General features: G+C 38.7%; 1 protein-coding gene and 1 pseudogene across 6 annotated transcripts; both read right to left on the bottom strand.

The window, feature by feature from the left end:
* Positions 1–89,472: 89,472 nt before the first annotated feature.
* On the bottom strand, positions 89,473–91,555 carry LOC307188869 (serine/arginine-rich splicing factor 3-like; annotated as a pseudogene). The gene has a single exon. The product of its transcript is annotated as a serine/arginine-rich splicing factor 3-like (transcript).
* Positions 91,556–94,082: 2,527 nt separating this feature from the next.
* On the bottom strand, positions 94,083–143,974 carry LOC307188486 (uncharacterized protein). Of its 5 annotated transcripts, XM_079925639.1 has the most exons (13): positions 143,600–143,974; positions 128,833–128,960; positions 119,667–119,773; positions 118,566–118,641; positions 117,463–117,590; positions 114,345–114,468; positions 101,898–101,988; positions 98,461–98,523; positions 97,845–98,044; positions 97,241–97,373; positions 96,260–96,812; positions 96,082–96,165; positions 94,083–95,657 (listed from the first exon to the last, which is right to left on the bottom strand). In XM_079925639.1, the coding sequence occupies exons 11-13, from the start codon at positions 96,622–96,624 to the stop codon at positions 95,402–95,404; spliced, it is 705 nt and encodes a 234-aa protein (XP_079781765.1). In that variant the 5' UTR covers positions 96,625–96,812; positions 97,241–97,373; positions 97,845–98,044; positions 98,461–98,523; positions 101,898–101,988; positions 114,345–114,468; positions 117,463–117,590; positions 118,566–118,641; positions 119,667–119,773; positions 128,833–128,960; positions 143,600–143,974; the 3' UTR covers positions 94,083–95,401. The 5 variants fall into 5 exon arrangements, 4 of the variants coding, with proteins under 4 accessions (XP_079781765.1, XP_079781768.1, XP_079781766.1 ...); XM_079925642.1 differs by lacking the exons at positions 114,345–114,468; positions 117,463–117,590; positions 118,566–118,641; ... (1 more) ...; positions 128,833–128,960; positions 143,600–143,974 and adding exons at positions 100,662–100,919; positions 104,687–104,755 and having other exon boundaries at positions 98,461–99,186; XM_079925640.1 differs by lacking the exons at positions 114,345–114,468; positions 117,463–117,590; positions 118,566–118,641; ... (1 more) ...; positions 128,833–128,960; positions 143,600–143,974 and adding an exon at positions 104,687–104,752.
* Between the last annotated feature and the right edge of the window lie 205 nt (positions 143,975–144,179).

Raw genomic sequence — 144,179 nt, 5'->3', positions numbered from 1 at the left:
CCAGTCTCACAGTTATCCAAAAATAAGCCCCCAAACCCTTAAAGTATAACACCAGTGACCTTAATTCTTGCATTCAGACTGAAGTATACAAAAGTCTGAAAAACGAGACCCATATTAGAGAGACACATCACACCATTTTAATTTTTTCCAAATAAAAATCTAAAACTTTTTCAAATACACACACATATACAGATGGGGGTGGGGATAAGGTGGTACCAGAGAACCTCTTTAAAGGGATAGATCATGAGATTGAAATCATTTCATTGAAATTTTTCTATAAATAAAGAAGACTCACATTGAACTCGCTGCTGCTTTTACATTTTTACTATATATAATTTGCCAACTTTTTCCATAAAATGAGGCATATGATTATATGTATGTTGAAAATGGTATAAGTAAATATATAAGATTTTTTGATAGTTGCTGATTTTAAGAATTTCTTTTTCTCTTTCATTTCATGTATACCTATTTCTTACATCTTATAGTTGCAGTTATTTTGACTTTCTCTTGAGATTAACTTAGAAATAAATAACTATATTTCAAATTTTAAAAAATCCTATAAGATTTTTTAAGATAAAATCATTAAAAAACATTTGTCTATGAGAATCTCCTCCACTGAATATCAGAATGTATGAAAAACCCACTCTGGTACAATTATTTGGAAAAACAGAAAGTAACTTCTTAAAAGTAAAATAAAGAAAAAAGACATAAAAGGCAAAATTTTTCAGCCCCAAAGTAACATATTTGTTAACAAAATTATTGCACAAAACAAAAAAGTATAAGGAGAAATAATCACATGTAATAGCACTAGAAATAGTCAGTGTTAAGCTTTTGTTTGCCGTCAAATAGATGCATTAGTAAAGTTCTTAAATTGTGTGATAAATAGTAGGAACTATAGGAATGTTTGTCTTTGCTATTGTTTTTGTTATTATGTATTTTATCTAAATTATAAGGTTTTTTAGATTTATCTTGTGTTTAAGGCCCAAAGATTTAGAATATATCATATAGTTATATAATTAGAGAGGTCTTACTAATTTGTATGACATTTTTATTATTCACTATTATCCATTTTCAGAAGGTTTGTAAATTATTCAAATAGAAAACTAATTGGACAGTATACTTCTTGAAATATATTCTTGTTAACAAACTAAGTTACAGCAACTTAGTCGCATTAATGCAATACCCAATGTTTGTAATATTATGGATGAGCACTATGTAAGAAAAATACATTTTAAAATATTATAAAACCATTAGTAAATACAGAGGAAAAGTACTACCTTTTCTTAAAGTTAAAATTAGAAAACAGAGCAAAGGCAAATGTTTATATAGATACCCACAAATAAAAATATTTGGAAAATAATTGAATCTTAATTCTAACTATACATTACATAAGGTATTACATATACATATAAAGTATTAAGTTACATTGAATATTCTAAAGTCATTAGTTTTATAACTTAAAAATTACCTATGAAATAACAAAGGAAAAGCTCAAGTTATACATGTGATGGAGAATGATTCAATTCAAAGCTCATAGATAAGTTATTTAAGATCTGGATGAGGATGAAAAAAAGTCAAAGCAGAATGCAATCTTTGCTACAACCGAGGTGATAATTATTATGGGACTTAAGATGGAGAGATGATCATTTATATCAGGGGATTTAGTTGGGCTTTAAGATGAAGGAGGGAATGTCTGAAATGAAATTTGAGAGGACAATATCATCAGGGAGAAATTTCAGTAAAGTAGGTTAAACAACTATAGAATGTAGATCAATCAAGGGGGAAACACATACATACGGAAAGCATGTTGCAGAAGTGAAAATAATTGTGTTGAGAACTTTTTTGTTTTTATTGTGATTTCTAGTTGTTATAAAATGCCCCTAGGAAATTAAATGTGAAATGAAAATTTTTATCACTGGATAGGAAAATAGACTAAATATAATCACTAACACACAGTACTTTAATGTAGATAAGGCTGCATTCAAAGTGTTTCTCGTGTATTTATTTATTCTTGACAACAGATATGAATATATTATCTCCATTTTACAGATGAGGAACAAAGACCCAGAGACATTAAATAGCTTGCTCAAGTAAACACAGCCAATAAAAGGCAGATGTATTTATTTTACCCAAATAGTCTGACCTCAAATCTGTGCTCTTAACAATTACACTAAATACTGTTTCTCAAATTTTTAAGAGCAATGTCCTTGAACAAATATAACAACACTTCAAATTCTCATTGTTCTTCCACTTATGAATTCAAGCTATGCCATTTGGTATAAAAATTTATTTTTCCAAGAGTATCATACTTACTAGAAATCTTATAAATATTCTTAAATATTTATTCTCAGTACCCTCTCTGTTGTGTTCTTAAACCTGAATATGTAACATGAGTGGAAAAATGACAAACTCCTTTCTTTGAAGAGTAGGGAACATGCCGATAAATAAGATTATATTTAGAAATTCATCATTCTTTCTCCTATTAAATGGAAAATAATTATTGATAAAGAGCAGAGTGGTTGTTGCAAGAATTCAGTGAAATAAAATAAAACAAAATATATGAATAAGAATAAACAATCTGAACTATATATACTATACATGCCAGGGACTAAAGAATATATGGATTTGATTCAAATCATGCTTTATTCTTTCTATTTTTATCTTGGACTATTTTTGTTCATTTACATTGAAAATAAATAATTTTCCAATTATTTATTGAAAAAGTACATGAGTGTACTTGGCAGACAAATTCAGAAAACTTGACAAAATCTGTAAACATTGATTTAAATAAAAATATCACCCAAGAGTTCTTTGAAGAGAGTCACAACAAATGTTTGGGTTCTGAGTCAGCCTTTGGTATTTGTTTTCTTTGATCACCCGGAGATCACTGATTTTAACTATCTTCTGAGGTCTGGAGAGTGAATATTTCTCAGCTGCCCAATTTGTTCTGAAAATGTTAGCTCTCAGGAGAAAGCTTCATCTTTCAGATCTCTTTTTCACATTACCCTCTAGCTGCCAATGCCACGGTATATATACTCCTAAGAGATAACCCAAAGTTTCTAAGATGTCTTCTAAGTAGCTAGAAGGGAATATCAGAGATAGCCTCTCTCTCTCAATCACACACACACGCACACACACACACACACACACACACACACACGCTTCCACAAACACAGAGCTTGTAGTCAGTAAATTGTAGATTGGTGTGGTATTTGCAACGCTGCTTATCTGATTTCTTCCTAAAGATTTTAACCTTTACACAGTATCAATCTTACGCAAAGTTGTGAAATAATCAAACCATGCCTTTAGTGCCTTTGGTCTGACACAGAGTATTGTTCCTTTTTGAAAGGCAGCTTATTCTAACTCTTCTGTTACTCCATGTCCTTCATGTGCTTCTCCTCCTAGGAATCCCTCCAACCTGCCGCATTGACACCTACATAAAGATCTGGAAAGCTCACTCCCGAAAATGTATGTTAATATCTTACCAGCTTCAAAGTAGTTCCTATTTTATGTGTGTTTTGCATTTTCCTATCTTCCATCATCACATGTGCTAGAGCATCATCTTTTGCTCCCTGAACAATCTCAGCATTTTTGACCATATATGTATGAGTTTATATCTAGACTCCCTATTCTGTTTGTTTATCCTTATGCTAATACTACACTATTTTAATTATAGTAGCTTTATAATAAATCTTGAAATTATGTAGGATATGTTCTCTTCCAAAATGGTTTTAGCTAACTTAGATCTTTTGTATTTATATATACATTTTAGAATCAGTTTGATTATTTCTTTGTAAAAAGACTACATTAAGTCTATAGAGCAACTTGGAGATAACTTCATAATATTGTTTCTCCATTTATTTTAGTTTTCTCTAGTTTATCTCAGCAATGTTTTATAATTTCTAGTCCTCAGCACTTACATATATTTTATCAAATGTATCACAAAGTATTCATGTTTGCTGATGCTACTCTAAATGGTATTTTTAAAATGTTCAATTTCCCATTTTTCCTTGCTAGTGTATAGAAAAACAATTGACTTTTGTATATTAATATTGTACTCTGTTTCCTTGCTAAACAAATTTGCAAGCTCTAGTAGCTTTTTAAATAGATTCCTTAAGATAGTCAATGTACACAAACAGGTCAGCTGTGAATGAAGAGAGTTGTATTTCTTTCTATCCAATCTACACAGTCTTTATTTCTTTCTCTTGCCTAATTCCACCAACTAGTATTTCTAGTTTATTTTTGAATAGAATTAGTGAGAGTGGAAAAACCTTCTTGTGCCCAAACATAAGAGTAAATTTTATAATTTCACCATTACATAAAATATTAGCAGTAGCTTGTCCAGTTTAGAAAGTTACTTGTTATTCCTAGTGTTTACTGTTTAGGTCTATGATCCATTCTGAACTAATTTTCTGTTTGATTAAGGTAAAAGTTGAGGTTATTTACCTATTGTTTCATATGGATATCTACTTGTTTCAAAAGGATTTGTTCTAAAAGCATCCCTTTCTCCACTGGCATTTTTGTTGAAAATTAATTAACCGTGTATGAGTGTATCTATTTCTTGATATTCTGTTACATTAATCTATATTTCTATACTTACACCAATACCATACCAATGTGATAAAGTATGTTTAGAGTAAATCTCGGAATCAGGTAGTACATGTGTTCCAACTTTTTTTTCTCTTTGAAAGTCATTTGGGCTTTTCCGTGTCCTCTGCATTTTCATAAAATATTTAAAATCACTTGTCAATTGCTACAAAAATAATAAATATTTTTCTGCAGTATTAATTTAGATTGTGTTAAATCTATAGATTGATTTATTAATGATGACATTTGGAAAAGTCCATTTAATAAAAAAATTATCATGCCTTCTTATAATCATTATCATACTTCACATGATGTATATAACAAATAAAACATATACAACAAAACAACCTATAGTCATTGGTATAAAATATTAGGATCCATCAAATGACAATGAGGTGTTTCTAGAATTTGGGTCAGATGATGACTCAAGGGTTTGTTTGCTGGCCTTAGAAATTATGTGGATAATTGAGGACACACACACACACACACACACACACACACACACACACACACAATTTGGAAATGTAACATAAAATATCGTCTTTTAGAGCAATCTAATAAGGAAAGATACATTCATATCAAATTAAACAAACTAAAAGTTTAGGCCAGCAGAAGAAGTCATCACTTTCGTAGGGAAAAAATAAGCATGTATAGATGAAAAGGGATAAGTAAGAGGAATATTGCAATTGTAGTTCTCATTATAATGTGGGAGCTATAGGCAAGAAATATTTCATAGAAACAATGAGCTTCCTGGATTACATACTATGAGTTAACTTTGTCATAGCACAATAGTTTAAAAATCCTAATTCAAACTCATAGTCTTTTGATAGTGTTGAAAATTCATTTGGTGGGAGTATGGATAAATTGACTTTCAATTAATGAAATTACTATAACAATTCCTTTATAAATACTTAAGAGATTTAAGTGTATCCTAGCATTTTGCTTATTTGGTACTGCTTATAATTTTGCATTTATCCATTATTAATACATGGAACGCATGAGTTAGAAAACACCCATACTCATTAAAGGTAGAGGTAACGTACATAGGCAGGGTTCCAAATTTTATTCTACTGGTAAGTTTGAAACTTTGCTTTTGCCATTTTTCTTTTCTTTTGTAATTGTAATTGGACTTACCTCAGTAGGAAAATGTTTTAAACTTGACTGCAGTTTCCATATTCTCTTAATTTTTCTTTGCATTTTATTTGATACATTTTTCTCAAAAAACATAGTAATGGTTTAAATGTAAATAATTAAATATACCATTCATTCTTGTTAAACATGTTTGGGAATTAAAAATGACTGTGCCCATTGGCTCCTCTTTTCTGTTAGTGGCTGGTGTAGGAATCAGGCTCTGCATGACTATGCAGATTGAGACTGGGAAATGTGAAAGGCCAACAGAAGAAATAGGAGTTAGCAAAGAACATTATTGTCTTTAATGACGTGCTCTGTTTAGGTTAGAGTGGGCCTAAGTTACAGTTTGTCATTTTTATAAGAGTAAAGCAGTTCACTGATACCACATTTGATTATTTATTTATATTACAGGGCTCCTTACTAGTTGGTAACCCCTGAATGTTGTCTGGCTCATCTATTTCCGTATCACACTCTAACATGGCCAAGACTTCAAACTGAGTCGCCCCTACCTACCGTTCCAACCAGAAAAGACTTAACACCACATATCTCATTGATTCCAGGTCTTTTACCCCAAAGTCTATAAGGCTATTTCTTAAAAAGTCCCTGACTCACTGGTTAAAATATCTATGAATTGAGTCAACTATGCTAGAGACAGGACTGTGGGTTGGAACAAGGCTTTAATTCTGAAATTGGGGACTTCCCTGGTTGTCTAGTGGTTGAGACGCGACACTTCTACTACAGGGGGCACGAGTTTGATTCCTGGTTGGGGAAGATTCCATATGCTACGCGGTGTGGCAAAAAAAAAAAAAAAAATTCTGACGTTGAAGAGGCTGGGAGCAGAAAGGTATAAGCACCCTTTACATCGTTGCACAATTCCTTTACCTTCCAGAAGTAACTGGCTACTTGATCAAGAGCCTTGAAGCTGGTGCGACATAAAGGAGGTTTAGTAGCTCAAACAGGTGGCTTTGGAGCCTCTATCCTTGTCAGAGAACTTGAGGGAAACATGTCTGGAGTTTTAGCATAGATATACATGTATCCAGTTGCTGACTATGTGTAATGCAGGTATTCTCTTGAAAGAGAGATCATTTTGGTGATCCTCTGCTAAAGCATTAACAAGAAAGAGTCTCTGATATACATCTATTCTTTAACTTAGCATAAAAGAACCTCTTTTATTGCCCCTTTTCATTAGTACTGGTACATGAACTTCAATGTAATATAAGGTTGCCTTTAAGTAGGCATGAACTTTTCACTGTTTCATATATTTTTCATTATAACCCTGTCTTCTTCACATTCATTCTAACAGTAATACAGGCCTCTTGAACTTAGGTCTGCATGTTGCCGAACATTGTGTAAAAACCTAGTTTATATACAGACGAGAGCAGCAAGATTCTCACACACATGTTTCTTTTCTGGATGTGAAAAATAATTAATTATCCATTAAACACTCTCAGTGTCCATTACTCCTGGTATGTGATTGTACTGAACAACTCTGTATTCTTCTGCTTATTGTTTTATCAATTCTCACGGGTGGGTAGGGTTGAAATACCATTTATGTGCAGCTATACTTTATCACTTTTTCACCATTATGAGATTAAAAGGTCAATATCATTCTAAAGGTCATAATTGACAGGTTATTTGCAATATTTTTATAGATTTACAAGAAGAAAAATTAATTTGTTGCATCTGTTCACACTAGAAAAACTGTTTTTGGAAAACATAATTGTAAAAGTCTTTCCTGTAGTAAAGACTCATAGTTCTGCTGTTTTAGGTATGGCCTATAGTCTCAATACTATTGTGGGGCTTGGAATGCAAGTGTAACTAAAGGCACAAATTCTGTGCCTCAGATAATCATAGGATTATAAAATGCTTAAATAGTTTCTACTTTGCCCTCAATTTTATCTTACCTACCTGTCTGATAAGCATCATGTCTTAGCCTTGGTTTCCTAGAAATCAGAACATGAGGAAAATCTTACATATTCAATTATTGTTGGCGGAGTGGTAATCAACTGAAAGCAAAAGTGTAGAAAAAGAGGGATAGGAAATAAAATGTCATGTTTTATCAAACTGAACATAGTTTCAAAAAAACAAGTACGATTGCTCAGTTATGGAACATCTCCATGAGATTACACAGCACCACATAGAGCAGTTCCTTGAAGGAAGAAAGGAAAGACATTTCTGTTAGTTGCCTTCCACCTCCTGTCTCTTGTAATCAAAATCTTTGTGAGGCATTAATTCATCTAAACTGGGCCACTAGGAAGGCAGGAATTTTCAGTTGGACATGAGTCCAGCTCAGGTGGACTGGATGCTGGAGCTGCTGTAGCTCATGCCTTGGAGGGCACACAGGTGGTCATGTCTAATATCCATCCCTGGTCCTTTGGCACCGTGGGACAACTTACGGTGTTCAGAGATGAGAGGCAGTCACTGGAGCCAGGATTTTAAAATCATTGCCTTCACTCTGGAAGTGAGGGAAATGAATGAGACCCAAGTAACTATGAGTGGTGTATTGACTCGGTCTGTAACAGTTTACCCTCCATGCCAATTAAATAGCATACACTCTTATGATATACAAATCTGTTATTAGTAAAAGAAGCCCTGAATTCTATCTCAAGAAAGAAGGAGCAACTACAATCCCTCAGAGTAGAGGTCAATGTCAATATCCTTCAATATATTCCTTGATGTTACAGGTGATCCTAGAATCAAAGTTGATATTTATCTTATACTTCCTTTACCATTCAATCTAGATTTCAGTCACCTTTGGACAACATTTTTATTCTCACTCATTTGTCTGACGGAGTGATGAGAATTTCATCTCTTGAGGCATAAGACTGTTGATAAGAATTTTCCTACTTCTTCCACTCAGTTTTCAAACCTTTAACTTTCACCAGACCCTGTTAAGTCTCTTGCTCTGTAGTTCACTAGGACCTAGACCATTTTGATGTTCCAGAAAACAACATGCTGATTCACTATATTAGTGATATACTCATTAGACCAGGGAAGCAGTAAGTAGTATGTAGTCTTATCTACTAAGACACAGGCAAACCAGAGGGTGAGAGATAAAATTTCAAAGATTCATCCATCTGCAGTTATTTGTGACGTTTTTGTGAGTCTAGTGCTCTGTGACATTAGAGGAAATTCTCCTAATTTATAATACTTGTTATACTTTGAACTTCCAGCCTATAAAAAATGAGGTGTGGTTTTTAGTGGACCACTTGAATTTTAGAGGGCTTGTGGTTACTGTTCTGGTGTTTTTATGTGGTATTTTAGAAGATAACTTGATTTGAGTGAAGCATAGAGAGGGTGCTACATGATATTGCAGCCTACCACTTAGGTATATAATCCAGCAGATCTGATGGTAATAAATATACCTGAGGTAGGTAAGGATGCTAGGCAGAGTTTTAAGGGATTCTCTACAACCAGAAGTTGTATAGATAGAGGTGGAAAAGACAAAGGCCTGGTTGAAAGTTTGGCATGGTCTAGCGCCACTATGGAAAATTAACTACTATCTCATTGCAGTGCCCCCTCTCTCCCTGGGATGACCAGGGTTTTGGTGATGGGAAATACTCCTAATAGGCAAAGATACAAGCAATACACTTAGTTATCCAATATGTATGTCTGATGTGTGGAAATACTCTAAATTCTGTGCTGTGGTAGAGAACTCTGCCATGAGGCCAATGGCCTGAAAAGAATAATGCAGGAAGCTTAGGGCTAAGGACTTCTAGGGAAAATACATATGGATTATTTAGAACACTTTAGTAAGGGCTGGGTTGGAGACTACAGAAAGAGTAAATCATGATTATTCTCCCTACCATGGGAAAGAGGAAGCCATGGAGATGGATGGCTATTCTTACTGATTCAAGCAGCCAGCATTATAGTAGAGAAAGATAGAATCTTCCATTCTAAGCAATTCTGAATATTAAATTTGCTCTGGATATAGATTTGGGCTCTCCTGTTCTCAATTCACGCTTTTTTCCAAGAACTAAGTAAACTATACCACCTATACACTGAAGACCCCCAAATTCAGTATTTGGGATCATTGGAAAGGTGGCCGTATTTTCATAGAAGATAGTGATGGAGCAGACAAGGATGTAGGAGGACTGTGAAAAAAATGTACAAACTTGGAGGCCAGTCAAGAAATGTGAGTATTTTAAAAAGGAAAAAGAGTTCAACTGTATTGAATGTTGTTGCTAGATCAAATAAAATTAGATATCAGATCTTAGCAAAGCGAAGTCATTTGAGTGTTAGGTGCAAAGCACACAGAGAGGTTGGTTAAAAAGTGAGTAGGTATGGAGGTGAAGGCATCCTGAATCCACTAAGAATCTTTACAAACAATTTTCCATTTTCTAGCAATTTTTTTTTACATTGCCATCAAGCATAATTTTGCCATATCTTAAATGATGACTGCTAATCTACTTCTTTTTTGTTTTACTAAAACCATTTACCCTTTTATCTCCTTCACTCCTTACTTCACTGACTTTTGATCTAAAAAAATAAAAGTGAATATATCATGAGGCTTGACCCATTGCCATTTTCTTACTCTATTAATCTCTCTACTTTCTTATCCTGTCACTATAGATCCACTGACTAACCAAAAAAAAAAAAAAAATGCAAGTAACTAATTAAGATAGTGTGTCTATCATTTTACCTCTTATTATTTCTTTGTATCTTCATAGTAATCCTATAGGAATATCATTTTTTTTACTCTCATTTTACAGATGAATAAGCTGACACTCAAAGTCACAAAATACGGAAGTGGTAGAAGTGGGTTTCAAACCCATTCATTCTGATTTGATACTTGTTTTTTGATCACAGCTCTCTATTAAACCCTCACCAATCATTTGAACTACCCTTCTGTTCAAATTGCTCATACCTTAAAGCTTCCCATGAATTAGCTATTGAAAGATGTCATTAATATAGAGTAACCTCTATGTCACTTCTATCCTCTTTCTCAGCTCTTGACCTTGCCTTCACTAGAATTATTAGGGTCAGAAAACATAAGATAGGTATTTTCTTTGTCAACCACATAGTATTTTTTTTTTAATAAATTTATTTATTTTATTTATTTATTTTTGGCTGTGTTGGCTCTTCGTTGTGGTGAGTGGGCTTCTCATGTGGTGGCATCTCTTGTTGCAGAGCACGGGCTCTAGGCATGTGGGCTTCAGTAGTTGTGTCATGCAGGCTCAGTAGTTGTGGCTCGCAGGCTTAGTAGTTGTGGCTCACTGGCTCTAGAGCACAGGCTCAGTAATTGTGGTGCATGGGCTTAATTGCTCTGTGGCATGTGGGATCTTCCCGGACCAGGGATCGAACCCATGTCCCCTGCATTGGTAGGCAGACTCTCAACCACTGTGCCACCAGGGAAGCCCCACATAGTATTTTTTATTCAGAAACTCAACTACATGCTTCCTTTTCCTCAGTTCCAAAGGCTGGGTGCTCATTTCTTTTGCAAGGTTATATCAACTGTCTCTGCATTGGATTCTATCTTCTTCCATCTGTTTCAGTACTGAAATATTGCCCTATATTTAGGACTTTCTCTCTTCTACATTTTTAGTTCTCTTATCAGTTGCTCTTTTCTCTGTAGGTATAAAAATACTTAAGTATTTCCCATAGTGGTTAAAAAATAAATCAACAACAACAACAAAAATATTCTCAAACCTGTGTACTCCTGTAACTATTTATTGAAATAAAGAAATATCTAAAGCTGCCTAGTAAATGTAGTCATAATCAATGCCAAGATATATCCAAAGTGAAATTATTAGACCTTTTGAATAAAGAAAGAGTCTTAGCATACTCAAGACAAAATAATAATAATTTATTGAACTACTATGTGTGTGTACCCAGGTTATTCCTTATCATTCCATTGTGTGACTGTAGCAAAATCTGTGTATTCATTCTATTACTGATGGACATTAGGGTTGTTTCCATTTTTTGGCTACATTATATGTAGTGTTGATACCAATAGTTTTGTTCAAAGTTTTAGGTAAATATGTATAGCAATTTCTATAAATAGGTTACTTATCTAACAGTGGAATTGTTGGGTAATATGGAATACTATTGTTCAGTTTTAGTACAATACTGACAGTTTTCCAAAATAGTTGGGTCAATGAACACTAGATGTTCAGTTGTTCCATAAAATTGCCAACACTTGATACTGTTTTTCTTTTCATTTTACCTATTCTGTTGAGTGTGAAAGATTTCTTAAATTCAGAAACCACTAAGCATAGAGGAAAAAAAAATACAAGTTTACCTACATAAAATAAAGATGTTCTACTTATCAAGAGACACCTTTAAGAGTCTAAAAAGGCAAGCTTCAGCATGGGAAACTATATTTGCAATTCATATATTTGTAAGATACACATAAATATTTACTAAGAAATTGAATAAATTTGAATTTATTCAAATAATTTTCTATGAATAAATCATAGAAAAAATGAACAAAACACTTGAACAGGGCTTTTACAAACAAAGATATCCAAATAACCAATACATATATGAAAAGGTGCTTAACTTCCCTAGATGTTGGGGAAAAGGCAAAATAACACTTTATACCAGTCAGAATGGCTAATCTGGAAAATATTTTCTTTTGTTTCTATTAAGTTTCTGGAGTGATACCAATTAGTCATATCTTTAACTTTTTGAGTTTGTATTTCCTTGACTCTATGAGTAACGTAAATTTAAAACCCAAATCCTACAAAAGAGCAGAATTACCATATATGATTTTTCACGAGAGCTTGCCTTGCATTCTCCGTCTAGCATTCAGGCCATTTGCGAAGATTTCTGTCATGTAAACACGTGTACTTTTTATTTCCTGCTGATTTTTCCATAAAGGTATAACACTTTCAAAGTCCCAGTTTCATCCAAAATATCGATTCCAGCTGACCATCTTGTGTCAGTACAAAATACTGTCTCCTATTCCCTCTAAGGCTATTCAACCTTGGGATCTGGGATAAATATACCATCATAGGCCTTCAGGGAAGCCTTGGTTTCAGGGGCAGTTTACTTGTCTGACTTTCCACTTATTTTCACTGTCAGCCTCCTACCTCCTGGTTTGGAAGTAAAAATGTTAGCAGTTGGATTTGAGTCTGAGCTGAACGTGTCTGCATATCATCCAGACTGAAAACATGTCTGAAGATCAAATTGCTGCATGAGAATATGTAGAATGAGGAGAGACTATAAGCTAGAAAAAAAAAATCTACTGGAATGTTCACATTTAAGAGGCAAATGGAGAAAAATTAACAAAGGTGAAAAGGAAAGAGTAGAAGAAATTTAAAATAGGAAGTTTTCTCAAGATATTTGTTAATGAAGAAAAGGAGAGAAATAGTATGATAATTCATGTGAGGTTTGCTAATAAGCAGGATTTTGGTTAATTTGATGAGACAAACATGAACAACTGCTGATGAGGACGATTCTTTTTGAAGGAGAAATATGGAGGAATTTCTGAAATATGGAGGAATAAATATTCCAAGATTGAGTCATTGTAAAATGTCTCTCTTTAAGGAATGATGTTGGATCTATATGATTGATATCTGACTGATATTTTACAACATTTCCATGTATGGAACAGTATGGATCATTGACCAAATAAGTTGTTCCAACTTTAAACAGAAATTTTTCTTAGTCCTACCAGTTCATAGAGATCATATTACTCATCTCTACTCCACTGAAGAAAGCCATTGCCAATATTTGCATATCTAAAGGATTATGTGACCATATGCCTCTCTTATAACCCTAAGCTTGCTCTCTTCCAAAAAACGGCAAGATTATTTCTCCAATTAACTAATTGATAAATTTGTCAGCTTCTCTCTTTTTCTTCTCCTTTTGTTCTCTTCAATTCCCAAAACTGTGCCATCTGCTATGCACAAAAAATTTTGCTCATATTAGCTATCTACTACTGGTGGCTACTTATGCATAGCTACTCTCCAAAAATTTCATGCCTAAGCCATGCCAATGATACATTTATATATTTTTTTAATTTGCTTTGCAAGTGTATTCAATATGTCCTTATTGTTAAATAAAGTGGACATTTTTCAACCCTCATTTTCTTTGGACTCTGAAAATATTTCATATCTATTCCATAACATTTTCATAGTTATACATGTACTTCCAATGCTGCCCATATTACTCAGTTTTGTGTTCTGGATTCTCCTCCCCTAACTGTATTCCAATGCTGAGGTTGCTCATTTAATCTCGAGACATCTCTTCTTCTTAAGAAAGTCATACATTCCCAGATGTTTAAATGGTGATGATAGTGACGGCAATAATAGCTAACATTCGTGAATATGTATAAAACTCTAGACGTATGACAAGTGTCTTGCATATAATATCTCATTGAATTTCCACAATAATCCTCTAAAATCAAGAGGTGCCACTGCAATCCCACTTTTGCAGGTGAAGAAACTGAGGTATAATCCTTTGATTAGGAAAATTGTTTGTAAATGGTCAAGCTTTTAAACCCAATTTATCCAGTACCTCTGCTTGTCTATAAGCCCATTGTACTCACATACTTTCTTTATAGCCCAGAAATCTTATTTTTTCTACTTGGTAATATCTTGCAGACAATTGGACAGCTCCACTCAAATTTTACTTGTCCCAAACTTAACTTGTGATATTATTCCATCAAAATCTCTCCTATTCCTGAATCTCTTTCTTAGTAAATGGATTGACATTCCATTAATACAGTTATCACGCAAGACACCTTTGCCCACCTGTCACAAAGCACCAAAAATTCTTTATTCTCCCTCCTACATTATTTATTTTCTCCATTTCTACTGTCACCTCTTTCCAGCTGCCACTATCTTTCTGTTAACTGCTGAAATGACCCTTGACTTGTTGATCTGAATTCCTTTTTTTTTTTCTTGCTTTCCAATCCAGTATTCAGACTGCAAAGGAAACAGTTTACAGAAACACGAATTCATCCTACTGTTATCACATGTAAGGTATTTCCACAGTTTCTCTTTCTACTTAATAAAACTGCAAACTAAGAATAATTTCAGGTTTTTTTTTTTTTCTTGACATGATCCCTTCCTACTCTTTTAAGCTCATTCCATAGCAGCCTCTTCCTCTCTTTATATTCATGTTGAACTTTCTTTTTCAGGAGGCCTGGGCTCTAGAAAGTTTTTCATCTGTTAGGAAAGTCTTTGCTTGCTTCCAAATGCACCTTACCCTGTGTTCTGTTATACCTCCATGTGGTATATTTTCTTGGCATGTTTTGACTTTGCTTAGAAGAGAGTAGGGAATTTGCCACATGTTCAAGACACAACTTGTTTCAGCCCAGTCCTAGAAAATGTGCAATTTCCATGCGTATGTAAAGTAGGGAGGAAATACATGGCTAGCCTAAGGTAAATTGGACAAAACAATTACAAAGTAAACTGGCAGAAAGAGGGCCGAACACTGATCTCCCCAGTTCTTTGTAGGGGGAGTGTATTTTTCTCTTGACCATATGTTTTCATAGATGTTAATGATGTGCTTTCCCTTGTTCTTCTTCTCTTCATCCTTCACCTCCTCTGTCTTCTCTTTCTTCTCCATTTCTTCTTATTTTCCATTTGAACTAATTTCTTTAAAAAATTCATGACATTTCTCTTCAATATATGTAGAGGAAATCTGAAATTCATTGAGAAAGAATTTAGGGACATTGAAATAGCCCCCACCACGCACATTGGAGGTCTAAATACAAAGAACTTATCTGATATCAATGGATTTTTAATGTTTTGTATGAAAATTAAAAACTTGATTCTCTCCATGCCCTTTTCCCTTTATCTGTCTTCAATTTCTACAGAAGAGTGAATCTATGAAGAGTTCTCTTTAGTCTCTGATATTAGTTTCATTTCACTCACGTTTATGTTTGGCTATGCTCATCACTTTACAAATTATTGTTATTAATTAAATTTTATTTCATGTAAAATAATATACAATGATATTTTTATTTCTTTTACTTTAACTTTCCCACCTCCTCTTGCCGTACACTGTAAGATACTCTCTCATTCTACCCATTATGCCAACAATATATTCTTCCAAAGTCTTAATGGAAAAATGTATCATAAAACACTTTATTACCATTATGCAAAAAACATTGTAGGACCTTAAGCAACAAGCCACTATACGTAGTCTTCATACTGAATTAAGCTGCATTTTGACAGGAAAAAATAAAAGAAAAAGAATTTCCTTAAGGTAGTGAGAGATGTCATTCCCTTCAGACCTGCTCTACAGTTTTCAGTGGGGAAGGATTTTATTCTCCAGCATGGACTTTGACATTCTTTCTACACCAGCTTTTCAGTACTAGATAGTACTAGATGTTTGGGGAAGTAAGTTTACTGATGGGAAATACATTTATATGCAAACCTATGCCTCCCCCCAGCCCCGCCTCATTACATTAAAGAAAATCTCACTAAAAGGGGCTTTTTGGCAAAGAGTAAGGAAAATTCTGGTTTTTGATCATCAAACTTGATATATTGATCAATATTTGAAAAGACAGCTTAAATGATTCAAAATTTGCATATGTTTATACAGGATAGGTACCTCACCTCTGGCACTCAAAGTGACAGTTAAGGAGATTAGCAAAGAATAAGTGCTTGGAATGCAGTTAAATGCAGCATAAATGGATCCTTTTCTATAACACTTTTAATGGTTACTTAACCTACATATGACTCCATTTCTCCTACAGAAAAATAGGGATAATATTTATCATTCATAAAACTTTTAAATATGTTACCCCATTAATCTCCTATTGTTTTGTATAACCCTGAGAGAGAAAAGCTCTAGACAAAATACAGAGGCTGTGATGCTGGCACTCAATTTTAGAGACAGAAACTGATATACCCAAAGGCTTGAGCTATTGCAATTTAAAGCTATTACAGGAGTTGCAATCTCTCACAACAAGCTGAAACTAAATAACCTGGACTTTTGCCTCACTAAGTTACTTAAAAATATAATACATTAGTATATAAGGACACACCAAAGCAATCAATATTTTATGAAATTGCTGGACTGTAATATGGATTTTGAACAGTATTAGTGTTAAATGCATTAACTTCAATGAGGAACTTAGAAATGGTCTCTTAATAACCTTATTGGGATATGACTACTTTTAAATGGCTTTTACTTTGTCCTTGGAATTCATATGATGCATGTGACAGTGGCTTGTTTAGTGTTAACAGAGGATTAGATGAAGGAAATTAATTAAAGCTTCCTAGCAACGTTTTCCCCTTGAGCTATTCAGTATGCTAAAGTGGTGTGACAGGGTACCATCCTTTCTCTAAATCTACTCATTAAATAACTCAATTGGGTTTAAACACACATCCTTTTTTAAAAAAATTAGACCATAATTTTTCTCCTCGTCTTTCTAACCTGACCCCTTCGAGCCGCTGCCACCTCTGTGATTTGTAATTACCTTTTAGCTTCTAATAATAGGACGGTCACAAAGTGTGTCCATGTGTTTCAGAGTCCACCAATTCACTTCTTGAGACCTGTCTTCAATTGAGATGACAAATTTAAATAGGTTAGGGACATTTGTTTAACTAATCCCCTGGACCAATAAGTATCGAGAATGATTTCCTATATTAGATGAAATACAAGTCTATAAATCTTTTTAAACACTGCTCATGCCGCACTTGAATACTTGTAATAATAATCATTTTTCAATTTTATGTTTTAGAAATAAATAGATCTATTTTGGCTTTAAATTCTCACAAATTGTGATTTTCTCTGTTTTTAAGACATTGTTATAAATGTATTAATTCTTAGCTATTAAAAACAATTACTTATAATATAAACTAAAAATAATATTTACCAGTATTTATTGTTTGTGGATTTTTTGATGATAGCTATTTTGACTGGTGTGAGGTAATATCTCATTGTATCGATAGTTTTGATCTGCATTTCTCTAATAATTAGCAATGTTGAATATCTTTTCATGTGCCTCTTGGCCATCTGTATATCTTCTTTGGAGAAATATCTATTTAGGTCTTCTGCTCATTTTTTGTTTGGGTTGTTTGTTTTGATGATATTAAACCACATGAGCTGTTTGTAAATTTTGCAGACTAATCCCTTGTTGGTCACATCATTTGCAAATATTTTCTCCCATTCTGTGGGCTGTCTTTTCATTTTGTTTATGGTTTCCTTTGCTGTGCAAAAACTTTTGAATTTAATTAGGTCCCATTTCTTTATTTTTGTTTTTATTTCCATTACTCTGGGAGACGGATCAAAAAAGATATTGTTGCAATTTATGTCAGAGAGTGTTCTGCCTATGTTTTCCTTTAAGAGTTTTATAGTTTATGGTCTCACATTTAGGTCTTTAATCTATTTTGACCTTATTTTTGTGCATGGCATTAAAGAATGTTCTAATTTCATTTTTTTACATGTAGCTGTCCAGTTTTCCTAGCACCATTTATTGAAGACACTGTCTTTCCCCCATTGTATAGTCTTGCCTCCTTTGTCGTAGATTAATTGACCATAGGTGTGTGGGTTTATTTCTGGGCTTTCTATCCTATTCCATTGTCCTATATTTCTATTTTTGTGCCAGTACCATACTGTTTTGATGACTATAGATTTGTAGTATAATCTGAAGTCAGGGAGCCTGATTCCTCCAACACCGTTTTTCTTTCTCTAGATTGCTTTGGCTATTCAGGGTCTTTGTGTCTCCATACAAATTTTAAAATCCACAAACAATAAATGCTGGAGAGGGTGTGGAGAGAAGGGAACCCTCCTACACTTTTGGTGGGAATGTGAATTGGTACAGCCACTATGGAAAACAGTATGAAGTTTCCTTAAAAAACTAAAAATAGAGCTACCATATGATCCTGCAATCTCACTCCTGGGCATATATGCAGAGAAGAACATGGTCTGAAAAGATATATGCACCCTAATGTTCATTGCAGCACTGTTTGCAATAGCCAAGACATGGAAACAACCTAAATGTCCATCGACAGAGGAATGGATAAAGAAGATGTTGTACGTATATACAATGGAACATTACTCAGCCATTAAAAAGAATGAAATCATGCCATTTGCAACAACATGGATGGACCTAGAGATTGTCATACTGAGTGAAGTAAGTCAGACAGAGAAAGAGAAATATTGTATTATATACCTTATATGCGAAATCTAAAAACAAATGAGACAAATGAACTTATTTACAAAATAGAAACAGACTCACAGACTTAGAGAGCAAACTTATGCTTACCAGGGGGGAAGGGTGGGGGGAAGGAATGGTTAGGGAGTGTGGGATTGACATGTACACACTGCTGTATTTAAAATGGATAACCAACAAGGACCTACTGTATAGCACAGGAAAATCTGCTCAATATTATGTAACAACCTGAAAGGGAAAAGAATTTGAAAAAGAATAGATACATGTATATGTATGACTGAACCACTTTGCTGTACACCTGCAACTAACACAACATTGTTAATCAACTATACTCCAGGGAATTCCCTCATGGTCCAGTGGTTAGGGCTCTGCACTTTCACTGACTAGGGCCTGGGTTCGATCCCTTGTCAGGGAACTAAAATCCCACAAGCCGCATGGTGTGGCAACAAAACAAAACAAAACAAAACAACTATACTCCAATATAAAATGAAAAGTTAAAAAAAATATATTCACAAAGGAAAACTTTATCTTCTTGGAAAAAAGAGAACATTTGACTATAACAATGACATACGAAAAGTAAACTAGAATATAATATATCTTTTGAGTTGTATTAAATTTGATGTTTTCAGGTAAACAAGTACAAAATCCAGAGTTCCTTATTTTCTAATCTCGGTCAAATAAAATGCTCAAGCTTTAAAATGTTATGATGTCAGGGATGAAGATAAAAAGCTATCCCTCTAAAATTAGGGTTAGACTGTGCAGTCTTTCTTCTTTTTCTCATCAAGATATTATTCTTCTACACACAATTTCGATGAGGAAAACCAACCTGGATAAAGGAACATGACTTCTGTTTAAAATAATTATTTAGGAAATCAGAAATAGATGGTCAATAGCATGGTTGAATTAATAACACTCTGTTCAAAATAGAAATAAAATGTGTTCACACAGATAAATATAACTGTATTTTAAAATATCAATATTATAATTAAACATGTACTCTGTGTGCACACAGGCATATGTGCACTTTCATACACACACACACACACACACACACACACACACACACACACACACAAGGACTGTTTATCCAAATTGTTAACATACTTTGCTGATTGCATTGTGGTAATAACTCTGTGAGAAAGCCAGTGTTATTATTCCTCATTAAATTGGACTATATCATCTGAAAGTAAAAAAGACAAAGCTGATCACATTGACAAATTTTACCTAATTTAAAACACTGATACACCAATATAAAAAGCCACTGTTTATATGGTTAGCACATTTGTTAATCCATTATTTTAATCATTATAGGATTGACAGTTTCATTCTTCTGCAAGCCAGACACATTCGATTTTTGAATCAACCCTTCTAATAACTCAGATGTCTAAGATTAAAGATTTAAAATAAGTTACAATGCAAATTTGACCAAGTGAAATGCATTTGGTGTGTTTCAGGATCATAACAATTAAGAGATGATAGCTATTGTTCTAAAATAAAATTCTATGAATGTAATATTTAATGAGATTCAGAAATATTATAACACATTCACGTAAAATTTTACTCCATCATTAGTGAGAAGCATAGTAATTCAACTGTCTTAAAGCATGTACATAACATTTTATTGCAGAAAGGATCAGAAACATTTAAATTCTCACTGTGCATAGTAATGAAAGTTGTATTTTACCTACCTAAAAATGTGAACTGCAAAATTGCAAGATTTCTGTAGGAAAATATAATACCAGTTTCTCTGTGGAGTTTTTGATACATTGGTAAAGAGTATAATTGCAAACAATTATTTTGCTTGGACATTAAAAATAAAATAGTTTACCTAAATAGCAAGTAATAGGAGTTTTGTCTTAATTAAATCACCTAGAAGTTCTGTCCTTGTAGTGTCTTTTTTGTGTGTGTGTGTGTGGTACGCAGGCCTCTCACTGTTGTGGCCTCTCCCGTTGCGGGTCACAGGCTCCGGACGCGCAGGCTCAGCGGCCATGGCTCACGGGCCTAGCCGCCCCGCGGCATGTGGGATCTTCCCGGACCGGGGCACGAGCTCGTGTCGCCTGCATTGGCAAGCGGACTCTCAACCACTGCGCCACCAGGGAAGCCCTCCTTGTAGTGTCCTTTAAATAGAATGAATCTCAAAATAATTCCAATGAATAAAGATAATGTCTTATGACATTCAAGTGCACCATTTATAGTAAAATTCACGTAATACGTTGGCAGCTGGTAGGAAGCTCCAAACACAGAAATATTTCCACAGGGTTTGTTTAGATTTAGGTGGATTTCCAACCGTTACTGTGATTTTAATTCATCAGTCCTCTACAGTGGGATTTCTGAATATATAATCTGTACAGCACTTTCATCAGAATCAGCAGGAGTGCTTTTTTCAAATGTGAATTCCTAGGTCCCATCAGAGGCCAAATGAACCAAAATCTAGGTGGCAGAGCATGCATTTGCATTTTAATGATTTGTCCAAGTGATCCTCATGCACATTAAGTTTGAGAACGCATGTGCATCCTTAAATCCAAGTAAAGAATATATGAAATATATATCAAGTAGTTCACAGAGTTGTTAGTCACAAATAAGACCAGGTGAGCAAATGCTGTAAAATAAAACAAATAGTTTATATAATCTGACAATTATAACCTATTTCACAAACTTTAAGTACAAATGAGGAAGATTAAAAGGCTCAGAGTGTGCCAAGGTCACAGACCTCTTAGCCTTGGTGATTTTCAAGCTTGCCTGAAGAGTCCCCAGGAGGACTACAGGTACACTATAGATAACAATGTCACAATACAATCTACTGAATGAGAATCTCTTGGGGCAGAGGTCTGATAATCATTACGTTTAGCTATCTCGTCTGGTGACATTTATCATTAAGGAAGTTTGGAATATACTTCCTTGAGCATTCCCAGGCTGACACTACAAAACACTCATAATAATCTGAATTGCTAGTGTGGCATTGTAGCCTTAGTTAGCCCAATCACTTTAATTTATGTCTCTAATATCTATTAACGCCCTATATGCCATTACTTTTTACTTCAAAGGATTGGCTTAATACCGACATCTTATTACTGTTTTTACCTAGGATTGTTTTTAATGAATAATCGTTAATGTACTCAATATTTGTACAATCTAATCTGTGAGCTGTCTGATATAATTTTCCTACATGAATTTTCAAAAGTTTCATTGCATATACAAATGCATTAATAGCATTTGTATTGACAATAGGGGAAATTGTCATATCTTATAATTTGACGAGGTGTGATCAGTAGTGATTTTTTCTCTAAATATTCACTTCCATATATTTTTCTATATATTTTCTATAAATTCAATATCTTGAAATATGTGTATATATTATGGCATGAGACAAACAAGCTTAGAAATGATTACTCTTATCAACACTCACATAAGTATATTGATTCAAGGCTTATAATTTTAAAAACGTCATAATGAATACAAGTGAAAACAGAAAAAGTAAAATCAGTCATCTCTCAGTTAAGAAAACATTTATACAACTGTTTAAAAATAACTGTAAAATTCAGTTGTATATATTCATTACTATACATGTAAAACCAAAAACTCAGTTCCTTAAAAGATTCTCCTTCAAGAATAATCTGTAGTTTAGAGTGGCTTAAATGTCCAGCTTCCTTGCCTGTTCTTTGTCAGTGTTTTCTGTGCTGGGAAGCAGAGAATGCAAAGGGCAGCACCGTATTCTGGTCCTGCAAGAGAAACAGAATGGTAAGATTTGGGAGATACAAGCTGCATTAATTATGTCACAGAGACTAGAACAGCAGTGATTTTCCCCCCATTATTATTATTTTATATCAGTAGAATCTATTTAATATATGCAATAATTCTATTATTTCTAAGACCTTCCACAAAAGGGCATTACAATCCTTTTAGTTTATTGCAAACATATATATTTTTTTAAGTGGATTCACTTTATTTATTTTTTGGCTGCGCTGCAGGATTTGTCAGAAGACAAACAGTAAGTTGTGAGTTCCATTTTGCCCAACTACTTTTTTCTTCACACCCTGGAGGATCTGGTGTCTGGAACTGTAGAGACATCATCATGTTACCACCCCTTCTCCTCTCAGGTTGAATCCACTGTGACAGAACACTCATGTCCTTAAGAGGCAAGGCCTAGCAAATAGCCTCTCACAAATCCACTGAACATCACAATGTCCTGTTTGATAAATTCTGTTGCTGCTTCAATTATATTGCTGATTTCAGGTGCTGCTTTATTTGCTCATTTCTGAATCAGGTCTTCCTGCTTTCTTTATATCTTTTTTCAACTCTGTCCCAGTTGATTTGCACATAGTTACTTTGACTGGTAAATCTGAAGAAGATGGCCAGCAGCCTACTGTTGCTGTAAGTTTTCCAACTTTCTGGAACAAAAATCCTGCACAATGGCCAGTGCAGTCTGGATGGCTACTGAGTATTGTTCTACCGGAAGTGCCAAACTATGGCCAAACATAGATTCTACCAGCGGTGTCTTCATGTATACTGAGTTAGGTCCAGTAGGAATCATCATCACTTTCATATTCAGGTGAGAGAGATCCCATCTAGACTGGCCTGGCCTTGGAATCCAGAACCAAGTGAAGAGGACTCAGCTGTCAAAGGGGGGCAAAGAGGGCCTGGGGTTGGAAGAAAGGGTCATAGACGCAGAAGTAAGCACTTCATGAAAACCAAGCAAATGGTATTTCTAGGTAAATCAGTCTTTCTGTGCTGGACTAATTAAAAGAACTTCACAGCTCTCTATCCCCAAGCTTTCTCACCCTCTGGAATTGAGGGCTTTTACTGCTTCCCCCATTATTTTTTTAATTAAGTAATGAATAGTATTTTATTATTATTCTTATTTTTGGCTGCATGGCATGGCATACATGATCTTTTCTCCCTGACCAAGGATTGAACCTGTGCTCCCTGAAGTAGAAGCATGGAGTCTTCACCACTGGACCCCCAAGTAAGTCCCTGAAGAGTATTTTATAGATAAGAAAACTTTAGCCTCAGCAGGATAAATTTGAGGACAGTTCCAATAGCTAGTTTCCCAGAGATGCACTTGAAGTGGTCCTTACAGTTTTTGCAAACTAGAATACCTGATAGTGTTTATCAGTGCGACACGTCAGGTGCAGTGTAAAGGTACGGGTACTGAAAAAGTAATATTGACCCTAACTATGCATTCACGCACAGGCATTTACAGATTTTTACCCAGTCTTTGAATTAAAAGATAGATTCTCTGAGTCTGATCAATGTCAGCCTCTTGAGATGCACTAAAATGAAATTCAGAAAAAGTTGAATAACTTAAACTACTCTGGAGTTACAGACAACTGACGTAGAAAGCCTCTTAAGCAATGTGAGAGAAGAAAAAAGGGGCAAAAATCTACCTACTAGCTTGGGTTGTAGAACTCATGTTTTTAGGAGTTGGGAGAAAAGAAACTTTGGAGCAGGTGTTTCATGTGACAGATCATTAGATCTGTTATCTAGGTCTGTATTAGATCTGTAGAGTATCTATTGAGATACTACAGATGAGGAAAGATGTTAAGTGTATTTGCTTTGTATCATCAATGGAGATTTTTTGCTGCCTCTGAAAGCTTGCTGTCAAGATTTAATTTAATATTTAATTAATTTCCTCTCTGCCGATCTGTGATTTCCCTTAATGCCATTTCCTTAATGCCATTTCCTTAATGCCATTTCCTTTTCTAGAGAGATCACAGATTACTGTAAATTATTTGTGTTCAGTGAGGATGGGCATAACGGTAGCAATAATGAGAACAAGAATAGTGACTGGCCATTTATACATAAAATGAATTCTGTTAGAAACACCTATAAATATTGTACCAGCGTTATTAATTGGCTTAATAAGATCAATTGGCATAATAAGATCTAAGTTGTTTATTATAAATAAAATGAATAAAAATTCACTAGTCAGCAATAGATATTAGTATTTTTCTTTTTTAAAAATCTCTTCTTTGCTAGCCCTAAGTGCTTTATTTCTTAGGGGTCTAATATTGACTTCACTAGTCTTAGTGGAGTTACCAGCTTGTGGCTGAATCACGCTCACTCTAGTATTCAGACATGGTTTGACACATCTAAATTAGGGTGAGGAAGATTATTCCAGAATATCGAGGCTCTCTTTTGTCAGGAATGGGGGATGGGGACTTATTCTGAATAAAGAGGAAGTGAAGACTGGAAAGGTTACTTGGTCAACAGAGAGAAAAGATTAGCCTGAAAATAGAAACTGTCATTCCCAACATTCTCAAGCTCAGACTGCATGAACATATGAATACTTGGCACTAAGTAAATGGTTATAAAAAAACACATCTAATTCCTAGTCTGTAATCTACCAGTGACATTAAAAAATAAGATACCACCACTGGTGATGGTGTAAGTGTTGTTTTCGAGAAGGGTTGCTAGTACAGCTTATGATAGCATCTTAATAAACAAAATATTAGTTTTGAGTTGTAATGAGGATTAAAACTTGGATTGAGAATCAAGCTTCTCTGCATATATGTATGTATAAGGAAAATCTATTTTTCCTTAAAACACCTGCATTGTATCACTTTAGAGGTAAAGGATGGTTTTCTCCCTTCTTAAATCTCCTCTTGATAAATATATTTTCATTGGAAGATGTTTACACGCACATACACACCTTGGCAAAACAGAAAACATTATAACCAAACTGTGTAAAATAATATCATTCTTATATTCCTATACATCTTTCCCATTTTATATGAATTATCACTCCCTAACTTTCCAAGTTCATTACTATCCTTCTTTGTCCATTTCTTTATAATGTATTGTTATGATCTGAATTATGTCCCCCCCCTCCCAAATTCATATGTTGAAACCCTAATCCCTAGTACCTTAGAATGTGAGACTATTTGGAATAGTGTCTTTAAAGAGGTAATTAAGGTTAAAAGAGATCATAAGGGTGGGGCCCTAATCTAATAAGACTATGTCCTTATTAGAAGAGGAAGAGACTCCAGGGGTACAGGCACACAAAGAAAAGGCTATGTGAGGACACAGCAAGGAGGTGGCTGTCTTCACGCCAAGGAGAGACATCAATGCTGCCAGCACCTTGACTGTGGTTTTTCAGCTTTCTGAACTCTGAGAAAATAAATTCCTGTTGTTTAAGCCACCATTCTGTGGTATTTTGTTATGGCAGCCCTAGCTGATGTAGGGGAGGAAAGACTTTCTTTCTACCCTCCTAGGTTCAACAGCTGTCTCTATGAAATAAACTGATAAGAGGCAGACTAACAGGGGAAAAGATACATAAGTTTATTAATTTTTAATATCACATGCACGAGAGCATTACAGAAGAAAAGTGAATACCCCAAAAAAGCAGAAACATGGGAGAGCTTACGTTCAAGAAGAAAACAAATATGTGGTATGTCGGTGGAATTATCTAAAGCTGACTCTGTCTTTGAATAAAAGCAAGACTAGACTAGGAACAGTCTAAAATAGACATTGTGAAAAAAACAGGGAAAAGAATTATTTATTTTACATTCCTTTATTCTAATATTTTAATCTATACTATACTATACTAAATTTTATAAGGTGTGAAAATAAATAAAAGACAACTTCATTTAAAACATTATCAGGAAGTTTAGAAGGGAGAGCTCTCATGCACATACCAGCCTGAATAATCAGAAGGAAGAGAAGCGATTTTTAAAGGGTCTTTTTGTATAGAATTCTTTGTGTAACATTCTCTGGGTTTCAACTTTTTATCCATGATGTCAAGAATGTTGTTTTTCTTCTGGTATGAGGGAGGACATTTTTTACATGGGAATTTCATCTCCTGCTTTTAAGAAAAGGAAGGAATGTCTAGTTAGGTCTTCTGGCCATTTTTTAACTGGATTGATTGTTTTTATGGTATTGAGCTCCATGAGCTCTTTGTAGATATTGGAGATTAATCCTTTGTCCATTGTTTCATTTGCAAATATTTTCTCCCATCCTGAAGGTTGTCTTTTCATCTTGTTTATGGTTTCCTTTGCTGTGCAAAAGCTTTTAAGTTTCAATAGGTCCCATTTGTTTATTTTTGTTTTTATTTTCATTACTCTAGGAGGTGGGTCAAAAAAGATCTTGCTGTAGTTTATGTCAAAGAGTGTTTTTCCTGTGTTTTCCTCTAAGAGTTTTATAGTGTCTGGTCTTCCATTTAGGTCTTTAATCCATTTGGAGTGTATTTTTGTGTATGATGTTAGGGAGTGTTCTCATTTCATTCTTTTATATGTAGCTGTCCAGTTTCCCCAGCACCACTTATTGAAGAGGGTGTCTTGTCTCCACTGTATGTTCTTGCCTCCTTTGTCATAAATTATGTGACCATATGTGCATGGGTTTATCTCTGGGCTTTCTATCCTGTACTATTGATCTATATTTCTGTTTTTGTGCCAGTACCATACTGTCTTGATTACTGTAGCTTTGTAGTATAGTTTGAAGTTGGGAAGCCTTATTCCTCTGGCCGCTTTTCTTTCTCAAGATTACTTTGACTATTCAGTGTCTTTTGTGTTTCCATACGAATTGTAAAATTTTTTGTTCTAATTCTGTGAAGAATGCCAGTGGTAGTTTGATAGGGATTGCATTGAATCTGTAGCTTGCTTTGGGTAATATAGTCATTTTCACAATATTGATTCTTCCAATCCAAGAACATGGTATAGTTCTCCATCTGTTTATGTCATCTTTGATTTCTTTCATCAATGTTTTATAGTTTGAGTACAAGTCTTTTGCCTCCTTAGGTAGGTTTATTCCTAGGTATTTTATTCTTTTTGTTGCGATGGTAAATGGGATTGTTTCCTTAATTTCTCTTTCTGATTTTTTGTTGTTAGTGTATAGGAATGCCAGAGATTTCTGTGCATTAATTTTGTATCCTGCAAGCGGAAGACTTAAATAGATATTTCACAAAAGAAGACATACAAATGGCCAAGAGACACATGGAAAGATGCTAAAAATCACTAATTATTACAGAAATGCAAGACAAAACTACAATGAGGTATTACCTCACACCAGTCAGAATGGCTATTATCAAAAACTCTAGAAACAATAAATGCTGGAAAGGGTGTGGTGAAAAGGGTACACTCCTGCATTGGTGGTGGGAATGGAAATTGATACAGCCACTATGGAGAACAGTATGGAGGTTCCTTAAAAAACTAAAACTAGAACTACCATATGACCAGAAATCCCACTACTGGGCATATACCCTGAGAAAACCATAATTCAAAAAGAGACATGTAAAAAAAAAAAAAAAAAAGAGACATGTACCACAATGTTCATTGCAGCTCTATTTACAATAGCCAGGACATGGAAGCAACCTAAATGTCCACCAACAGATGAATGGATAAAGAAGATGTGGCACATATATACGAGGAATATTACTCAGCCATAAAAAGAAATGAAATTCAGTTATTTATAGTGAGGTGGCTGGACCTAGAGTCTGTCATACAGAGTGAAGTAAGTCAGAAAGAGAAAAACAAACACCGTATGCTAACGCATATACATGAAATCTAAAAAAAAATGGTACTGATGAATCTAGTGGCAGGGCAGGAATAAAGATGTAGACATAAAGAATGGACTTGAGGACACAGGGTGAGTGGGGAAGCTGGGGCAAAGTGAGAGTAGCATTGATATATATATACACTACCAAATGTAAAATAGCTAGTGGGAAGCAGCTGCATAGCACAGGGAGATCAGCTCGGAAGCAGCTGCATAGCACAGGGAGATTGTGCTTTGTGACCTAGAGGGGTGGGATAGGGAGGGTGGGAGGGAGGCTCAAGAGGGAGGGGCTATGGGGATATATGTATGCATATGGCTGATTCACTTTGTTGTCCAACAGAAGCTAACACACTATTGTGAATCAATTATATTCTAATAAAGATCTATTAAAAAAAGAAGCAGAAAAGGAAGATCCCTCCCTGCCCTAGCAACAATGCGCTAACCACCAGTAAGAAACTGCCACAACCTCGAACTCCTGTTCTTCTCCAGTGAAATTTTATTCAAAACAACCTTCCCCAATTTCCTCCTAAAACCTAGTAGAAATTGACCTTTCTTTGGTCTCTTCACACTTGCCAATGATTCACTATAGCTTGCCTGCCCCAGAACTGCAATTCCCTGCTTTCCAGATTACACCCATTTTGCTGGTAAAGTAACTGGCTATGTTACTTTTTGAGGTTGACATTAGTCACTTTCAAAGCCCTGCTACTTTCTGTGAGAAATAAAAACATTTCATTTTACTGGGAAGTTATCTTATAGTATGAGATTGCGAATGATGATAAAGAGTAAATAGATCCAATATTCTCTCAGATATATGTGAAATAAGCAAGAAATAAAACAGAAAGGTAGATATGTATATTCCTTGATAGTTTATATCTTAAAAATCCATTACCATAAGGTAGATGGCCATAGAATCTACGATGATTAAAAACATATATGAATACATTGCTTATCACAGCATTCTGATTTCAGATAAATAGAAATCAGGTGATAATTTCATATCAATCATTCTATTGTCTTTGATATTTTTAAAAAGAACAAATTGTTTGCCTTAATTTCACAGCATTTATGTTACCTATCATTTTAATTGGTTAGGTACTAGGTGATTTTTAAAGTTGTATATATGTGATATATAGCACTAAAAATAAGTTTACTGTCCATCAGTAAGGGAATGCACTATTACATTTGATGCAGTCATACACTAGAAACAATGAGAGTTACTTAAATGAAAATGAACAAAAGTAAAAATGAATGTTGACTTAACAAAGAAAAGATAAATATCAAAATTAGAACAATAGTTTTTCACTGGTTATATAAAGAAAGGAAGGGCTTGTCGTATGAGCCTGTTACACCTTCCACATTTATTTCTAAACAAAAACAACACTTGCAGCAACTATTGTGAAGTATTTATACCTGATAAATCTAGATAAATGGTGCTCTATATTTTATGTACTTTTATGCATGTTTGAAATATTATATGATTAAATTCTTTTTAAAATGACAATTTTGTATTTCAAAGTTTTCTTTGAAAATTTCCTGCTCAAATTGAATTTTAAAGAATCTAGTAATGATTTTTCAGTGTGAAAATGATTTTATACCAACTCCATTAGATAAACAATAGATATTCCTAGATCCATCTGCACCAAGCCTTTCCTTTTATGTGTGCAGAGATTCTTGGCTAGCTTTATCTTTGTCTCTGGGGGATGTATAATATCATTCTAAATTAGAAAAAAATGTACCCATGTACAATGTATACGTCTTCCATATAGCACTATCTTAAAATGTGTTAATCGAAATATAATGTATATACAAAAATGCACAAATTATAAGTATATAGTTCAATTAATTTGCACACAGTGAGAACACTTAAGTAACACCTACACAGGTCATAGAACAGTACTACAAAAATGTTCTCCCGCCTCTCCTTCCAAATAACCATTACCTTTATTTCTAATAGCTTAGATAGTTTTGTCTGGTTGTGTGTGTGTGTATGCATTGTGCATGGTGGGGGTTGCTGTGTATGTATGTGTGTGCGTGCAAGTATGTGAGGGTCTCCTTTAGCCCACTTATGGGTTGATGAGATTCATCAGGGATGTTGCTTATAGCAATAATTCATTAATTTACTTTGATTTATAATTTCATGTTACAGGAATATATTACAATTGATTTATTCATTACATTGTTGATAGATATTTGATTTGCTTCCAGTTTAGAACAAGTACAGATAAAGCTCCCATGTGTATTTTTGTTTTGTCTCTTGATGAACATATTGATATTCTGCATTTCTATTTGGTACATATAATTGGATAAAATTGTTGGTGCATGGGTGTCAACAATAGATAGTGCCAGTTTTCCATTTTTACCTGCCACATTGTAGCTCCGTCAGTGATATATTTTATTGTCAATCCTGTTAATTGTAGCGACCTGGTGGGTGTGTAGTGTTATCTTGTTTATTTATTTTTCCTCATGGTAACTATGTCTTGTATTGCCCTTGTGATTAATGGGAACATTTTCATACAGTAATTGGCCATTCGGATGTCCTTTTTATTTAAGTGCCTCATCAACCATCCTGTCGATTGCTTATGAGATTCTCTGTATTTTCTTATTGATTTGTGGGACTTTATATATTTTTCTAGAAATGAGTTTTTGTCAGTTATATGTTTTGCAAATATTGTTTCTCAGCTTGTGACTTGAATATTTACTCTAATATATATAGTATTATATTAACTAGTACATTATTATATATGTGTGTGTGTGTATGTTTAACAAATTGACAAAACACTATTTATTGAACAGACCATCCTTTCCCTATTGTCATATATCAAGTGTCCATATATGTGTGAGTGTGTTTCTGGACTCCCAAATCTGTACCATTGATTTTTTTGCTTATCCTTAATCCAAAACATAGCTTCCTAATTTATTTTCCAATAAATGTGATCGTCATTAGAATAATCACCAACTCTTTAATTCTTTTTAATTAAATTGCTTTTGCATTACTTATACTTCATATTTTAATATGTATTTTACAATATCCACAAAAAAACCCGATTGTAATTTTGTTTGTGATTGTGTTGCATGTTTAGAATGATCTGAGCAGATTAACATTTAACAATACTGAATCATTGATTGCAGGAATAGGATATCATCCTGCATTTATTTAGTTCTTTTCAAATGTACATAAATAAGTTTTAAAGTCTTTAATGCAAAGGACTTGTACATTTAATATGGATATATTTCATGCTTTTTGATTTCGCTGTCGATGCTACCATTTTCTTTCCATATGGCTTATATCTGGTATATAGATATTCAATCAATTGTTGCACATTTGTCTTATATTCAGAAAACTTGATAAGTTTATTTTATAAATATAATGGTATATCAGCAACTTACTGAATTATTCATCAATATTATATTTCTCAATAATAATAGCTTTATGCTTTCTTCTAATGTTTGCCTTATTCCAAGAGTTCTAAAAAATAAGTCTACTAGAGATAACAACAGGCTTCCTTGCCTTCTTCCTTTGTTCAGAGAGAAAACTTTAAAAACTTGTTTTCAATTTTATTGTAATTTTTTTGCTGGAGTTTGTAAATATACTTTATCAGGTTATGGAAATTCTTTTCTATTACTAGTTTATTAAGATTGGTAACTAATTTTACCTGATGCTTTCATTGGTATTTAATGTTACAATCACGTATGTTTTCTCCTGATTCAGTCATAATGGAATTATACTGACAGAGTTTTGAATTGCAAAGGACTCCTCATTCTTGGACAAAGCTCAATGTGTCCATGATGAATTGTTGTTCATATATATTGTTCAAAATATTTTATTTAGGATTTAGGCGTACTCATTTAAGTGAGAGATTGACCTGACTTTAGCAAGTATTTCTTCTTTTTCTGATCTTGGCAGAGTTTGTGTAGGATTTATGTTCTGTTTTTCACTGTAAGTTTCAAAGAATTCATCAGAGAAATTCATTGGTCTTCCTGTGGAAATTTAATCAGATATTCAATTTATTCATTGGTTATAGGACTATATAAAACCTCTGTTCTTTTTTTTAATCACTTTTAATGAGTTGTATGTTGCTTTTTTTAAGGCTTTTCAATTTACTGAGATACGCTACTCAAAAGCTGCTTATCTTCTTTAGATATGAATGTGACAAAATTGAAAGAGCAATAAAGTAGAGCTATATCCAGCGTTAATCCTAAGAAATCCTTTTTTATCCAATTCCTTTAAAATTCTCCACAATTAGTTTTTTCTGTGTTGTTGTATTTATGCCTCATCATTTAAGTATGATTTAATGTGTGTAAAAATGCCTGTATAAATGATGATCATTATTTCTAGGTTATCAAGGCAAATTGCTAGTAATTTACAGGTGTTGGACCTATGGTTTTGACTCCTGCTTTTACCTAAACTGATTAACACTTTGACAGAAAAAAATTAAAATAATGATATATTTATTGCAAAAATAAGAAATAATATTTAAAATTAATTTTTCAATTAGTTGAAGTGATAATGCAGCTGTTTGCTTGCATATCACAGAAAACATGAGATGAAGGATGTCACCTGTACATTTTAGGTTAACATCAAAGAGGAATCCTATGAAATATTAACAGGAACAGAATTAAAGTATGTATAGGTAATTTTTAAAGATTCTAATGTTCCCTGTAAAACTAATAATTGGATAGACATCAGCATTATTACTTCCCCAACATTAAAATTTTTTAAATGATTCAAAATTTAAATACAGTAACTTATGAAGTAACCAGGTCCCATTATGACTGACCACTGAAGGGTAGATTGCATGAAGCACAATTACATGAGCCCAAGTGCCAGCTTATTCCCACTACTTCCCTCAAAGCAATTTTTACAGGGAATACTAGTTACACGTATAAGCTATTGATACATATTTTTCTTTTGACCGATCATTTAATTGTAGAGAAGGACACCATTAATCCTCATTTATAATATAAAATAAAAGCAGAGTGAAAATCTAATATCTTTATTCAGAATATGGAAACAGCAATATTCCTTGAAATATTAAGGAAAATATAAAGTACACCTAGGTTTCACCACAATTACAAGTTGCATCAGTAAATGTAATTGCTCTGTATTACAGCAATTACTTTAAACTGTTTAGCCTTCTGTCCATAGGAGGGGTTTGTTTTTCTAATAGTATCAGGCCATTAAATGTGCTGAGCAGTGTTATCATTGAATTTTCCTTTCCTCCTAAATCTCATGACAATGAAAGCATTTCTGCAGAGTCTATACAAAGTCACTAGGCTGGAGCTTGTCACCCAGTAATAGACTCTGTCATTTATGAGTTCCCACTTTATGTCACTCCTGAATGCTTTCACCTGAACCATTACTGAGCAACCTGAAATGTGGGGATAAATCTGCCACTGTGTTCTGCATACAATGACAGATCATCCGAGGGTGAAAGAGTCTCAGTGAGAAGAGAGCCATTTCTATCACACCTCCCCTGTGCCTATGTATATGCATGCCTGAGCAGGACAAAACTCTGCTTTTTTTACAGTGTTATTTATTGGAAGTTGTTACTCCGTTGCATTTTTCACTCACAATTTGACACTTCCTCCTACAATGTAGTTGCTGCAGCGAACACATCTTTTCTGTTGTAACTGCTGTCAGTAAAGGAGAGTTAATTTCCTTCTTGCTGATTCTCAATTTGAGCATCTATGTGCCAGGCATTCTGCCTGCAGTTTGCATTCATTATTTCATTTAGTTCTCATGGCAGCCCTATGGAATGGATATTATTGCCTCCCTTTTAAAAAATGTCCAGGTCACAAACATAGTAAGTGGTGCAATAACTATTCAACCTTGATTTCCTCTGATTCCAAACTCTCTGCCCTTTGAATGGGCTGCATCTCTAGTGTTTGTGCACATAATGTATTATTAGCATTGCATTTAAAAAATGTTTTTAAGTCATTAAATATACATACAACTGCTGCATATAACTTAGATGTACAATTAAATCATCATGATAAACCAAACAATATATTCAGAAGTCAGGGTAATACCTTAAAAGCCCCTGTTTGTTCCCTGTCAACTTCATTCCCTCGGGAGTAATAACCACTTATTCCAAGATATGTGTTATTAAATCTCTCTTTTTCTTTAGAATTTTACTATCCATGTAAGATATATAATACATATGTATGTATATTTAGTTAGTTCGTTCATTCATTTCTAGTGCATTTGTCAATTTATATAAATGAAATTAGTATATATTCTTTTGCAGCTTGCTATTCTCAGTTAATGTTATGCTTTTGAGATTCACCCAATCTGATTCATGCAGCTGCAGTCTATTCCATGGTTGATGGACATCTGGGTAGTTTTCGGTGTTTTACTCTTATGAACAGGGCTGCAAGGAAAATTCTGGTTTCATGTCTGCAGAAGCATATGTGTAGGATTGTCTCTAGGATGTATACCGAGTAGTGAGATTGCTGGGTCATAAAACATGCACTTGTCAACTGTATTAAATAACGCCAAATTATTTTCCAAAGTGGCTGCAGCAATTTGCTGTAAGACGAGCAGTTGCTAGGTAGTTAATAAATGTGTCCCTTGCTCATATCTTTGGCAATAATTGGTTTTGTCCAACTTTGGAATGTTTTCCAAATTGGTCACTGTGGTTTTGATTCACATTTCTCTGCTCTCTAATGTCCCTTTATTATTCATGTTTTATCTGTGAAATCTTTGTTCATATATTTTTACCATTTTAAAATTTTGTTAGTGGTCTTTCTCTTACACACACACACACACACAATTTACTCACTCACTTATGTATCATAAATATTCTCTTAGAACACTAATTCTTTGTGAGTTATATTTGTGGAAAGTATTTTCCACTTTGGCTTATCATTTCTTTTTTCTAGACCAACAGAAGTTCTTAAATTTATAATGTTCTTCTTTTTTATAACTTGTGAATATTAAGAAATTATTCCCTACCCAAAGCCATAAACTTAGTCTCTTATATCATCTTCAAAAACTATATATAAATTTCACTTATGCATTTAAGCCAATGACATATCTGGAATCAGCTGTTGTTTGTGTTGTAAGATAAGCATTCATCTCCTTTTTACATAATGATAATTATTTTTGTATACCCATTTATTTATTAGTCCACCTTATCCCCCAAGAATGTATAAGCTCTGTGATAAATTTGATTACCACATATAAATGACTATATTTCTATTTGGGTTGAGATTTCAATTATATAAATACACAGATCAGTTTGGAAAGTATAATTGAAGAAACACACAAAAAATGTTAAGCTCCTAAAAATGAAAAGTAGTAAAGCAAAAATACAAAGACAGGGCTTCCCGGTGGCGCAGTGGTTGGGTGTCCGCCTGTCGATGTGGGGGACGCGGGTTCGTGTCCCGGTCCGGGAGGATCCCGCGTGCCGCAGAGCGGCTGGGCCCATGGGCCATAGCCGCTGGGCCTGCGCATCCAGAGCCTGTGCTCCACAACGGGAGAGGCCGCGGCAGCGAGAGGCCCGCTTACCGCAAAAAAAAAATATATATATATATACAAAGACAATGCAAGAATATATATTAAAAGATAATATATAATGAACCATTTGTTTTTTCCCCAGAAATTTGCAACCTTTAGCCAGTCTATAAAAATAATATTTCTATCAATTTTATAGGTCTTCTCTAAGGTTTTAAGGTTTTATTTTTCCAGTAAAGACCATTTTGTTATATTTGATAAAATGTACTTTTTATATTACTTCTGGTATATGTCATTAAATTTTTTTGCACAGTCTCAATATTAAGCTAAAAGTTTACTTTCCTAATTTACTAAGACTTTCTAATCATAAGATGGTATATAATTGTATTGCCCCTTTTTCTGCAGGTATTGTCACAGCCATATAGCTTCCTTTCTTTAATTTGTTAATGTTTAAAAACATATTGATCAGTTTTCTGTTGTTAACTTAATCTAGGGGCTACCCTGGTGGCTCAGAGGTTGAGAACCCACCTGCCAATGCAGGGGATACCGGTTCGGGCCCTGCTCAGGGAAGATCCCACATGCCACAGAGCAGCTAAGCCCGTGCACCACAACTGCTGAGTCTGTGCTCTGGAGCCCGGGAGCCACAACTACTGAAGCCCACCAGCCACAACTACTGAAGCCTATGTGCCTAGAGCCCGTGCTCTGAAAACAGAGGCCACCCAGTTAGAAGCCCGGGCACCGCAACGGAGAGTAGCCCCTGCTCACTGTAACTAGAGAACGCCCGTGCGCAGCAACGAAGACTCAACACAGGCAAAAATAAATAAATAAATAAATAAATAAACAAAAATAAATTAAAAAAAAATTAATCTAGAATTTCTGGGAAACAAACAAATGGTTCATTATGTATTATCTTTTAACATATATTATTTTATTGTCTTTATATTTTTGCTTTTACTACTTTTCATTTTTAGGAGCTTAACATTTTTTTTGTTTCTTCAACTCTCTGCAAGTATATGTGTGAGACACGACTTATCTCTAGATGAATGTTTAGGGAAAAAAATCTATTCTAGGGGCTTCCCTGGTGGCGCAGTGGTTGAGAGCCCACCTGCCGATGCAGGGGACGCGGGTTCGTGTCCTGGTCCGGGAAGATCCCACATGCGGCGGAGCGGCTGGGCCGTGGGCCACGGCCGCTGAACCTGCGCGTCCCAAGCCTGTGCTCTGCAACGGGAGAGGCCACAGCAGTGAGACGCCAGCGTACTGCAAAAAAAACCCCCAAAACATCTGACCATTAACTTCTGGAAAATGGTTCTTGCCCTTGGGGTGGGTGCGTGTGTGTTGTGTACCACGGTAGCTTTCATCTTTAATAGTGAATAGGTGCATAAACTTTGATTGTATATCCCATAATAGCATAACTACAAATTTACTAAGAATGTTTAAGAGTTAATGTTTTACCTGAGAATGGAAATTAAAGTTTATGTAAATCCCTCTATTAGAGTGTGGCTAAGAATAAGCTCTCAAAAAATGGTGATTTTTATTTCATACAATGGTTAGGTTTTTTAAAAATAAGAATATTTTGAAATACCTCTAAACTGATGTTTTTCTCTGGGAATATTTTGTTTTTATTTCTCTGAGAGCTTTGCCCTCATTTAGAACTTTTATCTTAGTGTTCCAGGGAAAATTATGCCAGTTGCACCTCAAATAAAAGGAAGAAAATTAACCTTTTTTTTTTAAAGTAGGGAATGAAATTGAGAACTGAGGAGAAGGTAAATCTATTTCCCTTGAGGAAACTAATGCCCACCTACTAAGGATAAGTCCCAGGGAGAAGGAAGTGGTCAAATACAGATACAGTCAACCCTTCATATCTGTGGGCTCTGCATCCATGAATTCAAGCAACCACTGATTGAAAATATTTTTTAAAATTCTAGAAAGTTCCAAAAAGCAAAATTTGAATTTGCTGCACACTGGACCATTTACCTAGCATTTACATTGTATTAGGTATTATAAATAACCTAGAGAAACCATTTTATACAAGGGACTAGAGCATCTGTGGATTTTGATATCTGGTGGGGGGGGGGTCCTAGAACAAATCCCTCCTGGATATCGAGGGATCATAGTACATGATGTAGACCAAGGTAAAATTTCAAAAGAGTGAATGCTTCCCCTACTAGACCTTTAAAACTCTTCAGGGAAATGATGAGCCAATATATGTATGTTATGTTGATAATAAAAACTAAAAATGATGGCAAAGCATGTGTAGAAGTAAATCACTTGAACTGGCTGTATGTCATGTTTAGAAAGTGACCTAGTATGTTTAGGAAGATAAGCAATCAGAAATAAGAACCTTCTACCCTCCCCAAACTCACCCTATTTTTTTTATATTTTAATTTTTTAAATTTCAAATTGAGTTATAAATGACATAACATTACATTTTATGTGTACAACATAATGATTCAATATTTGTATATACTTTGATATGATCACTAAGTCCAGTTAACATCACCTTACATAGTTACACTTTTTTTCTTGTGATGAGAAATTTAAGATCAACTTTCTTAGCAACTTTCAAATATGCACTATGGTATTATTAACTGTAGTCACCATATTGTACATTATATTCCCATGACATTTTATGACTGGAAGTTTGTACCTTTTGACCCCCTTCACCCATTTCTTCTACCCCCATCCCTTTCCAATCACCAAGCTGTTCTCAGTATCTATGAGCTTGGTTGTTTTGTTTTTGTTTTATATTCTACATATAACTGAGATCATTTGGTATTTGTCTTTCTGACTTCTTTTACATAGCATAATACCTTTGCGGTCCATCCATGTTGTCACAAATGGCAAGATTTCATTCTTTTTTTATGACTGAATGTATTCCATTGCGTATATATATCCATGCATCTGTAGATGAACACAGGTTGCTTCCATAACTTGGCTATTGTAAATAAAGCCACAATAAACATTTGCATGTGCATATCTTTTTGAATTAATGTTTTTGTTTTCTTGGGGTAAATACCCATAAGTGAAATTGCTAGATTATATGTTAGGTCTATTTTTAGTTTTTTTGAGGAAACACCTTACTGTTTTTTATAGTGGCTGCACCAATTTACAATACCACAAACAGTATGTGATGGTTCCTTTTTCTATACCTCCTTGCCAACACTTGTTGGATGTGCAGGCTCAGCGGCCATTGCTCACGGGCCCAGCTGCTCTGCGGCATGTGGGATCTTCCTGGACCGGGGCACGAACCCGTGTCCCCTGCATCGGCAGGCAGACTCTCAACCACTGTGCCACCAGGGAAGCCCTCTCATTGTGGTTTTGATTTACATTTCCTTGATGATTAGTGACGTTGAGCATGTTTTTCATGTTGCTGTTGGACATCTGTATGTCATCTTTAGAAAACTGTCTATTCAGGTCTCCTGCCGTTTTTTTTAATCCTTTTATTTGTATAAGTTCTTTGTATATTTCAGGTATTAACCCCTTATAGAATATATTGTTCACAAATATCTTCTCCTATTCAGTAGGGGGGCTTTTAATTTTGTTCAGTTTCCTTTACTGTACAAAAGCTTCCTAGTTTGACATGGCCCATGTCTTTATTTTTGCTTTTGTCCCTTGGCAGAGGAGACAAATCCAAAAAAAATTATTGCTAAGATCAGTGTCAAAGAGCATACTGCCTAGGTTTTCTACAGGAGTTTTATGGTTTCAGGTCTTATGTTATCTTTTTAGTCTATTTTGAGTTTATTTTTGTAAACGCTGTGAGAAACTAGTCTAGCTTGATTATTTTGCATGTAGCTGTTCATTTTCCCAGCACCATTCATTGAAATGTCCATCTTTTCCCCATTGTATAATCTTGCCTCCTTTGTTGTAAATTAATTGACCATAAAAGTATGGGCTTATTTCTAAACCCTCTATTCTGTTCCTTTTTTGTCACTACCCTACTGTTTTGATTACTGGAGATTTTTAATATAGTTTGAAATTGGGGAGCAGATTTGTTCTTAAGATTGCTTTGGCTTTTTGGGGTCTCCTGTGTTTGTATATAAATCTTAGAATTCTAGTTCTGTGAGAAATGCCTTTGGTATTTTGATAGGGATTGCACTGAATTTGTAGATTGCCTTGAGGAGTATGGTCATCTTACCCGTATTCTTTTAATCCATGAGTACAGTATATCTTTACATTTGTTTGTGTCATCTCTAATTTCTTTCACCAGTATCAGTTTTCCAAGTACAAGTATTTTACCTCTTTGGTTAGATTTATTCCTAGGTATTTTATTCTTCTTGATGCAATTGTAAATGGGATTGTTTTCTCAATTTCTCTGATAGTTTGTTGTTAGTATATAAAATGCAACAGATTTTTGCATTATTAACTTTGTACTCTGCAACTTTACTGAATTTGAGTTCTAGCAGTTTTGGGATGGAGACTTTAGGGTTTTCTATATATATAAAATCATGTTGTTCACAGATTACAGTTTTACTTCCCTTTTCCAATTTTTATTTCTTTTTCCTAGGATGCATTTTATGTCTTTTCCTTGCCGAGTTGCTCTGGCTAAGACTTCCAATACTATGTTGAATAAAAGTGGCAAGAACGGCCGTCCTTGTCTTGTTCCTGACCTTAGAGAAAATGCTTTCAGGTTTTCCCTGTCGAATGTGATGTGAGCTGTGAGAATGACATATGTGGCTTTTGTTATGCTGAGGTGTGTTTCCTCTACACCCACCTTGTTGAGAGTTCTTACCATAAATGAAGTATTTTTTCAAACTTTTTCTGCATCTATTGAGATGATCATATAAATTTTATTCAGTTTGTGAATGTGGTATATCAGGTTGATTTGCACATATTGAACCTTCCTTGTCTCTCTGGGATAAATTCTACTTGAACACGGTGTGGATGATCCTTTTAATGTGTTGTTGAATTCAGTTTACTAATATTTTGTTGAAGATTTTTGCATCTCTGTTCATCAGGGATATTGGCGTGTAATTTGTGTGGGTGGGTGGTGTCTGGTTTTGGGATGAGCATTATGCTGTCCTAGTAGAATGAGTTTGGAAGAATTCCTTCTTAGATTATTTTGGAATAGTTTGAGAGAGACAGGTATTAACTTTTCTTTAAATGTTTTGTAGAATTCACCTGTGAAGTCATCTGGTCCTGGACTTTGGTTTGGGAGTTTTTTTGTTTGTTTGTTTTAACTGGTTCAATTTCATTACTGGTAAATTTGTTTATATTTACTATTTCTTCCTGATTCACTTTTGGGAGATTTTATGTTTCTAGGAATGTATCTATTTCTTCTAGGTTGTTCATTTAATTAGCATATAATTGTTCTTAGTAATCTCTTATCATTTGTTTTTCTGTAGTGTTGTAACTTATTTCTGATTTTAGTTAAACCTCTTTTTTTCTTAATGGGTTTTGATAAAGCTTTATTAATTTTTCCAAAGTAACAGTTCTTAGTTTTTTGTTTTGTTTTGTTTTTTTCTGCGGTACGCGGGCCTCTCACTGTTGTGGCCTCTCCCATTGCGGAGCACAGGTTCCGGACGCGCAGGCTCAGCGGCCATGGCTCACGAGCCCAGCCGCTCCACGGCATGTGGGATCTTCCTGACCGGGGCACGAACCCGTGTCCCCTGCATCGGCAGGCGGACTCTCAACCACTGCGCCACCAGGGAAGCCCAACAGTTCTTAGTTTTAATTTTTTCTCTATCAGATCTCTATCTGATCTTTATTTCTTTCCTTCTTCTAACATTGGGTTTTATTTGTCCTTTTTCTAGTTTCTTTAGAGGTAAAATAGTTTCAGATTTTTGTTTCCTGAGGTATGCTTGTATCACTATAAACTTCCCTCTTAGAACTGCTTTTGCTGTGTCCCATAGGTTTTGGATTGTTGTGGTTTTTTCTTCATTTGTCTCCAGGTATTTATTAACTTTTGTTTCTTCAGTGACCCATTGGTTCTTTAGTAGCATGTTGTTTAGATACCATATGTTTGTGTTTTTTGTAGTTTTTATCCATGTAGTTAATATGTAGTCTAATATTGTTGTAGTTAGAAGATATGCTTGACATTTCAATCTTCTTAAATTTATTGAGACATATCTTGTAGCCTAACATATGATCTATCCTGAATAATGTTCCATGTGCACTTGAACATAATGTGTATTCTCCTGTCTTTGGTGAAATATACGTATTAATTTTACCTATTAATTGTATATTTATATCTGACCTACTACCTCATTTAAGGCCAATGTTTCCTCACTGATTTCTTTTTTGTCTGCATGATCTGTCCATTGATGTAAGTAAGATGTTAAAGCCCCTTACTATCACTGTATTGTCAATTTCTCCCTTCATGTTCGATTCTAAATGCCAGAAGTGAAGAATGCACTGAGCACTAGACAGAGGTAAATAAGATGATACAGCAACAGTTCTGTGAAATTATTGAAATAGTGATGGTTTGAGTAGTGTGCTTTCAGGCCTACAAAATTCCTATAGAGTAGATTCTGTCAAAGGCCTTTAGTATTAGTGGTAAGGGAACTAACTAAATCTGCCACCAGAGAAAATTAAGCTTGCCTTTGTCATAACTCTGTGTGGGGCAACAATTCTCGCAAGAAATCAAAAGAGTAGCCCTGCAACTTTGATGTGTTTGAACATGAATTTACACTATGCTCATAATATGGGGATATTCTAAGCTGAGAAAGTAGCAATTAAAAAATGATCCTGGTGTCATGAAAATCCTAGGGAGTCTAGAAATCAAATGCAAAATTTCTCTGGAGGGACACATTGGTCCATGTAGGATTTATAAAGGGGAAAATCAAAAGAGACCAGATTAAGATGAGCTCACAAGCTCAAAATCAGAAATTACAAAGTTCATAGTAAGTGAAAGTCATCAGTCACAAGCACCAGGAGAACTCAAGCTATTGGATTTAAAACCTCAAGTAAAACCCAAGAGCATGAGATCATGGGATGACAGAAAAACTGCACACACATGTATACATACGTATAGCCTAAATGTCTAAAAGGATTAAAGAGATAGCAGTGCCTTCTGCTTACATGCAGTAAGCTTGGGAAGACAGAACCTTAATTTAGCAGTGGGGAAATTTAAGAATGAAGTAAACCTATCCCCATAGAGCTTCCAGAAGCCATACTAATTGGTGGCAGTAAACTCTGAAAGGTAAAGGAAGGTGATCTTTACAGCAGGTGGACTGGTTGAAAGTCTAATTGAGAAGAAATTATACCCAAGTATCCTCCCCCCATTCCAAGCAGGCAGGAGATTGTAACTTCCCTACTTAAGAGAAGACTCAGAATTATACTCTAGAGTGTAAAATATAAATTATCTTTCTTGGAGGAAAAGTTGAAGCTTGGGGGACGATCACATGAGGATTAGGGAACACCCAAGGGCTTTTTCTGCTATTTGGTATTCTAACTGGGACAAAGGTGTTCACATTTAAGGCAGGAGATGGACATTATCTTCTCTACAATATATGGGAAGTCCAAGCAAATGAAAAAATAAATAAATAAAAAGTATTATCACCAGCGATTTCTACAATAAGTGCCAGCAAGATCAACCTACAGTAAGGATAGAGAGGCCAAGTATTCCCACACACCTGTTAGTTGACCTTGCTTTTTAGTATCCCTATCTTATACATAAGATGATTGATCAAGATCACCAGGAAACAAAATAATATGAAAACAAACCAAAGCAACTTGAGAGAATCAATTTATTTATGGGGAAGAAATACTACTATTATCCTTAAAGATATGAGAGAATACTGCATCCTTCTAAAGTCAGATGTAATATACCTTTATATTAATATATAATACATATATATGGAATAAATATATATATATGTGTGTGTGTGTGTGTGTGTATATATATATATATATATATATATATACACTTCTGATACAATGCTGAATAGAAAGGAGACAGTCTTGTTCCTGAGCTCAAGGGGAAAGTATTCGATCTTCCATCGTAAGGAAGATATTTGTTGTAGCCTTATCAAATATGCTCTATATCAGGACAAGGATGTCTCTGTGGCAGCCAGGGGAGTGCTCCACTCAGAACTCTCTTCAAGAGAGAATCTGTGTTGGAAAGAGTAAAGTTACTTGAGAGCCTCCAATTGCCATAACTTAAGGATCTTCCAGAACATTTTATCAAACCACACTCTTCCCAGACTACTCCCAGCCAATGACTGAACATGGTTCAGGTACTTGAGCTATGATACATATTCCTGCCTAATATGTGATTCCTTAAATGGGATATCTTTGTCCTGAGGCTCTGATCATCCTGGCCAATACTTTGTCAGAGCTGCATTACAGGCTGAAGCTCTTTCTATCCCTCCTTTTCTTCTCTCCCTGCGTTTAGGTTTGAGGGTCCATTTTTCTCTATGCTCCATTTTTCCACTACTGCTCCATTTTTCTCTATGCTCCTCAGTGTAGAATTCTATACCTAGTTAAATACCATTTAAAATGGAAAGAAAATAAATATTTTATAACATGAAATATGAGATAATTATCTCCAGGAGATCCATACTAAAAAATGTTAAATGTTGTTCTTCAGACAAAAAGAAAGTAACAACCAAATGGAAATAGGGATCTACACAAAAGAATAAAGAATACTTGGAATAAACATGGGTCAGAAAATAGACTCTGCTTAAATTATCCTAATTTAGAGTTGTTTTTATGGTCCATCTTATTAATTACCTTAGTTAATTACTGTGTACACTTGAGAGGAATATTTAAGCTTCAGTGGTAAGTTGTATTTGTCCTTTAGATGTCAGTTAGGTCAATTAGATCCACAGAACTTAAGTTGGTTGATAGTACTGATCAAATATCTGTATCTTTACTCATTTTTTTACACTTTCTCTATCAATTACTAAGAGAGTATTATTGAAATATTTAACATTTATTATGGATTTGTCTACTATTTTTAGCTTTGTCAATTTTTCTTCAAGTATCTTATAGCTCTGTTAGTGGGTAAACACTTAGGATTGTTAGATCTTCCTGAATAATTGATCCTCCTTTAATTATAAAATACCCTTTTTAACTCTGGTAATACATTTGACTTGAAATCTACCTTGTCAGGTATTATTATAGCCACTACAGCCTACTTTAGCTTAGTGTTTTCATAGTATGTAATTTTCAACATTTTAGTTTCAGTCACTATGTCTTTTTTTTTTAATGTGTTTCTTATAAGCAACATATAATGTGGTCTTACTTCATCACCTGGTCTGACAATCTTTGCCTTTTCATGAAGAATCTTAATTCAAACATATAAAATTAATAATGGATTTGTCTGGGTTAAGACTCCTGTCTTGGTATTTGGTTTTAATTTATCCCATTTGTTTTTGTTTTTGATTTTTTTTTTGTTCATCCTCTTGAACAATTTTATACAGGTTTCCTGGTTAAATATTTTATTCTTCTTCATTAACAATCTTGTCTCTTATTTTCCTGGCAATACCTTTTTTAAAAAAAAAAATTTAATTTTTTATACAATTTTTAAAAGTTACTTTCCATTTACAGTTATTACAAAATATTGGTTATATTCCCCATGTTGTACAATACCTCTTTGATCCTATCTTACACCCAATAGTTTGTACCTCCCACTCCCCTATCCCTACATTACCCTTCACCTCTCCCACTGGTAACCACTAGTTTATTCTCTTTATCTGTGAGTCTGCTTATTTTTTTAATATTCACCAGTTTGTTGTATCTTTTAGATTCCACATATAAGTCATCTCATACCATATTTGTCTCTCTGTCTCACTTGTTTTACTTAGCATAATGCTCTCCAAGTCCATCCATGTTGCTGCAAATGACAAAATTCTGATCATTTTTATGGCTCAGTAGTATTCCATTGTGTGTATATATATACCATATCTTCTTTATCCATTCATCTGTTGATGGACACTTAGGCTGCTACCATATCTTGGCAATTGTAAATAATGCTGCTATGAACATTGGGGTACATGTATCTCTTCAAATTAGTGTTTTTGTTTTTATTTCTTTGGTTTTTGTCCTCTGCCTATTTGTGGTGAGTGTACCCTTTATTGACTTATTATCTATATATTTTTGAGTTTGCTATGCTAGAGATATTAATATATAATAATATGATATTTCATAATCATATTACAAAACATCAAATCATATCACAGTAAAATATATTTACTTCCCTTCAAATATTTGTGGACATCTTATATTTTACTTCCTTCTGTATTATAAACCCTCTAACATATTTTACTCTAAAGAGTCACTAGGTTTTTAACAATTTAAAAAATCTAAATATAAAAATACAAATACTAAAACAATGATGTTCTGTTATTTCCCTAGAGATATTCTTTTTCTGGGTCTTCATCACATATATAAATCTGGCTTTTTATCTGTTAGTTTTCCATTCCACTTGAAGAATTTAGTTTAACCATTTATTATAGTGCATTGACTAGATGCAAATACTTTCAGGCTTTTTCTGGAAATGTCCTTTAAAATCCATTAAAATTTAAGCAATATTTTTACTGAATATAAAAGTGTAGCTAAAAATTAGTATTTATTTTCTATTTATTTATGTTTTATTTTTTATTTATTTATGTTTTCCCTGATGGGATGTTGACATCATTAGTCACTCGTTTTGTTGTTCTACTATATGTAATGAGTATTTTTAGCCTTGTCCCTTAAGATTTATCCTTTTTTGGTTTTAAATAATTAATTTATAACATGCTGGGTGTGGTTTTATTTGTATATTATTTGCTTGGAGTTTTGCTGAATTTCTTGCACATATACAATAATATCTGTCATCAATCTGGAAATCCCCAACTCTTTATTTCTTCAAAAAGTTCTTCTGATATATCCTATCTTTCCTCTCCTTCTTGGATACTAGTTAGATACTAGATACAAGTTTTTCATTTGCTAATGTAACACATATCAGCCATGCTCTATTCTTCTTTGTTTCTCACTCTTTTTTCTCTTTCTGTTCCACTTTGACTAGTTATTTTCAACCTGTCTTCAAGTTTTCTGGCCTTCCTATTTCAAATCCAGTCTGAAGTTAAGGCTATCTAGTGGAAAATATTCAAAATGAAACACAGAGAGGAAAGAATAAGGCAGCACAGAAAGGAGCATTATAGACAAGTGCAAAGTGGTGAAAAAGTTTAGCCTGCATACAATTTGATTTATAGGGGAAAAGGAGAGAAGAAAATGGAGTAGAAGTAATATCTGAAGATATATTCACCATGAATTTTCTAAAACTGAAGAAAGATACCAAAACACAGATTCATAAAGCATTGTGAACACCAAGTAGTATAAATGAAAATAAAATGACATCTATAAACATCATAGTAAAATATTTGGGAAAAACAGGGAAAATATTCAAGAAAACAATTTTTTAAAGACAGTATTTTAAATTAAGAACCAGTAAAACTGACATCTGACTTCTCAGCAAAATCAGTGGAATCCAGAAGACAGTGGAATTATATCATTAAAGCAGTGCAATAAATATAAAATTCTACAAGTAGTAATCTTCAAAAATTAAGATATTTTATAATACTTTAAAACAAACAAAAATAAAAGTAATGTTTCATCAGCATTCCTATACTACAACACAATTCTGTAGAGTGAAGGAAAAATGATCCCAGTCAGATATGGGGATTAAGGGGAAAAAAGTGTACTTGACAAGGAATTGAATGTCAGGGTAGACAAGTTTGAAATTTTTAAATTAATGTGCCAAGTAGATGAATGGGTTGATAAAATGAATTTAAAGCAGACAAAGATAAATTAACAGAGAACTAATATACAAAGAAGATAGCTGTATAAAGGGAATAGAAACAATTATTCTACCACTTTATATTTTTAACTATCCCAACTTTAAAAAGTGATGAGATTATGTGAATTGAAAGGGACCATTCGTTTTCAGGGAAGTGAAATGTTGAGGAGCAATGTCCAGGCTGCCAGTATTTTGTTCCAGGGAAAGTTAATGAAAAGTGAAGCGGGTTGAAACCAATCTTATTTTTTTGGTTTTTTGTTTAATTAAAGTGCATTTTAAATAGTTGATAATAAACAAGGGGAAGGGAAGCACAATAGCAAAATAAAAGCAAAACTCTCATAGCTTTCTGAAAATTTTCTTCAAAATATGTCTGGTTTAGTACCTTCTGATTTACTCATATCCAAGATGAGAGATGGGTCTCAAAATTTCAAGTTTGTTTTCTTAAGTCCATTAGTGTCCATTTATTGGATTCTGTTGAAATGTGACACTAGTATTGCCCACCCTTACTTAATTGCACTCTCCATAACTACCAGCTGATCTACTTGACAATCTAAAATCGTCATCATTCTTACGATACTAAAGTTTTGACTGCATTTATCTCTACATTCAGTATTTCTCAGGTGGATCAACCTCCCAGAATGCAATGTTACATTATTGGCCCCTCTCACTCACATCCTGTCTTGTTTCTTAAAGTGTCACCACACAGGGACATAAAATAAAAGATCTACTAATAAAGGATAGGTACAAAATCCATTTTTGAAGAAAAGTGTGGCTGCCATACAGCAGCAATTGCAAGAGAGGTGTGGCTATTTGGGTTTGTAACCAGCTTGAAGGCAGTAGAAAACCTTTTTTTTTCCAAGCAGCAAAATTTCTGTATAGATTAATTAGTCAATTGTATCCTTTATTTATTGCCTATAAAATGTATTTATCTATGAAATCTTGAAAAAATGTTTAACACTTTTCATTATATCTGTGCCTTTGTGTGCCTTAATTTATCATTTTTCAAGTGTATTTAAAATATGTCTTTTATCTCATTTGATTCTTACTCAATGCTCTGAGATAAACTAAGTGTTACTAGCCACATTTTAAACATAAAGAAACTAGAGACTAGTGAGATTTTAATAGCTTGCCCTGGTGAAAGAAAGAAAACGGGATTGCAGTGGTTGTTGTCATTTCTATTGGGTTGGCCAAAACGTTCATTTGGGCTTTTCTGAAACATCTACTCCTGCCTCTCTGTCTTAAGAATAAAATGAGACCAACTGCTTTTTTTGAAACATATTTGGATAAAATATAGATCCAGTTTTTAAAGTCTATACTTCTAATTGCATCTATTGATATTGTCATTTAATTTGCTTTTAGTAGGCTACAGTTTGAATATATGGGAGACTTTTGGTGTATTCTTATGTTTCGATTATTTCCCCCAGGATTCCTTCCTTCCAGAGTATGATCTTATTTAATCAAAGAGAAATAGTCCATCATCTCAGTACTTAACCCTAATATAATGTGCATCATCAGCAAACAATATATAAAACATGATGCCAATATAATATATTACTGGTTTCTATCATGAGAATAATGTTATGGAAAAGTAGCAACGGCAATGTTTTACTGAGTGCTTACTATGTGTCAGAATATTTTTATGTCTTTTACATACATTAGATCATTTAATTCTAAAAAAAAAGAGCAAAATAAATTAGAAAGGTATTATTGATTGATATCCATCCTCTAGAGATGAGGAGTCATTGGGAGGAAAGCAAATAATTTGCCCAAGGTCATCCAGCTAGTAAGGACAAGGTTAGGATCAAAACCTAGGCAGTCTGACCCCTGCTCGTCTACCTTCACACTCATCCACATTTCCATGTCCAGCTCCCAAATCTGCTTCTCCCCAACTTGTCTTATAAGCAGATTGAAAAGGAATTCCTTGATACTCCTATAAACCTCAGCAGTTTCCTCTAGGTTGCAACAAGATGTGTTGTATTTCCTGTTTTTTGGCTTCATCACACTAAGCTCCTTGACCTTATTTATACTTTGCAACCCAAGCACATCCTTAGGTAAGAATTCTTACTCAATAAACTATGGTTGAATAATAAATGATAGGATGAACACATTATCAAATTTTATTGAACATCTGCTATGTACTGGGCATGATCTAGATACAGTGAAAGCAGTATTAAACAAAAAACTAGCAAAATATTTTGTTGCCATGGAGATTATAATTGTTCCAAAGGTCTTAAACAGCTTCATATGATCCTGAAAGACTAAATCCTATTTCAAATTAGTTGAGTTTCCTGGCATCTGAGGCTGAAATAGACAATATTTACTAGTTTCAAAATGATACAAATGTCAGTTCATTTAATTCTTTTAAAAGTCTAAACCTGAGAACCAAGCTTGTCAAGATGGTGCAACATAAGTCTTTCTCCATACAGTTTAATTAGACTTTGTTAAGTAGAGTCATCTGTGCTTTTACTTACCACTTTTTTTATCCCACATTAAATAGGGTTACTCTGCTGTCCTTATCTACTTTTTCTTTCTGTATTTTGTTTCCACTCTGTATAAACACCTAGTCTTTGACTATTTCAAGTCAATCATAAATTTAGTTTAAAAAAATCTTCTTCTGCATGATCAAACCTATTTGAAGTGCAGGAATCAGAAATCATCCTGGTCGATCTTATAGTTTTTGTCAGAACTGAATTTACCTCTGAGAAGGGAGCTAAGTGATTCATTGAAATATTATAGAGTTGTCTCCTAAAAACCTCAGTATACTTGTGTGATTCAACTCATCACAAAAATCATCTATTATTTTAAAAATATATGTACTTACCAAAAGAAATAATTTATTATATCATCTCTGAATAGATAAGTTCAGTTTTTACTACCTTTAATATCACTTATATATATATATGAACATTTGCTAATTTATTTATAAAAATACATTTTAAAAAATGCTTTAATTTTTCTATGCTTTGTCATTTTACGTTCTATAGCAATAGGGTGCTACAAACTACGAGCCAAATTATGTGTCTGAATTTACTTAGAGTTTGTGTACTTTCTGTGATATCTTGTGTTTTCTTTCTTTTAAAAGTTATCTAGTTGATTTCCGTTGGTGTGTTGAAAGACTTGCCATTTCTCAACCATATAATTTTAGGCCTTTTACTTAATATTGTAATGGCTTATTCCCTACTACCACCACTAATGTAGAGATAATAATACTTGCCTCAAAAGGTTATGGAAAATGAGTCATAATATTAAACAACTAAATGTGTGAAGTATTACCTAACATGTAGTTAAGTATTTATTAAATCTAGTTTTATTTTCATATCCTGATTTCATTCATTCATTCATGAAATCTTTTTGGATAACTTTTCATGCCAAGAACTGCATAATGGTTGGAAATTTAAAAAAATATATATATATATAATAAAACATTCTCTACTTCATGGTGCTCCCTGGGTATCATAGGCGTTTAAGATGATGACACAATACAATATGTTGAATGTCAGAAGTGGAATTATCTGCAGTCCCAAAGTATGCCATTCCATGTGTATGGGCACACAAAGAAGGGGCATTGATCCCAGTTAGAGAACTAGAGGGAAAGGAAGGAGAAGAATTGGGATTGGTAGGAAAGAACAAGAAAAGCAGGTACGTAGGATGAAAATGTGGTGACCACTAAAATCGCTGATGTAAATAGAGAAATCTAGAAAGCGGTTGAGATACATGTCAGAATCTAGAGAATTATTCTAAGCATGAAGTATACTTGGAGATGTAATCAACATCTAGAGTGAATAATAGCATCAGGGGAGGAGGGCAAGTAGAGTGAAACAGCCAGTTAGTGGCTAGAGAAGGGAATGCTGGGGAACCCTAGCCTTTAAGGAGCATGGAGAGGAACTCTTGAAGAGTGAGAGGAGGCAGCCAGAGCTGTCTCAAAACTACATGATGGGGCTTCCCTGGTGGCACAGTGGTTGAGAGTCTGCCTACCGATGCTGGGGACACGGGTTTGTGCCCTGATCCTGGAAGATCCCACATGCTGCGGAGCGGCTGCGCCCGTGAGCCATGGCCGCTGAGCCTGCGTGTCCGGAGCCTGTGCTCCGCAATGGGAGAGGCCACAACAGTGAGAGGCCTGCGTACTGCAAAACAAAAAACAAACAAACAAAAAAACTACATGATAGGTATAAAGTTTCCAAATGCATAAGAACTGAGGAGCAAAAAATTTTGCAAAAAGGTCAGTCGATTTATATAAGGATTGAAAACCTTTTCAGATTTAGAATTAGAAGTTCCCCAGAGACTTCATTTTTTTTAGTAGTAATTTTTAAAAATTTTATTGGAGTATAGTTAATTTACAGTGTTGTGGTGGTTTCAGGTATACAGCAGAGTGATTCAGTTATACGTATGTTCATTCTTTTTCAAATTCTTTTCTCATATAGGTTATCACAAAATATTGAGTAGAGCTCCTTGTGCTATACAGGAGGTCCTTGTTAGTTATCTATTTTTTATTTAGTAGTGTGTGTATGATAATCCCAAGCTCCTGATTTATCCCCCCCATTTTTCCCCTTTGGTAAACATAAGTCTGTTTTCAATATCTGTAAGTCTGTTTCTGCTTTGTAAATAAGTTATTTTGTGTCATTTTTTAAAAATTAGATTCCTTATATAAGTGATATCACATGATATTTGTCTTTGTCTGACATACTTCACTTAGTATGATAATCTCTAGGTCCATCCATGTTGCTGCAAATGGCATTATTTTGTTCCTTTTTATAGCTGAGCAATATTCCATTGCATACATGTACCACATCTTCTTTATCCATTCCTCTGTCAATGGACATTTAAGTTGCTTCCCTGTCTTGACTAGTGTAAATAGTGCTGCAACGAACACTGAGGTGCATGTATCTTTTCGAGTTATGGTTTTCTCCAGATATATGCCCAAGAGTGGGATTGCTGGCTCACACATTAGTTCTATTTTTAGTTTTTTAAGGAACTTCCATACTGTTCTCCATAGTAGTTGTACCAACTTACGTTCCCACCAACAATGTAGGAGGATTCCCTTTTCTCCACACCTTCTCCAGCATTTATTGTTTGTAGACTTTTTGGTGATGGCTGTTGATTTTACGTTTCTCTGATAATTAGTGATGTTGATCATCTTTTCATGTACTTTTTGGCCATCTATATGTCTTCTTTGTAGAAATTCTATAATGATGAATATAAAAGCATCAAATCTCTTTGGACAAAAAACTGTAGAGACTGTGAACGGCCTGTGTAGTGGAAAATACAAAACAGTGGAGGAATGTGTAAGATATGGCATTCACAAAAACTGATCTAATTATATGCATAGAAGGATGGTTTATTATTGCCAAGTAAAGGACCTGACAATTATCATCCTGTTTTTCTTTCTTTTTATCCTCTCTCCAGAGACTTTAAAATTAGAAAATTTCAGTAGATTATTTCAGTAAGATTATTTTATAGATTATTTCAGTAGAGTAAATGTAAACTACTCTCTCAAAACACAAGATAAAAAGAGAACATATAGGTAAATTTTTCCATTTGGATTATCAGTCAATATTATCACTAAATATTGACCACATGCAATTTAAAAGTCTGTTTCTATATTTTTTCTATTTAATGTTTCTAAATATGAAAATGTATATGTAAATATAAATTTTTAAAAATTGTTATTAAATCTAAATATTTTCTGAAAAATGAAGATATTCCTTTTAAGTTCTTTGCTCAAACTCTCCTATTTGATAAATTCTCTAGTTGGATTTTAATGGAATTTTTCTTCCAAATTGTGCATTTTTTCTATATAAAATTCAGGTCATTATCATTCATTTCTGCATTAAATTTCTTAATCTTTGAAAAATTTTTCATTTAAAAATTAATAACCTATATTCTGTATAAAATTCATATTCAATTTTTCAGAATAAAGAAAAAATTGAGTATTAGGACTTCACATTGTAAAAATTTACATATACATTTTAAAATGTTTATCTTTGCTATGATTTTTTCATAATCTATTGTTTTTTTCTTTACATGTACCCACTTACTTCCTGACCTAGTAAGGCAGCTATTTCTATTTCATATACAAATGAAGAGAGGAAGGATGAGCAAATCTGAAATTTTAATTGTATGTGCTTTAAAAAGTCAAACAAAAATCCTTAAATGATCTTGGTGCTTAGACTATAAATTCAGTGACCCTATTTTGGTCTTTTTGGTGGTTAGTTTCTTAAAGTCTGAATATCATGTATGCTGAGTTGATAGTTATGGATTTTTTAAAAATCATAAACCACTCAGGTGATTGTGGGCTTCTATACTTTTTCTGCACCTATTATTCCTATATTCTACCCTGTCTTAAATTTTTTTTAAGTTATAAAAGGAATTCTTTGTATCATCTTTTTGTATCCTCTCTCCCACGTCTGCCTCTAACTGTAACCCGTTCTCGCTCTATTATCACTCAATTTTAGCCTCTAATTATGTCCCTGCTGTCTTTTTATTTCTCCCTCTTTGTCCATATTAGCCCTTTGAACCATAACTTTCTGAGAAAATGGAAATGCCCTCCATCTGCACTGTTCAATATGGTAATGAGTAGCCATGTGTAAATACTGAGCACTTGAAATGAGGCTAGCAAGTCTGAGGAAGTGAATTTTTAATTTTATTTAATTTTAATTAATTGAAATTTGAATAACTTCACATGGCTAATGGTTACCATATAGGACAATGCAGCTTTATACCCCTTATTCATTCTCATTTTCTCATTCTTTCTCCTCTGCCTTGGTATATATTTCTTCTTTGTCTCTGTCTCTAATTCTAACTGTAGTTATTTTTTTTTCAGAACTTAGGGTCACTTGCTTAACCCAAATGAAAGGCAGAAACTATACTTCAAGTGCAACCACAAGGCAATGATCCTGTTCATAACATTAACTCCTCTTCCAGCACCTCCAGGGGCTGCTGACTGGAGCTGTTTGAATCTTTTGCTGGTTCAGTTGTGATAAACTCTGAGGGGGTTTATCATACACTACTTTTTTTTTGGTTATTGTTCTTGAACTCCACAAAAATCGGAAGCCATTAGGACACTTTCAAGTTTATGATTCTTGAAGTGAGTTGAAGGCAAGGAAATGTTGCAAACGACTTTAAGCTTGAACAATGTAGGCCTTTACTCTCATGATCTTTTACTCTTTCCAACATTGTTCCTCACATTATTTGCCCTAACTCACTTATCGATCTTATACATTTTGCATCTTCTTTCAGATACTACTCTATTAAAATACATCTTCAGTCTATTCTTTCAATACTTAAGGCATGTCCAAAATTTGATATATCCCATATTTTAGAGATCAGGTGAAGCCTCAACTGAAGCAAAGACCATTCAATTTTAACTTTTACAGCATTATTTCTAAAACCACTGTATTATAAAGCTGTTTACTTTTCAAATTCTTAGATCCATGGGAAATTTTATTTTTGCTTATATACATTGTAGGATTTACTGCTTCGTTTAAGAAAAGTTAACTTACTAATCAGGAAAATGAATCAAAAGCCTTTAAGTATTTTGTATAACACTAGTAAGAACAGGCTAAGGATTTTTAAAAAGGGCTAGCTAAGCTTGGTCCCAGAAAACTTGTGAGCACATTACAATTGCATGTTAAATTGTAATCTCTCAGTAAACTGATTATGTCATTTTAAATTGTGTGAATCTGTGCCTTCCTAATGATTTTATTTTTCTTTGTGATAGAATGCCTCCTTTTCCCTTTCTGTCACATATACATGTGCAGACACACACACAAAGGTTTTCAAATTCTTGTGCTGGATTTGAAAAGCTCTGAAAGCCAACCAAACTAGTTTCACTCCCTTTGAAATAAAATAAGCAACCTGTCATCTACTGAGTTTAAAGCACTATTCCAAAAATATGTTCAATAAAATTTATATGTTTTAAAGTTTAACTTTGGAGTTTTTTTCTTTTTGTTTTGTTGCTTTTTAAAAATGGAGACATTCATATTTCATGGCTATTTTTTTGGAAGAATTTTCAGAAACATTTTAAAGAAGAAACTTTAAATTTAATTCAAAATTAATTTATTTATACATTCACACTTATAGACAAGTTTTAAGATTCCTGAGAAGCCCCAGTTTCCCAAACAATACTAACGCATTTATTTTCACCACAAAATGAAATCGATCCAAAAACATGACTTTTATGATTCTATAAAACCAATGCTTATCATCTTATCAACAATGACCAAAACTATATTTGCCTCTGAGGGGTGGGATAGGGAGGGTGGGAGGGAGGTGCAAGAGGGAGAAGATATAGGGATATATGTATATGTATAGCTGATTCACTTTGTTATACAGCAGAAACTAACACACCATTGTGAAGCAATCATACTCCAATAAAGGTGTTAAAAATAATAAAAGCTAAAGTGATATACACAGTGTTTCACTGCTCCAACTTCAGGTAGTGGGTAAATAAGAATGACAATAAAATACAGTGTGTGACAGGATGAAGTCAGGTAACAGGAATCCAGTAGATCTTACTGAAGTCACCATTCATCCTGCTTATACAGGTAACAAAGCTTGGCTGACATGCAGGTGATAGATGGCTGGCTCTATCCACTCACTGAGTGGAACATGTAGATGAATAATCATGATTCAGATTTGTACCTTAGTTATTCAACAAGTTACTCTGTATAGTGAATTTGGGGGGTATCTTGTGGGTATCACAAGAATAAACACAAAAGTAAAATCTGCCAATATTAAATATGTAAATTCTAATTTTTTCTTATCTGGACTATTGTCTCCTGTAAATAAGAAAATTTAAAAACTATCAGTGTTGGCTAAGAGAGTTTCATATATACTGTATCCATACTTTTTGTGCTCTTACTATTGTTTTAAGATTTTATGATTTTTCTTGTTTCTGTTAACTCAGGCCAATTAAAGCAATTCCTTTTGTGGGCATTTGGGTCATTGTTTTCAAGTTTATTGATTCAACTGCATTCTATAAATATTTGTGAAAAATCACTTCTTGTCATACTCCATGCCAGATGCTGGCAAAATAAAGATAAATGAGGCACAATTACTATGGTGAAGGAAGTAACTAGATACCATAGTAGATGATGGAGTTCTACAACTTGAGTACGGAAGAGGGCTGCAGTCTGTAGTACCTCATTACCCACAGAATTATGAAGACAGAACACATCAGGGTGGAGATTTTGGTGTGTATATTAGATGTCACCTCCAGAAAGAATTGCAGTCTTTTTTTCCAGTTTGCCTGGTGCTATTAAGAAAGTACGAATCCACTGAATTCTGAATACTAGTCTTGTGACAAGTACTTTCAAATGTATGACAACTATAGGTTTCATGTTGTGGACAGCTTGGCTACAAAACACTAAATAAATGGAGAGCCTAGGTATAGTGGCACTAGGTGGGAACACTTAGGCTTTCCTGAGAGTAGAGTGATGAGTATCCACACAGATCTGCATTGGTATCAAGGAGCAAGGCTAACTGTTTGATTGATGTCACTCCCCACTCCTTGATTGCAAGTCTGTTAAATAAAACAATGTAGGCTGTCTTGGACACATCATGTGCTATGGAAGATATTAAGTTTCAATTCCTTTTCCCATAAAGTCGACAAGTTCTTATATCATACCATAAAAAAATCCTCTGTCTCTAGAAGAAACCAATCAACATATAGGAAAGAGAAGATACTTAATATTATAAAAAGAATGTAAAGTTAAAGGCAATGTAGTAAAGAATTATTGGCAAACAGTTGCTATTTGTGTTGATCTTTCCTTTCTTTCCAAGTTTTGATTTTAGATTTTAAGGATTTTTAGGTTAGCAACATCATATCTAGGTTTTCTCATATTTTTGTATATCAGCAAGATTTCACACTTCTTGATATGTTATGATTTTAGACGTTTGTGCTTTAAGAGTCCCCCCAAAATGTATCTTGGGTATTGAAATTCTAGACTTCAAATTCACAGAACAGGAACCATGTCTTATTTCTTTTTGTATCCCTCACAGATTGCTTTGTAAATAACTATTTATTTACTAAGATATAGGGTTTACTAAATAATATCTGAATGGCAAGTCAAAAATCAGTAGTTTTTTTTCTAATTTGTCCAGGCACTTAGGAAAAATTCTCGCTAACAATTTATAGCATAACACCAAATGTAACACGTAGGGAACATAATGCATATAAAAGGCGTGGAACATATTTAAATGCTATGTAAGCAGGATTAGACATGAATTATCTGTGGAAAGATCATGTTTTCCTTAATTTACAATCTCTAGGTACATATTATTTATTATATATGAAACATAGTGTTCTAACACACTGTTTTTCCAAATAGTCTGAGACTTGGTAGGTGAATTAAATTTCACTGGTGCTACTTTCACTGGCCTAAGTCATTCCTAGTGATGGCTCACACTCTTGTTTCTTGAATTCAATGCTGCCCACAACCTGGGGTTATGCTTTTGTTATTTGATAAAGCAATGACCATGTTATTGAGGAATAAACATCTAAGTCCCTAAAATACGCACATATTTTTCTCCACTTACCCCAAACATAACTACCGTGTAATATAATAGATGCTGAAGAACTGAACATTTCCCACTGACCCTTGCTAAACACTAGCCCCAACTATTCCTCACTACCCCTCTTTTTTAAAATTAATTTTTTATACTGGAGTATAGTTGATTTACAATGTTGCATTAGTCTCAGGTGTATACCTATTCAGTTATACAAATACATATATCCATTCTTTTTCAGATTCTTTTCCCATATAGGTTATTACAGAATATTGAGTAGAGTTCCCTGTGCTATACAGGAGGTCCTTGTTGGTTATCTATTTTATATATAGTAGTGTGTATATGTTAATCCCAAACTCCTAATTTATCCCTACCCCACCATGTTTCTCCTTTGGTAACCATAAGTTTTCCAAGCCTGTGAGTCTGTTTCTGTTTTGTAAATAAGTTAATTTGTATCATTTTTTTAAGATTCCACATATAAGTGATATCATATGATATTTGTCTTTATCTGACTGACTTCACTTAATATGATAATCTCTAGGTCCATCCATGTTGCTGCAAATGGCATAATTTTGTTCTATTCTATGGCTAATATTCCATTGTATATATATACCACATCTTCTTTATCCATTCTTCTGTCAGTGGACATTTAAGTTGCTTCCATGACTTGACTATTGTAAATAGTGCTGCAGTGAACACTGGGGTGCATGTATCTTTTCGAATGATGTTTTTCTCCAGATATATGCCCAGGAGTGGGATTGCTGGCTCACACGTTAGTTCTATTTTTAGTCTTTTAAGGAACTTCCATACTGTTCTCCATAGTGGTTGTACCAATTTACATTCCCACCAACAGTATAGGAGGATTCCCTTTTCTCCACACCCTCTCCAGCATTTATTTTTTGTTTGTAGAACTTTTGATGATGGCCATTCTGACAGGTGTGAGGTGATACCTCATTGTAGTTTTCATTTGACCACTCCTCTTGTTATACCCAAATTGACTCACCAACGGAGGCTAAGCCCGGCTTCAGACATAATGTCTTTATATATGATCCTGTATTTGTCATAGCCACATACAAATACTCAGAAAAAACAAATCTGACTGATCATCTTCAATCTAAGGTATATAGATTTGGCTGAGAATCAGAGCATGGCCAAGGAAGATAGAAGGAGAAACCAGAAAGTAGTTAGCTGAAATACAGGGCAAAGCTGATGAAATTGGAAACTTGAATTTATGTGGTTTTCAAGGTCACATATAATCTTTATCAAAATTGTCTATATTGGTTGCTGAGAAGTTATCAACAAAGATTGAAATCAGATATATATATATATATTAATCTATATTTATCCCCTTTTCTATAAGTTATTTACATGTTAAAATGACCAAAAATTTTTGTTATGTAAAGGAATGATCAGGGTTGAATCTGGAAACAATTTTAACTTTTATCTTTTGCACTCTACTATATAGTAATATACACATATGTATATCTTTATTTTAATGTGTATATGTTTATATACATATATGTACATATATAAAATATATCCATATGTGTGTCTATATACACACACATATATGCAAAGATGCACATTTTCTAGAAATATATCCCCAAATTTCTATCCCTGTGCTTCTCCTAAGTGTATAGTACCCCAAGTTAGTTTTCTTTGACTCTTAGAAGCATGTAATCTGTTGGAAGAGAAGATATTGCATTAATAAGTAATTTTTATCTTTAAATGTCTAACTTCCTATGGATACTTATGTTTGTATACTCAAAAATAGTTCAAGTCAACAAAACCCAGTAGCAAAAACTACAGTTGATGGCCAGATCTTGTTTCGTAATACCATTCTCCAAAATGCAACCAGTACTCTTTGGAGAAATGGCTGTTTCTAGGACTGGGACAGAAAATGTGTATGATGATTGTAGAGTATTTTGTAGTGTCAGAAAGTAAGGAAGTGACACACACACACACACACACACACACACACACGCAATGATGAAGAAATACAAAAGTGATACAGGGGCCAGCCAAAAGACCTGGCACAATTTGAGAAACAAAATAGAATACTTTTAGATTATAAGGTATAAAATATCCATGCATTCATGTCGATATAAAGAAATGATTGAATAAATGAGGAATAATAGACAAATTTCCTGCACAGAAGAATTTAAAACCATTTATGTAGATATGCTACCCTTCAGAAGGTACAGATTAACTCCCCACACCTTAAGTGTGAGCTGTGCGTAGTGACTGTTTTCAGGAGTACAGTATGGAAAGGGAAGAAAGTTACTTGACAGTGGAGAAACCTAATAAACACTACCTCAAGTTACATGAACAAGGTTAGCATCAAAAATGGTGTCATATTGACAGTATATACTCATGAAGCAATGTGCTAAGAATGGCATTTTACTTCTGAGCTCTTCCTCCAAAAAATACACAACCCCAGTCTAATCATGGGACAAAAATCAGACAAATCCCAATTGAGAGACATTCTACAAAATGATGAACAGTAATAAAAACTGTTAAGATCATCAAAACCAAGGAATGTCTGAGAAACTGTCATAGACAAGAGGTGTCTAAAGAAACAACACTGTTAGATGCAAGATGGTATCCTGGATGAAATCCTGAAACTGAAATGGGGCATTAAGAAAAAAATGAGGAAATCATAATAAAGCATGAACTTCAGTTAATAAAATATATCAATATTAATTGTGACAAATGTATCATACTAATATAAGATTTTAATAATATGGGGGACTGGGCATGGGGTATATGGGAACTCTTTATCTTCACAATAATTCTGTAAATCTAAAATTGTTCTAAGTTTATTAACACAAATAACTCAATTTACCAGAAAAATTATCTTTATATCAGTCCTTAAAGTATATTTTTGTGTATATGTATTAGTTCATAATATTTTTTGCTTTCACCCACTATTCCATATCCCTTGGGGTATAGTATGCTTTTCTTCTGCACAGATTATGGATTTGCCTTTGACTTGGTTTGTTCAATGATCTGTGAGTGGTTTTGGTTCTTGTGTGGTTTGGCTTGAACTCTTTTACTCCTGGGTCGACCATGAAAGTAATATCCCTGGGTAGTGCTTGCCTACGGAGAATGTGAACACATGTGGAATATATCTGAACCCTACTCAAATCCCAGAGCCAAGTTGAGCTCACTGAAATATGATGCAGTGTCACCCAGTTGTTAAACAGACCATGAGTAGAAGAATAAATGCTTGCTAGATAGGCCACTGAATTTTCTGGTGGCCTGTTAGTTTATTGCAACAATAGCAGAATAATTTAGTGTGTAACACAAATCTTCATGGAGATGACCGTTGCTCTTTGCTGTAATGTATGTGCATCCCTATTAATTGTGTGTGTGTGTGTTCAGTATGAGCACAAGTCAAATTTCTAAAAAACTTGTTCTACTGGGAAAATGCCAGCTAAGTGTATAATACTATTTTAACTAGTATTCAATAAATCAGTAAAACCATATGTAACTGACATACTTTGATTATAGTCTTTTATTTAGGAAATGATTTTAGTTCATCATAGTTAACGTGGTTTTTTTATTCAAGATTTTGTGAAGCAGACCCAGTCCAATTTCACAGTCATGCCATTTGTAAACTGGTGTAATCCAGTGAATTATGAATGTTGGAATGGACTCATATATTAGGGGCTGTCTCTCTCTGCGAATATTGAAATGTATTTTGCTGATATAAGTGATAATTGTTTAAAAAGAAATTTAACAGCATCAGCAGTAAATGAAGTACTATTTGAATATATGTGTATGTCTTGATTTTTTAAATACATGGTGCATATGTTTTTGTGCATATATAACGTCATGCATTTAACACACAGAGATACATAAAATCTCATGTACGCCCCCCTCCAAATATGTATAAATGAGTAAATACCTAGGCAGTGCGCTAGATGGCGCTATAGCATATAAAAATGTAATTTTCCTTTAGAATCCATGGATTATGACCCCACAGGTCTAGGTCTTGAGAAACTCTAGCAACAATAGTCTGTATGAAATGCATTAAGTATTATTTTTCTCTTATTGAATAGAATTGTAAATATATGGAATATAATCTTCCTGAGTCACATAAAATGGCACTAATAGTAAAGGAAAAAGTTTTAGCAAAGAATATTTCTGTTATGCTCCTTATATGTTGAAACATTTTTCATAAGAGTTTATATAGTTAAATACTGAACTATCAAAATGTGTTATTTTCGGCAATGTGCTTTGCTGACGAGATAAGCATATGTTTATTGTTTTAATTTATATATTTCACTTTTTATTTTTACAAGCTTCTTTGAATAATGAAAAATATTTGGGGCATAATATTTAACTTAATATATGATATTACGTTGAATGGCAAGTAAAATGTTTAAAAGTTTTTCTTACTGTGGCTATTATATTAGCCATAATTTCAGGTTTCAGGGCCAAAAGAAGGATATCCTAAAAAGCACAGAATGTTTCATAGCTTTTCATCCTTCTTAACCTTCTACATTGTCCTCCTGGTAACACATCACATATCAGGAGATCATTAGGCAAATGCAGATAATTGGCAATTTTGATTAAATGTGGAAAAAACTATTTTGTAAAGAAATAAAAACATGTATCATAGTGGACTAAGTGTCCCTAATAACTGTGAGTAGGTTGACACATATAGTAATTAGAAAATGACTCTAAAATAAGACATTCTGTACACACACAGACACACACCCATAATTCCATTGATTTTTAAGTTACATGTAGCATCCTGAAGGAAAACTAACAAGAATAGTAAGTCAATACTTTTACAAAGGTCTGAAAATTTAAGGGACAAACTTAACAGTAATATCCAACATCAAATGTATGTGTGCAAAGCATTTCCTGAACAGAAAGGAAAGAAAAGGCATGGTGAGAATAGGTTGAGGATGGAATAATAATATTTGTGGACAGGGAAATTATTTGTCCAGTACTGTGTTAGTTTTCTTAATATTGACTATAATTATATCAAAACTCCTTTCATATTTATTTTCTAGGCATCTTTCAAATATGCCACTGAGAATTATTCTATTCCCAAAGTGATTTTCAATGTGTTTATTGAGATGTCAAATACCATAAAATTCGTGGCCCTTGTTTTCTAACAGTCACCATCGTGGAGGGTAAAAGTAGTTGGCTCTGTACTTTCATGATGCTGGATGTCAGCAGTGGAGGATTCCATGCTTTATAGTAGGAGATATGAACCTCCCTCCCCATTTAAAAAAAAAATATTTATTTATTTATTTTTGGCTGCGTTGGGGCTTCATTGCTGCACACAGGCTTTCTCTACTTGCGGCAAGTGGGGGCTACTGTTCGTTGCGGTGCACGGGCTTCTCATTGCGGTGGCTTCTCTTGTTGTGGAGCACAGGCTGTAGGTGCACAGGCTTCAGTAGTTGTGGCACGTGGGCTCAGTAGTTGTGGCTCGCGGGCTCTAGGGCGCAGGCTCAGCAGTTGTGGTGCACGGGCTTAGTTGCTCCGTGGCATGTGGGATCTTCCTGGACCAGGGCTTGAACGCATGTCCCCTGCATTGGCAGGCGGATTCTTAACCACTGCGCCACCAGGGAAGCCCTCCCTCCCCATTTTTTTTACCCACTCTGTTATTTTATCACTCTTAGTCTTCAGTTGGCTCTATACTTAGGGCCACACGGAGACAATTCAGGTATCCCTTTTAAGTTGCACCCTATTAACAGAGCCTACTGAACTGAGAAGTAGGAGTGTAAGGCCAATTAATAATCAAATGCTTTTGCTTTTTGTTTTTGTTCATGTTTGATGTTTTTCTCTGTTGAGAATCTCAGGAGAAGGAGTGTTGTCTTATCTGGTAACAATCCAGTATTCAGTAGTCTTAGGATCATCATATCTTATATTACATTTTGCCTAAAATGTATAATTGTGGGCTCTAAAAATAAATCTAAGATTAAAATATGATTGAAGTAAAAAAATATATATAAACAACATTTTTGAATGCTGTCAGAGACAATTTTCTTAAATAATTTTCTCTAAAAGAGAATAATAATGATGGTTGAAAATGTTGTTTCATGATCCAGGCAATGCAGGAAAGCAAAATTTTAGAATTGCTTAGAAAATAACACATTGATTAGAATTAAAAGTTTTATTTTCTGCTTTTTAAAAAAATTTTGGGTTTTAGTGTCTTCACTCCTTTATGTCTTGCCTACTTTTGACTTTTTCTTTTTACCTGGATTCAGTTGTCATCTCCTAGATGAACCAATCTTGATTACCTAAACAAGTTATGCTTAATTAATTGTAATATTTGTATTAGTGTTATAAACTGAACTGTGTTCCTCCAAATTCATATGTTCAAGTCCTAACCTCCAGTACCTCAGAAAATGACTATATATGGAGGTAGGGTCTTTAAAGAGGTAGTTAAGTTAAAAATGAGGCTGGTTTGGTGGGCCCTAATCTATTCTGACTTGTGTCTTTATAAAAAGAGGAGATTATAACATACAGAGAAACACCAGAGGCACATGTGCACAAAGGGAAGACCAGGGGAAGACACAGAGAGAAGGTGGCTATTTGCAAGCCAAGGAAAGAGACCTCAGAAGAAATAAGACCTGACCATATATTGATCATGGACTTCTGGCCTCCAGGATAGTGAAAAAGTAAATTAGTCTTCTTTAAGCCACCTAGTCGGTGGTATGTTATTATGGCAGCCCTTGCAAACTAATACAAATAGTAAGCATTAACCTTAACATTTTGGAATGTTGACTAATACTTTATGCATTTTATGAGTCAATGCTCATGTGAAAAGTAGTTTTTCAATCACATAGCACGTTTTTCTTCTTAGGAAATAGTAAGATGGGCTGTTTCGCCCAAGAATCATAGTAGTTCAATATTACTGGCATGGTGCACATTTGATCATGCTCTTGAGTTTCCTCCAGTTAAATATTATGAAAATGTAGATGTCCAACATGACTAATGATATCACTAGTTTATTCCTTTTGTATGTCCTGAATTTACATTTTACAATTTGATTATATTAATCAGTAAAAATATATATATATATTTTAAAAATTCTCTCTCTATATATAGATATATATAGATAGAGTTTTAATACTTTCAAAGCAAACGAAAACCCTGCCGCCCTCCACATAAAAGAGTTTGTTTCCTTATTGAACAATTTGTTTTCTGCTTTGTTTACTAAGTTCTTAAAATATCACAATAATATAAGGCAGGTCATAGAGGAATTAATTTCTAATATAGCAAAATTAACTTTAGTGTTAAATAAAACCCACCAATATTCATTCATTTATTCAAAAACATACTCAGCACCTCTTAGGTACTAAGCACTGTGTTTTACATTGCAGATACAATTTTGAACCAGACAGAAATGGCCCCTAATCCCCTAGAGTACAAACCATATTGACTGAATAGAGCGTGTGATTTTCTTTTCCCAACACTGATAAGTAAAAAAGTTTTGAAACAGTGCCATTTATTAATAGTCTTTTATACCTAATGATTATCTAATTTATACTTATACCTCAGAAAACCAAATATTAATAATTTAACCTGTTATTATGATTTAATAGAAGAGATTGCAAAATTTGGAACGAAAACATTCCTTAGTTTACAACCTAGCTTTGCTGTGTCATAGTTTTATTATTTTGGACAAATTACTTAAACTATTCCAACCTGTTTGCTTATGTGTAAGCCCCCATTATTAATATTTACGTTGAAGCTTGACTTAAAGTCAGAGATCATAAGAAGTACATGGTGGGCATATAATAATTATTACCTTTATTTTTATATTAAAATTAATAGTATTAGGTTTAATCAGATAAAATTATGTCAGAACACATATGTCAGAATTACTTTCAAAGCAATCTTGGGTTCCAGATCAAGCTACTTTTTTGATGGTCAGGTTTTTAACCATTGTGCATTTTACTTAGCAAATATATAAACTTTTAAAGAGACAAACAAAAAAACCTTTTATTATATTCACCAGAATTAAACACAGTATCCGATATGGCAATATGGTTCCAGTTTTTCATTTCCAAGTGTCATTCTAACAAGATTCAAATATAATATTTTTTAGTGAGGTTCTATATAAATTCACTAATGAGAACAGTTGTGTTGTTTTAGCTTAATTTTTTTTCTGCCTCACATTGTGCCTGAGAATTCTTTTTTATTCTTATGGTGTGTGTGTGTGTGTGTGTGTGTGTGTGTGTGTGTGTGTGTGTGTGTGTATGTATGTGTGTGTATGCATGCATGTGTTTGTGTGTGTTTAAAGTGTCCTGTTCTGATTCTATTACTCTAGGGCTCGATTTTCTTTTGTGAGTTTTGAGATTCTGTAGAAAGAAGACTGCTTTCAACATGTAAATGCTTCTGCCACTTTACATTTAGTGAAGCAGGTCGTTTTAGCTTCCTTCCAGCAGTAAGATTCATTATTTTAGTGAGTTTTGACATAGGCTCTGATTGGTTAAAAAACCCATGTTCATCATTTGCAGTTTTACTTTTGTTTTGGTATTAGGAAGAATATAGAACATATTCAGCAGTAAAACCCTAGTCAAGTGATTTAATCTGTAAGAAAAATAAGCCTTACCTTGAAATGCTTTTAAATATGTTTTTTGTTTATTTAGGGGTTGGAGGAGGGAAAGGTCACTGTTAATAGAGAGCTTTAACCAATTCTGACAAATCTGTAAACTAAAATGATGGTTCATCATAAGATTATGAAAACTCCTAAAAAGGGCATAATGGAAATATTTAAACTTTCTACTTTAGGATAAATGGTATTAAATCATGACCCTCATAGTCATCCTACATAAAGTTATGCTGCAATCACTGATCTTTCCTCAATCTCCTCTGGAAAGTGGTATCAACAACATTGACACATTAAAAAAGGAAAGATAAACCCACTAGCATTTGATGAGTTAATGTGATAATAATTGGCATTGTGCTATTCATTTAGAAGTATTTAGAAAAAGAGTAAAAACCTGCAGAAACCTATCATCTTTATATGAGGCTCCGAAGCTGTCTCTAAGCAGACTGGCTGTACCTCAGTGGTCACATGAAGCCCCCTTTGTCATATGACTTTAGGGGCATGAACATATAACTACCCTCTTGAAAACTCTATCTGAATTTAAGTTTTAAATGATACTAATTAAAATGGTACTAATTAAACGTAAATGGTACAATTACTCTCACAAGAATAGGTACAAAATATTTTTGAAGTAATCTGCACTTCTCAAATTTAGGACTATGTTTCTAATTAGTTTTGTATATTTTCTTGAACATTCTTGTTTTTCCTATCTTCCAAATGATGCGCCACTGGTTCTTTTTTTTTTTTTTAATCTTTATTTTTGGCTGCGTTGGGTCTTTGTTGTTGCGCGTGGGCTTTCTCTAGTTGCAGCGAGCGGAGGCTACTCTTTGTTGTGGTCCGCAGGCTTCTCATTGCGGTGGCTTCTCTTGTTGCAGACCATGGGCTCTAGGCATGCGGGCTTCAGTAATTGTGGCGTGGGGGCTCAGTAGTTGTGGCATATGGGCTTAGTTGCTCCGTAGCATGGGAGATCTTCCCAGACCAGGGCTCAAACCCATGTCCCCTGCATTGGCAGGCGGATTCTTAACCACTGTGCCACCAGGGAAGTCCCATTCCACTGGTTCTTGTTTTGGATTTTCATATTACCATTACTCGTTTTAGTGACTCTAATTCTTATTGAAAAAATAAAAAAGCTACATACCCATTCCTAACAAAAACAATTGGACTTCCCAAAAAACATAAATGGACTCCATAGATCAAGAATCCCAACTTTGACAACCTTTAATAAACTTAGAAAATGATAACCCATTTGTCTTAATATATTTATTCTAATATTTTCTACAATATACATTTTTGAGGCTGCTAAATACTGTGTGTGTGTGTGTGTGTATACACACACACACATATATATTTCTGAGATTAAATTTGACCAGCTCCTAAATCTGAGACTTGGAAGATTTGGATATACTTTTCTCTCTCTTTTTTTTTTTTTTTTTTTGCGGTATGCGGGCCTCTCACTGTTGTGGCCTCTCCCGTTGCGGAGCACAGGCTCCGGAAGTGCAGGCTCAGTGGCCATGGCTCACGGGCCCAGCCGCTCCGCGGCATGTGGGATCCTCCCGGACCGGGGCACAAACCCGTGTCCCCTGTATCGGCAGGCGGACCCTCAACCACTGCGCCACCAGGGAAGCCCCTACTTTTCTCTTTATGTTAGAAAATGAAAGTCCCTTTGCACGCCGTGGAAAAATACACAATTCCCAGGCTTTTAAAATACTATATCCCATATAGTGGTATTTATTGATTTATTACAATATAACACAATTTCCACTTCATTGAGTGGACATTTATTACTATCTAGGCTTCAAGTTAATTTCAGTGATATTATTAGGTCAGTTTTAACTTTTTGCACAAAATGTGAGCCCATATCCCTTATTGGATGTCATTAACGTATCTAAAGGTGTAATCTGGCCATTGAATGTGAAAATAGGTATGCTTTTCATCGCCTGTCAGTGCTATTAAACTACAGTATTTTTCACTTCCATAGTAATTTAACTGTATGTTTTTAACTTGATGTTTCTACTATGATTTTTTTTAATTGGGCTTCATACTATGTCTGCCATCAAATTTCATCCAAAAACCTATCTCTGCCAGACTCAAATGGATACAATTATTTTCCTAGAAAAAATGTGAGCCTGGAATATGTCCACTTTGCTTCCGTTTGAACTAATCTAAGCTTTTATGATTTTAAAGTTCTCCATGGATATTCTTGGGCATGTCAGAGATCTTTTACCTTTGTTCATCAGTATATGTTGCTGTGAGTTGGTTCTGGTTTGTTAAGCACTTTAAAGAAATGGAAAACTTTAAATTCTACAGGGTTAAGAAAGGGAATCTTACAGAAGAAAATATGCTTTACTGTTATTCATGAATTTAATCTTTATCTTTTAAATATTTATTATTTATACTAAGTGAATTTAACAATATATGTGATCAATAATGAACTTTTTAAGTATAGAAAGATGTGTGGAGAACATGAACTAAACGTTTTATGACTATTTGACCAATGTGAAACTATCCCTGGCTAAAGAAATTTCATTTTCTGGCTCCTAAATCTTGAAATAAAGAATGTTTAACATAAAAACATCTTTATAATTGGCTCTAATATAGGCAGAAGGAGACCGAACACACAATTAATACATAATCTCAATTTAGGAATGATTTCAGAAATTTCTGGAAAAACAAGTGATTTCACAAGAAAAATAATAGTTGTAGAGCATCTTGGTCTGATTTCTCTGAGCTTTATTTGCAAAGGAAAGAAGTTATGAATGACTGTTGAAAGAAGGTAAAGTCCTATCTGATCCAAAAAGACTAAGCTTCCTGAAACACTATTTTTTATAATACAGTCAGGCCACCATTCAGTATGGTGTTAAAATAACAATCTGAACTCTTTTATTTAACTGAATATTCGCAAATAATAGATTTTCCTGTGACCTCACCAAGCTCTACAATGTCAAGGCTACCTCCTTAAGAAAGGAGGCAGAATTAATGCCCAAGCATGCCTTCCAATTATATCTCACTTTGGCTTTCCTGTGTCCAAGGAAATACATTTCTGTCTCTTGTACCCTGCTTTGAGTGGCATTAATTTCTATTGATTGATTATTCCATTTCTAATTATTTCCATAAATGATACAGGGAAAAACATTAAATACATTTTATCTTCTAATTTGTGTCTGTAAGATATTTCGAGTAATCCACCTATTTGTTATTTGTGTTAAAATTTGACAGGTCAATTTGCCCAAATAAGGGTAACCTGGATGCCTCAGGATCTGAAAATAATATCAAATGAAAAATGATTTAAGAGTTGGAAAAGGCATTTAATCAAAAATCATGTGACATAAAAACCATGAATTTTTATCATCTGGAATCCTAAATTCCTGTTTCCAGCTCCACTATCTAGAGCCAAACCGGGCTAGTTCAAATCAGACAGGTTTAATTTTTCCCATATTGTGGAAGAGATACTCATATGCCTAAGAAGTTCAGTAAAAGATTGATGCAAAATAAAATCTTACCACATGGTGAGGGACATGAATATATCCTGATAAATTGTGGGAAGAAGGCAGAGGTTAAGCAAACAGTGAAATAGTGACCCCGTCTGCTCATATTACCTATGTAACTTGGAAGAGAATTAAAAGTTATCAAATGCTTTACAGAACATTGTCTTTAATATCCTATTCAAAATCAGTGCTTCAACTTGTCTTAGTAACAGAATATCTATTCCCATTTCCCAAATCTATGTTATAGAAAGGCAGCAGGGCTCCATGCACTTAAACACAGCTGTACAATAATACTTATTGGTTTACTATTCAGTATTAGCTACCTGAATAATATTTGGGATTTCTTAGAAGCTCTATTTGGTTTTAGTGTATATTACACTAAAGACACAGAGTTAAAATGTTGTATTCTAAAGTCATTTGAAATAATTATCATTTGTGCATGTATGTTAGGTCCCCAATATGATATGTGGTTGGATTAATTTATTTTAGTTAGTTTTCAATTAGAGGAAATTGCTTTTGTAATTAATTTGGTTTTTATTTTTTTAATTGAAATACATTTGACATACATTGTTTAAGATGTACTACATGTTAAATATGTATTGTAATATGACTGACATTGTAGTGATAATTAGTAGCTCTTTCACATCACATAAGTATTTCTTTAGTTGGAATAATTAAGATAAGTTTGATGATTATAATACAGTATTGTTGTCTATATTGACTATACTGTACACTAGATCTCTAGGGCTTATCTACTACTGGTTGCAAGTTTGTACCTTTCAACAACATCTATCCTATCCCTCCCACCTCCATTCTTAGCCCCATCCCCTGGTAACCACCATTTCACTCTCTGTTTTTACAAGTTTGGCTTTTTTAGATTCCACATATAAGTGATATCATATGGTATTTATCTTTGTCTGACTTGTTTCACTTAGCATAACATTCTCAAAGTCTATCCATGTCACACATGGCAGAATATTCTTATTTCTCATGGCTGAATAATATTACACACACACACACACACACACACACCCCACATCTTCTTTATTCATTCTTCCATCGATGGACACATAGGTAGTTTCTGTATCTTGGCTATTGTGAATACTGCTGCAATAACATGGGAATGCATATATCTCTTCAATGTCATGTTTTTATTTGGGTATTTACCCAGGAGTGGAATTGCTGGATCATATGGTAGATCTATTTAATTTTTGGATAAACCTCCATATTGTTTTCCATAGTGGTTGAACCACTTTATATTCCCACCAACAGTGCAGAAGGGTTTCCTTTTCTCTATATCCTTGCCAACATTTGTTATCTCTTGTCATTTTGATGATAACCATTCTAACAGGTGTGAGGTGATATCTTATTGGGTTTTGATTTGCATTTCCCTGATGATCAGTGATGCTGAGCATACTTTCATGTACCTGTTGGTCATTTGGATGTTTTCTTTGGAAAATGTCTATTTAGTTCTTCAGGGCATTAAAAATTTTTTTGTTGTTATAGAGGTGTATGAGTTCTTTTTATATTTTGGATATTAATTCCTTATTGGATATACAGTTTACAAACATTTTCTTCCATTCTGTATGTTGCCTTTTTTTTTATTAATTGTTTCTTTTGCTGTGCAGAAGTTTTTGGTTTTATATAGTCCCATTTGTTGAATTTTGCTTTTGTCTGTGTTTTTGGTGTCATATCCAAAAACTCATTGCCAAGATCAATTATTTTCTTCTAGGAGTTTTGTGGTATCAGGTGTTATGTTTAAGGTTTTGAAATTTCAAGTTAATTTTTGTGAGTGGTGTAATACAGGGGTCCAATTTTATTTTTCTGCATGTGTTTATCCAGTTTTCCCAGCACCATTTGAGGAAGAGACTATCCATTCCACAATGGGTGTTCTTGGTTCTCTTGTCATATATGAGTTGACTATATATATAGGGGTTTAATTCTGGGCTCTCTGTTCTGTTTATTTGTCTATGTCTATTTTTATGTCAGCATCATACTGTTATAATCACTATAGCTTTATAGTATAGTTTGAAATCAGAAAGTGTGATACCATAATTTGGTTTTTAAATATGTAAAATTATACCATTCCAAAGGCAAAACTATAAAATGATAAATATTTAGAAAAACAAACACCATATTTCTCTTCCTATTCTCTCCAATCTATGCCTTTCACTCTTTAAAAGAAACAATTTGTATTATAATTGTGGTTATTTCAGTGTTTCCTTTTTCAAATATATATTTTCCTTCATTTCTTTCATAATATGCAGCTAATATGTGTACATACACACACAAACTCTCTTGTACCTTTTCCTTGTCTTCTTAAGAATATTTGCATGAAGGTATGACTCCATACCAATGTATAAAAATTTTCCCCATTCATTTTTATGGATTCTTTGTATTCAATTGGGCAGGTATAACAAAACTTATTCATTCAAGCCCTTCCATTAATTTGGAGTTGTTTTAAAATTTTAATGTCATAAATAACGCCAAAATGAACATATTTGTGTATAAGTCATTCTTGGAGAAGAGATCAGTATTATCTTTTACAGCTTAAAATTTTTAATTTATTTTAGGTTTGAGAAGAGAAAATAAAATTTATATATTTGAGGTCAGTGTGTACAGACAAAAATGGTTAACAGGCTGATTTTATCTCTTGCAGCCTAGGTTAAGTTGGAGGTTCAATATTTAGGTGGACACTGTGATAATGCTTTTCTTGCATTAGACTTGTGTCTCCATTGTTACACTGTAGTATTCATATATTGAGTAGAAGTACCCATATAATAGTCATATACTGAGTATAAGTACCATAGAATAACTAGTCCAAAGATAGAAGTTATACAGTGTTCAATTGCCAAAGACACTCCAAAAGTAAGCATTAAATGCCCTAACATAAGAAGAATGAGGTCATGTTGTTGAGTACAGAAATTCCCTATGCACTAAATCACTTACAAGATTGTATTTAGTGAATTCTTAATTTTATAAAAGGAAGTTTTCAAGAAAAGATGAAGAAACTGTTGCACAAATATATATCTCATTATAAAAAGCAGAATGAGTAGATTCTTAGAATTGAAATTGCTAGGTGAAAGGGTAAATGTATATATTGTTGATATCATCAAAGGAATATAACATTTTTCATTTTATTGTGGAAAAATGCCTATTTTCCCATAGTCTTGTCATTACAGTATATTCTCAAACTTGGATTTTTCCAGTCAGATAGGTAAGTAAATTTAATATTTATATGAGTTTAATATTTTTAAATTCTATATTCAGTTCTAAATATATACTTAATTTACATAATCTCATTTTCTTTATTGATATTACAGATTCTAAGTGTGTGACATAAATTACAAATACTTTTCCTTTGTTTCCTATTTGTGATTTCCTTTTTGATTTTTATTTTTAATGCATGTAAAGTCTGATTTGGTTTGTTTGTTTGCTTTTTAAATGAGTTGTATTTATCAATCACTATTACTATTGCTTTGGAATTTTACAATGGTATTACGCATTCCAAGATTACAAAGGAATTTAACCATTTTTAACATCTGTATTATTTCACTGTTTACTATTTAGATCACTCATCCATCTGGAATTTATCCTTTATACAATACCATACAGGTTCAATTCTATACTCATCTGAATATCTATTAAATAATTTATTTAAAAAGTTAACCTTCTTTCATTGTAATGTGATGCCAAGTTTATCAGCTAGCAAATTTTACTATCTTCTGTGTATATTCCTGGTATTTTAAATTTTGATATGTTGCTCTTATATTTGTGCATTAATACCACACACAATTAATTATAGAAGCTATACATTTAAATAGCTGGAAGTATAGAGCTATACATTTAAATAGCTGGAAGAACCTAATATTGCTTTTCTACTTTTTCTTTGTCTATTTATTTTGCTTACTCATGCTTTCCAAATGAATATCATAATCAAGTTAGCTGGCTCCATGAAAAGCAATTGTTGGAAATTTTATTTTATATGAATTTAATTAAATCTATAAATTAGGTTATGGAAAATTGACAGTTTATGAAGTTACAACTTCCTATTCAAGAGCATAGACATTTCTTTCTGTTTAATAATATATACTCTGTGCGTTCCAGTTTTGCACATTACTGTTTAGGTTTGTACTGAGGCACTTTTCTGTAACTGTTTTTTGTTGTTAACTCAAATTGAATCTTCTCTCTCATTATATCCCGTATTTACTGTTTTACTTTTATTGTCACATTTCTGGTAGTTATTGTGCTGATATTGGTTTTATCCTAATATTCAGTCATATACTGTGATGATGAATGTAGTTTTATTTCCTTTCTAATTATTTAGATTAGAACTGAATTTTCTTACCTAATTGCATTAGTTAATACCTCGAATGCTGAGTAAAACTGTACTAGTCATAGTGAACATCTTTGTCTTATTCTTTAGTGAGGTAAGGGTTTTGTTTCTGACACTTGAAAAACAAAACAAGTATTTTCCTTTTCTCTTGACAAAAATAGTAATTACATTTTTATTGACAGATGTTGGAAGGAGCAAAGAAAAAGGCTTTATTAAAGAAACCAGTGAGCTTTACCCAAGGAATTTTATTATATACAGGAATTTCTCTCTCCCTATCAGAATCCATTTCAAATGGCAGAACAAATATAAAAATATTAAATCTGCAATAGTTCTAGAATTAAAAATCAGAACCCATTTGTTCTTGCTTTTAGCAGTATTTCATTTCTGTTAAGTTCTACAGCAAATTGGATCAGAAGGTGTTCAAATCCAAAGACCTATAAAATCTACCACTCAACACCAATAAGAATAAGTCCATCAAAAAAATACTCTTAGTATAATTCCTCATTATTAGCAAAATATATGTGGGAGAGTTGAGAGCTGGGCGATGGAATGAGCCTTGGATTTTCATTCCCAAACAATTGACTAAAGAACAATGAAACCACTCTGATATAATGAATGTGAGAGTAGGATTAAAAAGTAGCTCCCCCTCTTTAAATAAAAGGGAGAGAGAATTCAATGGAAGAAGCTGTTCAAATGTGAGTCCTCTCAACTCTCATGTAGAATCATGGAGCAAAGACATTTTATTTCTTATCAGAATTGTCTCCATACTCAGGAAAACATCCCTCCTTTAACTAAGGAAACTAACTAGAGTGATATCCCTCTAGATATCTGTGCTGATCAAGCAAAGGTCTGGATTACAATAAGAAAAACATATATCTGAGGTAGCATAACTATCAAAGAAACAAAGTATCATACTTAAAGACATGAGCAATACTCAAAATATCTTTTAGAGAAAAGAATTTTTGAAAAGTACATACAGTATTATTATCTATATTGTATTATAAACAGAAAAGCAAAAATAGATGAATAAGCATTTATTTTGGAAAGAGGCAAGTAGAGGTTTCAGATGATAAAGCCAAATGTTTTTTGATGTGGACCATTTTTAAAGTCTTTTATTGAATTTGTTACAGCATTGCTTCTGTTTTATGGTTTTTTGGTTTGTTTGTTTTTTGTTTTTGGCCACGAGGCATGTGGTATCTTAGCTCCCTGACAGGGGATTGAACCCACAACCCCTCGATTGGAAGGCAAAGTCTTAATCACTGGACTGCCAGGGAAGTCCTAATAAAGACAAAAATGAAAACAAAAAATCTACATGTAGTGTGAATAACAGAATGCACAATCCAGAAAAAGAATTAGAAAGCCAGAGGTAGTCAAGACTTATTTCTCTAACATACCACAGAAACAAATAAACACACAATATAGGATAAATAATTATGGTAGAAAATAAATTCAGAGTTCTTCATAGATGCTTGGTAGGAAATACAGCAAAATATATCAGACATAGAGGAAAGTAATATTTAATGTAATAGAATGTCAAAAACCATTCATTTTTGTTTGAACTTTTTACAACAATCAAGTGGTCAAATGTTCCAGTAAAAATTTTACAATGTAAGCTTATACCCCTGTGGTACTTGAATGGTATCAAAAGTAGATTATGCTGCTTCCTGACACTATAGATATAATCCTTCTAGAAAAGGAACATTAGCCTCTCAAACTCCTACATTACAAAGGGCTTAACAAAAGAGTTTGTTATATATGGGATACTGCTTAAAAATAATTTTTAAAATGAATAAATTCTAAAGATTTTAAAAATCTTAGAAATAGTATCTCAATAAATTTCCATGCATGTTGTAGTTCACACTACTTTTGATGTTTCATTTTTTGTTGTTATTTATCACTATATGAAATATGCCCTCATCCTTTAGCACAGCCTAAGGCTTTCTCTGGAAAAAAAGTGTTACAAGCAGCTTCTTCACAAACAGGAAAAACACTGCAAATTTGTGATTGCTATTCTTAAAAAGGTATGTATTAGTTAGTGTGCTATATAGTACTAAAAATGCACCTTTAGGGCTTCCCTGGTGGCGCAGTGGTTGAGAGTCCACCTGCCGATGCAGGGGACACGGGTTCGTGCCCAGGTCCAGGAAGATCCCACATGCCGCGGAACAGCAGGGCCCGTGAGCCATGGACGCTGAGCCAGCGCGTCCGGAGCCTGTGCTCCACAACGGGAGAGGCCACAGCAGTGAGAGGCCCGCGTACCACAAAAAAATAAATAAATTTAAAAAAATAGTACCTTTATTACTAAATTAAGATGATTATTCTGTCAATAATATTTATTGGGCCCAGAATTTTGAAGTTTTTGGTTAGCTATGATTCATAAAGATAATTTAGAAATATATGAATTGTAAAAAAAAAAATCATTTGATCTTTCCTAATTCTGAAACCATAATATTTTAGACATCTTTAAAGCATGATAAGGAAATAATTTATAACTAACTGTAAAAAGAATCATACATGACAATTACTTCTCTTAAACAGCCACATCACTAGTAATAAAAATACAATATATCCTACATTGAATAAGTATGTACTGAAGCTACTACTCTTAGCTTATTTATTGCTTTTATTATTTGATAAACATATCCATTACTATCACTTAAGATCATTTATCATTTTAATAGAGAAAAATGTGCCAGTCTACCCAATTTCTAAGGAACTAGAAATCATGAAGTGTGATATAAATACATTGATTATCATCAAAAACAGTAACAAGTTGTTGACCATCTAAATTATAATTTTTTCTTAATTTGTACAAATAATTTTATAATTTTTGCATTCTTCTTTTCCTGGGACTAAATAACTTATATTATCATTGTATCGTTACATGATGAAGCAAAAACAAAAAGGGGAGGTAGGTCAATGTAACTCACTTTTTCTCGTTTTAAAGGCAGGATTATTGTGATTTAATATACCTAAAGTAAATTTCATCCTTTAAAGATGTACATTTCTATGAACATGTAGATACTTTTCTCTTACTAATGTTTCAGATATATCACAAAAACTTAAAAGGCCCAAAAGACAAAACTACCTCAATTTCCTACCCTCAATCCCCACAGCACATGCTCTTATTTTTTCTTTATTACTTATTGAACAGGAGGGGACGTCTGTCTTCTTACCAAACACTTTCCTGTCTTCCCCTCCACTCCCTTCCACTCCCTGGCTCTGGATCCCATCGTACCTGACATCTCAACAAAGTTATGCCATTATTTTTTCTTTCTTTTCTTTGGTATTGCTACCTTTTCCTTCTCTACCATTTCCATTAGCATGTATACAGGCATACCTTGTTTTCTTGTGCTTCGCTTTATTGCCCTTTGCAGATATTGCATGTTTTACAAATTGAAGGTTTGTGGCAAGCCTCCATCAAGCAAGTCTTTTGGCACCATTTTTCAACAGTATTTGCTCACTTTGAGCCTCTGCATCACATTTTGGTAATTCTTGCATATTTCAAAATGTTTTATTATTTGTTATGGTGATCTGCGAATAGTGATCTTTGACGTTACTATTGTAATTGTTTTGAGGTGCCACAAACCACACCTATATGACAGCAAATTTAATCAATAAATGTGTGTGTTCTGACTGCTCCACCGATGGGCCATTCTCCATCTCTCCCTCTCCTTGGGCCTCCCTATTCTTGAGACACAACAATACTGAAATTAGGTCAGTAAATAACCCTTCAATGACCTCTAGGTTTTCAAATGAAAGGAAGAGTTACATGTCTCTTACTTTAAATCAAACTCTAGAAATGATGCAGCTGGGTGAGAAAGGCACGTTAAAAGCAGATAGACTGAAAACTAGGCCTCTTGTGCTGCCAGTTAATCAACTTGTGAATGCAAAAGGAAAGTTCTTGGAAGAAACTACAAATGCTACTCCAGTGAACACAAGAAAGCAAAGCAGCCTTATTGTTGATATGGAAAAAGTTTTAGTGGTCTGCATCAAAAAATCAAACCAGTCACAACATTCCCTTAAGCTAAAGACTAATCCAGAGGAAGACCCTAAATCTCTTCAGAGGAAGGCCCTAAATCTCTTCAATTCCATGAAGGTTGAGAGAGGTGAGGAAGCTGCAGATGGAAAGTTTGAAGCTAGCAGAGACTGGTTCATGAGGCTTAAGGAAATAAGTTGTCTCCATTAATGTTAAGTGCATGCAAGATGAAGCAGCAAGTGCTGATTTAGAAGCTGCAGCAAGTTATCAAGAAGATCTAGCTGAGGTCCTTAAGGAAGGTGGCTACCCTAAACAACAGATTTTCAATGTAGACAAAACAACCTTATACTGGAAGAAGATGCCATCTAGGACTTTCATAGCTAAAGAGGAGAAGTCAATGCCTGGTTTCAAAGAACAGGCTGACTATCTAGCTAGGGTCTAAGGCAGCTGGTGACTTGAAGTTGAAGCCAATAATTTACCATTCTGAAAATCCTAGGGTCCTTAAGAATTATGCTCAATCTACTCTGCCTGTGCTCTATAAATAGAATACCAAAGCTTGGATGACAGCACATCTGTTTATAGCATGGTTTGCTGAATATTTTAAGCCCACCTTTGAAGCCTATTGCTCAGAAAAAGATTCTTTTCAAAATACTACTGTTCATTGACAATGCATCTGGTCACCGAAGAGCTCTGATGGAGATATACAATGAGATTCGTGTTGTTTTCATGCCTGCTAACACAACATCTATTCTGTAGCCAATGGATTAAAGAGAAGTTTTGACTTTCAAGTCTTGTTTAAGAAATACACTTCATAAAGCTATAGCTGACACAGATAGTGATTCCTTTTATGGACCTGGACAAAATAAATTGAAAACCTTCTGGAAAAAATTCACCACATTCTAGATGCCATTAAGAACATTTGTGATTTATGAGAAAAGGTCAAAATATCAACATGGGTTTGAAAGAAGTTGATCCCAACCCTAATGGGTGACTTTGAAAGTAGCAGGAGAACTGGAATTAGAAGTGGAGCCTGAAGATGTGACTGAATTGCTGTAATCTCAGGATAAATCTTTAACAGATAAGGAGTTGCTTCTTATGGATGAGCAATGATAGTGTTTTCTTGAGGTGGAATCTCCTCCTGGTAAAGATGCTCTGAAGATTGTTCAAATGACAACAAAGGATTTAGAATATTAGATAAATTTAGTTGATAAAGCAGTGGCAGGGTTTGAGAGGATTGACTCCAATTTTGAAAGAAGTCTACTGTCGGTAAAATGCTGTCAAACAGCATTGCATGTTATCGAGAAATTGTTCATGAAAGGAAGAGTCAGTTGATATGGGAAACTTCATTGGTGTCTTATTTTAAGGAATGCCACAGCCATCCCAACCTTCAACAACCACCACCCTGGTCAGTTGGTAGCCATCAACATCAAGGCAAGACCCTCCACTAGCAAAAAGATGACAACTTGTTGAAGGCTCAGATTATGTTTAGCATTTCTTAGCAATAAAGTATTTTTCAATTAAGGTATGTACATTGTCTTTTTAGACATAATGCTACTGCAATTTAACAGATTATAGTGTAAAAATAACTTTTATATGAACTGGGAAATTTTTTAAAATTTGGGACTCACTTTATTGTGGTATTTTCTTTATTGCAGTGGTCTGAAACCAAACCACAATACCTCCGAGGTATGCCTGTACACGTTCCATTCTCTTTGATCTAAAGACAAGCAATCACAAACTCTAAACCGCAGAACCACATATACCTCTTTAGCTCAAATCTAACTTGCTGAAAGCATTGTTTCCATTTAGGGTTCTGACTGCCGACTGCCTAACCTCCCATTTAGTAGTTCCACCCTCCTCTCCATTTTTCCCCATCTCTCCAATTAAAATATCTACATCCCTTCCTTCAAATAATTGCTCCCTCTTTCAATCCTTTCTTCCCTTGACTTATATAGCACTAGAGTCTCTCACTTCTCCTACAAATGTTTTGTCTGAACTTTCTGATAGATTTCTTCTCCATGATCTTATTTTGTAAATTGAGATTCTCATCTCACCAAAAATAGTTCAATGTTGACAGAATGCCCAGATATTATGTACAGCATCTGGCAGAGTATAGATGAGAAATATTTGTTGAAAGAGTAAAAGAAAAAAGAAGGAAGGCAGGCAGGCAGACAGGTGAAGGAGAGGAAGAATTAATGAAGCTAATTTCCTAATTTTCCCATCAAAAGATAAAGTTTATTTCCTTTTAAGTAAAAGTAAGTCTCTTTTTCTATTAATTACTGTGACTGAATGTGCATATTGTCATTGCATTGAACCAAGCACTAGTTAGGACACAAGATTTTGTTTCCTAACATTGACAAATGGAAAATTTTAACTATTAGTGGCATATTTACTAAAGTCAGACATACAGAGTTCACAAATTGTATATTTTCACAAGGAAGGACACCCATCTAGCTATCAGTGGATGGAGAAATTGGTCATAACTAGCATACCAGATTCTTCTCATATGAACCCTCCTGTGAACTAAACCTCATTCTCTTTAAAATAATTACTCTTACCAACAAAAAATCCTTTAAATTTATATAAGTGTACTCATGCCTTATGTGTTCTTTTTTCTCTAGCTTCTTTGGCCAACATTTAATTGGCTGTGGTGGTGAGATAGATCTATATTACTGTGTTTTGATAATTTGGCTTATGAATTGGCAGTTACCTAAGTGAAAAAGTGGTGCAGAGTATCAGACTCACAATGATGCATTTCCTTCTTTTAGGACTTAGTCTATCAAATCTACTCTAGCTTTGTGTCTCTCTGATGCCCACAAATAATATTCTTTTAATTTAACGAACTTACCTATTTTTTTTCCAGCAGTTGAATTAATCTGTTACAAGCTATTCCAGTATTGTAAAAAGCAGAAAATACCTAAATCCATTCTTACCTCCACAATTTTGCTATGTATCTTCCTCCCTGAAATGTTTCTTATGCAAGTCTTCAAATGCTTTCTGAAGTGACATCATTCAGTATGAGTAAAGGAAAGGCTGGTGTCAGATTTAATATAAAAGACATTCTTAGAAATAATACAGTGATGTATTCTTGCCCTTTGAGAAAGAAAAGCACAGCTCATACCAAAGAGGATTCAAACTTGCAGTAGGTTTAAGTCTAGAAAACACAATATATCAGAGGCAGCTTGCCCAGTGAAATGTTGTGAGTTTTATCATTGTCATAAATATTTCTAAGAAACACTGAAGGATTTGAACCAAAAAGGATAAACTCTCTATTTATAATAGTAATATGATAAAGTTAAAGAGGATATTGTATTGAAAACCTGGCTTTGCTCCAGTCATTAGAAAAAGAAGTTGCAGACAGACATACAGAATGACTGAGAGAACCCCCACGAATATTATTGTTTTCTTTTTACTTTTATTGAGCATGCCACTCACTCTTATAAGGCTATTACTTGTATTAACACCTTTGCATGCATTAACCTTCTACAGTAGTTGTCCCCATTTTGCAGATAGAAAAAAATGGCACAGAGACAGACAAAGTCAGAGCTGGGGTTAAAACCAATCTCAGGGATTGTAACAGCTCTGACATACTAAAGCTGGCATTGCATTGAGACAAAACTCAACCAGTACACTGACCCTTTGAGAGCAGATCTAACAAATGAAGTAATGAAACTAGAAAAGTAATGACCCAGTGGGGCCATAACACCAACATACACACACCTCCAGTAATATCAATCCTAAGGGAGAATTCAGGAAGCATGAAGATTATCTACCTTGTCATCAAGTGGAAAAGGGGTTCCACTTATTTGCTCAATTTAATGAATATCTTTATTTACTAGCTCTTCAGTGCCAAGTTTTAGACTACTAAATTCAATTGAAACATTTCAAAGGCTAGAAGGAAATAAAATAATATTTCTTAGTTTATGTTGCATTAAACTCCCTTCCCCAACAGTTATCAACTTGCAAGTCAAGTTCAAAGTAATTCTTTCTCAAAATGTCTCCCCTCCTTGCATTGGCCTCCATGGAACTCGCTCTATAAAAATCTGTGTCTACACATTTTTTTGTTTCCATTTTAATGTTAATTCCAATCTTATAAAATAATATTCAAATAAATAAAAGGTATGGCTGGTAACTTTCAGGCACATACCAACTATGAGATTTTAAAAATGATTGGCATTTATATGTCTGTAAAAAGAAAAGGAAGAAAAATTAGAGTTAGCAATTACGGTTCCTTTCACTCTCAGATTTTAGATAACTACTCCTCTACAATTCCCCTCATTTCTATAAATTTCCATGTTTTTTATCTTCTTGGGAATTCACCCAGACGATTTATATATTGTTATTACTATAAATATATATAAATGTATATAAATATTAATAAAGAGTAACTTAATGAACTCATATATAAATAATGTTAATTAAAATACATAGTAGGCTTCTATTAATTTATAAACTTTATATGAATAATATATTGTTGATATCCTTCTGGAACATGGGGTTTTTTTCGGTATTTTAATGTCAAGATGTGTATGTTTTATTTTTTTTAAAGGAATTTCATTATCTTTATTTTTTAAATTTTTATTTATATTGGAGTATCATTGATTAACAATGTGGTGTTAGTTTCAGGTGTACAGTAAAGTGACTCAGTTATACATATACATGTATAAGTACTTATTCAAATTCCTTTCCTATTTAGGTTATTACGGAATATTGAGGAGAGTTCCCTGTGCTATACAGTAGGTCCTTGTTAGTTATGTATTTTAAATACAGCAGTGTGTACGTGTCAATCTCAAAATCCCTATCTATCCCTCCCCCCACCCCTCCCTCCCCAGTAACCAAAAGTTCATGCTCTAAGTCTGTCAGTCTGTTTGTTTTGTAAATAAGTTCATTTGTATCATTATTTTAAGATTCCACATATAAGCGATATCATATTATATTTGACTTTGTCTGACTTACTTCATTTAGTATGATAATCTACAGGTCCATCTATATTGCTGCAAATGGCATTATTTCATTCTTTTTTTATGGCTGGGTAATATACCATTGTATATATGTACCACTTCATCTTTATCCATTCCTCTTTGGTGGACATTTAGGTTGCTTCCATGTCTTGGATATTGTGGACAGTGCTGCCATGAACATTGGGTGCATGTATAATTTCGAACCATGTTTTTCTCCAGACATATGCCCAGGAGTGGGATTGCTGGATCATATGGTAGCTCCATTTTTAGTTTCTTAAGGAACCTCCATACTGTTCTCCATAATGGCTGTACCAATTTACATTCCCACCAACAGTGTAGAAGGTTCCCTTTTCTTCACACCCTCTCCAGCATTTATTGTTTGCAGATTTTTTGATGATGGCCTTTCTGACTGGTGTGAGGTGATATCTCACTGTAGTTTGTTTTGCCTTTTTCTAATACTTAGCAATGTTGAGCAAATTTCATGTGACTCTTGCCCATCTGCATGTCTTCTTTGCAGAAATGTCAATTAAGGTCTTCTGCCCATTTTTTGATTGGGTTGTTTACTTTTTGATATTGAGCCACACGAGCTGCTTGTAAATTCTGGAGATTAATCCCTTGTTGGTCACATGGTTTGCAAATATTTTCTCCCATTCTATGGGTTGTCTGTTCATTTTGTTTATGGTTTCCATTGATGTGCAAAAGTTTTTGAGTCTAATTAGGCCCCATTTTTTTATTTTTGTTTTTATTTCCATTACTCTAGGAGATAAGGAAAAATATTACTGAAATTTATGTTGCAAAGCATTCTGCCTATGTTTTCCCCTAAGAGTTATATAGTATCTGGTCCTACATTTAGGTCTTTTATCCATGTTGAGTTTTTTTTTTTATTTACATGAAGCTGTCCAGTTTTCCCAGCACCATTTATTGAAGAGGCTGTCTTTTCTCCTTTGTATAGTCTTGCCTTCTTTGTCATAGATTAGGTGACCATAGGTCTGTGGGTTTATCTCTGGACTTTCTATCCTGTTCCATTGATCTATATTTCTGTTTTTGTGCCACTACCATACTGTTTTCATGACTGTGGCTTTGTAGTATAGTTAGAAATCAGGGAGCCTGATTGCTCCATCTCTGTTTCTCTTTCTCAAGATTGCTTGGGTTATTCAGGACCTTTTGTGTCTCCATACAGATTTTAAGACTTTTTTGTTCTAGCTCTGTGAAAAGTGCCATTGGTAATTTGATAGGGATTACATTGAATCTGCAGATTGCCTTGGGTAATATAGTCATTTCGATAATATTCTTCCAATCCAAGAACATGGAATATCTTTCCATCCGTTTGTGTCACCTTTGATTTCTTTCATCCGTGTCTTATAGTTTTTGGACTACAGGTCTTTTGTCTTCTTAGGTAGGTTTATTCCTAGGTATTTTATTTTTTTGAGGTGATGGTAAATGGGATTGTTTCTTTAATTTCTCTTTTCAATCTTTCATTGTTAGTATGTAGAAATGCAACAGACTTCTGGGTATCCAGCAACTTTACTGAGTCATTGATAAGCTCTAGTAGTTTTCTGGTAGCATCTTTACAATTTTCTATGTATAGTATCATGTCATCTGCAAACAGTGATAGTTTTACTTCTTCTTTTATAATTTGGGTCCATTTAATTGCTTTTTCTTTTCTGATTGCTGTGGCTAGGACTTCCAAAACTATGTTGCATAAAAGTGGCAAGAGTGGACATCCTTGTCTTGTTCGTGATCTTAGAAGAAATGATACACACTTGCCTATGTATTTATATGTGTATGTACATGCACATCTTTACATATAGGTGTGTATGTGTATGTATCCCATATATGATATGTGTGTGTATATATATGACGAATTTATAGATGCAGTACATATATATTTTTATTCTACATGCTTTTATATGTAGGTGTATATGTGTGTCTATATGTATGTACGTGTATGTATTGCATATATTATATGTGTATGTATGTATACTGTATATATACACACCTAAATATCTTTGTATGTGTGTATATATGTAGGATATAGACGAACCTAGGTGTGTATATTGCATATCTTATACGTATGTGTACATACTGTATATATATACAAACTATGCATTTCATATGTGTGTATGTATAGTGTATATGTATGTGTCTATTGTATATATTATGTGTATATGTGTGTAGACATACTGTATATATACAAACTGCATTTTATATATATGTGTGTACATATGTATTTGCGTATTGCATATACGATATGTGTATATGTCTGTATGAGTACTGCATATATACAGAGCTGTATATTTTTGTATGCGTGTACATATGTACGTGTGTGTGTATATACACACACACCCTATGGATTCTGTTTGTCTGGAGAACGCTCACTGATACGGACACTTATGACAATTGAGCACCTGCTCTTTGCCAGCCAGGGAGCCAAACGCTTGTCCTTTCTGTGTCTCCCTTAAGTGTCACAAGTCCCGGGAGGGAAGGTGATGCCGCTCCTACCAGTTGAGGTGCCTCAGGGTCAGAGAGGTGCACAGGGCGGGGGGCTGGAGCCTGGTGGAGCCCAGGTGGAGTTCTAGCAGCAGTACAGCCTAGCAGTCCCACTTCCCCGGGTGCCTCTCACAAAGACGCCGAGGGAGAGACGGGGTCTGAAGGAGGGGATGAGGAAGCTTCCGTGGGTCTGCAAGCCCAGACCAAGGCTGACTCGTCAAGGGTGTTAGAGGTCAGGACTCTGGTTACCCTGGGGATGGGGTTACACAGAACCATTCCCATTCTGAAAAAGTATCCATTCTGCTCTTGTTTGTATGTTTACCCCCCATCCCCCAAATCTTTTAAAAACACATTCTCTTGGTTGCTGGGAGCACACAAGGGGAAGTTGTGTGTGAGGGGGTGTGATCCAGGGGACAGGGAGGATAAGCCCCCCACTCGTAGGGCCAGGAGTGGCTCAGCTTTGTGAGCTAAGGATGGCCCGCGAGGTCCCAGAGAGAAGGGTCCCTGCTCCGTCCCTGCTCCGTGCACCCCATTCCCAGCCTGAGAAGTCCAGAGCCCACCCCCCCTCCACACACACACACACACACCAGGGAGGAGAGCCAGTCACCCTGGCTCCCAGGCTCTGGCTCCAAGGCTCCCGGCACTAGGAGCTATTTTCAGCTTTCATGCCCTAGGACACGGCCAGAGCTAGTGTCTCCGGAAACTCTCTGTCTCTCGCCCGCCCGCCATCCCTCCCTCCCTCCTCCGCCTCTTCCCCTCCCGCTCCAGCTGTCCTGCCCTCCACCCTGCATTTCTACACAGGATGGCTCACAGACAGCTGCTCCCCGTGCCCACCCGCCACCATTCGATGGATGTCAAAGCAAGCCCTGGGGACTTCCCTGGAGGTCCAGCGATTAAGACTCTGAGCTTCCACTGCAAGGGGTGCGGGTTCGATCCCTGGTCAGGGAAATAAGATCCCACATGCTGCCCGGCACGGCCAAAGAAATAAATGAATAAAAAATAAAGTTATAGTGATGAAACAGCCCTAGTGGTGCAAGGATGGGACGTATAGCTCTATGGTAGAGAATAAAGGTCCAGAAACAGATAGAACAGAACCTGATATGACAGAAAGTGGGGAAATTAAGGAGTTTTCAATAAATGGCATTAGAACAATTGCATATCCATGTGGGAAAAAGTAAATTAGAAAAAAAGAAAAAAAGCAAGCCCTGGTCAGGTGTGACCTTGGGCCCAGGGCCATTGGCACACGTTGTCGTGTGGGATGTTCTTCCTTAGACTCCTCCCTCCCTCCTGTGTCACTGTCACTTCCTCCAGAACCTTCCTGGACTCCCCTACACAAGCCCGGGGTGTGCCCTCACCCGCCCACCCTGTATCACCGGAATTCCAATCCCGGCCCACCCTTCCCCGCCAGGTAAAGAACTGGGCCTGGTCAATAAGACCGTAGAGGTCCTCGACCATTGCTATTGCAGTTGCAATTGTTACTGTGTTTACACAGGGTGACCAACATCCGCCCCCAGTTTGCCCAGGACCGCTCAGGTTTGAGCGCTGGAACTGTGGGGAAACCCTCATTTCCGGGGAACCCCAGAAGGCTGGTCACCCTATTTAGGATGGATCTTTCATTTGATATCCCAACCCCCGAGAGCCAGAAAGGGAATCTCCCCCCTCCTTCCATGGTAACCTTCATTCATTCATCCACTCATCCCTTTATTCAACTCCTTTATTCAGCAAGTATTTAGGAAGCATCTACTACATAGCAGACACTCTTCTAGGTGCTGGGGACAGTAAACTGAGAAGGTGTGATTTGTTACACGGGGATGATGTCTCGGAGACCACTGCAGGGCATGGGAGGTGGGAGAGGAAGGGGCAGTTCTAAATGCAGGCTCTGACGGGACTGGGGCAGAACTTGCCCTAAGCCAGGCTGGTTGCTTCAACACAGCTGCTTCAACACAGCTCCTCACCCAGGGCCATCCTGCTTCCGTCTCACCCAGTTCTTCGGTGATGTCTGGGGAAAATCTGTGGTTGTCACAACTGGGGGGGAGGGGCCCCTGGAATCAAATGGGTGGGGACAGGGATGCTGCTGAACCCCACACAGTGCCCAGGAGGGGCCCCCAGCAGAGAATGACCCGCCCCAAATAACCCCAGTGCCATGGGGGAGACCCTGCACTAATACTATTCAGACCCGCTGGTGCCCCTAGATTCCTGCACAGGCTGGGACTCTAACCGGGTCACCTCTGTATCCCGAGGTGACCTAGAGTGGGGCAGCCAGGAGGGCTGAGTATCAGGGATGAAATGACAAATCTCTGTGCCCACTCTCCCCGCCGAACCCCAGGGTCGATGGCCTCTATCTCCTCCCTGTGCAGGTAGCTTTTCCCTGAGCCATTTCTTCTTGTCAAGGTCCCTGTCGCAGGTTGTGTTCCCGAAGATGACGTTGAGAGCAAACAGTAGAGTGCAGGTGGTTGATGTGAGACGTGCAGAGAACAGATACAGCTGCCATAGGGTCCCGCAATTCCACTCCTGGGCATAGATCTGGAGAAAACTCTTAATTCAAAAATATACATACACCCCTGGGATTTCCCTGGTGGTCTAGTGGTTAAGACTCTGTGCTTCCGGAACAGGGAGCATGGGTTCCATCTCTGGCCAGGGAACTAAGATCCCACATGCTGTGTGACAAAAAAATAAAGAAAGAGAGAAAGAAAGAAAAAGAAAGAAAGAAAAGAAAGAAAAAGAAAGAAAGAAAAAGAAAGAAAGAAAGAAAGAAAGAAAGAAAGAAAGAAAGAAAGAAAGAAAGGAAAGAAAGAAAGAAAAGAAAGAAAGAAAAGAAAGAAAGAAAGAAAGAAAGAAAAGATACATGCACCCCAATGTTCATTGCATCACTATTTATAATAGGCAAGATGTGGAAGCTACCTAAATGTCCACTGATGGATGAATGGATAAAGAAGATGTGGTACATATATACAATGGAATATATTCAGCCATAAAAAGAATGAAATAATGCTATTTGCAGCAACGTCGTGGATGGACCTAGAGATTATCATACTAAGTGAAGTAAGTCAGAAGAGAAAGACACATATATGATCTCTCTTATATGTGAAATCTAAAATACGACACAAATGAACTTGTCTACGAAACAAAAACAGACTCACAGACATAGAGAACAGACTTGTGATTGCCAAGGGGGAGAAAGAGGGAGGGAGGGTTGGATTGGGAGTTTGGGGTTAGCAGACGCAAACTATTAAATATAGGATGGATAAGCTACAAGGTCCTACTGTCTAGCACAGGGAACTATATTCAATATCCTGTGATAAGCCATAATGGAAAAGAAAGAGTTTTATTTATAGGTTCCATCCCTAACTGAGCTGGCCCATCCCCTCCCATGGTTCTAAGTGCAGCCCGAGGCTGCAGACTTCCCACCGTGGTCTTCAGCTCCAGAGCAAGCCACCTGCAAACTAGCCGCATCTTCCCAGGGGCTGGCAACTCTCCTTTGCTACTGATTCCAAGACACATCCAGATAGCAGAAATGTGACCATGAAAACAAACTCAGGCATGTTCAAATCAGGGAAATAACATTCTTATCTCTGTTTAGTAGTTGCTTAATTTTAGAATAGCTTAGAGTTACAAAAAAGTTGCAAAGATCTGTACAGAGTGTGCAGAGTGCTGTGGACCCCCGACCCAGTACCCCTATTTCCAACACGTTAGTACTTTAGTACGTTAGTACGACATGCTTATCCAACTAAGGAACCGAGATGGATACGTTATTATTAACCAAAGTCCACACTTTACTAGAATTTCCCTAGCTTTCCCCTAACATCCTTTTTCTGTCCCAGTCTCCTCTGGGCTGTGACATTTCTCAGACGTCCCTGGGTTTTGATACCTTGAAAGTTTTGAGGAGGACTGGTCAGGTATTTTGTCCCTCAATTTGTTTGTCTGTTGGTTTTCTGATGTTTTTCATATGGTTGGGCTGGAGTTATGGGGTTTGGGGCGGAAGATCCAGACACAGATAAAAATGTCATTCTCCTCAGGTCACATCATCAAGGATACACACCATCAAGGATACACACATCAAGGATACACCCCATCAACGGGACTTGTGACAAACAATTTTACCCTTGATCACCTGGCCAGTATCGTCTTTTATTTATTTATTTATTTTTGCTGCGTTGGGTCTTCATTGCTGCACACAGGCTTTCTCTAGTTGCGGCGAGCAGGGGCTCCTCTTTGTTGCGGGCACGTGCTTCTCATTACAGTGGCTTCTTTTGTTTCGGAGCACGGGCTCTAGCTGTGCGGGCTTCTGTAGTTGTGGCATGGGGGCTCAGTAGTTGTGGCTCCCAGGATCTAGAGCGCAGGCTCAATAGTTGTGGCCCACGGGCTTAGTCGATCTGCGGCACATGGGATCTTCCCGGACCAGGGCTCGGACCCGTGTCCCCTGCATTGGCAAGTGGATCCTTTTTTTTTTTTTCTTTGTTCCTTTTGGAACCAAAACTTTAATCCCAAGGAGTCTCACAAAACATATTACAAATGACAGCATGAAAAAAAAAACTGCACAGTAACTCAAAGTTCAGCTCTACAATATACCCTTCATCTGGCAAGACATTGGTATCTTGATAATCTCAACTTCCAGAAAACATTACAAAGAGCTATGTATTCATGTACAGCAATCACAGAGGGGACTTATGACCTAACTCAAAGGGAAACTAACTTCCTTGAAACTTCTTAGATTCTAAACTCACTGGACAACCTCTTGTCCAGTGTGAAGACTAGTGGAATTCTTAAATCTCTAATCTAGGGTAAGGGTGCGGCTTTCACTTCTACCTGCTGGCTTGTGTTCACAGTACCTTTTAAAGACTGCTTGCTTAACTACAGCTGCATACCATATCCCAGCTACAGAAAGTCTTTTCAATGTTTGCCAGTGTTGTTTCCATAATAATAAATATCACACTTTAGGTGGGCAGGAGTTAGAGTTTTATTATCAGTCTAGGCAAGACCAAAAATTCAAAGCAAATTCAATTTTGCTTAAGAGAACATTGTAAAGAAACAATTCTTCATATTACATGCCTCATATGACCCATTTCAAACCATAGAGAATGACACCTTTATGTGTCACTGTCCCAAGAGACAAACAAATGTGAACAGCTAAAACACTTAAAAAGTGCATCAAGCTTCGGAAGTCTCAAACGAAACTTGAATTTTCTGTACATACTCCCGTCAAATGAAGTTATTTCCTGTGCACCACTCCTCTTGCAAAGTGGTCTGCTATTTCCTTTCATTTGACCTGGATCGGCTAGGAGACCTAGAAAAAGATCGGGACGGCTTGCGATTTCTCTCCTGGGACAGTGATCTCTCTCTTCTCCTATATCTACTAAAGGGACCTGCTCCTGCTGCGGGAGAAGCTTCTCCGTCTTGGACATCTGTGGTGAGGGGGAGGACTCCTCCTCCGATAATCATCTCGAGGGCGACGACCCCAAGAAGGAGGCGGCCACGATTTCGACTTCTCCTTTCCCCATTGGACAGGTCCACTCTTACTCGGCAGCTACAGAGTGTTCTCCCGTCTAGTTCTCAGACAGCATCCGCTGCATCTCGGGGATCTTCATTTTCAACAAGAGCGAAGCCGGGAGGGTTTTTAGCAACCCACACACTTCGGAGTGGTCCATAATATCCTAAAGCTCGTTCGAATTCACTCTTGTTACCACTGTTTCCAAGATTCCTTACACAAACGTTACAGTCCAATGGACAGGAATCCCGATGCAAGACCCTCCTGGCTCCTGGGTTTCATGGGCCACAGGGTGATCCCGGGCCTCTAGAATCTCGCAGCTGAATCGGCTCGCACAAGCTGTCCTGTGGGGATGCTTTTCCCCCCATGTGTCCAGCCCGGGGCCCTGCTGTCTAGGCCCGACCTCCAGGGTGACAGGGTGAACCCCAGGTCCCTGGAGCAAACATTCAGAGCCCTGGTGACCAGACTCAGGGGGCTGGGGTGGCAGCTGGACATGTGTGGCCACCCTGGTGGTGTTTGGCCCCATCTGCAGTTCCAGTTCCAGCTGAGAAAGAGCCTCGCTGTGTTATTTTCTCCTGGTTGTGTAAGGATCCCCGGTGTCATTTGACAGAAATGTACATGGTGTGTTCTTTCTCTCTTTTCTCCCTGCTTCCTCTCGTCCCTCTCCCCCTCCCTCTCTCCCTCTCCCTCTCCCTCTGTCCCCCTCTCGCTCTCTCTTCCCTCTCCTTCTTTCCTCTGCGTCTCTCTTTCCCTCTCTCCCTCCCCCCCTTCCCCCCTCCCCGTCCCTCTCCCCGTCCCTCTCCTAACTCCCTCTCCACCTCCGTCTCCCCCTCGCTCTCCCACATCCCTCTCCCTCTCCCCTCCCCCTCCCTCTACCTCCTCCGTCTCCCCCGTCTCTCTCCCGCCTCCCCCGTCCCTCTTCCCTGTCCCTCTCTCCCTTCCTCTCTCCCTGTCCCTGTTTCCCTGTTCCGCACGCCCTCCCTCTACCTCTTTCCCTCTCCCTGTCCCTCCACCTCCTTCCCTCTCTGGAGAGGGAAGGAGGTGGAGGGACAGGGAGAGAGAGCAGGATGGGGGGAGAGGGAGAGAGAAGGGGGAGAGGGAGAGAAGGATAGAGGGAGGGAGTGAAAGACGTCTCTCCCTCCCTCCCTCTATCCCTCCCTCCGTTTATCCCTCTCTCCCTCCCTCCCTCTATCCCTGTCTCCCTCTCTCCCTCCCTCTCCCTCCCTCCTTCTCCTCCCTCTCCCTCTCCCTCCAACTCTCCCGCTCCCTCCATCTCTCCATCTCCCTCACTCCCTCCCAGAGAGGGAGAGATGGAGAGGCTGAGACAAGTTAGAGGGAGAGAGAGAGAGGGAGAGATGGAGGGAGAGGGAGGGAGAGGAAGAGAGGGAGAGAGATATGGAGAGGAGAGCGAGAGAGAGAGGGGGGGAGAGGGAGAGGGAAAGAGGTCTCTTCCTCCCTCCCTCTCCCTCTGTCCTCCTTCTCTCCCTCTCCCTCCCTCTCTCCCTGTCCCTGTTTTCCTGCTCCGCTCTCCCTCTCCCTCTTTCCCTCTCCCTCTCCCTCCACCTCCTTCCCTTTCCAGAGACGGAAGGAGGTGGAGGGAGAGGGACAGGGAAAGAGGGACAGGGAGAGCACAAGAGGGAGGGGGGAGAGGGAGGGAGAGGGGAGAAAGGGAGAGAGGGATAGAGAGAGGGAGCGAAGATGTCTCTCCCTCTCTCCCTCCCTCTCTCCTTCTCCTCCCTCTCCCTCTTCCACCAACTCTCCCTCTCCCTCCATGTCTCCATCTCCCTCACTCTTTCCCACATAGGGAGAGATGGAGGGAGAGGCAGAGATAAGGGAGAGGGAGAGAGGGAGAGGGAGAGATGGAGGAAGAGGGAGAGAGGAAGAGAGAGAGGGACAGAGGGAGAGAGAGAGGGAGAGGGGGGAAGAGAGAGAGAGAGGGAGAGCGGGAGAGGGAAAATGGTCTCTTCTTCCCTCCCTCTCCCTCTCTCCTCCGACTCTCCCTCTCTCACCCTCCCTCCGTCTCCCCCTCTCCTTCCCTCGCCCTTTCCCTTCCTCTCTCCCTCTTCCTCCCTCTGTCACTCCCTCTCCCTCCATCTCTCCCTCACCCTCACTCCCTCTCAGAGAGGGAGAGATGGAGGGAGAGGCAGAGACAAGGGAGAGGGAGAGAGGGAGAGAGGGAGAGGGAGACCAGAACAGGGAAACAGGGACAGGGAGAGAGAGAGGGAGAGGGAGAGAGGGAGAGAGGGAGAGAAGGAGGAGAGAGGGAGAGGGAGGGAGGAAGAGACCTCTTTCTCCCTCCCTCTCCCTCCCTCCCTCTCTCCCTCTCCCTCTCTCCCTCTGCCTTATCTCTGCCTCTCTGGGAGGGAGTGAGGGAGATGGAGAGACGGAGGGAGAAGGAGAGTTGGAGCGAGAGGGAGAGGGAGGAGAAGGAGGGAGGGAGAGGGAGAGAGGGAGGGAGAGAGGGAGGGAGGGAGAGACATCTTTCGCTCCCTCCATCACTCTCTCCCACTCCCCCCTCTCCCTCTCCCTCCTCTCTCCCTCTCCCCCCTCCCTCTCCATCTCTCTCTCCCTCTCCCCCCTCCCTCTCCATCTCTCTCCCTCTCCCCCCTCCCTCTCCATCTCTCTCTCCCTCTCCCCCCCCCCTCCATCTCTCTCTCCCTCTCCCCCCTCCCTCTCCATCTCTCTCTCCCTCTCCCTCCACCTCCTTCCCTCTCCAGAGAGGGAAGGAGGTGGAGGGAGAGGGAGAGGGAAAGAGGTAGAGCCAGAGCATGCGGAACAGGGAAGCAGGGACAGGAAGAGAGGAAGGGAGAGAGGGAGAAGGGGAGAGGGAGAGGGAAAGGGGGAGAGGGAGAGGGGGAGGGAAAGAGGGAGAGAGAGAGAGAGGGACAGGGAGAGAGGGAGGGAGAGAGGCAGGGGGAGAGATGGAGGGAGAGGGAGAGGCAGCGAGGTAGAGGGAGAGAGGGAGAAAGGGAGAGAGAGAGGGAGAGCGGTAGAAGTGCTGAGGAGGGGGGCTCCCTCCCCCTCCCACTCCCATCCTCTCCCTACTGCTTTCTCTTTTCTCTGCTTCAACAAACACCAGGCGCCTTTTAGATCAGCCCTGAAGTCAACGTTGATGCTTGGACAGCCTGACCTCCCCGCTGACTTCCAGCCCAGGACCACCGCTGGGAGATGAAGTCTGCGGGGCCCTGGGCGCAGGCTGCACAGGCACCTCCCCTGATGCCCAATCTCTCCTCGTTTACGAGGCAGCCGACACTCCCCTCCCTGACTCCCCAAGATTTGGGGCCTTTTTAGTATGTGTCGATAATGCCATGAGCTACTATTTAACTCTTCCACGAGGACCCATCTCCCCAAATGCAGTGGTTTTCAGCCTTGGCTGCACTAGAGAACCCCCAGGGAAGGGAGAGACGTCTCTCCCTCCCTCTCTCTTTCTCTCCCTCTGTACTTCTGTCTACCTCTCTCCCTCTCCCTCTCCCTCTGGGGTGATGCCCGATGAGCTCAGAATCGCAGATGGCCCCCCCATCCCCTCTCTGTGGCTTGCATGGGGGATGCACCTTCTCACTGTGGCCCGGGCATGGCCTTGACATTCAGACATCGGGTCCTGCACGGACACTTGTGTTTGTTCCATAGCGCAGGTGGCTGCAGTCTGTGCTTCTGTAGATGGGGGCTGTGCGTGAGCCCTTCATCTTCCCCGCAGACACCACTGGTGCTCGCTCGGCCTCGCGGGTGATGCGGGGGGCACGGGGGACAGTCTTGTGTCCCCACCTTCTTGGGCTACAGACAGGCCACGCTGGTCCCGTGGTGACTGGGGGCTCCCAGGAGAACCCCACTGCAGACCGGAGAGGTGGCCCCAGAGAAGGTGGCGTACGCCTGGGGCCGGGCCTCATCAGTGAGCCACGGGCCACCTGCAGCAACAGCTGTCTCACCGTCCAGGGGCTGGGTGTTCGGGCGCCGTGGGGTTGAGCCACTGTCTGCACGGCAGCCGTGTTTGTCTTGTTGAGCCCGGGGAGGCCCCTTGGTGGCTCCTGGAAAGACTGGCCACATTTCTTCCTGCCCTTGGCCTTAGAGCCCATCACGTTCATGCCATTTCTGGTTCCAAAAGGACCTGTGTTAATAAAGACCACGTGTTAGGACAGCACCAAAGTGTCTAGAAATCCGGGCCAGGAGGAGGAGGGAGGGGGATTGGCTGTGCCCGCCAGTGGCCTGGGAGCCCTGCCCGCCTGCAGAGACCTGGCCCGGGGCCCGTGGGGAGGCCGTGGCCCTCGGTCCCCAGCGCCTTCCGTCTCTGGGTTCCAGGAGAACTGCGTGATCCTCAGGGAGCTGGTGAGGCTGCAGGCCCTGAAGTCCCGCCTGCTGGGGTTCCGCACGCATGCCGACTCCGTGCTGGAGATGAACATGGACAAGACCAGCCAGGTGGTGGCCACTGTCCTAGGTAACACCGCCTCCCCCTGAGTCCCAGTGGGGACGGGGTCAGGCGGACCTTGACCGGACGTGGTGCTGCCTGAGACCCCACTGTGTCAGCCCTTGGGGGTCACCTTCCCAGACCCTTCATTCTGCCTCGAGGGGCGCGGGGTCGGGGGTGGCTGGGGGGCCGCCCCAGGGACGTAGCCGAGCCTCTCCCCTCCGCCCGCAGGTGAGCTGGCCCAGAAGCTGAAGCCCCTCGGGGAGCAGGAGCGGCCATGATCCTGGAGCTAAAGGAGGCCGAGTGCCAGAGGCGGGGCCTGCACTTGGACGGCCCCATCAACGCCTGGGACCTGCGCTACTACATGAACCGGGGGAGGAGACGCGCTACCACGTGAACCAGTACCTGCTCAATGAGGCTTTCCCCATGCAGGCGCTCACACGCGGGCTGCTGGGCATCTCCCAGGAGCTGCTGGGGCTGACCTTCGACCTGGAGGAGGGCACCAGCATGTGTCACGAAGACGTGAGGCTCTAAACGGTCTGGGACGCGGCCTCGGGCAAGGTCACCCATCGGCAAGTTCTACCTGATCTCTATCCTCGGTGCGTGCGTGGGGGAACCTGTCGGCCGTGGGCCGGGGCTCCTCTGTGGAAGCGGGGCCCCATCCACGTCCCTCCGCAGGGTGGGGAAGTCCAGGCACGCGGCCTGCTTCGGCCTGCAGCCGGGCTGCCTACAGCACGATGGGAGCTGCCAGATCGCCATCGCGGCCATGGTGGCCAACTTCACCAAGCCTACGCCCAACCTGCCCTCCCTGCTGCAGCATGATGAGCGGGAGACCAACTTCCACGACGTCGGGCACGCGATGCACCAGCTCCGCTCCCAGGCGCAGGGCTGCAGGCAGGGGGCGGGGAGGGCCCGGGCGTGCGTGGTCCTCAGGCAGGCCCTCGCCATGGGATTCTTCCACTGACATCACCCCGCACGTGGTGACGCCCTCGGTGTCAGCTTCCATCATCAGACCCCAGGCACTGGGCGCGTAAATAACGGAAATGGATGTCCTCGAGGCTCTAGAGGCTGGAAGACCCAGATCAAGGAGTCAGGGCTGGTTCCCTGCATGTTAAATACATGCACTCAAGAGTTGCCTTGAAAAAAGACAAAAGAAAAGAAAGGAACGTTGCCTGCAAGTCTGCTGACAGCCGGTGATGAGAACCAGAGGGAAGGCTCTGGGGCCGGGGGCGCAGTGCCCTGTGAGCTCGGGGGCTGCTGCCAGTCTCCGTGGAGGCTCAGCAAGTCCCAGTGACTTCCCCACGTGGGGGGCGCCAGCTGAGCGTCTGGGCCCAGGACCCACTGCTCGTTCAGTCTTCCTGTGGTCAGCCCTTCATCCTGAGCGCGATGCTCTCACAGGCTGCACCGGGGCGTGTGGGGACAGTTTACTGAGCTGTACAGACGTCACTACTGCTTTGGACCATTTCCGTCACCCCGAAAATGTCCCTCACGCCCTTAGCTATCACTCCGTCCCCTCGCCAGCCCCTGACAACCAGGAACCCACTCGCTGACTCTGTGGATCTACCTGCTCTGGACGTTTCTCCTCAGTGCGGTCACGCCCTGTGTGTCCTTCTGTGTATGACTTCTCTCGCTGAGCATCGTGTTCTCAGGGTGTATCGACGCGGCAGCGAGCGTCAGGGCTTCACCGCATTGCGTGGCTGAGGGACGTAAAGACGACAAGAGAAAAGAAAAGAACGTTGCATGCAAGTCTGGTGACAGCCGGTGACGAGAACCAGAGGGAAGGCTCTGGGGCCGGGGGCGCCGTGCCCTGGGAGGCCCTGGCGCTGCTGCCAGTCTTGGTGGGGCACGGGCAGCACCGTCCCTCAGGAGCTGCCGGACAAGCTCATCAAGTCCCGGGAGGCCAACCCAGATGCGGCCGGACCGAGGGAAGGGAAGGGGGCTTCCGGTCTGCCCGGCTGGAAAGCGCGGCCTGGACACGGTGCCAGCCCCCCGCCTCCTTCCTCCCGCCCCCCAGGCCTCTTCAACCTGTGCCAGATCGTCCTGGCCAAGGTGGTTCAGGCCCTGCACACGCAGACGCCCGAGGACCCGGCCCAGGAGAATGCCCGCCTCTGCCAGGAGATCCTGGGGTTCCCAGCCATGCCAGGTAGCCAAGCGCGCACCGGGCTCACCTCAGCGGTCGGTTGGCGGCTACTGCCCAGGTCAAGAGGATCGTCTGGTGGTGTGTGAATGGGGACCGACTGACGGGCTCCGGCCGAGGCCCGCTGACCTCTGGCCTCTTCCTGCCACGGTTCCTTGGCTGGTCCCTCCAGCTGTGGCCCGCGGAGTCCGAGGGTGGGGTGGGAGGCTCTGCACATGCTTTCTAGAGAGCCTGGAAGAGGCAGGAGAGGGCTTCATACCCCGAACAGAAGGCATCGACGAGGTCTGCCCGCGCGTGTCGGTGCGGACACGCGGTTCACTCCCTCGTGAGCGCTTTAACCAGCGATCTCCCCGTGGTGGAGGGCGAGCCCCGACTCATCTCTCGCAGCCTCGGCAGCTGACCTTGTAAGAGGCTTAGGAGTGAACCCTCCTGAGCTTCAGCAGAAAGTCGGCAAAGATTTATTTGTGTCCCTCCACTGAACTGCCAGCAAGGTCCCCGTTTTCTACAAGTGTTGGGCCAATACTCTCTCTAGTGGCAGGGGACTCAGACAAGGCTGCTTTGGGGCCCCCACCCCCGCTCTGGGGCAGGGGCACTGAGCGGCCAGGGAGCCGGGCAGGAGCCCCTCCGCGTGTGTCCCAGTGACCCACCTGCCTGCGACCTTCGGCCACCTGGCAGGAAGCTACGACGCCCAGTCCTGTGGCCAGTCATTCCTGCAAGAAACACTGGAATCAGTTTCTGCCAACCCGCCAAAGAAAAACGACTTCAAAGGCAACGTGGTGTCACAGGAAGGGCTTGTTTCTGTGCTTCTTTGTTTTTAGTTCATTAGGCCTCACTTAAAATTCTGATTCCACAATGCACTTGCTTTGGGATCTTGAACAACACTCATAACCTCTGCAAGTTTCAGTAGAGCAAGTTTATGTGATTACCTTCATCTGTAATATCCCTGTGTTGCAATCTTAATTAATTCAGATTAATTCATCTTAATCTTAATCTCAAGTTCAGATCAAAGACTAGTTCCTCTGTAACTTCTCCTCTGAACTGATTCAAAAGCCTCCTCTCCCGTCCTCATCTGGCTTCTCTTCTCTTCTGGAATCTCATAAGAACTTCTATGACCTCTCTGGTTTTTTGTTGTTGCTGTTGTCTGTTTGTTTGGTTTTTAATTGAAATATAGTTGATTTACGATTTCGTGTCCGTTTCAGGTGTACAGCACAGTGATTCTGTTTTCAGATTTTTCCCTTATAAGTTATTACAAAATATTGAGTACAGTTCCCTGTGCCATAGAGGAGATCCTTGTTGTATCAACTCTATGCCTTCTTTGAATGACCGTAGCACTTGTTGTCTGTATCATTTTTATGTCTGTTGTGGCTTTGTGACTGAAAATGAAAATTTTCTATTTGTTCATGTCCTGGCCCTTCCTTAGAAATGTGTTCATTTACCTATTTCATATTTATTGACTACATCTTAGACACCGTGTTAGCTGCTTGCTCTAGATGTTAGTAAAACATAGACCTTCCTGCTCAAAGGGTCACAGTATTTGTGGGAAAACAAACAAACGAACAACTTACGTCTCAAATAGCTTTGTACTTCCCAAAGAGAGCACACCTCGTAGGTACAATAAATATATGTATTATACATAAATGTATAAATAGTTAATGGCATTAAAAACTTGAGATAACTGCTTTTCTATTCTGAGGAAATGATGATAATATTTCACCAGGAGCTCAACACCACTCTGAGAATGAGGGATTAACCCCCGACCTGGCTCACTGCATCGCTTTCTTATATGAAAATAGACAAGTCTGTACATGCTCTCTACAAAAAGGCTTATCTGGCATGAATTTCAGATAGCAAGAAGAAAAATTCAAGAGGGTCAGAGAAGCATCCAGAAGCTCAGGTGATTGTCTGGCACTAATACAACTTGCTTGACAGGAAAATAGAGCTGTAAATCTCACAAAATTAGATGATCTTCTAACAATTTCAAAACCGCCTGCTAGTAATTAGAAATCCTAGAAGAACCGCTTCTTTTAAAGCATACTGATAATATGCTTTACAGCTTAATATTCAGAAGCCTATGTTTTGGCTAAGTGAGCTTCAGGAATGAAGGAAACTTGTGGTTCAGTTCCATCTACTCTGGAACCTCTGGTCAAAACACCTACTTCTGTGCTCAGCCATCTTATCATCTGTAAAATGGAGGCAACTCTAAGAAAACATAGTTACAGAGATGTTGCACAGTTTCCTGTGTCACTGTCTTCATTTGTTTCAGAAAACCAATAACGTCTAAGCTACTACTGCAAAGAGTGCAGTGTTACTTGGGGTCATCTAGTGCAGCTCTGTCAAAGTAAAGAAAAGGAAAGGGGCCTAGAGTAACTATAATTTTCCCAAGAGGACACTATTATTTTATGGCAAATCTGAGTCAAGAACCCTGATCTCTTTGATGCCATTCCATTGTTCTTTCGTTGGGTTCTCAGCAACCCAGAGAAAGAAAGAGAAATAAAACTCCTATGTGCTGTGTCACTGGTACAGGACGTGGCAAGATTGGAATTGGAGAACTACATATTAACAGGTATTTGGGAAATTCTTCAAACTAATTAAGATATATACCAGGTACATAAAAAACAGTTATGTTTTCCCAAGATGATTCTGTGGAATGAACAGAACTGGTAACTGAAGGTGCCTGTGTGCTGCAGTTCCAAACAGGACGGGTGAATGCTTGTTTTCTGGCACCTTTAAGACTCCACCCCAATATACACATTAAAATAAAATTAACATTTCAACTGGGTCATATTTAATTCTGCATGCTCTTGTAAGTCAGCAAAATAGTCCATATATCATTTAAGTTGTCACTCACTTTCTTTTCTTTTCTTTTCTTTTTTTTGCGGTACACGGGCCTCTCACTGCTGTGGCCTCTCCCGTTGCGGAGCACAGGCTCCGGACGCGCAGGCTCAGCGGCCATGGCTCACGGGCCTAGCCGCTCCGCGGCATCTGGGATCTTCCCGGACCGGGGCACGAACCCGTATCCCCTGCATCGGCAGGCGGACTCTCAACCACTGAGCCACCAGGGAAGCCCGTCACTCACTTTTTAACTTGAGTTTTAATTTCTAAAAGTCTTTCCAAACACAAAACAGAGGTGGGAAAATGGTATATGGGAAGCTGCAGAGATGAAATAAGCTTACTGCATTCGGCATAAAGATGAATACCCAAACAACTTCTGCATAGCTGGAAGTGTCCAAATCTACTATCTTCGTTTTGTAGTCAAGGCTTCCGGAAAAATATGCTAACGGATTCCTAATTACCCAAATGCCCCATATCTGTTTCAGTAAGTATCATTATATATTATGGAAATTTTTCTCAGTGACAGAGAAAGACATCCTGGCCGAGCATCCCCCTGCCCATGACACACAGATGATGGGTCTCAAGCTACCTTGAAGGCGTTGGAGCCCACTTTATCCATTACTAATATTAATGGAGGACAAAACTTCATATTCTGTTTGCTCTGTGTTTGTTAAATCACTTCTTCCCTTCATTAAAATGGATGACACATAATTGAGTCTGTAGTGTGTGTATCACTGGAAACTGAACACATTTTTGTTGGTTTTATTAACGTCATAGGTTTCTAGGGGGGGTCTACTAAATAACTAAGTCTAGTTTCACAGTTACAAATAAATTATGATGTAATTTTGAATAAAGTAAGCTCATCATAAAGGAAGGATACTGAGAGTTGCTACTACCCCTTCCTTGAGGGGCTCTTGTAAAGCACTAAATCAAGTAACAGAGGTTTATATGCATGCATATATTTTCAATGATATTTGAACACACTTGAAAAGAACTCTACAGAATGCATTATAAAACCTCGATGCTGTGTGTCCCTAGTTCCCGGCTCTCTCGTTCAAACTATTTAAATGAACAAAATGTTATCTATTAGGATAGCTATCAGAGTACTCCAAATACTACTTCTTGCAGTACCCTGTCCCAACCATTTGCCTTCCTCTTCCCATTAGTCCTTAATTCAGAAACCCCAGAGATTTGTTCAGTAATTTATGAACATATTTCTTCATTCAGCCAAGAAAATTGATGGATCCCTTACCAAATTTCAGGCACCCTTCTTCAGGATGTTTTCTAGGCATGTTCAGGAAACACAGCAGTGATTAACACAGATGAATATAGCCTCTCTCGAGCTGAGGGGAGAGACAAAAGTAAAGAAGCAAATATAAAATCATAAGTGTAAATACGTAAATAAAAATTGAATAAATGGGTAGAATAACTAGTATATCAGGTAAGTGCTGGAGAAAAACAGCAAGCAGGGAAGGGGGATGGAGATTGTTAGCTGGTAGGAGGAGGCTGCGATCGGAAACTAAGTGATCACTGAGGGCTTTCTGGGGAAGATAAAATTTACGAGGGAACCTAAGGTTGTGAGAGGGAGCAAGGTGCATATCTGGGAAGTGAATAGTACAAGCAGAGGGAACAGTCAGATGGAAAGGCAATGAGGCAAGAGTGGGCTTGGAGTATCCAAGGAGCAGAAAGGATGTCAGTGTGTGGAAAACAGAGGGAGCAAAGTGGAGAGGAGAAGGAAACAGCCAGAGAGGAAACAGAGGCCCAGATTTCTAGGGCTGTGGAGGCACTTTGAGGACTTTGCTTTTCCTGTGAAGAAGCCATTGAAGAGACTTGAGTGACATGACCTGACTTATGTTTTAACAGGATCTCTCTGGATGCCATGTTGATTAGAGACTGCAGGAGAATAAGGACAAGCCCCAGAAGACCAATAGTTGATTCAAATGCCAAGAAACATTTATGCCTTCACCCTTCAACTTCACAAATGATGCCATTTCCATTGAGCTATTGAAAAATATCATCTGGCTTTCAAAACAATAAACCAGAAGGCATTTTCTCACATAAGCAAGGTCACAAACAACTGTCAGCTAAAGGTGAAATAGCAACAAATCAAATAATAACAAAAACATTTTTTATAGATTTTAAAACCTTACAAAGCATTTTCTTGTCCATTATCTAAGTTAATCCTCAAATCAACGCCATGAGATAGTTATTATTTTCCCATTAGAAGTGACCGCATATTAAATCCTTAGTGATTGCTCAAGAAAAGCTGAAATCTTGAGTGTACATCTATTACTGCCAAGGTTGGGTTTTTTACCCATGGGAACTTTGGATGCTAAAATCCACAGGGATTTTCAGCTCAAGATGGCAGACTAGGAAATATATTTACTTTCTGGTCCTCCTGAAACCATGTTTAAATAAAACTGCAGAAATACCAAAATTAATCAACCAATAAAAGCCAAGACATTGTGGAAGTCATCAACCACAGAAAGATTTCAACACATTTCGAGAAGGCAAACAATGAAATGGAGGGGCCATGAATAAAATAATGAAGAAAAGACTACCCTAAGTAGGGTCTGCACAAAGCCAGGCAGCTTTTGCTGAGCCCTGGTTATAGTAAAGGACAGAGGAAAGAAGAGGGGCTGAAAACAAGGAGACAAAAGTCATTTTAGGAAAAAACGTTCACTTAATGAGCTCCAGGGAACACTCAGCCTGCTGCCATACTCACTCATGGATTACAGTGGATTGTTGGTAAGCAAGACAAGAAAACAGGGAACCAACAAACAAAAATCAAGACACGGTTTCTTACTGAGCTCTTCTCAAATGAGATCAAGAAATTATGGTTCAATGCCATAGCTGTAAATCATTTCTGCTCCTGGAGAGGTTAGAAAGGGCTTATAATAGTTACCCTTTTTCTTCAGACAGAATTTAGGTCTGAGCAAAAGCTTTTGTGTCCTCCAACCTCAAAGTTTATTGGGGATGGAAGTCCAAATTTGCTTTGACATACCATAAAAAGAATCTCATGAGCAGAGGGTCAAACTACTTTTGGAATATATGAATTATGCCCAGTGTGATTTTAAATAGATTTTAAACAAAAATATATAAATTTTCACTGATCTATATGATTCTGGGTTCTGAAACTTCTACATGTTACATGCCTGATATATAACACACAATGTCAGTCCCAGGAGAGAGAAAACACTCCAATGAAGCAAGCCAAAGAAACAAGATTCGAACAAGGTAAAGTGATGTGTAGACCAAGACCAGGATTTTTCAGTTCTTTCCTGTCATGCTGTAGCTTCCAGCTCCTGAATAACAACACATGTTTCCCTTGTCCTAGACACACAAGAGTATGTCTCCTCTATGGGGCGTAAGAAGCTCTAGAGTTACATATGTGTAGTAAAGAGTGGACCCAGCCGGCATACTCACAATGACCAAATTGTGTTGATCGTACTTTATTTTAAACCAATACATCGCTCCATGCTGAAGTTGCAATAAATGATATATTTGCTTTCTAGACATGAATGAGATGCCTTACTGGATATACTCCAGGAAGGCCAGAGAAACTGGCTTCTAATCCATACAGAACAATTCATTGATGAATTCCTTTCAGGAGAGCCCCTGATTTATCTAGAATATAAGCTTTACATACCTGGATCCTTCAAACTAGACCAAAGGGACAAATCTAGGCTGCAAGCCTCAATTAGAAATGTGGGATGGTGCTATGCTGACAACTGGTGGTCCCTGACCTATCTTCTGAGATTAGAACCCAGTGTGGTGGATGACCAATTCACGCGTTGAACAAAAGAACACCTCCTACAGGGCAGTGTATGTGTTCATTACAGGTATGGCACTTAGGGCTAAAAGTAACACATGAAGCATATATGATAAGGAGGCACCAGAGTCCAGAGCACGAGCTCTGGAATCACACAGGCTTGCTTCAAATCCCGGCTAAGCCACTACCATCTGTATACCCTGAAGAACAGTCGAAGGTTTAAATGTTCTTTTACCAAATTTCGAAAAACAAGTGAAGAAAGAACCTACCTGCCAGGAAGGGACATCGTGGGGTGCAGCATCCAGTCGCGTCAGGGCTCTGCATCCCCTGCTCTGAAACCTTCACCGCCTGGCTCATGGTGATGCTGGCAGCTCAGCAGCCCTGGAGAAGGCGCTCCTGTCTCCAGGGCTCGCGGACAAGCTGGGGAGGTCCACGGAGGTGGCGGGCCACAGCCTGGCAAACTCTGGGTGCCTCCTCCACTCAGCTCTGGGCAGGCTCTGGCCTCTGGGCCCCGTTGCGGGGAAGGGCTGGCCGATACATAGCCAGGGCTGAGGGGTCTGCAGAGCCGGTGCCCAGGCAGGGTGAGCTCTGGAGGAGAAGACTTCCACAGTCCCCAACAGTCTCCGCATGGTGGCCCATCCGGTGCCAAACACCTGCCACCCACAGCGACAAGTCCCAGCCGCTAGAAAGCCCAGAAGGGGTCGGGCTCTTTGCCCTCGGGCCGGGTTTCTCCAGGGGCTGGGCTTGTGTGGGGCCCCCATACCACCCCCTGACCCGCCCTTGCTCTGTGACACGTACAGTGCAATGTCAACACCCAGGCTGAGCCGGCCAGTGTTCAGTGCGTGCTAGACCTTGAGAAGACTTAGCAGCTAGGGAGAAGCTCTCCCACTTTCACTCGCTTTTCTCAGATCAGGCAGGCAGCCCATCTCACCCCAAAGCTATGGACACCACACCTCCTTCCCAGGCTATCGTTTTCCGTTCTGCCCCTGTTGTCCCTTTCCATTCTGCCCCTCTTTTCCCCAGCACCCCATTTACGGCTTCGGGTGTCATCGGTGCTGCAGCAGGCAGCACCTCTGACCCCGAAGCTATGGACACCACACCTCCTTCCCAGGCTATCGTTTTCCGTTCTGCCCCTGTTGTCCCTTTCCATTCTGCCCCCCTTTTCCCCAGCACCCCATTTACGGCTTCGGGTGTCATCGGTGCTGCACCAGGCAGCACCTCTGACCCCGAAGCTATGGACACCACACCTCCTTCCCAGGCTATCGTTTTCCGTTCTGCCCCTGTTGTCCCTTTCCATTCTGCCCCCCTTTTCCCCAGCACCCCATTTACGGCTTCGGGTGTCATCGGTGCTGCACCAGGCAGCACCTCTGACCCCGAAGCTATGGACACCACACCTCCTTCCCAGGCTATCGTTTTCCGTTCTGCCCCTGTTGTCCCTTTCCATTCTGCCCCTCTTTTCCCCAGCACCCCATTTACGGCTTCGGGTGTCATCGGTGCTGCAGCAGGCAGCACCTCTGACCCCGAAGCTGTGGACACCACACCTCCTTCCCAGGCTATCGTTTTCCGTTCTGCGCCTGTTGTCCCTTTCCATTCTGCCCCCCTTTTCCCCAGCACCCCATTCACGGCTTCGGGTGTCATCGGTGCTGCAGCAGGCAGCACCTCTGACCCCGAAGCTATGGACACCACACCTCCTTCCCAGGCTATCGTTTTCCGTTCTGCCCCTGTTGTCCCTTTCCATTCTGCCCCCCTTTTCCCCAGCACCCCATTCACGGCTTCGGGTGTCATCGGTGCTGCAGCAGGCAGCACCTCTGACCCCGAAGCTGTGGACACCACACCTCCTTCCCAGGCTATCGTTTTCCGTTCTGCCCCTGTTATCCCTTTCCATTCTGCCCCTCTTTTCCCCAGCACCCCATTTACGGCTTCGGGTGTCATCGGTGCTGCAGCAGGCAGCACCTCTGACCCCGAAGCTATGGACACCACACCTCCTTCCCAGGCTATCGTTTTCCGTTCTGCCCCTGTTGTTCCTTTCCATTCTGCCCCCCTTTTCCCCAGCACCCCATTTACGGCTTCGGGTGTCATCGGTGCTGCAGCAGGCAGCACCTCTGACCCCGAAGCTATGGACACCACACCTCCTCCCTAGGCTATCTTTCTCCGTTCTTCCCCTGTTTTCCCTTTCTATTCTGCCCCTGTTTTCCCCAGCCCCCCCCCCCATTTACGGCTTAGGCCGGCATCGGCGCTTCAGCAGGCAGCAGCTCTGACACCAAACCTATGGACACCACACCTCCTTCCCAGCGCTGTCATTTTCCAGTCTGCCCTGTCTCCACGTAGAACCGCTACCTATTTCACACGGCTGTTCCTAGTTCTGGGAACACACCACTCACTGGTAGCAATGCCTCAGCCCATGCCTCGACTCATTTACCTGCAATGCTGGCCAACAGATAGACCAACACTTCAAAGTTATGACAGAAAGTTGAGTAAGTTATACGCTTGGAATTGCATTTATTATTATTAACAAGCACAACTGTAGTGCTTAGACTATAACAAGTAATCTTCTAAGTGCTTAGCAAATATTAACTCACTTAATCCTCATAATGGCAACCCTATAGGTAGGTAATGTTCATAATATTCACCTTTTTTGGGGGAAACTGAGGCCCAGAGGGGTTGAATAGCTTGTCTAATGCCACATAGTAAATAGCGGGCAGAAACCCAGGATGAAAACCAGACCGTCGAGACTTTCATCACTTTGCTGTGTCACCTTAATAGATGTTGTGGTTAGGGAAGGGACTAAACTGACAAGACTCTGAACTTGAGAAGGGAGAAATTAGAAAGTGACTGATCCTAGAAACTAGAGAGGATTTCAGCTCAGAAATTTCTGGTGATGAGACCCGGAAGAACAAGAACATGGTTGGAATATTAACTTGGGGTAGTATCTGAATCCATTGAGAAATGGTTTTGTCTTGTTTTTTTTTTTAACTTAGAAAGGCCAGTTGGATGAAGATTAATGAAAAAAAAAAGTAGAAAGGAAAAGACGAAGGTGCCTGAAGTGAGACATAACCTCTTCCCTGTAAGTACTAGGGGTGGGTATTCTGTGGGAAAGGATGGAGCTCTCTCTACAGGTTTGTCACCAGGATGAACAAGGAGGAACATGGCAACCATTGTACTGGTTTTGATGATTCCTCAAAAACCAAGGCTTTAGTTTCCAAGAACTACCCACAGTAGCATACCTACCGGGTGTCAGACATGCCACCAAGTGTGTTTCCAGTCACACATTTTAATTGGAGAAATAGTTCCTATGAGGTACGCATTAGTTCCCTATGGCTGCTGTAACAAATTACTACCAATGAGCTTGCGTAAAACAAAACACACTCATTCTCTTATGGTTCTGGAAGACAGAGGTCCAAAACCAGTTTCCCTGGGCTGGAACCAGGAGTTGACAAGGCCGTCCATCCACCTTCTAGAGGCTCTAAGGGAGAATCTGTTTCCTTGACAGCATTCCTTGACTTCTGGCCACATCAATCCAACCCCAACTTCATCATCACATTCTCTTTGGAGTAAAAACTCCCTCTGCCTCTCTCTTACGAGAACACCAGTGGTTACATCTGGGTCCATCCAGGTAGGCCAGAAGAATCTCCCCATCTCAAAACCCTTACTTTCATCCCATTGGCAAAGTCCCTTCTGCCATTTAAGGTGACATTCACAGGTTCTGGGGATTAGAAGGTGGACATTTGGGGGCAATGGTACTATTCAGTCTACTACAAGGTAGATACTATTATCTTCCTCAGATGTAGGAAATGAAGTTTAGGGAAGTAATTTGTCTCAGGTCTACAATTTCCAGAGTAGACATTTAAATTCTGCCAGTGAGACTTTAGGACACACTCTAAACAACTTTAACCTGTGTCCTTAATTACTGCATAATCCTTGGTTAAGAGTCACACTTAGGTATCAAGACCCAACTGAATATAACACAAGTACTGTCTCCTCTTTCACTATGTTTGCCTGGTGTATTTATGAATCTTGCCCAGAGCAGAAGAGTTCAGAAAATTGTTATGCACCTTTACTAGGAGAAAGCATTTACTGTTTGATGTGCACGGAGTAATGGAAGGCTATTTAAAGTAAAGTAAAATAAAATAAAATAAAATAAAATAAAATATGCCACCAAATCGTCAAGTGTCACAACAGAGGTAACCCCGTGGGAGTCTTGAGGAGACTAAAATTATCTCCAATTGTGCAGGTGAGAAAAGTGTCACTAAAGGCAGTTGTAGTTCAGCCAAGCCCTACGGCACAGAAGTAGGAATTTGGATATGTACGAATGGGAAAAAAGACATTTTAGGCATGGGAAACAGTTTAATGCTGAATGGATGAGAAATATACATTAGACCTTTCTAAATCAACTGGCTTATTAACTCAGTAAATCAGATTTGGTCAGTCAAACTAGCTTTAGCTGATTACTTATCCAGGGCATAGCTGTTGAGAGTAATTTTTGTCATAGAACAGTAAATAAAATTGTTGAACTATAACTTTAGGCTTGCTAAGTGAAATAGATTGCTCTAGCTGATGTTCAAGTGCCTTACTTGGTACTATTCACGAAATTGGGGGTTAACAACTGCTTAAGACAACATAGAGAATTGATCTTAAATAGTACTTGAAGTAGTTACTGTGTGAAGTATCTGTTCAGTAGCTCATGGTAAATGGATGTTTATAATCCCCACTGGACAACCAACTGCTTTTTTGCAAATGGTAATGTGAATTGCTGTCGCATAAACTATAGTAATGACCACCTATCTAATTTGTTGTCCAAACCAGAAATCTTCTAACAATACTGGTCTCCTAATAAAAGTAAGCATGAAGCTAACACACACTGGGTGTCTCCCGTGTGCCTGTGCATGCATCTATATCTCACTGAACCCCCATAACAGCCCCCAAGAGAGGGACTCTGAGTGTCCCCATGCTGCTGGTGGAGAAACAGGCACACAGGAAGGTTCAACAGTCTATCTACCTAAGATAACACAGAGGGTGGGAGAGCCTGTTTTTAAACCATCTGCCTCCAATTCCAGGTGCCAGGAGCCAGATTCAGCCTACAGGCCTCTTCTGCTCATCTGGAGGCGAAACCATGTGTAAGGATTAGTCAAATCCTGTCTTCACTCCTCAAGGTAGCTTGAACACTTGCACGTCCTCCAAATAGCATGTAGCATAAGCAATAAGATGTTTGCCCCGGGTATTGTCCAGGAACTTGGAATCAGCTGTGTCTAGTTAGGCTGAGCTGGTTGAGACTGGAGAGGACCACCGATCTTCCACCTGGGCCAGTGCCTTTTGACCTCCTGCCATCAGAGGGCCAAAAACTACAGCCCGAGAATGTGCTGAGCCCCGTAGCCTAGTTACACCAGCTCAGAACAATGATGAGCACACCTTTTTCCAATCACCTTTCCTCATGCTCCCTATGCCTCATACTGCCCTGCTTCTTTATTCTTTATCCCATAGATACCCCAAGCCCCTTGCCTTTGGGGAGGCGGATTTGAGACCTATTGTCACGTCACTTCCTCGCTTGGCTGCCTTGTGAATAAACCTCCTCTTTGCTGCAAACCTCAGCGTGTCAGTGTTTTGGCTTGCTGCGCCTCAGACAAAATGGTAGGGAGCTGTGGTAAAGGTCCCTTGCCTGTGAGGGAAGCTGGTTACTAGTAGTCACGTTGCGGATGTTTTCTCCTCCCGGGGTGGGGGGGCAGACGTCCTGCTCTTCCAGAAAGAAGGGAGAAAGGCAGGAGCTGGACCCTTGCTCTCAGGGTCACCGTCACCTAGGAGCTCGTTAGAAGCACAGCATCCAGGCCCCACCCAGAACTACTGAATTACAGCCTGCATTTAACAAGATCCACAAGAGAGGCATACCCATAGTAAAGTTGGAGAGGCACCAAGCTGGAGTCCACGTAGCAGAGAAGCAGACAGGATTCTAGACCACGCAGAGTGTTAAAGGCCAACAGTTTGTTTTCTATTCTCAAAACAATGTTTCTGAGCCATGTTTATGAGCAATGTCCCAACTTGCTTTTAAGGTTTCTTGTGTGAAGAATGGATTGGAAGAAGCAAGATATATGGACACTGGTTAGGACCTCATTGCAACAGACAGGCAAGTTCAGTATTAGGATGTTGAGGAAGAGTTGACAGATTCAGAAGAAATTCAGGAGATAAACTGAAGCGGGCTTAATGGGGTATGAGATGGAGGAAAGGAAGGTCTTAGGGAATTAAAGGGTTTACTACACGTATGAGCAAAGCCTCAAAATTAATCCTTTGAACGTACAGAGGTAGAGCTCTCAAAGGACACCGGTTAGGAAGCAACTGTACGCCCTTTATAATTCCAAGAGACAACACAGATCAACTGTTGCAATGGAAAATTCGGCGGTACCGGTGCCTTTTTTCACTCAAACTTAGTTCCAATGACTATTACTCACATTTTCTGTGCCTAAACAACACAGCTTGAGGAACTGAAGGGGATTCCATCCTGGTAATTAGGAGGGTCCCCAACACTGACAGTCCCATCTTAAAAAGCAGTCCCCCTGCATTTTACCCGAGGAGCAATGGCCAGAGCCTCCCTTTTAAAACGATGGGGAGAAACCAGAACATCACACACTGTCCCTTTCAGCTACTGTGAACTGAGCCGCGAGACGACCAGTACCCCCTAGCACAGCGCGGACGGGCCAGCGCGCGGGGGCCACTGTGACAGGCGACAGCACAAGAGACGAAGCCCAGGCCCAGGGGCTCTGAGCTCCACCGGCAACGCCCAGGGGCCAAGGCGTATTACCTTTCCGGGATGTGCTTTCCGCCCTTCCTCATGGCCGACGAACTGGCTCATGTCACCCCCAAGATACCGCCCACCCAACGCCAGGACTGCCAAAGTCGCCAACCCGGCGTCCCCGGTGCCAGCACAAGGCCACGAACCACAGGCGCCTAGGCACAAGCCCACGCAGCTCGCGGACCTCCTTCTACCTCGCATGCGCCACCGCGGGGCGTGTCGCGATGACTCTCCGCACGCAGGCGGATTAACGCGCTTGATTTATCTGATGCCTGCAATTTCCCTCCTTAGCCGGAGGCTGGTAGCACACGTCCATTAGTTCGTGTGTGTACCCTTCAGAATTCCAATCATACGGGACATGGAAAGTTGTCCGACTCTCCCAGTTCCTTGTGTGGTTCTTCCAGATATTTCCCAAGTGCTTACATTCACACTTGTATCTTGTATGTAAGTATTTGTACGTAACAGGTATCCTGTAGTTTACAGAAGAGCAGCACACTATACACATACTATATACATAGTCTACAACGTGTCTTGGATAGTGACGCTGTTATCTTTCTAAAATATAAACTTGGCTGGATTGCTCTGTTGCTTGAACATCTTCACTTAGCACAGAATACAGCCCAGGTTGTTAGCATAGCATTGAGAACTCTTTATAAACAAGTATCAGTCTGTCTCTCCAACTGAATTATAAGTTCAAACTATGACTTCCAAGGACCTACATCATCCACCTCCCTCCTTTGCCTTGCCAGCCTCCCCTGATCTCATTCTCTACTGTCCTGCCCTCACTCACTTTCCCATGTCCAGCCACACTGGCTTCCTTACTATTCCTCAAACATGCCAAGCACAGTCGTGCCTCAGGGACTTTGCACCTACTATTCCTTCTGCTTCAGAACACACCCTCCCATCCCATCTCCGCTCTCCCAGAACACACCCTCCCACCCCATCTCCACTCTCCCAGAACACACCCTCCCACCCCATCTCCACTCTCCCAGATAGCCAATGGCTTGTTTCTCACTTCAAGGCTCTGCTCAATCGACATCTTAATAGAGGGGACTTCCCTGATCACCTACCACATTCCCTCACCTCTTCATCTTCTTTTGTTATTCTCCAAAGCATTTACCACCGCTTGACACTCCATATATTGACTTATTTATTCATCTCTCTCCCCCACTATAATGGAAAGTACGTAAGGGCAAGAACTTTGTTCTCTTCCTACTTCCTAGAACAGTGCCTTCAATTTAGAAGGTGTTATACAAATATTTGCTGAAAATCAATGTATGACTTCTTTGCCCTTTCACACTACCCTCTAGTCACACCAGAGGCTGCCCCTCCAGAGCACAAGTTCAAGCCCTGTGCCTTCTGTACCTGTCCCCAATACCTGGGCTGTCCTTTCCTCATTCCGGCAAAATCCTCTTCCCCCAAGCCCAGCTCAAATGCTGTCTCCTCAGTCAGGCCTTCCTCAATTTCTCCTCTATGTTCCTGCTGCACTTGATTCTTTTATCATAATTAACCCACTTATACTCACTACATGTTTCTCTTCCTAGATAACTGTAAGTTGCTACTGAACAAAGACTTCTACTCACCTTTGTATCCCCGTGCCCTAACAACAAACCTATAAGGCTCTCGGTGTTTACTGAAACAATTTATTTTCTGAGTCTCTACCAATCCTAGGGAGTGCATAGTATAGTCTCCTCCTCATTATCAGTGAGCCTGGCACCTGTGGGAGGGCCTTACAGCAGAGGAGAGTCACCAATGGATCATAACTAAGGTCCTGAGACTGCAATGGCAGACAGCATGGTGAAGTTAGCCCACTGCATGCAGAAGACCCACAGAGGAGTCAGCATATGCAACGGACTACACTTGGTATAACATGTGAACAATCAAGGTTTACAAATGTGTTCTCATGCACTTGTAAGGATCTTCTAGCCCACGCGGAACAGACAGAACACACACAAAGGAGCCTGGAGGAAGTGAGTAGGCCGGCAGCTGCGCCCTAACATCTTAAGAGGGAACATTTCTGTGACTACAGTTTAAACAAATCAGATAATTTGCCTCCTTTCTAGACACCCTGGTTATCACAGGACAGGCCAAGCCTCTCAAGTTTTAAAGCTAAAGTACACGGAAGATCTGTGAATAGGGCTTAAGATATTTAAGAGCTAGTACCTGCATTAAGCAACCAGGTTATAGAATGAAAATTTATCTTGAAATTCCCGTCTCTCCCTCTCTCTCTCGCCTCCTATCCCCTATCTTCCCACCTCCATCTCTATTCCTTCTCCCCTACTCCCTGTTTTATGTATATACGTGCATCATTTTATATATACACGGATATTTACTGTCTGTTACGTTTATTTAATAAAGTGCACACTCCTCAGGCTAAATTTAGAAAGAGGACAAAATGAACACTTTCACATGGGCGTCAGTGGTGTTCCAAAGACAAAAGATTCCTCAGTCTTAAAACATGGCAAACACCACGTTCCTTCTGATAGTTAGATGCTAGAAAAAGGCAAGTGGATCCTTAAAATTCACACACTATTAAGACCTACTATCAACAGAGTAGATCTTAAAGCGGAAACAAGAAAACACCAGCCTTTTAAGTTCTTCCTGTCTGAAGATAAGAATAAGAGGTGGTAGTGTTCTTCCTCACTTGCACCGAAGTGTAAAAGCGGCAAAAATATCTTCAACACATATATGATGAGGAAGCCGCTCTTCTGGTCCACTCTGTTTTGTTTTGCTTCTAGGGATCTGTCTCACTCGGAACCTTTGCTTTTTGTTTTCTCTTTTATGTACGCTAAGAACCCGAGCGTCTTAACCTTTTCTTCCACCTCTCAACCAATAAATAGGACAAAAGAACATTTTTATGTTTTTATGTATTTTCCATTCAACTTTTTAAAAAAGAGATAAGTAAGCTAGCTCAGTTCATATTTCTCACAAAAATCACTTTCCAAACTAAACTAAATTGTTTGTGACCATAAACAGGAAAAACACCGTACTCTATTAGCACCATCTGACATTTCCACCTTAATGTTACCAAACACAACTTGACACTAATGTCAGAACTATTAAAAATGTTAAAAACCCCCAAGCCCACTCAAAATGCATACCAAAGTTCAGGTAAAGGAAAAACAAAAACAAAAACAAAAGCAACTCACCGTTATCTTTATGTTCTTTCAGAAACCCATTAACAGCACACTGGAATTTAAAACTAGCGTCGTCATCTGACACCTGATGCCTAATTGTACAAATTTTTAAATAAGGAATAGTTTCTGGTAAGTCCTATAAGGCAAAACCATGAAAATATGTATTATTTCCTTTGTAGGGAAAGAATAAAAAATTAATTAGAGAAGGCAGACTATAAACCAGGAGAGTACATTAAACTTTGTATGTCAGTCATTCTGATGAGAGCCATTTTTTCCAAAGCTGCTTTAACCAGTAATTATCACTTGATTTTCATTAAAACTGCAGAACGGACAGTTACCAGGCATGCAAAAGGAAAAGCAAATCTATGTGAATGAATGCACATGTAACTCAAAATGATATAAGCAGTTCTACCTACACTTATGTTCTATCTTACATTTCAAGGGCCATAAAGCGGCTGTGATTTAAGGAGAGTAGTAGAATAGAGTCAGAAGAACTTGGATTCGAATTAGGAAATAGAGGCAATTTCAGGCATTGTTGAGAACTGGTATTCTTGAGGTGGGAGAAAGTAGACTATCAATAGAAGACAGAAAAGGATAAGTAAAAATTCTCTAGTTCTGAATTTAAATGGAAAGTAGCAGCAGGAACCTATGACATATTTTAAAAATATTAAAAACAAACATACATATTTCCTAGCTCTGACCACTGAAAAAGTCTAGAAACAACTGATGTCATGTCAAAAGGACTCAGGAGTCACCGAGAAGCTCCAACTGGCCAAAGACAGGGTCTCAGTTAGAATAATAACTGTAACGGAGTCCACGGTGATAGGAGTAAATAAAATTTTTACAAAACTGGTCACCACTGGAGGATATTTGTGAATCAACTCATTATTCTGAAAACTGTTAAATAGAAGAAGAGAATCATGCCTCTACAACTGGGCAACCAAACAGTTGATGAGGGGAATCTTCTCCTCGTACAAATATACCCAGCTAATAAGTGAAAAAAAGAACAACAGAATTCACCATTCTTTGAAGCCTCAACTGAATTAACGGATGTAGGTATGAATCATCAGTGACTGCTAATACCACAGAAAGACACAATTATATATGTCTCCATGGAAGAACACATCATCACCTATGAAACTGTCTTGCCAAAACAAAACATGCAAGCTTCATTCGGATCAACTACCAATTTACAGGAAATAAAAGGACTGAAGAATATGTTACCAACACATGGAATGTAATCATCGACATCTAGATGGGAAAAATTACCTGGTTTCTTTAAAATCAAAATTCAAGGAGGAAAAAAAAAGTGAGAGAGACATGGAGGGAGAACCTATAGATGAAACAAGACTTCAGAGACCTAACAATCCACGGCAAAGTGTGGACCTTATTGGGATCTAATTCAAAATTCTTATAAACAATTTTTTATGACGTTTAGGAGACAACTGCAAATTTGAGCACTCCCTGGGTATTTAATATTAAAAAATGATATTAAGGAATAAAAGTCCTATATTTAAATGCACGTACCAAAAACGTACAGGTGTAATTACATGCTGTCTCGGAGCTGCTTCAAGATAATATGGAATGGGGTGAAACAGGTGGGGGTACAGATAAAACATGACAGCCATCAGTTGGTAAATAAGAAAGCTGGATGAGTTCATGGGTATACAAGGAACACTCACAGTATTTTTATACTTTTGTATATGCTTAAAATTTGTGATAATTGTTTAAAAACAAGACGACACTGTAGAAAACAGTTTGGCACTTTCTCAAAGGTTAAGTGTAGAGCTACCGTATGATCCAACAACTCTGCTACTACCTACGCTGCACATCTAACAGAACTGAAAGCAGGGATTTGAACAAATATCTGTACACCAATGATCATAGCAGCATGATTCACAATACCTACAAGGTGGAAAACAACCAAGTGTCAATCAACCGTTGAATAACAAACTATGGTCTATATACACACAATGCGATTTTCTAAGCCAAAAAAGAAACGGCATTTCGTTACGTGCTATAACATGGATAAACCTTGAAAACATGATGTCTAGTGCAATAAGCCAGACACAGAAGGACAAATACTGCAGATTCCACTTACACGAGGTACCTAGAATAGGCCAATTCACAGAGACAGAAAGTAGAATAGAGGTTACCAAGGGTTGGTGGGAGGGAAAATGGGGTTGTTACTGTTTGATGGTTACAGAGTTTTTGTCGAGGATGATGAAAAAGTTTTGGTTATAGACAGCGGTGATGGTTACACAACACTGTAACTGTACTTAATGCCACTGAACTGCATATTTATAAATGGTTAAAATAAATATGATTTCTCTATATTTTACCACAATAAAAAAAAGGAATGACAGAGCTGAAATTCCAATTCTTCCTTTTCCGAGAGTCAGTTTCATCATCTGTAAAATTAGTAATTGTAGTTGTCTATCCTCTGAGCTTAGTGCAGGGTAAGCACTCAGTAGGAGATAGCAGTACTACTTCCACTTCAAGAGCAAAATATTGCTGTGAAGATTAACTAAGTCAATGGATATGAAAGAACTTTCTAAATGGCAAACTGCTCTATAAATACTAAAAGACATTAGGTGTTACTGTCTCCCAAGGCCATGGAACAGGTCAGAAGAAGGATAATTCTTTTGCACTGGAATGTCCTACATGGGCCAAGAGAATATATGGGTTTCTGTACTATATCAGAAGGCATTAGGAAAAGGAAGCATAAAACTTAGAGAACAATTGTCTTTTACAGTGATGCTTAAACACGCTCAGGCAACTGCTTAAAATAAGTGCTAAAGACATAATGGACATACCTTTCTTTCTTTTTAGGATACTACTGTAACTACTAAAAGTTTACTTCATTTTCAAAATATAGAACATGGAAGCTTATAGAATTTCTTAAGCATATCTAGAGCCTACTGCCAAATACTATAGTTCAATTCATATCTTTAAATCTCATTTTGAAACAGCAATTACAAACGTGTATTTAAGGAAACCACTAGCTTCCCTTTTTGAACCCACGAGAGAAGGCCAGGATTCACCTTAGCATAAGATGATAACTACTGAACTACTATGAATTATTACAGTATCAGAAAGAAGGTCATTTTCAATTACGGCTTCCATTTACCTCTGGCTTGTAATAGCGAGTATTTGTTAAGTCAATAATCAGCCCAAGTTCTTCATTCCGTCCTTGGATTTTGTTAAGAGATCCAAGGGGGAGAAACGTTCTTCTGGAGCAAGATTCTTTTCAAAACTCTGTCAGAAAGAATAAAATAAGGAAGAACATATGTTTAAAATCCTGTACTACATTATCCATTTATTCAAACCCTGTGATGCTAACATATGAGATTCAAAGTAAAGTTTCCTCCTCTGGAGTTTACAAGCGATATTACAATCCTTTCTTCCAGAGAGATTAGACGGAAGAAAATAAGCTCACTTCTATATAGTTATTTCTGTGTTTGTTTATTTCATGTTGGTCTCCTAACCTGACTCTAAACTCCCAGAAGGCAGGGACCACATCCATTTTGCCTACCACTGTATTGCCAGCTCCAAGCAGAGTGCCTGAAAATAGACACAGAAATAAATACTTCTTGAATATCTACATATAGGAAGGATGGCTTTCACTGCTAAATATTCTTTCATGTATTTGGCTTATACATGTTCCCTGTTCCATTGATCTCTTTGGTTATTCAAGTGTCAGCAACACATACTTTTTTTAAAATTAGTAGACTCGTTTTAGAGCAGTTTGAGATTCACAGCCAAACTGAGCAAAATGTACACAGTTCCCACTTATACCCTCTCTCCTTCATCCCACACAGCCTTCCCCATTATCAACATGCCATACCAGTGTGCTTCATTTGTTAGAATTCATGAACCAACACTGACACATCATTACCAATCAAAGTCCATAGTTTATTGCATTCATGCTACAAGTAACTGACTATTTCTTTATTTCTAGTATAGTCATCCCCAAACATTTACATACTGAGATACATATTACTTTCTTATAAATTACTTTATTCTTTATTTATAGTTAGGGCATTGCATTGTTTTTTAATTAAGTACAAAAGTTGGTTGTATTTGTCTATGAATCCCATTTCTGGATAGTAAAAGAGGTATTAAAAAGTATTTGCTATAAAAAGGGAAAATGGAGTACGACGGGCTTGAGAGCCAGGGCTCTATATGGTGAATTCAGATTTCTGGAAGAATACGGTATTAACTTTTGCTCACCTTTTTAAAAGGAACTTTGAAAGCAATGAAACGAGTCCCAGGCATCCGCCGTTCAACTGGGAGATAGTCTTTCCACCTGTTAATATATTTTTTGTTAGGCAAATTTTATGTTAGGCTGTCTCCCTGCATAGGATGAATGCGCCTTGAAAATGGAAATCATATCCCTCTACATCGGCTCCCAGGTGGTCCCAGCGTCCCGACCCCGACCCCGGCCGCGACACACTTTCCACAAACTGACACACACGGAGCCCACGCGAGGGCCGGGTCGCGCGGGCCTCCCCGCCGGGTCGCCTGGAGGCCGGTCCCCCGCAAGCCGAGCGCACGAAAGGGCGCCCCAAAGGCGCCGGCCCAAGGCGCCCGCTGCGCTTTCCCTTCGGAAGGTGGGCTGCGGGGCCCAAGCGTAAACCCTGAGACAAGGAACACGCGCACCACGCCGCCACGGGGGACGAGAGGCCAGGCGCCCATCTAGCCCGACACCCTGCATTTCTGGAATCACCGGACGCCTGTGTACATTTCCGTCTGGCCTGTCATTTTCCAAAGGCCACTCAAGATCAGGGGACAGAACGCCTCCTCTCCAAGTGTCCTGCCAGCCCACCCACTCAAGATCAGAGGGACAAAATGCCTAACTAAAACAAAACAAAACAGAAACACAAAAAAACTGGAGAGAGGGAGGAAGGGTGACCTGAAAAAAAAAAACAAACAAAAAAAACTAAGCACGTTGACGGCGCTAAGAATAAACTACCAGGAAAAAGAAACCCTACATGTCAGATCCTAAAGTACAGAAGGGCAAGCCCGCCGACATTCCAGGCCCGGGGGGACCGGGGTCCCCAGCCCTGCAGAGCCAACCGCAGACCGGCTCGGGCGCCCCGCAGAAGCGCGGGGTCCCCGCGGCCGAGTCTGTGCCCCCCGGCCGGCGCCGGCTCCCCTCTGCCCACGCTGCGCGCGGGGGCTGGAAACTGCCGCGGAGAACCACGGCGGGGCGGGAAGGGGGGCTCCAAAGAGGGTCTGGCGACTCGAGTCGCTCCGTTTCTCAGTGGGCTCAGCGCGCGCCGTTGGGGAAGAGGAGCGGGGTTCCGGGAGGAGGGGACGGGCGGCACTTACGTAGACCGGCAGCGGCCACGGGCAGACGGCGGGCTCGGTCCCCAAGAGCGACTCCAGCCTCAGCTCCAGCTTCTCCCCCATGTCTTCGCGCGCGGCCCATATAGCAACTTTGAATTTTAGTAATAAATACATATATGTATCAAACATTAATAAAAGAATAAAATGATCCAATATGAGTACATTTGCTCTTGTTTTGCAATTAGTTCCAGGATTCTATTTTAGATTACTACTTCATATCTGCGAGAGTTGGCTGTGTGTTTGTGTGTTTGGTTTTGTGGAAGCTGCATTGTGCTAAATTTTACATTTTTCTTGAATTAAATGGCTTTTGTTATCCCTTGGGAATACAGCAACAGCAGATTACTGAAAACAGCAACAGCAGATTACTACCTACCAGTGGAAAAGTGTAAATAGCAATTTTAGCCGCTAGTGATTCTGAAATTGCCTTAACTTTGTCCTTATAAAAATGCTCCAAATGCAGCTGCAAATGCTGCAAATCCACAGATTCACTATCCATAGTCAAGTCATTTCTGTGGAGAAAGAATGTAGCCAGCCTTATCAGTAACACAGGATGTTATAGCCATCAAGCCATCAGCCACTGAAGCCACACGCAGCACCCTGAGGGGATTCAGGATGGAGAAAACAGGATACTGGCCCTAGATAATTAAAGTGAACATCAAGGGACTGATTTCCAGGAGACCAGATTCTTGCATCTCATCATATATAGAAAAGTGCTACATTTATTAACTTAAGATGTCTAGTTTCTTTAACTAACAGTAATCTTTTGATGTTCCAACTACCTGGTTTTTTTTTTTTTGCAAGAACCTCTAAATACCCTGTGCCCTCCCTTACCTCTTCAGAACAGTCCCTCAGAGCTATCTGAGAGGCTGTCTCCTGACTTCAGTCCTCAGTATGTCCTCCACATAAAACATAATTCTCAATTTCTAGGTTGTGCATTGTTTTTCAGTCAACATTTAATTGTATGGCTCATGTAGGTACTATGCCTAAATGTAATGGGATGGGCTGTAAATTATGAAAACTAGATAAATTCTGTCAGCTCTACCACTAGCTGATGTGGGACTTGAGGGACATTGTTCCAGCTAATGATTAAGAACTCTCCAGACAATAGGGGCTTCTTAGACAATGGGTGAATTTCCAGGATGTCCGGCCCCCTTCCGAGAAGGAGGGAGATAACAAAATGTAAAAAAGGTGTCTGTCAAAGACCAATCAGGCAGCTGGGGAGAAGGAGGGAGATAACAAAATGTAAAAAAGGTGTCTGTCAAAGACCAGTCAGGCAGCTGGGGACAAGTTCCCTCTCTGGTCCGAGCCTAAGCCGGGACCAATCAGCAGGAGAACACAACCAAATCTATAATTTACATACGGGGAAGTGGGAACCTATAAAACTGACATATTCGCGCCCAAAAGGGTTCCTTCTTCGACCTCCTGCGTGAGGACCAAGGAACCCCGGTGCACCGGCCTTCAATAAACCTCTTGCGTTTTGCATCGACTTCCGACTCTTGTTGTTTCCTGGGTGAGTCGAAACTCCTAGGAGACCGCGCAGGTCTAACATTTGGGGGCTCGCCCGGGATTCCACTCGCCCCGGACCACAAGAACATCGGGAGTTGGAGGTACCAGGTAAGCTCGAGCTTGATTGTCTGTTTGTCCCTTGTTCTTTGTGGGCAATTATCGGAGGAAAGCCGTAAGAATCGGCTTATTATGGAATCTGTATCGGACCTCTGGCTAGGCAGACGTGCTAATAGCCGGCGTCCATGAGCCCTAGGGGACGCCCTGGTGGCTCATCTGGAAGGAGAGGCAAACTCTGTCTCCCCTTCACTCGGTTTCGGCAGTTCCCTTGGTGGTAACTGCCATCTGAAGAAGTTTCGGTTTTGAAGCGAGCTCGCGGTGGCCCATACGTATATGTGTTTCGTGGAGTTTTAACTGTTTCTGTATTGTGGTCTATTCTTCTCTGACGGACGACAATGGGACAAACTATGACGACTCCTCTTTCCCTTACCCTAAGCTATTGGACCGAAGTTCGGGCCAGAGCCCATAATTTTTCGGTAGAGGTAAAGAAAGGAAAGTGGCAGACTTTGTGTGCCTCTGAATGGCCAACATTTCAGATAGGATGGCCCCCCGAAGGATCCTTTTTATTAGACAAGATTAAGCTACTGAAGTCTAAGATATTTAATATAGATCCCCACGGACATCCAGACCAAGTACCATATGTCTTGGTCTGGGAAGATTTAATTCTCTCCCCACCTCCGTGGGTCCGGCCCTTTGTTTCCTCAACAGGTACGTCCGCGCAAACATCAGCAGCGTCGGAGATATTAGCCTTAAAGAAAAACCCCAACACGGAGAAGCTACCCGACGCCCCGGATCTACCGAAGGCGATTTATCCTGACCCGCAGTCCGATTTGCTTCTTTTGGATTCCCCACCCCCTTATCCTCCGGCCCCGAATCCCCTACCACCTAGAGGACCCCCAGCTCCACTGCCCTCGGCACCAAGGGAACCATCATGGAAGAAGAAAGGGGTCCCTCAGTGGGCACTAGGAGCCGGAGGGCAATCTCCCCGGACTCCACTGCCCTACCTCTTAGAGAATATGGCCCCCCCGATGGCCAAGGGAATAGACCTCTCCAATATTGGCCCTTTTCCTCTGCAGATCTTTATAATTGAAAAATGCATAACCCAACTTTTTCCGAAAATCCACAGGCCCTTACCGCTTTAATAGAATCTCTTGTTTTCTCCCACCAGCCCACATGGGATGATTGTCAGCAGCTGCTCCAGACTCTCCTAACGACTGAGGAGAGGCAACGGGTTCTTTTAGAAGCCAGAAAAAAATGTATTAGGCGCCAATGGGCAACCTACCCAGCTGCCTAACGAGATTGATGCTGGTTTCCCACTCGTCAGGCCAAACTGGGATTTCAATGCCCCGGAAGGTAGGGAGCGCCTGAAAATGTATCGCCAGGCTCTGGTGGCGGGTCTCCATGGAGCGGCCAGACGGCCCACTAATTTGGCTAAGGTAAGGGAAGTAACTCAGGGGCCCCAGGAATCGCCAACTGTGTTCCTGGAACGTTTAATGGAAGCCTTTAAACGCTTTACCCCTTATGATCCAACTTCGGAGGGACATAGGGCTACTATAGCAATGGCTTTCATAGATCAAGCGGCCCCTGATATTAAGAAGAAATTAGAGGCTAGATGGCTTGCAGGGATTTTCGCTTCAGGAGTTAGTAAAAGAGGCAGATAAAGTATGTAACAAAAGAGAAACAGAGGAAGAGAAGGAAGAAAGAAAGCAGAAAGAGCAGGAAGCCCGTGAAATAAGACGGGATAAGAGACAGGAGAGGAATTTAAGTAAGATACTGGCCACTGTGGTTGGAGGAAGAAATATAGGGGATAGAAATAGGCAGGAAGGGCGAACGGCAGACAGAAGGCGGCCATTAGACAAGGACCAATGTGCCTACTGTAAAGAAAAAGGACATTGGGCGAGAGAATGCCCTAAGAAAAAGAATGGAGGAAGGCCAACCAAAAACAAAATCTTAACATTGAAAGAAGAAGACTAGGAAAGTCAGGGCTCGAACCCTCTCCCCGAGCCCCGGGTAACTCTTAAAGTGGAGGGGGAACCTGTTCAATTTTTGGTAGATACCGGAGCCCAGCACTCCGTCCTTCTCCACTCAAAAGGTCCTATCTCAGCTAAAAGGTCATGGGTACAAGGAGCCACTGGGAATAAACAATATTCATGGACCACACGAAGGACAGTAGATCTTGGGATTGGACGAGTAACCCATTCATTTTTGATTATTCCGGAATGCCCCTATCCTTTGCTGGGAAGAGATTTACTCTCCAAAGTAGGGGCTCAAATCCACTTTCAGCCAGAAGGTCCCACCATAACTGATAATAAGGGAAGGTTACTTCAAATATTGACTATGAAATTAGAAGATGAATATAAATTATACGAGCAGCCTTCATCCTCACGAGTTAATGTTACTAATTGGGTAACTCGGTTCCCTCAAGCCTGGGCAGAAACTGCCGGAATGGGGATGGCCAAAAATCGGCCCCCGGTGCTAGTGGAACTCAAGGCAACTGCCACCCCAATAACAGTCCGTCAATACCCCATGAGTAGAGAAGCCAAAGACGGTATCCGTCCCCATATACAGAGGCTACTAGACTTGGGCATCTTAATAAGATGTCAATCAGCATGGAACACCCCTCTCCTGCCAGTAAAGAAACCAGGAACAAATGATTATCGGCCGGTGCAGGATCTACGAGAGGTAAACAAACGGGTGGCAGACCTCCACCCCACAGTTCCAAACCCTTACAACCTCCTGAGCACTCTTCCACCTCAACATACGTGGTATACTGTTTTGGACCTTAAAGATGTTTTTTTCTGTTTAAGACTCTCTCCCCTGAGCCAACCCTACTTTGCCTTCAAATGGAAAGATCCAACATCGGGAATGTCTGGTCAGCTGACATGGACACGGCTACCTCAGGGATTTAAGAACTCCCCGACCATCTTTGATGAAGCCCTCCATCAGGATTTGGCATTATATAGAGAATCAAATCCCCAGGTAACATTACTCCAATACGTTGATGATATTTTATTAGCTGCTGAGACCCAAGAAGATTGTATCAAGGGTACTGAAAAACTGTTAACGGAACTTGGAACCCTGGGATATAGAGCCTCAGCCAAGAAAGCACAAATATGCCAACAACAGGTCAGTTACCTGGGGTATCTATTAAAAGGGGGGCAAAGATGGCTCACGGAGAGCAGAAAGGATACGGTGGCCCAAATTCCGGCTCCCAAAAACGCCAGGCAGGTTAGAGAATTTTTGGGGACGGCCGGATTCTGTAGACTATGGATTCCAGGGTTTGCTGAGCTGGCAGCCCCATTGTACCCCCTAACCAAAAACAGCACTCCTTTCATTTGGGGCGATAAGGAACAACGGGCTTTTGACCAAATCAAACGAGCTTTACTTTCAGCTCCAGCCCTAGGACTGCCAGATGTAACCAAACCTTTTCATTTATATGTGGCCGAAAATAAGGGCATTGCAAAAGGAGTATTGACTCAGAAATTGGGTCCCTGGAATCGCCCAGTTGCTTATTTGTCAAAAAAATTGGACCCTGTGGCATCAGGATGGCCGACCTGTTTAAAGATAATCGCTGCAGTGGCCGTTCTAGTCAAAGATGCTGACAAACTAACTTTAGGACAAAATCTAACGATAACAGCTCCTCATGCCCTGGAAAATGTAGTCCGTCAACCACCGGATAGGTGGCTAACTAATGCCAGGATGACCCATTACCAAACCCTGTTGCTAAACTCAGATCGCATCAAGTTTGCTCCAGCCACAGGACTCAATCCAGCCACCTTGCTACCTGATCCTGACTTGGAAGGCTCCACCATCATACATGATTGTCAGGAAGTACTGGCCGCAGCACACGGCAGTAGGCCAGATCTGATGGACCTGCCCCTCCCTGATGCTGATTTCACCTGGTTCACGGATGGGAGCAGTTTCCTGGAGGAAGGTAAGCGTCGAACTGGGGCAGCCGAGGTAGACGGAAATCAAGTCATATGGGCAGCGGCGCTACCACAAGGGACCTCAGCCCAACGAGCTGAATTAATTGCCCTGACGAGGGCATTAGAGATGGCAGAGAATAAAAAAGTAAACATCTACACAGACAGTAGATATGCGTTTGCTACCGCTCATATCCACGGTGCCATTTACCAACAGAGAGGGCTACTAACTTCAGGTGGCAAAGAAATTAAAAACAAAGACGAAATCGTGGCTTTGTTGACTGCACTCATGCTTCCTACTAAAGTCAGTATCATCCACTGCCCTGGACATCAAAAAGGAAATACCCCAATAATTAGGGGAAATAATATGGCTGACCAAGTGGCCCGAGAAATAGCATCGGGAGAAGTTATTTTAGGACTGTCAGATAAAGTTCCTGAAAAACCAGGCCGCGATGAAGAAATCATCCCGGCCACAACAAAAGGAACTTTGTCCCCTCAGCAAGCAGAATCCATGTTACAACAGATGCACAGATGGACACATTTGGGGACTAAAAAGATGGTAGCCTTGTTACAAAAAGCCGGGTACGAAACCCCTGGAATGACAAAATTAGCTGAACAAATTGTGCAGGAATGCGTCCCATGTCAACAGGTAAATGCTCACAAAGGGAAACTTGAAACTGGAAAGAGACTCAGGGGGGACCGCCCAGGAACTTACTGGGAAGTGGACTTTACCGAAGTACGTCCTGGAAGGTACGGTAATAAATACCTTTTAGTTTTTGTAGACACTTTTTCAGGATGGATAGAGGCTTTCCCAACAAAGAAAGAAACAGCTGCTGTAGTAGCCAAGAAGATTTTAGAAGAAATTTTTCCTTGATTTGGAGCATCAAAGGTAATAGGGTCTGATAATGGTCCAGCCTTCGTCGCCCAGGTAAGTCAGGATGTGGCCAGATATTTGGGGACTGATTGGAAATTACATTGTGCCCATAGACCCCAAAGTTTAGGTCAGGTAGAAAGAATGAATAGGACTCTAAAAGAGACCCTAACTAAATTGTCCTTGGAGACTGGCGGTACCGATTGGACGGTGCTCCTTCCTTTGGCCCTATTCCGGGTTAGAAATACACCTTCCCGATACCATCTTACTCCTTTTGAAATATTATATGGTGCCCCGCCTCCCCTCCTCACTTTAGGAAAAGAAATAAAACCTGATTGTCAAAATAACACTGACTTATATGCTAGGCTACTGGGACTCCAATTGGTCCAGAAAGAAATATGGTCCCAACTCGCCAAGGCCTACCAACCGGGAACACCGGGAGAAACTCATCCTTTCCAAGTCGGAGACTCCGTATACGTCCGTCGGCATCGAACCCAGATGTTGGAACCTCGATGGAAAGGACCATACACCGTCCTCCTCACCACCCCAACGGCCATAAAAGTGGACGGCATCGCTGCCTGGATCCATGCTTCACATGTGAAGGCTGCACCAGCGACGGCATCATCAGGATGGCGGGCCCAAAGAACCGACAACCCGCTCAAACTCAAGCTTCTACGAACCTAAGACTTATAATTTTGGTTTTACTGCCTTTACTGACTGACTAGGAATATCTGCCGGGATAGGAACAGGAACCACAGCCCTCATACAACAACCCCAGTATTATGCAAGTTTAAGACAGGCTGTAGACATCGACCTTCGAGCATTAGAAAGTTCCATAACTCAACTAAAGGAATCACTCACCTCACTTTCAGAAATGGTGTTGCAGCCTAGATTTGCTGCTTCTTAAGGAAGGGGGATTATGCGCCGCTCTAAAAGAAGAATGTTGCTTTTATATTGATCATTCAGGAACCATTACCAAAACCATGGATAAACTAAGGGAACGCTTAGATAAAAGGCAAAGGGAGAGAGAGAACGAAAAAGGATGGTTTCAATCATGGTTTGATAAGTCCCCCTGGTTTACCACCTTAATCTCTACTCTGTTGGGACCTCTTATTGTTTTATTGTTGATTTTAACTTTTGGACCATGTGTTCTAAATCGCTTGATAGCATTTATTAGAGAACGTATCAGTACTGTACAAGTTCTAATGTTAAGACAACAGTACCAAAGTTTACAAACAGAAGGTTGAGATTCCATGATTGGAATCAATAGTCACAAGAAAAAGGGGGGAATGTGGGACCTGAGGGACATTGTTCCAGCTAATGATTAAGAACTCTCCAGACAATAGGGGCTTCTTAGACAATGGGTGAATTTCCAGGATGTCCGGCCCCCTTCCGAGAAGGAGGGAGATAACAAAATGTAAAAAAGGTGTCTGTCAAAGACCAATCAGGCAGCTGGGGAGAAGGAGGGAGATAACAAAATGTAAAAAAGGTGTCTGTCAAAGACCAATCAGGCAGCTGGGGACAAGTTCCCTCTCTGGTCCGAGCCTAAGCCGGGACCAATCAGCAGGAGAACACAACCAAATCTATAATTTACATACGGGGAAGTGGGAACCTATAAAACTGACATATTCGCGCCCAAAAGGGTTCCTTCTTCGACCTCCTGCGTGAGGACCAAGGAACCCCGGTGCACCAGCCTTCAATAAACCTCTTGCGTTTTGCATCGACTTCCGACTCTTGTTGTTTCCTGGGCGAGTCGAAACTCCTAGGAGACCGCGCAGGTCTAACACTGAGATCCAGGCTTTCACCTCTGGATACCTCTGGCAGATATGGGGTCTGTGTTGGTCTTAAAATTATTCTTAGAATAGTGGGGACTCATTCATTCTTTCAACCAATTTTATTGCTTATACTCTACAGGTCAGTTACAGTGCTGGGTCTTGAAATACAGAAGTCAACACACGAAAATACAAGGATAAAACACATTTTCTACCATATTAAATTTTTTCATTCATTAATTCATCCCTAAGTCATTCAACACGCATCCTCTTACTGAATACTGATGAGGGGTCAAATGCTATGCTAAACACTCAGTATATAACTGCAAACGAGATGGATAGGCCCTGATTTTGATGTCACTACTATCTTTTGTCCTGCCATATAATGGGACAGCTTCATTATTCCCTTTACCCTAAGTTTTTATCACAAATTGCTAATGAAAATAAAGCTGTTAGTGGAGTTTCAACATGCATAGGTAAATGAGAACACAGAACTCCCCTTTCGCATGCCCCATTCTCCTCCTTCTAACTCCCTATGTGAACTCACTTTGTGCCAAGACCAAGAAGCTGTGCCCCAATAAGAACCAAGCTGATTTCCTCACACTGACTGGGGCTATTGCTCACTTAGAAGACTTGATGCTTAATTTTGATAAGCAACTAGAAGACCATGGAGACAACCTATAAAAATGATTTGTCTTGGGAGAAAATACTAAAGAGGGTTAATGTGCTGTTCCACATGTCTAACCTCCTGGGATTAAACCACAGGCACCAAGATCACCAAGTGTACTTGGCAACAATGAGCTAAAAATTAAAAAAAAAGCATCATACTGTTATTGTATTCATTTTCCCCCAAGGCACTCTCTGATAAACACCACAACCTCTAAGGGAATTGAGAACAGCTTCCTTGTGGGGTAGGTTATATAATACATATGCATCTTTTTCCAAGCAGTTAAATCATATCCAGCTATCAGCACACCTTACTTAAGGTGATCGTAATGTATGAGATTAAATGTTCCTACCTGATTGGAAACCTTCTTGTCCTCAATTCATTGGCTGTACTGGATTTGTTTTTCTTGGGTCAGACCTTCAGACTTCTACCAGAAATCGTTCCTTTGGGGAAACCAGGCCTTCCCAGAAACTCAGGAAACTGAAATGGAGACAGCAAGAGAGAAGGGAATTATTTCGACATATAGACCTCAATGGTTTGGTTTTAAGTAAACGTCCAAGCAAACATCTTCTAAATGGTATAATAACTTTAGGGAAATTCACGGTTTATAAGTTTGTGTACTCATGAACTGAACATATTATGGTAAGAGTACAGGTTGCATTTTGTGTCTTCAACTCAAGCAAAGGCTTCAAAAAAGTCCCAGTTATCCTTTGTTCATTTAGACACAAAGAGAGGGCAAAAAGGGCAAGTTTCAAAGTCTTTTTCTTTACAATTTACTTCCTTTCTTCAGTCTTCCACAAGATCTTCAGGAAATTAACTTTACTAAAGTTAATTATTCATAAAATAAACATAGGAACCTGCAGAAGACTATTTCACAGAGACCTGTAATGTACAATATCCATTGCATACATGCACCATGAGCTTGTCTTTTCTAGCACTGGCATACACAAAACTCTGTGTGTGTGTGTGTGTGTGTGCGCGCGCGCGCGCGCACGCGCGCACATGTGTGTCTTTTTTTGTGATGGAGCCATAGGGAGAAAATAAATCTATTGGCTGCAATTCAGTGATGTAGAAAGATTTAGGGATAAAGGAGAAGGTTACATCAAGTGAAACAATAAAGTCATGAGGTTGTGGTTCCATAATAATAACAATAGCAGTCTTCTGTAACCAAGGGAGCAGGCTCCTCAAATTACAGTCACACCTGTTAGACCATCTGCCCATACATTTCACACTATCATTAATGGAAAACAAATGGCACTGTCTCTCCTTCCCTTTATCCATTGGCCATCCTCATATAAACTCTTTTTCTCTTCAAGGTCATGCTCTTTCCTATCTGTTTAAAAATATTAGGATTTAGGAGGAGTGATACATAATGTGCCGTGCCTTGGTACTTGTACAAGTGACGGCTCTGTAGGAGCACTGGGTTGTTAGGAGGCTATCAATTGAATTCCCCTAGAAGCAGAACTTGAGGCAATAATTTGAGTGCAAACTGCTCATCTGGGAGGTGCTTCCAGAAAACTCAGAAGTGGAGTGGGAATTGAGAATGGAGGCATGGAAGGCAGCCAACAGAGGTGCATTACCGAATAAAAATTACTCCTGCAGGGAACTGCTGCCAGTACTTCAGGGGAGTTCTGTGAAACTCTACAGAACATGTCTCAGAGTTATCCCAAGAATCGGTGAGAAACTTGAAGTACTTATCTTCCAGTCCCCTCTGTCCTTGGTTGAAAGCTACACCCAGATACATTAACTCCTGTACACTTCTGGCCTGCCCTAAGGTGGATAATTGCAGGTGGCAGCATGATTCTATCAGCATATACTGGAAGGATGAGTGCTGGGGAGATATGAGTGGAGCATCAAAACCATCTAATACAGTCGGGGCAGGAGATATCAATTATTGGCTTGAAAGTCCAAATGGATAACCTTAAATTCCTGGGTTTATGGTTTTACTTTGAGGTATTTAAGCATGATGTATGAGTAAAAATTTCCTCTGTTAAATCAAGTTTAAGGTCCTAAATCCCTAATCTTCTGGAAAACGGTGGTATCTTTTAACAGATTTTGGAAAGGTAACATGATTAAGATTTCAAATTGACCATTCATTCATTCACTCATTCAACAAACATTTATTGAACACCTAAAGTATGTCATGGCTTAAACTAGGCACCAGTGTTACTGTTACTAAAATCATTAGAGTGCCACCTAGAATTCAATGTACTGTGACACTCAAATAAGAAAATCCATAGTTACCGTAAAAGATATTACAGAGTGCTATAGGAAGACACGGTAAGACCTTAATTCATGCTGTGGACAGTAGTATATGGGCGGTATCAGTAGGGCTTCCTGTAGAAGGCAATTGAAATGGATATGTAACATGAAGGAAGGGTGAAGTTTTGAGGAAAAGAGAAGATAAATTCACGGTTGCCAGAAAATGAATGGTTAAGGATCAGTCCAGAAAGGAGTTCCATTCATAATCAGTATAAGAAATGCTCACTGGGGCTTCCCTGGTGGGGCAGTGGTTGAGAGTCCGCCTGCCGATGCAGGGGACACGGGTTCGTGTCCCGGTCCGGGAAGATCCCACATGCTGCGCAGCGGCTAGGCCCCGTGACCCTTGGAAACTGAGCCTGCGCGTCCGGAGTCTGTGCTCCGCAACGGGAGAGGCCACAACAGTGAGAGGCCCGTGTACCGCAAAAAAAAAAAAAGAGAAATGCTCACTGGAGTGTAGGAAAAGAAGACAATGGAGAGGGTGGTAGAAGCCAGATCATGCATGGTCCATGTATGTATAGTAAGTGCTATGGTCTAGTCTTTGTGTTCCCCTCCAAATTCATACGTTGAAATCTTAATTTCCGTAGCTGATAGTATTAGTAGGTGGGGCCTTTGGGAAATGATTATGGTATTAGTGCTCTTATAAAAGAGACCCCACAGAGCTCCCTAAGCTCTTCTGCCATGTGAGGATACAATGAGAAGTCTGTGATTCAGAAGAGGGCCCTCATCTGACCATACTGGCACCCTATTCTTGAACTTGCAGCCTCCGGAACCGTGAGAAAAAAAAATTCCTGTTGTTTAGGAGCCACCCAACCTGCAGGATAATCTTACAGCAGCCCAAAAGGACAAAGAGAGTTTGGATGGGAGCTTTTACTCCAAGAAAGATGGGAATCCGTTGAAGGGTTTTACCTGGTAACTTAGAAGAGAGAAAAGTTTCATAACACAGTCAGGTATTTTTATAAGAAAAATTTGTTTCTTTTTCAGAAAGATCACTCTGGAAATACTGTGACTAGATTTTTGGAGAAGTGTGATGGCAGGCCTGGATATAGAAAGATGAGTTAGTAGTCCATTAATATAAGTCAAACAAGAAATGGATATAAAAAGTGTGAATTTGTGGCTGAGAGTTCTTTTCTTTTACTACTTGAAAAATGTTATGTCAATGCTTCTGACTCCATAATTTTAGACAAGAAATATGCTGTCATTGGAACTGGTTTCTCAATAAGTGATGCATCGTTTCTGCCTGTCCACTTTCGAGATTTTTTTTGTCTCTACTTTTCAGAAGTTTAATTATGACGCATCTTGACAAGGATACCTTTGTGTTTTTCCTCTCTGGATTTGCTCAGATTCTTGAATGTGTGCTTATGTCTTCTAAAAAATTGGGAATTTTTAGTCATTATTTCTTTGAATACTTTGTCAGTCCTACGTGCTCTCTTTTTTCATTCTGGAACTTCGATGATATGAATGTTAGTGCTTTTGTTACTGTTTACAGGTTCTTGAGATCCTGTTCTTTCTCCCATCTCTACCCCTCAGCCTATTTTTCTCTGTATATTTGGTACACTGTATTGATCTCTTCTAAGTTCATGATTCTATGCTTCGTAATCTCCAGTCTACTCTTGAGCAGTTTTTTGATTGTATTTTTCAGTTCTACTGTTCTCATTTGTTTTTATTCTTTTAACTTCTAGTTCTTTGTTTACATTTTCTATTTTTCCCATTTCCGTCAAGGAACACATAATTGCTAACTGAAGCATTTATGTGACAGCTTATTTAAAATCCCTGTCTGATAATTTCAATAGATGTTTTATCTCAGTGCTGGTGTAGGTTTATAGTCTTTTCTCATTTATTCTGTGATTTCCTGGCTCTTGGTGCCATGAGTATTTTTCAATTGGATTCTAAACATTGTGAGTTATTACATGACTCTGTATCCCATTTAATTTTATTATTACTTTTTAGAAGGAAGTCATCCTATTGGAGGTGTAGTATGAGGACTGGGGGGTTACGTACAGATTTCCATTGGGCCCTACTGTCAATACCCCAGCAAAAGTGGGCACTTACATTCTCTCACTGCAGACAGATCAAGTAGAAGTTCAGCTATCCTATTGGCCCTTCTGACACCTTCCCCCCAAAAATGGGAACATTAATATCATTGTGTTGCCTTTTAGTACGAGTGGAAGTTCATCTCCCCAGTAGATTTCTTGACACCAGGGGAGGGGAGAAGTGAAGTGTTTGCTGTCCTTCCTCCCACTTCATTCCTTCTTGTTGATGCCGGGTGTGGGTAGAGGGTCAGCTACCTGCTGGCCCCACTGACACCAGGGGAAGAGGAAGAGAACTGCCAACTAGCCCTGCTTGTGCCATCTCATTCTGTCTTACTGCCTCAGGACGGTTATGGGGATTCAGCACCCCATTGGGTCTCACTGGCACCATGTGTTGGGGGTTAGTGGGGTGCCTACTCCCTCCAACCTGTAACATCCTATTCTTATCGATGTCAGGGAGAGACGGAGGCTAGGTCCCACCATTGGACCCCACGACTGTGTGAGGGCAGCCCAGTGTTAACTAGCCTGTCAGGCACCACCTTTGAAAGTCTCTTTGCTAATGCAAAGGGGTGGAGGCTCAGCTCACCACTGCACCACACTGAAACAGCCCTGATGGCGAATCAGAGCGCTGCCTCTTCTGGAGGGCAGGAGTGGGGTGGTGTGGAAGATCAAATCCTAGCTTGGCCCAACTGAAACCACAGGACATAGGGGATGGGTGCAATATTCCACTGGCACTTGGCTCGAGTAGTGTGTATATTATTGCCCAAACGCTTTTCTGTCTTTGGCAACCCCTCTCCTCACACCTTGGCTAGGGGGAACGGGGGTTTTGTGTTTTCTTTTTTGAAGCTTTTTCGTCTGTTGTTCTGTTGGTGGTTATTGATTGGGGGTTCCTGTAATACCCTCTCCAGGATGTATGGGAAGCAACAGGAAACACAGGGGACTCATCACCATGTTATTCCTCAAGTCCCAAAGTCCCTAGTTAAGTCTGCCTTCTCATTTCCACCTTTCAGTGTCTTCCTATGTTTGTCTGTTGTTATGTTCAGGGTTTTAGTTTTAAGTGGAAGAACCTGGGAGAAATGGGCTACTTCATCTTCTTGGAAGCAGAGGTCTGGAGGCCTATGGATGTTACAAAGTACTGCTGACTGTAAATTGAAATTTGATGATATACACCTTGCCCTTTCAGAATTATTCTGCTAGATGATGTGGCTTCCCAAAGTAGCTACAATTTGATTTTCATACTTCTAAAAGTCAAGTGTTTTGCCGGAGTTGAAATTTAAAGATAAGCAAGAGATGAGGCTAAGATGATCTATGTGGTAACAGATTAAAGTTGGAAACATCAATATACATTCATGTTTAGCTTAATATTGCTTCATATTACCTTAATACACATGGTTATGTAGAGAGATACTTATAGGTGTGTGCATATACATGGATAATGTACACACATGTTACCTCTTTGCTCTGTCAGCTGAGAAGATCTAGAAACAATGACATCCGGGCAGCAATCAGCACACCCCACACCCAGATCCTGCTGTCTAATACTGTTCTCCACTAAAAAGACCTGGTTATCCTTGAAGAAGTAGCTGATTCTAGGACTGGGGCAGTAAATATACAAGATTTATATACAAGACCGTCTTATAGTGTCAGAAAGTAAGGAAGTTCCAAAAAAATATATAGGATGGGGATACCTCAGAGTGGCACACGAGCCACTGAACTGAAAAGAGTTCACAAGGGTCAGGACTAGAGCAATTTGAGGAACAAAGTAACTAACGTAGAATTAGATTATAACCCAAAGTATAAAATAAAAATCCGTGAGTTCTTCTGATATAAATAAATGATTGGATACGTAAATAAATGCGGGAGAATAGATAAATCTCCAGTGCAAAAGAATTCCAAATAGTTTATGTAGTACTCCATCTTAAGCATAACTCTCCATTCCTTAGTTGTGGGCTGAGCATATTGACTTCCTTCCAAAAAGTACAATATGGAGAAGGGAAAACACTAATTTTACAATGGAGAAACCTGAAAAACACTACCTCAGCCTGGTGATCAAGGTGGACCTCAGCATTCATAATGCATATTGATACTTTGTACACCTGATGTGATCTGACAAAATAACCCTTCTACTCTTGTGGTCTTCCTCCCCAAAACACATAATCCCAATATTATCATGAAAAATGCATCAAACAAATTCTAGTAGTGGGCATCCTACGCAAACCTAACTACTCAAAATTGCCAAGGTCATGCAAGGAAAATCTGAGAAGCTATCAAACCCAAGAGGAGCCTAAGGAAACATGGCAACTAAATGTAATGTGATGTTTTGGATGAAATCCTGGAATAGAAAAAGGACATTAGGTAAAAACTAAGGAACTGGACTAATGTATGGACTATAGTAAACAATAATGTATCAATATTTGTTCATTGATTGTAACAATGGAACATACTAATATAAGTTGATCATCATAGAGGGAAATGGGTATAGTGTATATGGAAACACTTTATACTATCTTCTCAATTTTTCTGTAAAATTAAAACACTTCTAAAAAATAAAGTCTATAAAAACATTGTGTTTTCTTGTTTTATGATTATGTGCCTGTATTTCCTAATAAATATGCAAATTTGCTTTGCCTTCCTTGATACTGATATTAAAGAAAATACTAAGTAACTCTGAAAGAATTTGTAACTCCAATTTAACAAGCAATAATTCTTGGTATTAACTTTTTAGGAGAACCCACTGAATAAATCAAAGCAAATTGTCTTTAAAGGCTGAATTTCTTTTCAGTGTTTAATCTTTTATATGATTAATGCATACCACAAGCATGGTTCTGTTTCAAAGGGCAGAGAACATTGATTGTAGGCCATGTCTAAAATACAGTGAAACATTAATGTATGATGCTATAACAACTTTAATGTATTTTATGTTTTCAAAATAATGAATTGTTATTTCAGTCAATAAAGTATTCACTTTTATACATTTCCTACCCACCTTTCCCCAGAACACCCACAAGGAAATGATACTATCATCTGATATTAGGTTCATCAATTTAAATTGGAGTTTTTGGTAGCTGTGGTTGCCAACGGTACTGGAACGTGTGATACTTTTACAAATCCTCTCCATGGCAAAATCTGATCTTCACAAGGTAAATCACAGTACGTGCCTAAAGCCAAATAACATAGAGCTTTGTAGCTAGATTACCAAGCATTTTACTTAGAGGAACAATAGAATGTAGAAAAGGCCATTTCTCCTTCTGTCTTTTTCTGCTCAAAGGTCACTCACCATCTCAGAAGTTTTCCATAAATTTAGACTATATAATGTCACTTAATGTGAATGTAGCTCAACATTCTGTTTTAGTACAGCTAATCTCACATTATTTTATTGGTCCTAAATATGTAAATCATCAGCAAATTTTTGTACTTAACTTTTTTTTTTGATGTGGACCACTTTTTAAAGTCTTTATTGAATTTGTTACAATTCTGCTTCTGTTTTATGTTCTGGTTTTTTGGCTGCGAGGCATGTGGGACCATAGCTCCCTGACTAGGGATTGAACCCACGCCCCCTGCATTGGAAGGCGAAGTCTTAACCAGTGGACCGCCAGGGAAGTCCCTGTACTTAACTTCTAAAAATAATTAAAATAAGCTATTCAACACATTTTTCCTAAAAAAAAACAAAAACAAAAAACAAGCAATTCTTCTTAGGCTGGCCCTGGGCACATACATGACTTTGCCGTTTTTTCCATGGATTATTTTCTTATCTGTTCTACTGTGTCACATTTGTTCTACCTTCTCAAAAAGAAGCATTTAAAAATTCATCTACGCGTTCATGCATTCATACATTTATTAAATAAATCTACTGAACACCTACATACGGCACAGAAAAAGAGGCAGAAAACTAATCTGGGTTGCACAGAAAGTAATGAACTCAGTTAAAATTTTTGGTGAAAACAGGTGTTACTCAATCTACTGGAAATTACATTTCATTATGGGGACTCACAGACTCAAGGAAAACCAAGACCGAAATAATGATAAAGTAATAAAAGCACTAGCCATTTACTGAGTGCCTGCTTTTACCTGATCTGAAACTCTAAAATCATTACGGATGTTTTGAGGATTGTCTGATATAATTGTAATTTCTATTTTACAGATGAAAACAACAAGGTTCAGAGACATTAGGTTACTTGCCTAAAGTGAAGTGGCCCAGAAACTACAGAACTGGAAATTGAACCTTAGATTTCATAATGCCAAAATCTGTGCTTTTAATCACCAAGTGTGTGTGTGTGTGTGTGTGTGTGTGTGTGTGTGTGTGAGAGAGAGAGAGAGAGAGAGAGAGGGAAAGAGAGAGAATGTGTTTAATAGAGAACGTCCGAGAAATGGCAAGAAAACTGCCAGGTATCCATAAAACAATAAATTAGGAGCTTCTTACTATACAAGTAATTGTTAATCATATGGCTGAACTAAGGATCTCTCACTTTTGAACTAAGAAATCAAAAGCTTCCAGAAGTTGAGTCTAAATTTTACACTTACATAAGATACTTCATGCAGAATGCTAAAGTATACTAACTAAAGAGCTCTGAAAATACTGGAAGCATTCATACTAGTATGATTTCATAATTTAGATAAGAGGATTTAAGAAATTGGCAGATGCAACTGCAGACTCATTTGTTATCATTTCTGTGAAGGGCAAGGTATATCAATAAAATGAGAAAAATGAAAGAAGAATGGCTAGGAATTTTAGGTAGTTTGCTTCATCTCCATACTAGGAAAGACTAAGCAAAAAAAAAAAAATTCTCGAAATTTTATTTTGAAAGCACCTACAAGTGTATATGGTCTTTTTATACCAAATAACTTGGAATTATGAACTGTCAAATAAGTCTAATCTTCTCTGATAATAAAATTGCTGACTTTATTTGAAACTATGAAATGAAAAATGGGGTAAGAGTCAGAAATTCTTAAGAAAAGGAGTAGACAAAACAAAATTATAAGAGTTATGTTAAAAAATATTTTAAAACAAACATAAAATCCCCATTACTGGTACAGAGCTTTTAAAACTTTATTTTGGTTTTAAGTTTTAATAAATATTGATATGTTTACATAATTACTGTCACAAGGAAGACACAATTTTAGGTCAGCTTTCTTCATTCTTTCTTTATTAAGCATTACTTTATTTTGCTCCATCATCGTGTAATTATAATATAGTAACTGTGTCACTTTCTACTAAGTCGATATAATTTCCTAAACCGTTTTCCTATTGTTAACAATTAAAGGTGTTTCCAATTTTTTGTTATTACAAATGACATGACAATGAGCATCTTTATATAATAATTTTCTGGATTATAAATTATTTATCGGCATAAGCTTCCAGAATTAGAGTTAATGTGTAAAAAGCTATTAACATTTTTATCTTGCTAGACATTGCCAAATTACTTGTCAAAAGACGGAACCAAATTATATTGCAAAAATCTTTGCCAACAGAAAACATTATACACAATTTTTGATTTTGCTAAATTAATAAGTTGGAAACCTATGTTCCATTTCTTTGAATTCTTTGATAACAGAGTGCTGCTGGAGGCTGGGAGGGCAGCCATGTCCATGAAGGCTCCCCAGAGTTGGAGCGGGGAAGTGGAAAACGGTAAAAAAAAAATACTAATTGTATTTTCCCTCGATTGTTATCTCTCATTCTTTTCTGCCTCTGTGTAACTTATATCCAGGCGGCTGGAGAAAAATCATGTGGCAGGGCAAATTGGTATTCCAATAAATTAATAATCACCAAGTCCAAATGGATTTTCGAGACTGGAAATATTGCTCTGACTTACAGTAAGTTCTTTCTAATTCTCCTTAAGGACTATTTTCTTAGAAGCTTTCCCTACCCTCCTCAAATTTTCCTCCATCCTCTCTACTTCCTTCACTCTGAGCTGGTGAGGCGCTTCCTAAGTCATTAGGAACACAGAAGTCAGTAAATAGTCCACTGCCAAATCCGTTAATTCATTAGCATTTGCATTGATCTTTGTATTCCCTTTCACTACAGGAGTTCAAGTTCAAAGGCCACGTGCACTACAGATAGCATTTCATTTTCTCTCATCTTTTCAAGTACTTCACAGCACTGCATTTTCTACAACCCATCTACTCCTTATGAATGATTCTTGCCAAAATTCAACCTCATTCTAGACTAGTAACTCCAACTTAAAATGTTGAAAACTGTACGTGTAACACGAAAGCATCCCTCCTCCTCTAATCCCTGCATATCTTCTTTAGCCAACTCATGTCTGAACTTTTCAAAATTGTTATCATCATATATTGTTTCCATTTCCTCACGTCCCACTTACTCTATAATTTACATCCACCTGACTTCTCTCACCGTAATCTCTCTGCCCACTGTCCTGAAATTTTACTTATGAAGGTCACCAGCGATCTCCATGTCAGTATAGCCAATGAATAGTTTTTGTCCTATTTCTAGGCTCTTTCCTTCTTTACAAAAGAAAAAGAAATACAAAAACCATTTTTTTCCTCTATGCTTTCACACTCTCATCATCTTCTGTCCTGGTATATTTTACTGGCTTTCTGCGTTTAATCTGATTTCTCATATTCTATGAGTTTCCTTTATCTCCAGTGGAATAAACCACTATATGAAGGAGTATTCTCAACAGTTAGTTCTCATAATAACAGTACTAGTAGCAGCAGTCAATACTTCTATAATGCTTATCATGTGCCAGACACTATTCTAAGACACTGTTTAAATACATATATATAGACACACACACACACACACACACACATATGTAAAGTTCTCCTCCTCATAGGCATATGAAATAAGCCGATTATTATACCCATGTTACAAATGAGAAAACTGAGGCAATGTGAGGCCAAGGTCACATGGTCAGTACTTGGTGAAGCCCCGCCTGAGTTAATGCTGGAACTTTAGAGTAGACAAGTTAAATAATGTCTCACAGATTGGCCTTAAAAGTGAGCAACATTTAATCAATGACTTGTGAAAGTATCAGAAAAAAAAGGGAACATTTTAAATTGAATGGGATCTACTAAGTCACGTATCAGTAACTAAGAATGACTGATTGAATGAAATTATTTTTCATTATTCTTTTGAAAGAAGAATATTCTTGTGTTAGTGTTTCACAGTTTTTTTTTCATTCACGTATTTATTCTTTATTAGACACACATTTCCTACACACCTATGTGCCAGTGTGTGCTGCAAGCCTTGGAAGATTCAGTGGTGAGCAAAAAATTACAAAGTCCCTGCTCTTAAGCAAATGTCCAGTGGTGGAGGAAGACAGAGTAAACATGTAAATAAATGTTGTACGGTGACAGAAATACCACTGGACAAAGGGATGGAGAGGCACTGAGGAGGCAGGTCTCTTTGGTCAAGATAGTAGTGGTGGCGTTTGAACCGAGACCTTAACGATAAGAGGGAAATTGGTCTGGGTACATGGATTAGCCAATCTAAAGCTGGAAGAGCAAGAAGTAGAGCTTGTTGCATCTGAGGGACTGAAAAAGACAACTGTGCCTCGAACCCCATGAAGGTCAGGGAAAGATGTAGTAAGTGACCAGAGCACATGGTCTCTGTGAGCCTGGCTAAGTAGTTGAAAATTTAATCTCTTTACAATAGATAGCCTTTAGAGGTTAGAAGCAGTGCAATAATAGCATCTGATTTGTGCTTTTTAAAAGACTACTTTGACTGTTGAGTGTCCTACAAAAGCAGAATACTTGTGTCTCTATGAAGCGCAGATAGTAAATTTTAAAAAGCCCAATGAGCTCATAAGCAGTTGGTTTACTAACTGTAATCATTTATCTTAACTAGACTTCATTAATATAAGCTTGGTGACCTTGGGGTCCTGGGACATATTAGATCTGGGCAACCCAACTATTTTCAAATAGTGTGATTTGAAAAATTCTTGAAATTGTTGGGGTTCAGGAAGATTATTTTATTGCTGGGGCTGGATGGGAAGTTTAGAATAAGAAAAGAAAGTATGATGGCTGGCTTCCATCTATTCTCCCTTTCCCTGGGAGAAATGATGGTGGGGTGACTACTTTGCTGTTGACCCAATGCTTAAATTTCAGAGCTGGTTCAATCCAGTAAATATGTGCTGAACAACTATTATATGTTAGGCACCTAGCTGGAACTGGGAATAGAAGGAGAATAATTAATAATAAAAGCAGGTATTACTAACAAGAGACAGGCACTGTGCTAATGCTTAACATGCACCATCTCAAGTTACATTAATTTACACACTAACCATATGAGGTAGATGCATTTGTTATACCATTTTCCGGGTGAGAAATCTAATCCCTTTAAGGGGCTTAAGTTACTTCTCCAAGGTTACACAGCTAGTTAGGGGCATAGGCAGTATTTGGACTCAGGTCTGGTATCAGCACCAATTCTCTTAGCCATTATGCTCTCTAAGGACCTTACTTGAGAAGTTCAGGATTATACATATATGGGTACAACCAACCCTAAGACCATCTGGCAAAACTGGCTGCTTGAGAAGTCCTGGATTTATGTAAGATGCTCTTGGAATGCAGAAGATCGTGAAGGAGGGTCCCCAAAACACACTCTCTATACTAAGGGGTGACAGAAGAGAGAAAGAATTAGCCTGCAGCAGTATGATATTGAGGACCAAGAAACAGTGTTTCTCTCTTTTGTGAACAGTTATTAAATTATTTCTACTTCAGAATATCAGAAAGAAATCACAGGACTATGGACAGTTTGCTGAGCCACCCTATCTATCTTAGCGTGAATCCTGGCAGGTGTAGAGCTCATAGTATGACCCTGGCACCTAAGTGTAGTTAAGTAAGCTTTCATTTTTTCTTCAGCCTTAAAGCAAAGCAGTTTTCTGATAGGTATAATTTAGGAAAGTCTTCCAAGAAAATAGTTAAAGTCCACTTTAAATATCTCAGAGAAAAGCAATTTTGCAAAAGATCAATCAACAAAAGCAAGGCCAAACAACACCAATTATTTCGTGAGACTTGTATTGTTATGTCATTGCTCACGTTGTTTCTTCATGCATTTACCTGGAAGGCGGCTTTTAATGTTCAACAATTCTCAAAGAGATAAAGACCCACACTGATGTGTCAGAAAGAGCTTTGCCCTGGAATTAGATCAGTTTAGGTTTGGCTGCTTACTAGAATTAGGTAACATTCTTAATCTTTCTGAGCCTGTTTCCTATCTGCAAATAGGGATAACACTATCTATTACAGAGGGATGTGGTTAAATTAAATGACACATGTCAGTGAAATATATCCTTCCAGACTGAGAACATACCTAGTAAATGTTAAGTGATCTGCAAATATTCTGCTTCCTTGAAATGGATGAAACCTGTTATCATGATTTTAACCAATGGTCTAAATATCAAGACAATATTTAGTTAAAAGTTATATTTGTTCTTTCACTGTCCATCTGCATTTTAACATATTCTAACATATTCTCCTCGATAAATTGTGTCCATATTAGTAACATTTGTCATTTCAGCTATTACTGTTCATATGTTTAAAATATTTCAATGTGATATAAGTCATTACGCAAAGGGATGCCTAGCTGGCTTTGTCAAAGATTTATTTTAAGTAAAAATGAAAGACTCATTTTCACCAAGTTTTATTGAACAGTGGATTCATTAACTGTATGAACTTTCTGGCCAACCCAATACAGGAGCCAAGACATGGAAACAACCTCAGTGTTTTTTTGTGGATGAATGGATGAAGAAAATGGGATGCATACAACCTACTATTATTCAGCCGTGATAAAGAAGGAAATCTGCCTATTTGTGACCACATGGGTGGATTTGGGGGGCATTATGCTAAATGAATTGTCAGACAGAGAAAGATAAATACTTTATGATCTCATATGTGAAATCTAAAATACTGAACTCATGATAGAAAGAATGGAATGACGGTTGCCAGAGCTGGGGGTTGGAGGTGAGGAAAATGAGGGAAGACGATCAAAAGGTAAAAACTTCTAGTTATAAGACAAGGGAGTAATGGTGATGTAATGTACAGCTCGGTCACTACAGTTAACAATACCGTATTTTATGTTTGAAAGTTGCTAAGAGAGTACATCTTGAAAGTTCTCATCACAAAGATAACATTTGTAATTATGTGAATTAAGGTTAACTAAACCTATTGTGGTAATCATTTCACACACACTATATATAAATATATATATATATGAATTATCACATTGTACACCTTGGACAGATACAATATTATATATCAATTAAGTTAAATTTCCATCTGGCCTGTCATTTTCCAAACGCCACTCAAGGTCAGGGGACAGAACGCCTCCTCTCCAAGTGTCCTGCCAGCCCACCCACTCAAGATCAGAGGGACAAAATGCCTAACTAAAACAAAACAAAACAGAAACACAAAAAAACTGGAGAGAGGGAGGAAAGGGTGCCCTGAAAAATAAAAAAACAAACAAACTAAGCACGTTGACAGCGCTAAGAATAAACTACCAGGAAAAAGAAACCCTACATGTCAGATCCTAAAGTACAGAAGGGCAAGCCCGCCGGCAGTCCAGGCCCGGGGGGACCGGGGTCCCCAGCCCTGCAGAGCCAACCGCAGACCGGCTCAGGCGCCCCTCGGAAGCGCGGGGTCCCCGCGGCCGAGTCGACGCCCGCGGCCGAGTCGACGCCCCCGGCCGGCGCCGGCTCCCCTCTGCCCACCCTGCGCGCGGGGGCTGGAAACTGCCGCGGAGAACCACGGCGGGGCGGGAAGGGGGGCTCCAAAGAGGGTCTGGCGACTCGAGTCGCTCCGTTTCTCGGTAGGCACAGCGCGCGCCGTGGGGGAGGAGGGGCGGGGGTCCGGGAGGATGGGACGGGCGGCACTTACGTAGACCGGCAGCGGCCACGGGTAGACGGCGGGCTCGGTCCCCAAGAGCTACTCCAGCCTCAGCTCCAGCTTCTCCCCCATGTCTTCGCGCGCAGTCCCCGCACCGCGCTAGTCTGGCGCTTCGGCGAGGGGCGCGGCGCCGCCGGCGGGGGCGGGGCAGACGGGCAGGCGGGAGGCTGAAGGGAGGGGGCCTGGCCTGGGCCTCAGCTGCCGCCGCCGCGCTCCCGTCCGGCCCCCGGCTCCCTCTTTGTGGTCACAGGCCCGGGGCCCCCAGCGCTGCTCCGAACTCGGGCCGGCGTGAGGCGAGCACAATGAACCGGGAGCCGGACTGAAACACTCCCGGCGCGCGCGGCCCGCCTCGTCGACTCGCAGGCTCTCACGCACGCACGCTGCCACGCACGCACGCACGCACGTCATCGGCTGCCCCTGGCCACACCCACCGGCCCGAAGTGGGGACCTGGCCAAACCTCTCAGGGCCAGTGGTGGCGGGTTCGACTCCTGACCTCGACATACCGTGACACACACACACACACACACACACACACACACACACACACACACACACACACACACACACACA

Source organism: Stenella coeruleoalba (assembly GCF_951394435.1).
Source record: "Stenella coeruleoalba genome assembly, chromosome: 7".
In the NCBI taxonomy this organism is placed as follows: domain Eukaryota; kingdom Metazoa; phylum Chordata; class Mammalia; order Artiodactyla; family Delphinidae; genus Stenella; species Stenella coeruleoalba.
Note: the sequence above shows the minus strand (reverse complement) of the source record. Positions and strands in the feature narration are given on the sequence as shown.

Coding starts and splice junctions, on each gene's coding strand:
- LOC307188486 (XM_079925639.1), bottom strand. CDS start 96,624: ATGGCGAGGGCCTGCCTGAGGACCACGCACGCCCGGGCCCTCCCCGCC. Junction 96,166..96,259: donor GCACCGAGGATAGAGATCAG/GTAGAACTTGCC, acceptor GCCCTCCTCCAG/GTCGAAGGTCAGCCCCAGCA. Junction 95,658..96,081: donor GGGAAAGCCTCATTGAGCAG/GTACTGGTTCAC, acceptor GTTCATCTCCAG/CACGGAGTCGGCATGCGTGC.